At 39.0% G+C, this 144,179-nt stretch overlaps 5 protein-coding genes across 14 annotated transcripts; 3 read left to right on the forward strand and 2 right to left on the reverse strand.

Moving 5' to 3' along the window:
- Positions 1-7,534: 7,534 nt before the first annotated feature.
- Positions 7,535-31,299, forward strand: DHX32 (DEAH-box helicase 32 (putative)). Its single transcript, XM_035547527.2, has 11 exons — positions 7,535-7,804; positions 10,474-10,667; positions 12,138-12,510; positions 15,021-15,266; positions 17,371-17,470; positions 17,570-17,728; positions 26,636-26,827; positions 27,654-27,803; positions 28,873-29,063; positions 29,952-30,133; positions 31,041-31,299. The coding sequence occupies exons 1-11, from the start codon at positions 7,535-7,537 to the stop codon at positions 31,231-31,233; spliced, it is 2,250 nt and encodes a 749-aa protein (XP_035403420.1). The 3' UTR covers positions 31,234-31,299.
- Positions 31,300-31,456: 157 nt separating this feature from the next.
- Positions 31,457-41,990, reverse strand: BCCIP (BRCA2 and CDKN1A interacting protein). Its single transcript, XM_035547517.2, has 7 exons — positions 41,425-41,990; positions 39,447-39,521; positions 38,741-38,821; positions 37,488-37,580; positions 36,822-37,009; positions 35,286-35,466; positions 31,457-31,862 (listed from the first exon to the last, which is right to left on the reverse strand). The coding sequence occupies exons 1-7, from the start codon at positions 41,551-41,553 to the stop codon at positions 31,692-31,694; spliced, it is 918 nt and encodes a 305-aa protein (XP_035403410.1). The 5' UTR covers positions 41,554-41,990; the 3' UTR covers positions 31,457-31,691.
- Positions 41,539-60,318, forward strand: UROS (uroporphyrinogen III synthase). Of its 7 annotated transcripts, none has more exons than XM_035547505.2 (13): positions 41,539-41,625; positions 42,226-42,333; positions 44,223-44,330; positions 45,661-45,757; positions 46,965-47,054; positions 47,799-47,882; positions 48,823-48,919; positions 50,775-50,849; positions 52,065-52,139; positions 55,065-55,148; positions 55,630-55,715; positions 57,632-57,730; positions 59,512-60,318. In XM_035547505.2, the coding sequence occupies exons 4-13, from the start codon at positions 45,686-45,688 to the stop codon at positions 59,677-59,679; spliced, it is 930 nt and encodes a 309-aa protein (XP_035403398.1). In that variant the 5' UTR covers positions 41,539-41,625; positions 42,226-42,333; positions 44,223-44,330; positions 45,661-45,685; the 3' UTR covers positions 59,680-60,318. The 7 variants fall into 7 exon arrangements, with proteins under 7 accessions (XP_035403398.1, XP_035403403.1, XP_035403406.1 ...); XM_035547507.2 differs by having other exon boundaries at positions 41,570-41,625; positions 42,242-42,333; XM_050711796.1 differs by having other exon boundaries at positions 41,592-41,620.
- Positions 60,319-63,584: 3,266 nt separating this feature from the next.
- Positions 63,585-86,426, reverse strand: EDRF1 (erythroid differentiation regulatory factor 1). Of its 2 annotated transcripts, XM_035547518.2 has the most exons (25): positions 86,326-86,426; positions 86,000-86,208; positions 84,904-84,970; positions 84,452-84,577; positions 83,810-83,934; positions 83,253-83,412; positions 81,887-81,988; positions 81,468-81,589; positions 80,379-80,490; positions 79,568-79,715; positions 79,373-79,481; positions 79,151-79,262; positions 78,152-78,412; positions 76,626-76,697; positions 76,363-76,513; positions 74,224-74,412; positions 72,992-73,192; positions 72,448-72,666; positions 71,334-71,557; positions 70,173-70,331; positions 69,775-69,924; positions 68,627-68,780; positions 68,263-68,378; positions 67,290-67,453; positions 63,585-64,449 (listed from the first exon to the last, which is right to left on the reverse strand). In XM_035547518.2, the coding sequence occupies exons 1-25, from the start codon at positions 86,392-86,394 to the stop codon at positions 64,278-64,280; spliced, it is 3,693 nt and encodes a 1,230-aa protein (XP_035403411.1). In that variant the 5' UTR covers positions 86,395-86,426; the 3' UTR covers positions 63,585-64,277. The 2 variants fall into 2 exon arrangements, with proteins under 2 accessions (XP_035403411.1, XP_035403412.1); XM_035547519.2 differs by lacking the exon at positions 81,887-81,988.
- Positions 86,427-90,571: 4,145 nt separating this feature from the next.
- TEX36 (testis expressed 36) lies at positions 90,572-95,987 on the forward strand. 3 transcript variants are annotated; one of them, XM_035547522.2, is made up of 4 exons: positions 90,579-90,807; positions 90,980-91,111; positions 93,699-93,779; positions 95,121-95,987. In XM_035547522.2, exons 1-4 carry the CDS (start codon positions 90,778-90,780, stop codon positions 95,367-95,369), a joined length of 492 nt encoding a protein of 163 aa, XP_035403415.1. In that variant the 5' UTR covers positions 90,579-90,777; the 3' UTR covers positions 95,370-95,987. The 3 variants fall into 3 exon arrangements, with proteins under 3 accessions (XP_050567895.1, XP_035403415.1, XP_050567896.1); XM_050711939.1 differs by lacking the exon at positions 90,579-90,807 and adding an exon at positions 90,852-90,870; XM_050711938.1 differs by lacking the exon at positions 93,699-93,779 and having other exon boundaries at positions 90,572-90,807.
- Positions 95,988-144,179: the final 48,192 nt, after the last annotated feature.

Raw genomic sequence — 144,179 nt, forward strand, 5'->3', positions numbered from 1 at the left:
GCAGTGAAATGGGATTTTCAGGGTCTCAGTAGATGACCACAGCATCACAACAGCTCTGTAATGAAGCACAACCGTGACAGTGGCCAAATGCAGCTGAGAGGCACCGAGACAGAGCTGTGTCACATGATAGCAGTCTCCTAAAGTCAAAACAAAACAAATTTTTCTTTTCAGAGCACATTGACCATTGCCAGTTCCCCGTGACAGTGACTGTCTGAGCAGAGGGAAACAGCTACGTCAACTCTGGCCCAGTTCAAATGGCACTGGGAAAAAAAGCTCAGCCTCAGCATGTGAATTCCACCCTTCCTAAAAGGCACGTTTTCATCACTCACTTTTTATTTGCAGCACTGTGTTTTGCAATAGTGCTGTATATATTTATCAGAAAACATCCGTAACAAGCAACATTCATGTTTTCACATCTCATGCTTCATTAATAAGTTATTACGTTATAAGCTCCTTAAAATTTTCTAAGTGTAAGCAAGTACAAATTAATGAAAATTTATTCTGGAGTTCACATGAAAAAAATCAATTAAAATTTGTGCTGGCAAAGAAGCCCATAAATGTTTTTTTGTTTTGTTTTGTTTTGTTTTTTATTAAGAAGTAAACTAACTTTATATGTAACTAACTTTAACTTTATATGTACTTATATGTTATTTTATATGTAACTAACTTTAACTTTATATGTACTTTTTCCATTCTGCATATTCTAAAACGTTAGTGATATAAAATATTGCAAATATAAAATATAAAAAATATTTTAAAAGTGGCAAATATAAAAACTAGCCACTTCAATTATATCCTAAAGAGGATGCTGGAATATCTTTAGAATACAGAAAATTAATTCTAAAGAGACTTTATCTCTGTTTATCATCCATCACAGCAACAATGACCACTCTAAAAGTTTCACAGCTGCTGCCAGAAGTTGTAAAGAAAACTGAAGCCATGAATCTGCAAAACAGCTGCTGAGCCACACTGCTGCCACAGCAGGTCTGCTCATTCCTGCTGCACCCTCTTCTGCAGTTTGAAACAGCTTTTGTTTGGGGTTAGGTGACTTGAAGAATCCCTGTAACTCCTCCTCAGCCTCTTTGGGTTAAATCATGGCTCCTTTGCTTCAGCAACAAAAACCTGCTGAGCAACAGTACCTGAAGGCTTGCCGTCTACTTGGTCCCTTCTGCTCTGCCTGTAAATCCTTCACTGCCACTATTTACCCCTCTTTGTAAATGCAGGCACTTCACCTAGTTAATGTTTCACTGCATTGCACACCTTTCCCTTTTGCTGCTCTACATCCCTTCCATATGTTGCACTTTTCCTCCCCAAAATCCAGAAATTCATATTCCAGGCCATAAAAATATTTCACCCTTCTCATTCAAAGAAAAAATATAACCATGCCACTAATATTTTCACATAGTTCCCAACTTGTTCCAGGATACTTTCCAGGGAATATTTTTCATTGGTTTACAAAGCAAAAACACTCCCTGACAAACAGCCTAATGTTTCTCTCTCTCTTGCATTGTTGCAGCATCAGTTTTTGTCACCGCCCCATCAGACATCCTGGCCTCTACCCAAACTCCTTGTCTGTAGTTCCTGTCATCTGGAAAAACACTGTACTAACACCGTCTAGCTGACTCTTTATCTCATTTCAAATCCAAGTTCAAAATATCCTTTATTCTCTTCCTGATGAATTATCTCTCTTTCTTCTTCCTCCTGCTGTTCCAGCTCTAGGAAGCATGAAGTCTACAGTACGCATGGATCTTACAGTAACAGCTTGAAAAGAAAATGCTGGTCTTGCTTTTTCTAAACATCATGAAGTGAATAGAAAGCAGATGAAGATATCCCATTACATAGAAAAACACTGATAAATTAGAGTAAAATTCCATTTAGGCCTCATATCATTTGTCTTCTTTAGATGTCCTGGTGTTTAAATAACACTTAAAGCCATTCTCTAAAACAGCTCAGCAAAAAAAAAAAGAAAAAAAAAACTCACAAAAGATTAATATAGCTACTAGTTTACTTTTTATAGCAACATTCAAATGAAAAGTAAACAAACAGATCTGACGCCTGGCTGACAGCTTTGGGGATAAAGTCGTGATACAGCTATACTACAGAAAATGAGATATCCAATGGTTTTATTAAGCAAATGCTGGTGATAAATATGGTAATATGTAAGAAAACATGTTCTGAGCTTTCATTTCAATTATGAAAGTTAGAGGCATTCCGTCTGTTCCCCATACCAAGCCAGTTCACCTTGTGGTCCTCCCCTGGAGGTGACCCAAGGACACAGGGTTCTGGCAGCGACCTCCAATCTCTTCACCACCTTCTCCTCTTCCTGCCTCCCAGTCACAGGAAGAAGCCTATTTAATTTACTTTTTCTCCCTTTAAAAATAAAATTTACTTAAATTTCATCTCAAGATAACCTATATTGAGTCCTGAACTCACTATGACCCTTTGGTAGAAATAATACTCAGGCAGTTTGCATTCATTGCCATTGCTGAACTGAGCAAAGTCCTTGTGCTGTACTCATGGCCTGCTGGAATGATAAAACAACTTCTGACCAATAAAGACTGCACTGCACATGAAAAGAGAATGTTTTCATAATAAGAACCTAATTCAGATCGATAATTAGCTCATTTGAAGGTGAGTGGAGGAGGGAAATAATGAGTCACTTGTTGAAGGAGAGGGAAAGCAAGCAAAGGAAGAAAACATAGGCAGAAGTTAAATTACAACACCTTTAAAATCTTGTGTAATTGTGCTAATCTGAAACCATCCTCTCGAGGCACTAACTATATGGTGACACTTCCTTTTCTTAATAAATCTGATAGGAATTTTTAAATATTTTTTTGTTATTATTTACAATATTACTGAATATGTAAAACAACCATGCTCCATATTTTAAATTAAATTCCAATTTCAATCCACAATTAGCAAACAGGAGGAAAAATAACAAGTGTCTTTCACAGTTTTACCCTAATTTATGCACAAATGAAGAATCTCAGAATCAAGCAAGTATATTGCTTACACAAGCAAATGGCAAACTTTCAGCTCAAAAAAGCATAATGTTCTTATTCAATACTGGGCAATCAGTAAGTTAAAACTAGTCTTTTTAGTCTAGTTTTCAGACTGTTTTGAGACGAAACTAGTTATAGACTTGAAACACTTTGTTCTAAACCAATCTGTCAGGACTTTTAAGAGCAGTAATGCAAAACTAATAATATTTTACCAGCCAACAAAACCATAAGTGGAAATTAAAACACAACAGAAGTGTGAGTCATCTCTACCACTACGGTCTATTAGATATGAAGGAAATTCTCTATTTTAGTTTTATGGTTTACTCAATAAACAGTACTATAGTTACAGTATAAGCAAGGTTAAATGTTGCTGCCAGGAGACCAACAGGGAAGTTAACACACTCTTCAAACAAGAAGGAATTTTTTTTTCCACATTTGTTTGCTGTCTGTTGGCCAAGCACCAAGCTTTCATATTCATATGAGTGTAAAAAGCAACCAAAAGAAATTCCTGCAGAGACTATTAAAGTGTCATTTTTAGTAATAGGACTTCATAAATCAGGGAGATGTTCTCACTTCTAGGATCTAACAGTGCTTGGTGCTGCCTCCCCCTGCAATCAGGTCCAGAGGACTTATGTATACAGATTACTGGTTCCACTTTTATTATAAACAAGGACATCTTTCCTGTCCTGTCCCCTTCTTACAATGGAAAAGCTCTGCAGTGGGAATTTAATATTGGACAAAGTCTAGGTATCACCTGACCCTCCAACTTGAAACACCTGCCTTGGCAGGCTGGCACCCCTTGGGATCGGTGGCACCAGGGCATCGTGTATGGTGAGCTGCAGGTCCAAGGGACGTCCTGGGCTTCTCCTTGTCCTGGACAAGTTCATGGCCCTGGAACAACAGCCTCAGAAGGCTAATTCAATCACAGGGAATAAACTAAGCTATCTGGGCAGGGAAAACAGAAAGATGTTTACTTCTGGAGGCCATCTGTCTTGTGAAGTACACTGACTCTACATAACCCTAGTTTGGTCTCATTAGAAAAAAAAACAAACAAACAATGAATTCAAACAGATGACAGCTCCTGATCCAAAGCACAGTGGAGCAAGTGGATATAATACCAGGCACGTTAATAGAAATATGTTACCAGCCATACCTCTTTATGTTAAAAGGGAAAAATAGCGAAGCCTTCAGGACAAATGTAACTCAGGATTAGGAACAGCTCCCTCATTTTTTGCTGCAAAGATACAGTTCCACATCCCAGTGGCTGCACACCCAGGAGTGCTGGTGGGGGTTGGCACCAAAAGATTTTGTTCTGAAAAGTAAGATGGAAAGAGGAGCTGTTCTCGATAGCATCTACTGGTTCTCACTGAACAAGAATAAATTATAATTTTGCCTTTTAAAATGTGATTTACTTCATATTTTTATTTCATAGGCTTCATTTGCTTCATTGTAAAGAAAATTTTATCTGAAACTTTGTATTTAAATGACATCCTTGACAAAGAAGAAGTGACCCCCTTAAATTTCCATTGCTATTGCAAACTACTGCTGCCAAAACGGGGGAAGAAAAATGGAACAGAGAAGAAAGAACATTGTATTACCATTGATACTACGATTCCAAATTCTGTATAATATATGCAGAGAAAATCCTCCACCTCTCAAAGATTTAATAGGAAAGCTCCAAAGAGTACCTATATATTAGCAAGGCTTTGTTAAAGATACAGAATATGTTATGTGGTGGTTACTGCTTTGCTACAACACATTACCATAAGCACTTAACACAACAACACATAATTTAAATCAATAGCAAAGTTCTCATTGATATCTTTGAAAGCAGCTTATACCCTAATTTACTAAAAGCACTCATCTGCAGCGGGTGTTACTCTTATTTATTACAATTAATAAAATCCTACTGTATTATGCTAAAAAAGTACATCCTGTAAATCCGTAAGGGCCTGCTATAATAGCAGCAATCAAGAAGAGATGATCAAGAAGCCTTATCAGAAAGGGTTTGCAACACTCTGGGGGGAGGAGCTCTCGCTAAACAGCAAAGCCAAAACCAAGAACAAGTGTGATGGCACCGCAGGAGACATTCAGTAGGCTGGCTAAGAGCAGGTACCACGGTGGAGCGACAGAGCAGGACAGACAGAATGACATCCCAAGGTCAAGATCAAGGACCAGAGAGACAAGATTAGAAACCAATACTCTGGATAAAAAGGGCAGAGCTGCAGCAATGAGGCATATTGAGCAGCAATGAGCACTGCTTGGATGTCTTAATTTGCAAAGGCAATACTCAATCATGCTCCTAGCCCAGCCCTTGGCTGCGTTCATTAGTCTCCTCATTTGCCAGGGAAGGTGGCCACAGAGAGCTGTTGGGCTGGTGAGACCAGGAGAGGCTCAAAGTGCTCCATCGGATACCTGGCTGCGGATCAGGACAAAACTTGTATGTGGCCCATTTCAGCATAGATAAATAATTCAGAATGGTTAGCAACTTGTTCTGTTAAAATATTCAATATCATGAAAGGAATGTTAGTTTCATATTATTTGGTTTTCAAATAGTAAAAATTCTTCTTGATTTGGTAACTTCCTTAAATTTGTTCTTTTCTATCATAGGTACAAAAAAAAGGAAGAAAAAAAATGTTGAGGTATGATCAGAAATACAAATTTGTTCAATGAACCAGAAAATATTGTTGCCCCAATTCTTATGTTTTGAAGACAGCAAGCCTATACTGTAGTTGAAGAAGTTAGAGAGCATACTGCTATTGCATATCAAAAATGAGCAAAATGCAGGATAATAGCAATTCACATCTTTACTTCATGTCATTTTATGCTGGCTTTTGAGGAAACACAGCCTTTGTAGGATTGTGCTCTGTTAGTGTCCTCAGGTGTTATTGACTTATTTCAACCACATTTGAGAGAGGCAGAGATAGCAAGTTTGCAACAACTTTGTGAAATTAAACAAAGAAGGATGTAACAGAAAGCCAGATACATCGTCAGCTATCAAGGGGTCCACCAAGGTCAAACAGGAAAAGTGGCTTCCAACCACAGCTGAACATGACCTAATTCAGTGTCACTGAGCATGAAAACCAGATTCCTGTCACCTTCACAGACATTGCAATCAATTAGGTGTGTCCTCATGGATGGTTTGTCCAAGCCTGTTTTGTAGTGCTGATCAATCACCTGGTCCTTCTGCCTTTCAGAGATGCTCCTGCAGATCACATTTGGTTTTGGCCCTCAAACTGGGCAGTCTTTGCTGCCAGCCATGCTAAGTGCCAATAATCAGCCAGTTTTGTGAGCAGCATATAATTAAACTTGTCTCGTTTGGATTGAGATATTCAGGCTGCTGAACAAAAGATTTTCTCCTACTTCTCTGTGTTGGTTTTCTATGCTGCTGTCATCAAAGAATGCATTAGCAGCCTTGCAGCCCATATGGTCCAAGGTTATGAAACAAGAAAAATGTGTAAGAGGCAATAACTTTTATTATATTACTTAATACAGAAAAACCTTGACATAGAAAAAGCGCATCAGCATTGTGCTCGTGGTCTGTTTGTCAAGACATTATCAGTATCATTGTTCAACAAAAGACTTGCCTCTGGAACTAAAATAAAAAATGTTATTTAATATTTGTGTTACAGTACATATCAGTCAAGATTAGGAGGCTCTATTTTGCTACTTATGAGCCCTAAGAGTTGGAGTTACTTTACATCAGTGCTTCCCTCCTCTTTGAAGACCACTTCTGGTGCTCTTGAAGGATTAGAATTGGCATCGCAATGCTTTTTACAATGTATTAAAAATATTCTAGATTTTTAATTACAGCAAAGGCTGCTAAAGGACTTCCAAGAAGAGTTAATACACAGGGTACATAAAAAGACACGTTACGACTTTCTAAAACACTGTGTATAACATCAAACCGCTGGCTGCTCCTGGCAGATGCTTTCCAGCATCAGTTTCCATGCGTCAGCCCGCTCCTGGCCCCTGTGCCCAGGGGTGAGGCCCATTGTGCCGGGATTAGCCGCACACATGACCATCCCACGGGGACAATAACCACCCTGCGGCTCCTATTCACAGCCACTGGGCACAGGCAGGAGCCACAGAGGTCAGGCTCAGCACGCTCCGTCCCAATTATTCTCCAGCCCAGCCAAGCAGCAGCAGGCAAGAGCACCAGCAAACACATTGGCTGTTACTTCTGGTCTGGCTTTTTTTTTTTTTTTTTTTTTTTAAGTGCAAAAACTGCTACTGCTAAACGTCTTTTGGTGCAGTCACTGGTATTTTGAAACTTGGGCCAATTTTAAAATATATATGTTTTGAGGCTTGTTTGTGTTATTAAGTAACTTGGAGTGGGACCATCTGAGAACAAAGCAGGCAGCTGGACCCCGCGACTGAACTTCAGCCCAACTTTTCAGCCGAAATACTAATCCTGAAGCAAGCAGGAATGGATTTCCTAGGGCTTACAGGGCCTGTGTGACCTATCAGTACAAAGGGCTCCCTCCGTCATCCTTAATGTGCTTTTGCTGAGTGTAGTATATGTAAGAAAAATGGAGTTTTTCACATTTTCTCCAGAGATCCACTGCTTTTCGGAACTGCTTGACTGCAGTGATGGCGATGAAGAGGAAATACTAGAATTTGGAGACGATTTACAGCTTAATCCTTTTGATGGCTTGCCTTACTCTTCCCGTTATTATAAGCTTATGAAAGAAAGACAAGAACTTCCAGTATGGAAAGTGAAATATACTTTTATGGAAAGTTTGCTTCATAATCAAATTGTGATTGTGTCAGGAGATGCTAAGACTGGCAAGAGCTCACAGGTGAGTATTAGAAAATACTTTGTTGAGCTTTTCTTATTTTTGGAACACTTATTATTGTACGCTTCTCAGAGATACTATTCATATTTTACTACTTGCACAATTTTTTAAAATAGAAAAAATAAAAGTGTTCAATTTACTATTCACTTATACTAGATGCACCAATATCCAGATTTATGTTATCCTGGTGTCTGGTTTTGGTTAGTAGTGGGCTGTTGCTACGATGAGTGCTGTGTGGCATGGTAATATAAAATATAACAGCATCCAGTTCTGAAGAGTTCAGCTGCAGTGCAGACACACAGCTGTACTGGTGTCTAGCAGTCCTATGTGTAAAAACAGATCTGCAGCTATCTATTGTAATCCGAGGTGTTAAGGCCAGAGAGAGTAAAGTACTAAAGGTGACAGAAAAATCAGTCAAATATAGATGTAAAACATATATAAAAATACATATTTGAATAAGTTTCTGCAAATACTTACAGGCAATTGACACTTTATGTTTCTCCATAAAAGCCATTTTACATAGTTGATGGTGTCTTTTAGGCTTCGGGGTAAGTTGTGCACTGGAGAATAATAATTTTCAGCCTGTGATTGTCTACTACAGTGTCATAAAACAACTAACAACAATCTCAAACTACAACTTTTTACATTCTAAATACTATATTTTAAAATATCAAACCCCTTCTAAACACTGGCTGAGGAACATGTGCATTAACTACTGTAGTTTAAAATTCAGAACCAAATATATAAAGAGAAAAAAATACTGTATAAAATATTCTTGTATCTATCAGTACATGTACTGTAAATTTTTGTTTTGTTTGTATATGATAACATCACATCTCAACTTGAAAACCTATCAACTATATAATTTCAAATCTGTTACAGAACATATCAAATACAATCCTTCCTTACTGATGTTACAGGTGCATTTTCACTGTCTTCAGAGAGGCCAAGGCTAAGTCTAAAATAGTCTAGGACTTATTTCAAGTTGCTTTAGTATTTTATCAGTAAATCATTCCTTTGGCATTTTGCTGGCTGCTATTTTGCTCAGCTGGAAAATTTTGTCATCTCCTCCCTTGTATTGACTAAACTTGTCATTTCTTCCTCTTTTTGTCCATCATCACATTGAACGTCAAATGGAAATGGTAAACTCTGCAGTACCTCTGTTGGATTCAGCCCGTATCCGTACTTGGAAAGCATGGTTTTGTTCTGGCTAATGTTATATCAGGAAAGAAATACAGTGGATTTGCAGGCAGTTCATAAGAGAAGGTGGAGAAGTTCTCAGGGAATGAAGGACTGAAATCAGTAGGGCTGTTTCTCAGGGAGAAGCCATAGCCCTTCTCTCACTCCAGCGAAGAGCAAATGGTTTTTCAAGAACACACAATTTACAGAATTAATGGGAAATGCATCACTAAAGCCAAGATCTCAGTTGATTCCAAACATATACATATCCGATAGGACTATTAAATTCTACTGTCATAATAATGTATATAACAACCTAAGTCTGTTACTCCAATAAGCAGAGAATTGTCAAGCAAATATTGTCAGCCACAATATGAGTGTTTATGGCTGGGAATTAGGAGGAAACTTTCCTGCATGTAAAGCTATAGGATAGTTTACTGTTGCAGGGCTTCCCATACCTGTCAGAGACTGATGCTGGACACTGCTAGAGATCACATATGGAACTAGAAACATTATCCTTCAATTCAGAATTCCCATGTTTCCATTAAAAATGCACACAGCGCCTGGGGCCTGGAATATTTCTTGGAGTGGAAAGTCTTCACCCCCTGTAATTGACTGTGATTTATATAAAATAAATTTTGTATAATAATAAACTGCTTATTAACAACCTTCAGCTCTTTCAATTGTCCTAAAACAGGTTTAACAAGATGTAATACATTACTGGCTTTTTAACCATTTTTATAAACACAAATAACTATACAGAAATAAATTTTATGTGGCTGATATTGTCACATCTAGTTTACATATGTTAAGTAAAGCAAGGGATTTGAAACCTAATACTTTCACTGAAATAATATTTACAATGAAATTGTACATTCTTATAGCAATAACACATGATTTAGTATTTTCCAGTATTGATTTTCTACTGTAAATATATAAGCTAGAGAGCTACCGCATAACTTTCTGGAACAGTTCAGCTTCAGATACCTTGTTTGCAAAGTAATTAATCTGCAGTTGCACTTATTTATTTATTCAGGTATTTATCAGTTTGAAATCCTCTTCCTCCTGGGACACATTTCTCACACCAAGCACCTGAATACAGCACCGCAGGGGCAGGGTTAGCACTAAGCCAGCTAGAAGCCTCAGTCAGCAGATGCTCACGGTAACACTGCCTGTACTACCTGCTCCCAGATGCAATATATTCTCTCCTCAGCAATGTATTCAAACTAATCCAAGTCCAGCTGAGAAACTCCCAGATAGACCTTTCAGCTCATGTCACTCCAACTCTCGACCGTTTAAGAGAGTCAGACTCTTGACATTTAGCTGGTGGATAATTTCTTTGCCAGGAGAAGCTCATCTGCCCTTAGTCGGGCAGAGAGTAAGCGCCGGGTGCTCAGGTTGATTCAGTTCTTCCACAGCCTTCTCCTTTTGCATTACAGCCTCTGTTAAACGTGTTAAGCACTGAAGATACCTGTTTTCTTGTTTACACATAGATCCCCCAGTGGTGTGCCGAGTACTGCCTGTCCTCTGGCTACCGGCACGGTGTGGTGGTGTGCAGCCAGGTGCACAAGCAGACAGCCGTCTGGCTGGCCCTGCGCGCAGCCGATGAGATGGATGTCAGCCTCGGCCATGAAGTGGGGTACTTCGTCCCGTTTGAATGCTGCTGTACAACAGAAACCATCCTGAGGTTCGTGTGTTTAGTGTTTCATCCCTTCAGCCTAGTGCGTGCCTTACAGTTCTTTGCGAGGATGCTGCAAAGGCTCGCAGTGGGCAGCAGCCCAGTCCTCAGCTCTTCACAGCCCCACTGCACTAACACAACAGACAGACATCCCAACATCTGCGTGTGAACAATGATTTTGTGGCAAAAGTGTTTTGTATCCAGAATGGGGAAAACCAAAACGAAAAGCACTGCTTTGTAAAGTTGCTTCTAGTATTTTAAAATATAACTACTGGAGATTTTGTGATTAGCCAATAAACTGTAGAAGGCCTGAAAGAGGTATTCTGTATTTAACTGCAGTAGAGATTTAAATGGGGTAATGCTAGCATCTGCGCAAAAATTCTTTAACCGTCTCAGTACACTCTGCATCCTTCTACTGTTTCTTACTCTGTGTTCCAGGAGTGTTTGTAGCCATAAGAGAAAGCAAAGCCAGAATATAAAAGCAATTAAAATGCTGTCTAACTGAAAAAAAATAAAAAAATCATATCTAGAAAAGGGTGTATTCAGTAATGAGAAAAGCACGAAGGAAGATTTTTAAGGAATAAGAAATGTACATAATATGTCAGATATGGATAAATAAAAGCAGCCACACAAGGATCCAGATTTTGAGCCACTCTGAAAGCTAGATTTGTTTTATCAGGTTACTTAATATAGCATATTAATATATATATGACTATAAAATTTGAGCCTTTTTCCCAGCGACATGAGCTCCCCCTGATTTCCAGTGCAGGCGAGGTACTCACCACTTCTGAAAATCAAGTTCCACTGCTCTTCCTTTTATGTCTTTTCTTTTTCATGGAGAGCTGCGTACCCCTCACCCAGCAGCATGCCTTCCTGCAGCTGCACCTGATGTGAAAGGGAGATGAGTCCTATCCTTCCACATGTTGAAACCTGGTTCAAGAAAATTCAAAGTCCTACTGAGCAACACAGCAAAAAATAATATCCTTTGTAAAAAATTTGAGTAGCAGGAATAATAGGAAAAAAAGTGGAGAAGGCCTTACAGTATGAATTAATCTCTTGTCTTGGTTCTGGCAGTACATCAAGTGTGTGTGTACACCTTCATTTCCTTATCTGAAAACATTAGTTCATAGCTTAAGGATTAGTTATGGCATGCAATATGCTAAGATAGTTTGGAAGATGAAAAGCAATATAAGTTATGATTTTAGGGCAGAATTATTTCTTCTTTTGCCTAGAGCATCTTTTCAACTATAGTGCCATTTAGCATCATTGACTTTCATTGAGTTTTTAGCCACTTAAAAAGGATTTAAAGAGGAAGATGAGACTGATACTGTCTACGAAATAGGCAGTATTCATTCTTATCAAATCTTTCTTAGTAGAACAGAAAGAACAAAGCTGTCCCCAAGACCTTGAATTAATTTCTTAGAGTCAAACCTGAATATTCCAAGAAACTTTGTGCAGTTTTCTGTTTGTATGGTGCAGATACTGTACAGATGATATGCTGCAAAGGGAAATGATGTCTGCTCCTCTTCTAAACTCCTATGGAGTCATCATCCTGGATGACGTGCATGAAAGAACTGTTCCAACTGATGTGTTACTTGGCATTCTCAAAGATGTCTTGATATCAAGACCAGAACTGAGGCTGGTAATACTCACTGCACCTCACATGTCCATCAGACTGCAGAGTTACTGCGGCAGCGTCCCCTTCATAAGAGTGGAAAGCAAACACCACGCAGAGGTTGTATATTCCTGCAGCATTCAGGAAAACCATTTTCTGTCTGCACTGAGACTGCTCTTTGAGATACACCACTCAAAAGAGAAGGGTGACATTGTGATCTTCCTGGCATGTGAACAAGTAAGTTATTAACTCATTTTAGGATTTCTGATTTTAACCAAGAAAAATTTACATCTGTGTTTTTATATGACCTATAAATATCTTGTTGCCAGAATTTAAGACACTGGACATTGCCAACAGCTTCATTTCAGTTTTGTTTTGGTTTGGTTTGGTTTGTTTTTTTCTGCAAAAGTGTTTTTGTATACATAATGCTGCATTATCTGCCCAAGGAAGTGGTAGAGTCCCCATCCCTGGAGGTATTTAAGAGACATGTGGCTGTGGTGCTTAGGGACATGGTTTAGTGGTGGACTTGGTTAGGTGGTGGTTGGACGTGATGATCTTATGGGTCTTAACTCAAATGACCCTATGAATCTATTATTATGTATATAACGTAAACTAAGAATCAATTTTTTGTAGGCTTGAAGAAAAGCCATCCTCTTCCTGTGTGATGCAAAAAATTGCAAATGTGGCATACATGGACAGGAGTCACAGATGTAGGGAGTTAATGCATTGCAACCCATTCTGGCATTGGGCTTATCACACTTTATTTTATCCCTTTTTGGCAGGAATGGACATGTCCAATTCGCATAAACATCCTACTTCACATGAATGTTTTTACCCTAAACCTGCCTACAAGATCTTTCCATTTGCATTCTCCTTTACTGTTGCAAACTTCCCTACCATTTGTCTACACAACAGTAGGAGGTAAATGCCACTCCTCCTAGTGCTACAGATAATTCAGGAATCCATATGGATTTAGCTGTTCTAAACAGTGACATCTCTGAATCCCTAAAGTGACGTTCTAAATTCATTGCTGTCAGGATTGCATAATTAGGTCCTTCTCAAAAAAAAAAAAAATCACAAAACTTTATACCCGTCAAACCAATGTGCCTATCACTTATATTCAAATAAACATTTTAAAATTTGGAATTATTTTAAATTATTATTATTTTTAATTTCCTGATAGTGGTCTCCATCCTTCCACTTTCTGAAATTAAATCTGCTTTAGAACAACAAATTAACTTTCATAGCTCCAGATTTGTGAGATAATGACTTTTCACAGGCAAAGATAAATTACTTTGAACTACCCAAGGGTTTTTGGTTTTGTATTTTTCTTTTGATTGTACTGCTATTCATTGTAAAAAAAGGGGGGATGGATATGTAACATTTTTAATGATGCTGATAATCAGTTATAAGCTTCTTAGACACAAATTTTGCAAACATTAATGAATTCCCTGTATCAGTTCCTATGATTACAATACATAATGTTAGAGAGAAAACACAGTCTTTCCATTTGGAAGTACTGGGAAGAAAGTTTTATTTCTGCTAAAAACAATTCTGACAGGCAAGCCCCACACAATACTAAAATAATAATTCATTTATTGCTGAGAAGAGATTACTTAGTTTTCTCTCTCATGATGAACAAAACTCTTGTTATGAATTGCTACCCCACAGTTCACACCCCACGTGTTCTTGCTTAACTGTGATTTAAAGTTTCAGCTTGCTAATGGCTCACTGTTCCTTAGCACTCAACTTTTTTTTTTCTACTGAACAAAAATGTGAATAAACCAAGAGCATTAACATTTTTGGTGTTGTCTTGGTGCCAGCCTTGCTATTAGATGTCATTGCCATATTTTTATAAGATTTCTTATGGAATATTGTAATTGTAACTACTACGGATGTAGTGTCACTCCCAAAGAGGAGCTCAATGTGTTTTTTCAATTTTGAAAATTTTTACTAATAAATTAAAAAAAAAAAAATCCCTTTCAAACTGAGTGAGTCTATGCCTATTAAAAGTCATGCATAAGGTAAATCATTCTATTAAAAAAAAAAAAAAAAGACAAAACCAAAACAAAAAAAAACTTTTTAAATTTGTTTTTGACCTCTGAATTTGTAACTGTTTTTAAAGGTGGTGTTCCATTAATGTACCTTAGGGGCATTTTATTTACTTTATTAGTCTTCACGAAATTTATTATTAACTAAGAAAACACAATAAAAACTTATATAAGTTTTATATAATAAGCCTCACCAATGGCTCACCTGAGTATCTGTTACAGCATTCCCAGGCCTGCACACATGACAAATTTGCAGCAAAATAACCATTTTTCAGAACTAAATCACAGATGTGGATGCATCCTACATGTCCTATATACATAAAGGTTAGAGGCCATTTCATAATTCCTCATTCTTGATGTTCCTGTACTATATTAATGCACATCTGCCTTCCCCTGGAGGTTGGTTTGGATAAGATTAAAGCTGGAGAGAACTGTTAAGGAAATTGAACAGGAGAAAAAGAGATTTCAAAAAACAGCCCAGATTTTCCATGGTCTACATTTAGTGGAGATGTTTGTTGAACTCTCGTACATACTTCTGTTCCATTCTGGTTTTGTCTTGTAATGATCATTCATGTAAGATTTAAATGTTGTTATAGTTTGATATATAGTTAAAGTTCATTTTAGAAAAAAATGTTTTAAATATTGATATTTGTTTTTCACATTCATCATAAAAAATAATCTTTCTCTTGATTACAGGAAATTGAAAAAGCCTACCAAATTATCAGACAGGAACAGTCTAATTTAAATCCCGACCTTGGAGAACTCATCCCAGTTCCTTTATATCCCACAAAAAGAGACTTAATCCCCAAGCCAAATCAAGACAAGCAGAAATGCTACAAAAAATACAGAAGAAAAGTGCTGCTCACCACAAGCTTTGGAGAATCTTTGATTTGGATTAAAAATGTAACCTTTGTCATTGATGTTGGTGTTGAAAGAAGAAAGGTTAGTAAAGTTAACTAAAATCAGGATGCCAAAAATGAACAATGTATAGAATTTTTTTTCAGAGTGCAGGAAAAGGAAGGGTATAATTGGTGCAAATGATTTCTAGAAATATATATATATATTTCCATTCTTTCATAAATCAGATTGTATAACATTTTTAACATTTCAATTACCAAAAGGTAAATAACTTCCAAAGACATTGGTATGTCTTCAGTTTCTTAAATACAGAGCAAAATACAATTAGTTCTTGGCTACCTGCTGGCAGTTTACCTGGTTTAGTAGATTAACCTCATTCCTTATTTCCTTAATTCCTGTGTAAGCAGTGTAGTGCCACAAATTAAGTAACATAGAAGAGGGGCTCAGACAGGAAACCACTTCTTTTTGAAGTTGCTTCTGCCCCGTCTGCATATGTGCTTCCATCCAAGTAGTTCAAAACATTGCAATTTATTTAATTAAGACCTTGTACAGCTCATTCTATGTCCTCAGTTCTTGTTTTCCATCCCATCCTGGGAAGAACTACTGCAGCAGTAAAACTAGATCTTGTTTCATTTATAAAAAAGAATGATGTGAAGTCCTAACAAATGAGTGACTCTGTAGGAACAAGTCACTGCATGAGCTGGAAAGCTGCACTACTACAGGCTTTATAACCGCCCTACATTTTCTGCTAGACAAAATAAATATTCCAGTAACAGGCAAAAGGAACAATATCAGAGGTTCTGTACATAATCTGCTATTGAATCACCCAAATTGAAATTAAGTGTTCCTAAACTTTTCAAACAGGGATGACTAATGCTGGTTAACCTGGAGGGTTAGTTCAGGCAAAGAGTTGGGAACTAACACTACCTCTCATTTTCATTACAAAAAGAAAAGAAAAAAAAAAGTGTCTAACACTGGCATTTTTAAGGGTTCTCATTTTGGGGTTATAAACTAACTCAGCCTCAAATCAAGGAAAAAAAAATGGTCATACTTCTGTGTGGGAGGAACAAAAGTCTAAATACAGTTTTCAATTAGGCCATGCATAACCCAGTTATTTCTGAACTACAGTTGTTGTTTCAGGTGGATGACTGAAATGAATTTCACTTCCATTTTCAGTTGGATGGAGATGAATCTCAATTCCACTTTAATTTGAAGCCTAAAGTAGAAGTCAGTGCTTCCAGATTTCTGTGAATCAAAAATATGAAGTGATGGGAACAAATCAGTTTCAACACAGTCCTGATGGCTGTCAAATCACCTTTATCAATTACACAGTTTCTACCCTTTAATTCAATTACTTTGTCATAACAGCTGAAGCTCAGTCCTCTAGTATTCATTCCTCAGCAAATCAAATTTACATTCAATCCATATGGCTGGAAGTCAGTTCAATCTAGGCAAACGTTTGTGCAGGAGGAAATCCCACATAAGTCTTGCAGTTGGGATATATAATGAATTTACCCAGTGGAAAATAAATTTGTCCATTGCACTGAAGCACATTTTATCTTTTGATTGAAATCTTGCTTAAAGTAGACAAGGTTGAATCAGATGACTTGACTAGAAAAATGCCTTACCCAGCTCTTGCCATATTGTACAGAAACTTATGGACATCAGCTGGTGGTTGGAAAAGTGAGTAAATCAGCTCCTTATTCTAATCAAAATAAATGTAAAATTAAGAAAAAAATAAATAAAATGGGACCTTGCACATCCTCATTACAGTCCTCGTGTCCTACTGAACTGACAGATTTCAGTGTTAAGACAAAAACCTGGAGCTATGGAACAGAACATTATCAGGCAGTGTTGGGATTCTTTCATTGGAAGAAATAAATTTTTTTGATGCTTTTCTTGGTGATACCATAGATACATTTTTTTGTGCTTTAGTATGTTACATTTCTTCAGAAAAAGACATCCATCTTAGAGAATACTTACAGAGCTATTGCAAAACTTAAGCATCTGTCAATTTATCAAAGTGTTGACTGTTCTCATTTCCTAGCTGGTGAAATATACGGTATAAAAAGAAATGAAACTGTTATTACACACTGTATTCAATAATCTAGACAAAAATGCAGTACAGACCAATACTTCTGTAGTCTTCACTTACTCATCTGATGCTTAATATCTCTTTCATTTAAAGGTGTACAATCCTAGAATCAGAGCAGACTCTGTTATAATGCAGCCAATCAGCAAAAGCCAAGAAGAGATGCATAAACAAATTCTGGGCATGTCTTCATCAGGTAGAATTATTAGCTCAAAATGCAAACCCATCAGCTTAAATTATTAATAGGATCAATGTGACAATGCAAACAAAGTAATTTTCCTGAAAACTCTTCCAGGAAAACTCTTCTGCTTGTATCCTGAAGAATTTACACACAAAGAAATGAAACCAGATTTACCAGCCAAAATACAGGAATCAAACCTGACTAGCATGGTTCTCTTCCTGAAGAGGATGGATATAGCAGGCTTAGGACACTGCGACTTCTTAAGTAGGCCAGGTAATGATGATGCACCATTTTTCCATATAGTTTATATTACTTTTGTGGTTATTTAAAGAATAATTTTGCCCTGTTATTCACAGTATTGTTTTTATTGAAGTACTTGTAATATCATTGCCACTGCTTTTACCACTTACCTACTAGAACAACAGTTCATAGTGCAATAGTTGCACTTAGGAAAAGGGTACCCACTATGAACCATTTGCTCTGAAAAAGACCATCAAGTATCTGAATGGAATTGGAATTAAAAAAAAAAAAAAAAGAAAAATCAATATTCCAGATATCTTCTCATCTAGGTTTCATATTATTTTCCTGGAGCCCACAAAGAAAATTTGTGTCCCATTGTACAAGGCATCATACAGATACCAAACAAAATATATTCCTTTAATCAAAAGTTTACAACCCAAATAAACTACTATTGTTACCTTGGAGATACATTTATAGGAATTCAGCTATCTTCTTATCCTCCAGCATCTCCAACCTGAAATTTACCATAAACTGTTGCTTAAGGACAATATTATTTATAAAATAAACCCAAATAAACTTTCGATATTAGGCAGGAAATATGCTGAATTTTCAGTTAAGAGTGCAAAGAAAGTGGTTGCTTTATATTACTATTATTATTTTTTGTTTTACTGACTTCATATTTGGGGGCTTTTTCTACAAAAGGAAATTCTCCTCTGTTCTGACCTACCACAAAATCTGAGTACCACTGCAAATGCTGTTGATTTGAAGCTATTTACAGTGAGGGAAATACCACTGATATAATTGTTTTGGAGATCATGTGATGTGTTGCTAATTTCATGCAAATAGGAAGACCTTTCATATTGTCCTCCCCTTCTCTCTACACATGCATGGAATTAGAACAAACACTTGCCCTTCACATCTTGTGCACCTTAATTAATCAGTGACAAAGTTTAATTCCCACTGTTGGGTGTTGTGCTACATTCCAAGTGGAATTTTAAGTGGAATTTATTCTGCTTTTCCCTCGTCTATCTGCTTTGCAAAAGCATACCTAACAGAAATGTGAAAAAACATTGCCCTCTTGAGCAGTAACTAGTTGAAGATTGATGAGAATCAGCAAGTATTTTGGCCTTGCGAGTGTCACCTCCTGTGCTGAATCCAGGAAACCTTCATGGAAAATGGTTACGGAACAGCGTTGGTTTCCACTAAAATTTAGAAAGTGTTTTACTAAAAATAAAATAGAAATAAAAATCTAAAATATATTATTGCGTTTACTGCATATGAAGAAAGCTGTTCTTGAACTGTAGAAAGAATTAGTAATGTTACACTAGGAAAAACATTCAGCATTTTTGGATTTAAAAGCACAATGGAGACAGAGTTGGTATTCCGTAACAACGAAATGCTAGAGGCATTTAAGGATTTCACAGATGTACGAATTCTAAGTTTTGTCTGTATTTTGAGATAATGCAGCTGAAGAAAGGATCTTGCTGATGTGTACAAAATCATAAAGGCATTTGATGAATGCATCAGCTTTACTTGGATGGGTATTAAATATGAAAAAGTTTTTGCTAACTAGATGAAAAGTGTGAGTTCAAGGTATTGAGAAATTTGAGGAATTACTGAAACAGCGTGAGGAATGTTAGATACATTGCTTGAACAAAAAAAAATCCCACAAACACTGTAGGGGGTTAACTGAAATGGGATGACAAAGTCTGCAGAAGTTCCTGGTCCTCCTGTCTCATGGCCCCACAAAATCAAACATTTGAAACACTGCTTTAATTGTGTAATAAAACTCTTCCCGGTTTATCCTAGGATAGACCACACAATGACTTTATTTGCCTTGGGGCTTTCTGCTTCTTAGTGGGCAAACAACCTCTTTCCTACTAAAACTTGGGCTGTATTCCTACTGCAGCTCCCCAGAGATGTCTGTAGAAGCCACCCTGTCAGAATACAGACAGTTTCAAATACCTGCTGCTAAATAGGTTTGTCTGAAAGAAACAGGACTACTGATGTAAGGATATTTGTAAGGGGTTTAGTTATCTCACTGCACCGGCCAACAAACTCAAAACATGTCAAGCTTTCAAGCACTGAAGACCTCCTTTTGGGCCCTGCATCCTCCCAAGAGCTTTGGGTCAATGATCTGTACCTGTGGAAGCCCAAGGTCCCTCATCTGTGCTCAGAGCCCTAACCTGCACACTTGGTGCCGCGGTGGCTATAGCAGCACGACAGCACCCAGCTGAGCCAGGGACTGATTAAAGCCACACCGTGAAGTTAAACTGGTCCCAGTTAAATTACAGCCCTGCAGCTTTTTCATCGGTAGTCATAAGGTCAAGTAGTTTTTAGACCTTTGTGGATTGCAAATTGCAGGGGAGTGTTGCAGAAGAGGTGAAGAAAACAGCTTCCAGAGATGGAAAGCATCCTCTCCTGTGCAAGAGATCTGAGCTTCCCAAGAAAGCTTTGTTATTTTTGCAGCAGTTCAAGTTGAGTTGCATAAGTCTTCTGAAACCTGCAGTGATGAGGAAGGCTGAAGAAGATGAGGAGAGGTCTCCAAGATGGTATACAAGCATAGCGTGGAGAAGATAAGCAACAAAGCTCCCAAAATGAAAGCCGTTTTGCCCATCCTCAGCCAAGCGGTACAAGATCAACTGGAAAACAAAACAAAACGAAAAGACACTGCAATATTTCAGTATGCTCTCATTTGACTTTGCCAAATCAATTGCTGTTCAGAGGATATAGGTACTAAAACCAGAAATAGCCTATTTTTCCCCCGCATAGTTTGTCCTGAGATTGACTACTTAATGGCTCTTCACCTCCTTGATTTCCCTTTGAGCAGAGGGAGCAAATGTGTTGCAGCTCCCCTGTCATGCTCACTCCCAGAAACAACGTGCCACAGGATTGCCCATGCACCATTTCTGTTCAGCTAACATTCTCAAGTTTTCTTTGCAATGGAAGAAGGAGAAGGGTTGTGTTTATTTATGTTTTTGTTTTTTTTTTTTTTTTTTAATCAAAGGTGAATTTCTCCTAAACAAAATGACTTCACTGAAGTGTCAGAGAAATGTATGGGCATGATCTGGCAAACAGAAAATAAATTAAATGTACAAATAAATTCATTTATAAGGAAAAAATGCAAGATGCATAATATGGAAAGAATTTCTGCCAATTGTATGAAGTACTTCTTCACAGCCCATTCCCTGCACACAGATTAGTGAACATATAGTAGATAAGCAAAGAAACAGAAATTACCTCAGTAAAATATTTTATTTCTGTTCAACAACATAATGCACAAGATTTTCTTTTTCTGCTGCTCTTCCAGAAAAAAAATAAAAGCCTGGATTAACTCTGACTCATTACTGCATTATGAGAGCAACAAACATGTCAGGCTTACAGCTGCTGCATTTAATTCATGCTATAATCAAGATGAGCAAATGCAGCAGACTTGTTACCCTTTTTAGAATTCATGAGCCATATGAAAATGTATTTGGCACTGCAGTTCTGAAGTGCATTATTTGAATTCCTGTGCCACTATAATAGTGATGTCCTTACATGTTTATCAGTTAATCAGCTAGATCTTTATTGTGTTATATAATGGGAGAAAAGAACTCTTTTCACATAGATTGCCGCAACGTTATGCATCACTGTAAATCACTGGAAAATCCTTATTTAAACTATGCAAATCAGTATAAAGACTAAGCCATGTAAAATTTCCGTAAGAAATCAAGGTGAAAGCAGTTTGCAGATTCTGCATTTGTGCAGAATTATCATATGCAATTTTCAGATTAAAGTATTTGTTGATGGCCATGGACCCCATGACATTTGAGAGCTATGCTATTGTAACTCCACTGAGCAGGTATTTCTAGAATATCCATAGGAACAGGAGTTGTATAAATGTGCATCATTTCAAATCGTTTCAGAGACAAAATTTGTTTGTGTGTTCTTTCATTAGAAACAGAGTGTGTCAAAGACAGAATCCACGCAAGGTCTGCTCAACAGAGAGCACTTCATGGCAGATTTGTTACTCTAAGCTCAGTTGTCGATTCTTTTATGTTTTAATTTCTGAACTTGATTGATTAAATAGTATCACATATCGCATAATGGAAAGCTTTCTGACAGTGTAGATATGGCCACACACTTTGTATTCTGTACTGCAGTCTGGGCACCCAACAGTGGAGCACACAGCACGCTGCATGCAGCCAACTGCTTTGAACAGGGAGCTGCTACCACTGCCCCACAGAGGGTACCCCAAAACAGGGAGGGATGGCCCAGTACTGTTAAAGCTAGACTAAGCTCATGTCATTCAGTAAAGGGTAACAAAATAAACCATATTAATTATTAAATATTATTAATATTAAATATTTTTTCACACTTAGAGGACGTTCTCTAAATTATACTCTGTGGATAACTGCTTGTTGCACAGTCATCTACATGCCTTGAGGATGACACAAAGCAGAAAGAAACCTGACTTCCTTCACGGTCACTGTTACCCCTGCAGCGTGGCTGTAACTCAGGGTATTTATGTCAGGAAAACACAGGTCAGCCCCCATATCCTGGCTGTCCCCTCTGGCAGAACACACAGCAGGGTCCATTACCAGCCAGCTCGGAGGCGTGAGGCAGCAGCATAAGCAGGAATAGAAAGGCTACAAAGTATGAGTTTGGCAAAGGAATTTTAATGATCAATTATAACTATAATTTCAAAATAATAGCTATAGAATTGGTAGCATCAGAGCGTAACAGACTCATACAAAAAATCGAGCCTCACAAGTTACAGGGAAAAAAGAGAGATTCAAGATGAAATCTGCACACAGAAGCTTGTCCTAAGAAACAAATAGCAAGAAAAAATCTTTGCATAATTCAAAGAAAACCTGGCACTAGATTTCTCCATATCTTCAGGTCGTTATACAAAGAGTAATGTTAAAAACAAACAAACAAACAAACAAAAACAGAAAATGCCATTCCTCAGAGCTGGTCTCCCTGCAGTAATTACTCTGGCAGCTCTTCATGCTGTTAAACCTAATAGAAACTGGAAAAACTTGTGGTTTGCCAGGCAGCGAATCAGCTCTTTAAAGACAATGTCCCTTCACCTGACATCTGTTTCAGCTCCAACTTTCTAAGAGTTACCCTGACATCCACTTCAGCTCTAACTTTCCTACAGTTATTTCTGTGGAAAGGGAAGATCTATCAAGAAATCGGTATTTTAGACAGTCAAAATTTTCACTGAGTAGGAGATGAGAACACAGGACCTGTCAAGTTAGATCCTCCAGATGAGCATGATATGCCAGTTCAATGGACTATTAATAATCATGAACTGTACCTTTCATTCCTATCTCTAATACTCATTCTTTATAGAACTTTGGGCAAATCACTAAATCATTTGCTTCCTTATGCAACAAGAGTAACACTTTCATATTTATTTTATTACCCAGTAAGGGCTTCAATTTCTGCTGTGTAGGATGTGATACGGAAAAGATTAAAGGTGCAGCTACCTTTAGAAACAGCTTACTCTGTTCATGTCAAAGCTGCAAAAAGCTGTGAAACTAAGAATATCATTTTAAGTTAGCTTGAAACCCTCAATAAACAATTTCAATGCTAACAACAACATTTAGCTACACGTTTGCTTTACAAAGCCCACGTGTGATCATCACCAGTAGGATGTGTAATTAATAAAATTGGTCCAGCTTCCCTGAGACAAGTCCAGAGCAATCCAGCCTTAAGTAGCCAAAGAACACAGGCAAGGGAAAGAAAATATCGGAAAAGGAAATAACTTTCAAACTTCCAGGGATGTGACAGCTTCTTGTTGAAAGTACAGGATGTGTCTTGAGAGCTTCTTTTTGACTTTGCTCCTGTGACAGCAGCAGCTGAGTCACCAAGCCTCGCGGTTTGCCTCCATGGCAGCAGCGGCCCTAAAAATAATGATGCTTGCATCATTATAAGACGATGCAGGTCGTTCTTTAAAGAAAAGCTTTCCATATTTAAGCATTTATACTAATTTTATTTATCATGCATTACATTAAATGACATTACTACATATAATTACATTACATTAATATAAGAATAATACCTAAAAGAACCCTTAAATGAGCATTTGCTGCCTTTACAATGGCTTTTTATTGACTGAGTTTGTGCCTCAAAATGCAGACTAATATACGAAACCCCTATTCCAATTTTCATTTTCTTACTATTCCTTCACCTGCTTAATCTACTTTTACCATCTTGTCTTTTCTAACACTATACAACTTTAGGAGTCAACTTTTTTTTTTTTTTTTTTTTTTTAATGTAACACTGATAGAAAAATTGGGAAGTAATTTGTGCTTATAAATCTCGAGGCAACTAACTCTAGTGCATAAAAATGCAAATTACTGATGCTATCAGGGAATTGAAATTGACTGCCATACAACCATATATTTTGTAACTTATGGCACAAACTACTTTGTTGATTTCTGGAAATTAGTTTTCCTTGATTTCCTAGTAATTACTATATGTCTGAATGACGACTCTAATTTCCCTGTATTTTCAGTCACTGATAACTCTTTCCTATCAGTGACACTCATTCTTCATCAGATGTTACTTTTCATTTCCTTAAATATCTTAAGTATTTTCTATTCAGATGCTTCAGCCTTTGCAAGGGTTCACCTCTTACTCCATTGCACCTTGTATGTCTGATAATAAATGTTCTCTCTAGGCAGAAACCCATGTGAACTCTACTATTAAATTAAACAGGTTAAAACTGAAGAGTTTTGACTGAAAAACTTTTATAGACTCCTGAGAGAATTTCTCTGAAAATGACTAGTAACTGTTTTAAGATTAAATCATAACAATAACAGATTTACACTCTGGAGAAGTTTTGCAAAAGCAGAAAAAATGTAAAGAGAATTAATAAAGTATTTTCCCCTTCCTACATTATTAACTGAAAAGAGTTAAAAACAACAGGTGTTTGCTTGCTTCTCATTTCACTTTTTTCTTTAATTCATTATACCCAGTTAATTACAGAGCAGAGTGATGACAATAAAGAAACAGTTTGTTGTCAATGAAGAAAAAAACCAAAGTCAAGACTTTGCTGCACGAAGGCCAGGCACCCGGAGGTTGGTGTTATGGCTAAAGGTGACCTACCAAATCCTTACTGGCTGTCTTTGCTTTTAATCTTCACGATGCAGAAGAAAGCAAGAAATGATTTCTAGTCATCTATTAACAAGCATACAACTGCAAACACACAGCCTGCTTGTGTACATTTTTTTTTTTAACTTAGAGATTTTGGGGCAATTATATGCAAACTGGCAGCAGCCCACAGAAATCTGAAAAAATTGACAGTGCAGTCATCAGTTTTCCAGTGCATGCTTGGCTGAGGAAGGGGCAAGTCCTGCTGTAACACAATTTTTGCCATAAACTTCAGAGGGACTGGGGTTTGTTATCTGCAACGCAGAGGGAAAATATCAAAGAGCTCTTAAACTGGAGTAGGGGGAAAGCAGTCAGTAATAGTAAAGGGGCCAAGATATACAGAAAAACATTCTGTCTTCCACAGCTTCAGATGCAGAAAAGCAAGATAAAATAGTGGAAAAAAGTAAAGGAGAAATTCAGCAGGATACTTGATGAAAAATAGAACCTTTGTCAAGCCCCTTTGCTATTTATTCCCATGCAGCTGAGAGGTTCAGAAGAGCTACTGCAAATACCATCTTTTTGTCTCTCGAGAAGTAACCGATGAGATGTAATGATAACTGATGAAAAGGGGATATTTGTGTCTGTGCATATAAGCCATTTTCTGCATCTTCAAATCTTGTGGGTTGTTGTTTTCATTCACCCCCTTCCGTATGAGGAATGCACACCTATGACTTGTAGAGGTACTCTCATCCTCACAGAATAAGCTTAATAACCCACTGAACAAAACTGATTAAATTGTGTCCATACTCCAGCAGTCTTCAGAAAAAGAGCACTTTAGCATGAAGGCTCGGTGTTCAATGTATGCAGAAGCAAAACTCCCCGCTGAACACTCCTGGCAGACCTCCACTTGCCTTCCTCTGACTCCAAAGATATGAAAACCATCAGTTTGGTCCTTGTTCTCCTGCTGTCAGTGTTCAGACTTCCACCCTAAATATTCAGCTCTAGCTCATGATCTCCCTCATATTTGCCTCTGTTAGAGTCCATCTCATACATGTGCTCCCTTCTCACCCTATGCGGCCCGAATTCACCCATTTATTTGCTACGTTTTTCTCTTTTTCTCCCCCAGGTAGTCTCTCAGCCTACCTAATTATTTTCCTATACTCACTCATCATTTTTTCTGCCTCGCTGCTCTCGCTTCTCATACAGGTTATAAGGAAGTTATAACCTACAGTAAGGCAAAATTGAACATTTCATTTTGTGTGAACAGTGAGAAAGTACAGCCATTTGCTAGGGAGACATTTTCTTTTACTATGTTCCCATTTTTCTTCTGGCATCGTGAGAAATTCTGTAAAGAGAAAAAAAAAAAAAAGCAAATACTCCATATACCTGCAGGAATGGTAAGACGTACAACTCCTGTAAATGCTTGTCGTCTCCCCTGACCCTGGTTTCATGGTTATCCTTCTCAGAGCCGTTGTTACTTGACCACCAATCATTAAAGAGTATACACACAAAAGAAATAAGTACTCTTTGAGTAATTTCTGTTATTTTTAATACTGTAGTCAGCATTGTCTTGACTTTTAACAAAAACTGTTCTTATAGAATACGGATCAATGGTTATTTTCAGCCTTGCAGTTGTTACCCCTTATTTTCCTCCTTAAATTTCCTCCTGAATGTTCTCAGCCTTCAGTTCATCTCATTTACTACTACTGCTTCTTACTCATAGTCAAATAATGGAAGTTGACTTCCATCATTTTCACATAGAAAACATACAACAGAAATACTGCAGTGAGAATTCAGACATTCATTTACATGCAGCCATTCTCAGGAATTTGAAGTATTTTTCCTTTTTGTTAGCTCCTGAAAGCCTGATGCAGGCTTTGGAAGATCTCGATTACCTAGCAGCCCTGGATAACGACGGAAACCTTTCTGAATTTGGAATCATTATGTCAGAATTTCCCCTGGATCCACAACTGTCAAAGTCAATTCTGGCTTCCTGTGAATTCGAGTGCGTTGATGAAATGCTCACCATTGCAGCCATGGTAACAGGTACTCCTAATTTGGGTCTTACTGCATGGCTTGGGCCACCTGCCAAAAACACGTCGACTTTTTCAAAGTCTGTTCACAGGGACAATCCGAAGGCAAACTTGTATTGTTCACATCCTGCTTTTTCAAGTAAATGAATGTCTCTGGCTGCGTAAGTCCTGATTTTGAGCATGCAATGAAAGACAAGTACCAAATTTGTAAGTAGCACTCCAATTCTGTGCTTCAGATGCCCCGTTAACTTCCAGCCTTTTGTCGGAGCATGCACAGAACATTCCTTCCAAATGCACCTTCTTATCTCATTACATTCATGCACATTTGTTACAGAGTGGAGAAGTAAATTAGGGGAAATTTCTAATTATAAACAATATTGAACTGTTGACCTACAAATAATTACTTTGTGATCTTGTTTCTCCACTTCCAATATAATAATTTATGAAATGAACATAACTTAAAGTGCTCGTACCATCCTGTCCTGGTGGTTCACTCTGCTCCTACGCAGCATTGTGACACAAACCAGCTGGCCCTGAGCACTGGGCTTGTGAAGCCTGTAGCCAGAACATTTAGATTATAGGAGGTCGTTAACTGGAGAACTTTTTTCATGGATGTGACACAAACTTAGCCCTTTTGCAAGAGCTGCTGTTGAAATCTTAATAGACTCAGTTCTTCAGCAGCAACCCAACATTGAAGATTACAGGAAACTGAGAAAATAAAAATAAAAACAAAACACAAATACAGGTGGAGTTATTGACTAGAGCGCCTTGTTTGTGCATGTATCTAAGCATCTTAATAACTATCAGCTTGATTTTTTTTATTTTTGTTTTTTCCTAAGCTCCTAATTGCTTCTTACACACGCCTCCTGGAACAGAAGAGATTGCTCTTACTTGCTGGAGAAAATTCTCACACCCTGCAGGAGATCACTTCACTCTTATCAATGTCTTCAATGCCTTCAGGGAAGCAGCTGCAAACTCCACAAGCCAATGTAAGTGTACCCATGTCAGACCAAATAAAGCCTTTTTTTTTTTTTTTTTTTAAGGAACAGTCATTGTTGCTATTAGGTTCATAAACCCTTTTTGAACTTTTTCTAGAATTGCTAATTTGCAGGGAGAGGAGAAACCTAAGATGGCAGCCTTTGCTAACAAACTTTTGTTTATTAACTAATTAGAAGTGACCTAAGACAGCACAACTCACCCAACAATAGCACTCACCCAACATTAGCACTTTCACAATTGTCATTTGAAGTGACATTGTAGAAAAACAGAAAGATGCTTCCTGCTATAAGAGCACAAAACCCAGGTTTCAGATGTGAAATGACAAGAACCCAGCTGAGGAGGGACTTGATTTCCCAGCAGCCCAGCAATTGTTAAGGTGGTTGTCAGAGTAAAAGGAAGGTTTAAGGGAAGAAATTGGAAGTTGTAACTTTCACGACATTTACGGGAAGCCAAATGAAAGCCAGGGAACCATACAGCAGACAAAAGGACTTTCAGGGACTCTTCAGGTGAAAGAAGCTTCTCTGCTGACAGGAGACATGCCAGAACAGCAGTTCCACTTTCTAATACAGGACAGCAGGATGTCCTAATGCAGGATTGTTTCACGTTCAGTAATGTTGAATGTTGGAAAGGTCCAAGAGAAACTGTCCTTTAACAGCACACGATGATCACCAGCTCCACAAACATGATTTCACTTCTGCGTCCCAGCCTGAATCCAGAAAGTCAGGAAATACAGTTGCCAGTCATTCTATTTGAAGCTATTACCTTTTACATACCAAGTAAGGGATGTCTAATATTTTGATTAAAAAATAGCTAAAATTTGATAAAATTACGTGAAGATATCAAGTATTGCCCACTCGCTTTACAGACAAGATCAGTGAGCCTAAGCTGTCCATATGGCTCTTGATAGCAGAATTTTGGACAGCTCTGACACAGCTACTTGTTCTAAATTGTGTTTAATCTATTGTACCAGTCAGAGCATTTTACAGAGCAGTATCTCTGCAAATAGTACCTATCAGTAAGACTGTGCTTTAAGCCAAAATACTGTTTTTCCCTCCACAGACTACACTAATGAAAAATGGTGTCGTGATTATTTTCTAAGCTGTTCTGCACTGAGGATGGCAGAAATTATCAGAGCCGAACTAGTAGAGATTATGAAGCGTATTGAACTTCCCATTTCAGAACCGGACTTTGGATCACAAGAAAATATACTAAACATTAAGAAAGCTCTCTTATCTGGTTACTTTATGCATGTAAGGAAAAATACCGTGGTTTTATTTTACTGTGTTGTTAACTTACGTAGAATTCTTTCAGAGAACTTCAGTTAGGTAATGAAATCTTTTGATCATCAGAAAGGGTAAAAGCCCCTTTTTCTACACCGTATCAGACAAACACTTTAGCTGATTCCAATCTTCTCTCTGGTGTTCAGCTATCACAGCATGAAGTCCACATACTTCGCTGCAAGAAGAACACTGTCAACATGCCTTTCACTCAAAAGGACTTTTTCACCTCAGAAAACTCTAACCTGTAATGTTCTCTCAGATATTATTTCCTTTTTGAAGTTTTTTTTTTTTTTTTTTTGTGGAAATACACTGGAATACACTTGTTGAATGTTTAGGTATACATAATAAACAGCTTTCTTCATCTCAAGCAAATGAGGTACTCTAACTATAATTGTGCACACAAATAAGAAAGATTAATGCTTTATTTCCACTTGACGGCATGCTTTCCTGTACATCACTGTGCTCTACCCAAAAATACAAGAATGACTCCTCCAGATAAGTTATTACTTCAAGTGCCCCACACACATTGTTTTTTAAAGTCTTCCATTTTTTTAAGAATACATCTGTTTTTACATAGACCCTTCAAAGCCCACCACCCAGTTCACACATTTACTGTATAAGCCTGTCCGTATTTGTTGCAGATGGTTTCCTTTCTAATCAACATTCTCCCTAACAGTAAACCCCATTTCACAGTATTCAGTCCCTAGCTTTCCCACAGAAATTTGGGAATAGGTTTATGTTCTCCCCATGCAAATATCTGAAAACAAGTTTAATGTCTGGATTGAATATAATAGGGAAACACTGATCTATGCGTCTTGTACATTCAATTAAGTAATGGGTAACTCTTTGCTTTTTTAGATTGCTCGTGACATAGATGGCTCAGGTAACTACTTAATGTTAGCACACAGGCAAGTAGCCCAGCTTCATCCTTTCTCATCATATTATAACACCAGAAGAATTCCTGAGTGGGTTTTGTTCCACGAGTTCAGTATATCAGAAGACAATTTCATCAGAGTCGTCTCTGAGATATCCCCTGATCTGTAAGTTAACAATGGTGACACCACTTCTTCACTCGGGTCTCTACCACAAAAAACAAAACTTAAGTCATAAACAGGGCAAGGATGTATGTGCATATTGAGACCATTGCTTGCAGAACAAATCAACTAGTGTCTTTTCCTTTTTTGTTTTCATAAAAGTAGCTATCTTCTAGTTCAGCTGAGAAATCCTTTGTCTCATAACTGATTCAGGCACTGAGTGAGCCTCAATGTCTGCCACTGTAACTGTTACCAATTCATCCACTGAAAAAACACCTTACAAGATGCAAAAGCTTCTTACAGGGTAAAATATATGGAAAAAAAATCAAGGAAAAGTTAACACTGCTGTGTACTTATAGATTAATCTAGCAGGAAAATTCTTTGTTTCCTGAAAAGCTATTTTCCAGCAAATCTTTTTCTCGACATGTTTTATGTACCCAGCCAACTAAATCATTCCATACCAACTGTTTAGGAATTCAAGAAAAGACTACAGCCTCTTCTCTGCAAAAAGCATTTTGTACTGGAGAATAAGCATTTCACTGTCCTCTCTTTTTTATTTCCAGTGGTGAAAGAAAGTGAAAGCGAAAGAAAGTCTTCTCCTACTCTTATTGAACAAAAAATATGTTCAAATCCTGAGAAATTACTATTTAATTCAATCTGCAGTACTGGGAACTGAACCACAATGAACCAAAATCACCTGATGCATAGGCAGAGGATATTAAGCCCAGCAAGCCTACTGAAAGCACAAATCACTACTACATCTTGCAGACAGCTTTGTTTTTGAGTTTAAATACCAGTTTTGTAGCTGTATGCATCAGCGTATTGATGGTCTCTTGTGTAAGTCTGAAAATAGCTATCCAAACACTTCAAAATTCAATTAAATAATACTAGTTTTGTCTTACTTCTTTAACAGGTTCGTGAAGCTGACACCTCAGTACTATTTTAGCAATCTTCCTCCTAGTGAAAGTAAGGATATTCTACAGGAAGCGATCAATCACTTGTCACCTGTTTCAGCCATGAAGGAGGAACAGAAAACGAACAATGACAACAAAGAAAATGAAAAATATCACCAAGCTCCCACAGAACAAAGATGCATTATTCAATGATTTTAGACTATCATATATTAGATCAATATAAATAAAACAGTATATGCACTATACATCCCCATCTTAACTCATGTAGTTATTTTGAACTTCTAGCATAAATGTATTTACCAGGAGAAAACATATAGAAGCACTTTTGTTAACAAAAGGAGTTGCACACATTGTTTTGTTCCATCGTAATATATGACTAAGATCTCGTTAAAAACATTTTGAGCAGTTCTTCAGGTTTTTTTTGTAACACTGGACTTTTATTGACTGCTTAATGATGATACCAAAGTACAGTAAGATACAATATTTTGAAATATTAATTTGATGGGTATTTTTAGTTGTACCAACTACTTGTCTTTTAAGTGTACAGAGGAAGCATTTCAGCAGTACAAAACCGTTAACTCCATAGTAATCTTCTGAAAAATATAAAGTTTTGCATGTCTGATTTATAAAAAAAAACTTTATAGGAAAGTTCATGGAGAGAGATAGTCTTTGAGTTTATCCATAATTGCATTAATTCCATCGGCTGGAACTAGCATAACAGTCCGCAAAGGTTTCATTGGTACATCATCAAAGGACCATCTGCCGCCCAAACAGGTGTCACTTTCCTCTTGCACAGAATAGTTGAACTTCAGAAGAGCTTTCTAAGCAACAGAAATAAACGCATTAGGATTAAGTGTTTTGATTAGCCTGAAGATAATACATCACCTAAACAAAGTAAAAATAATGATCCTATCATGCACATGCTTGTTAAGAAGAAAAAGTTATTTTCTTCCCTATTGAAAGTCCACCAACACAACCTACAACAGAATCCACTATTAAGTGCATTAAACTATTTGCTTTTCACCTTATTTTACAACTCATATTAAACTCTAAAATGACTGCCATCATTACATTTTGGTAGCATCAGAATAAAAAACAAAAAGGAAAAACTAATACCCCTTCATTTGCTTACTGTGACTCATTTTACATGGTTTTAAAACAGCATCTCCTTTCATATTATTGCATCAAGAAATGTGGACCCTTAGAAGCCATTGTGCCTAGTATTAGATGCAATAGAAATGGTCAATAACATTATTGGTTAATAATACTAGACCTTCAACCCTGGAACAAGAGCAAACCACTAGCTGTGTAATCTTGAGAATTAGCAGATCAGCCAAAACCCAGAGGAGAGGAACAGTAAGAGACTGCAGGCAGAATGGAGCCCATGCGAAAGGGGATTGTTTGGTGCAGGCAACATGGGGAAGGCCTGATGGATAGGAAAAAATTTACTTAACAAGCATTTCTAGTAGTCACATCAGCCAGTTTATGAAGTATAAACTGAACTCCTAAGGAGAAAAACTAATCTAACATCTACCCTTTGCAGGGAAAGTTAAGTTCCAGTCTCCCTGTAGTTTGGCTATTTACTAACTGTACCTCAAGGCTGTAAATAGAATTTGGGAAGATTGGAAGAACCATCAAATTAATTGAGTGGCTTTGCTAAAGAACAAACAATTTGAGCAATGGAGGCCCTAAACTTTTAATCAACTCCAAGTCTGTTTGTAATAGAGTTTTTCTTCTGTTCCCTCAATAACATTTTAAGGACCAGAATAAAGCACAGCCAAGGAGCTGACAAGTGCAAGAAGGCATCTCTCTTTTTCTCTTTTATTCAGCTCTAAGTATCTGCCTCACTGCATTTAATACCATTTTATGGAAATCTAATTAACATTGTGTGACTGGGGAGGATATACACTCCAACACTAATTTATTTAGCACATATATATTCTTAAGTTCAGAGACTAATCTAGAAGGATTAGGAAGGAATTCTAGTATCAGAAGGATTCTAATATCCTTCAGAATGTGTTAAATTATTTTGTTAAAAATGCTAGAAAGACTTACAAAGAAAAGTAAGTTCAGTTTGAGTCTACCCACTTGAGTTGAAAATTATTACAATTTAGATAAAAACGTACAATTAGTCTTTAAAACACTTCTCTAAATAACTTAAAAACAAACACAAAATAGGTCTTCGAGAATGTAACACCTGGTAGACGCATGGGCATCACAAGCTTCTCCCCTTCATTTTTTTAATAGCATGTTTACACAGAGTTCATTTTCAGTTGGTAAAGCTGCTGTGACAAACACAAAAAGAAAACCCTAAACTTGTTGCTGCACAGAGGCTACAGCAGTACTCCCTATAATTATCCAAGAATGCGCCCAGCTACATTTTTCTTCTTCCCAAGAGATATAATCATAGCCATATCATAGCCTCTACAGAGAGGAACGTCATGAATGATTACACAAGGAACTTGTGCCATTAACCATGATGCATGTGCAAGGACTTTATCCTGTAGGCACTGCCAGAAATGAAGAAACAATGGGCTCTTCACAAAACAATAACATTACAGAATAATATTTTTAAAGCTTTGGAAAAAGAAAAAAAAAACACTGAAAGTTTCTATGCGTTTCAAATTACGTTTTTAATTTAATTTCCTGCATCCTTGCCTTTCTTGATTTCACTTGTGACCAGAATTGTGTAGGCAGCCTGCCTTGGGAAATTGGAAGTAATATTTTCATCTCAGTATTTTTACACTTAATATTAATATACTCCTTCTGAGTATAATAGAAAAGGGAAGTGATGTCTACTTGTTTTCATCTTCAAAGGCCATATTCTGAGCAGTCTTTGAAAATAACAAGCATCCAAAAGGAAATCGACACATCAGCTTTGCACACAATACCAACAACACAACTGCAGAGCTTTGCATCTGTTAAGTTTCTTGGGAAGAATTCTCAGAGAAATACATTTAACTGCATTACTATATCTAAACAAAGCCTCAACAGCTGTTTCTCTGACACTGGTCTAACTACATTAGAAGAACAGGAAATGAGATCTGTGTTTTTAAGTGTTACCATGTACTGAAGGTTCTGATTGAAAGTCCAACAACAGAATACTCTGCAGTTTTTTTTTTTTGGAAACTTTATTCTTTTAAGTGTTTAAAGCTGTGACGCATGATTAGACACAAGTTAGAGCACCCTGCAAGCTACTACCTGTTGTTTGAGCTGCTGCTCTCAAACACGACTTGTTATGTAGATCATGTTAGCTTAAATCCCTCTGACAAAGCTAACCTGCTCAACCAGCAATTCACAAGCTCACAGCCAGTCTTCTCCAGTCAGCAGTTTAGCAAGTCTTCTGCATTTGCTATTATTCAGATTAAAGACAAGAACTCCACCATTCCCCAAACTAAAAATGAGTAACAAATTGTTGCAAGGAAAACTCAGAAGTCCTGGGACACCCTGTTAAATTCAATGCCCAGATTCATTACCATTTATTCATTCATCCTCAAAACGTGGACATTTCATTCACAAGTCTGACAATTATTGCATTCAATTAAGGCTCTTCAACATCGCTACATAAGTAAAGAGATGGAGTTAATTCTCTGAGGCCAAGACGCACAGAAAGTAACACTTGATATTTCCCTTGAAGCCTCTGCCTATTGCAGGTATCCTTCACATTTTTTTCATCAACCTCACAGCTCTGGTATCAGGTAGTAATGCTGCCACAGGCAGTGCCTAGGCAACAGCATTCTTACCATCATGCTAATTGTGACCTGATACATATCACATTAGTAAATTCATGCCAGTGCAGAGGGTTAATCAATAGTTTGGACTTATGGGTGCCTGTCAACTGCCAGCTGAACGTGAGCCAGCAGCGTGCCCACGTAGCCAAGAAGGCCAACAGCAACCTGGCCTGCATCGGAAATACAGTGCCCAGGACTGAGGGAGTGCTTGTCCCGCTGTACTCAGCACTGGTGAGACTGCTCCTCAAGTAATTTGTTCAGTTTTGGGCCCCTCACTACAAGAAGAATAGTATGAGTTACTGGAACATGTTCAGAGGAGAGCAAAGAAACTGGTGAAGGGACTAGAAAACAAAAGACATGAAGAGATGCTGAGGGAACTGGGGTTGTTTATTATGGAGAAATATGTAACCGTATCTTTGTAAAAATATCCCTTGAATTTATGGTGGTACACTTTTTTGTAGATGTTGTAAAGAAAAAATAAACCTTTTGAACTAATCGAATTGAGTATGTTACCTCATAAAAGAATTCTTCCTCTGCGTTTGCAAACATTAATTCCTCCTTTTCCTGATTTCTCTTCCCTTCTCTCTTCTTAGAATTGCTCTTTGCAGCCTCTGTAAAGGTCTTGCTGATAAGAAGGTAATAGTGGCACTTTCCACATGGTTTGTTTGTTCTCTGTGCTTCCGTCAACTCTTTCCTAAAGATAAATTAATGTTTACATGTGCAATTTAAAAATAAATGTTTACACACACAAGTTAAACCTTCAGCAGTGTAAAAGTAAAACTTATGATGTATTAGTATAGAAAGTATATTTGTACTGCATCCTATTCTTTTACTGGTGCCTCAGAAAATAAAAATTGTATACGCATTCCTAGTACTTAACACACTATTTGCACTTTAAATCAATAAAAATAAGGATGTCTTTTCACCTCCCTCTGCCAACATATCTCTTTTTTCCAGAATATTGTTCATGGCAAAGAAAGTATTTAAAAGGATTTGAAGTGCAGCTCTCCTTGAAATACATCACTTTATCACTTCCAGGAGGAGCTCTAACAGCCAGAAGATACTCTTGCCCACCCTTGTGTTACACATTATCACTGCAATGCTCTAAAACCATTACGACAAAGAGACAGATCTGAATTTGAGTTGTGACAAGTGCAGTCCTAGTAGTAAACCTCAAGATCAAGCCCTCGAGTACCTCGTTTTTTAATTTAAAAACCTTACTGACTAACCCTATCTAAGTGTTTTCTTTCATATCAAAGTAGTAATTCCTTGAAGGTCTACGTTACTGTTTGAACGAGCCTAACAGCAGCCAACCTGATCTGACTTCTAATCTCGCCTCACAGAAAGGGGAAAAAAAAACCAAAAACAACACATCTTCGTTCAATTACTAGAGTTCCTTAACCAACATGATTTCCTGGTTCTCAATGTGGCATTAAAACAATATACCATCGTATCACAGCTGATTTATTTACTTACTGTCACCCAATCTATGGTGTAAATACAAGAATTCAGAAAAGATCAACCATCACCTAACCTGCTTCACTCATTTATCCGAAACTAATCAAAATACTGCATGTGGTTTTCATGGGCCAGAACTTATCCACCTTGTAAGACTGTCCCTAAATCCAAAACTTCCGTTCCAGAGCCAGATGTTAACACATGATCAGAAATATCCAAGTTGCTCAATATTAGCAAAGTTACAATTTTAAAATTTTCCTAGATCAACATGAAAATAATCTGCAATACAAAGACAAACTATAATACACACATAGCTATTTCTTTAGAGGAAATCACTTAAAAATATGTGCTGTGATACCATCTTAAATGTATAGTTTGAAAAGCCCGAGGATATAAAAAGTATTAAAAAAAACACAGAGGAGAGGAAATTTCATCTCATATGAGATGAAAATCATTTTTTTTCAGTTCATGTCCTACTTATACCTATAGTATCAGTTCTCTTAACACAGTTCTATATAAATAAGATTTCTGAAGAGATATGAAGGAAAAGTACTGTTCAACATCACATCAAGGAAAAAAAAAACAACTTACTGAAGCTGCTGGTGCATGGGCAAAGCAATCTGTGGTGGGACATTAATGAATCTTTCACTCAGTAGGAAACCCACAGGCTTAGTATCATCTTTTAGGAGCTTATCCAGTTGTTCAACTACATGCTGTTCACAGTTTTTCTCACATCGGCTTAGAATCAGCTCTTTGATTTGTTCAGCACATTGTGTACCCTAGAATCAAAGTGTATATTTCCTTTACATTCACACATCTTGAAAATGAACTTTGAGAGAATATTCAACAGGTCTATCAACAATTTCCTAAGTGGTCCCTAAAGCACTGTAACTGCACTGTCTCTGAAATTATTTACCAACCCTGAAGCTGAGGGCAAGCAACGGTTCTTAACTGATAGGAATGCAACTAGGAGCTACAACACCAGTACCTTCAGCAGAAAAAACTGAAATCTGCAAAAGATGAAAGTGAAGAAATACGAGAAGGTGACAGTCCAGTTGCCCTGGAACTACTTGTTACACCGAATTTTAATTCTCTATTCCAATCTTAGCTTTACGTTTGACCTTCAGCAAGTTATGCAGGACTAGAAAGAAAAGAAATTCAGAATACTGAACCAACTGTCTAGGCTTGCTATACAAGGCAGAAAAGCAGAACAAAGCCTCACTTAGGACAGCCTAGAAGTTAATCATGAATACCAACCTTCCTTTCAGTTAAGTTTAAGAAGCTTATAAAACCAAAGACTTCATCATCGTCGTCATCTTCATCACTGCTGTCTTCCTGGACCTCTGCTTGCTGTTTAATAAAGAAAAAGCAACAATTCATTTTGACATTCTATTTCCACTCCCAGCAGCAAAAAATGTTCTTCTCTCTAGAAGATGCTCTGCAGATGACAACCATCTAGGCAATCTGTACCAACACACAACCTACAAATTCTGGTTATGGTTATGGAAGTGCCACATCATGGAATGGCTCTGTGTATTTAGAGCCAGCTGTAGAGAGCAAGGTCATGCATCTTCTGCAGGAGGGTCTTTTGAAAGGCACTAAAATTTGATAGCTCATATTTAATATGCAGCTTACTGGTATAAGGGATAACACTACCTTAAGCAAAACATTTTTTTTTCAGTTTCTAATGCAGAGGAATAAACCTACAAAGCCTTAAAAAAAGAACATAGAATAGAGCTTTAATAAGAAGGGCAAGAAAAAGCTCAACAACACTCCACAGTAAGAAACTTGGCCAAGGAATAGGGGATCGTGCAGTTGTAACATAAGGATTATGTTAACCTTGGGCAGAAAAACTGGTGGCACGAGAAAAGAAGAGAAAGTATAGCAATGACACAATGCAACCAGGTACCATGGCATAACTGTGCCTTGCAGCCACAGCCTGTCTGGGTTTGAAAGGAACAGCACCATGAGATCCTGAGCACTATAAAGTACAGTACTGAACAGCTTCCTTGGCCAGCAGTAACTTGGGGGTCTCCGCAGAGTGCTCCACTGCCACAGGTAAAGGAATTCAGGGCTTGCTTCAGGGTCCTTTCCTACACCCAAAGAATTCTGCAGACTACTGAGGAAACCACAAGAAGAAATTGCATGGGAGTGTTTTTGGTGTATACTTCTCTATAACCTGAGAATGCACGGAAATTATAAGGTCCTATTTCTTACTGAGATGTAACAGAGATACTTCAGCGTTATGACTCTACCACACCAAAACTCATTAAGAAAACTGAAGAGACTTCTGTATGTGAAAAGAAAGCAATCGAAAGAGTAAAACAAATTCCTCGTTTGGTTGAAACTAGACATGGAAAATCTCACCTCCCATAAAACAATTATTCTCAAACCAAGAAAACAAGCAAATTACAAACAACATTAAAGACAGGAGCCACTTCTGGAAAGTGTTATTTCATTTTAAAGTAAAAGGTATTGTGCCTAATTTACATAAGTGATTTCTATCTTACCTTGATAATACTTCCAATATGATTCTGTTGTATTAATATATCCGTTAATTCAGCAGTGTTAACAGGAGCTTTTAGAAACAACTGGAAAATAAGAAACGAGTATTAAGATGTTTTAGACCTCATATCATGGGCCACTCAGTAGAAAATAAAATTAGAAATTTCTCTAAGTTGTTATGCAATGGTGTGTACCTCCTTTAACTTCCATTTAGTGGGGTTTGTTTATTCCTACAATGTGATACCATAACGACCAAAAAGCAGCTTCTTAAAGTGCTTGCTCCTTGACTCTTCACAAGCTGGCATTTTGTGTGTTGAGTTTGGTACGATCTGAATAGTTGCTGAGCTTAAATTTACAAGAACAAAAAGAGCCAACAGAAGACTGGAAGCTGCCACACTGAACACACACATTTAGAGCTGTAATTTATAAAAAGCTCTCCAAAAAGATGATTAACGCTGAATGAGGTTTTCCAGGCAGCAACTAACACAATGAAGAAGGAAAGATTATACACACTGTGGCCTACGGTTCATTGGGTAAAGTTCTTGAAACTGTGGTTTAGTAGACACATTTATTAAAATGTGGGTGTATTTAATCTTCATGAGCTGAACCACAGTAAAACTATGATCCCATACAAATAACATGAATCAACAACTCTGTGTGACTCTACTATTTAACAGAAATATCGTCCAAGCTAACAAGAAACCAAAGTACCTGTTGAAGTAACTTCTTTATCCCACTGTAGTCATTGTCTGATATTGAATGTGCTTCAAATTCAATATTCACTTCCTACAAAGAAATAAAACGCAGAAAATCAAACATACTTTGCTGGAAGCCATATGAAAACAAAGCTAGACTATAAGAAACTTGAAGTAGTCAACATCAGAAATTGATCTTATTTCCATCTTTCAGTAACATCATCAATTTTACACTTTTTGTTATTTCTTCTGTATTCTTCAGAGCACACTTGTGAAAGAATTTTTTTAAAATTAACTTAAAATTGCATTGTAAACAAACCTTCAGTGCTTTGTTCCCCCAATCTGGTTCCCATAATTATGCTTACTATAACCACATACACTCTTAGCGTAAAGAAGTTTGACTCAGCCACTTAAACTCTTAAAACTGCAGGATTGGAGTATAACGCCTTGGCTAAAGATGAACTTTTCTGCAGACATTTAGACTACTACATCCGAAACCATACTTCTGCTATTTCCTCCAATACCAATGGAATGGTTATCCCACTCTGGAAGTCTGTTTAGTAGACACACAATGAAACACAGTCAGAGCAAAAAAAGGATGTGACCTGTACCTTCTTCCAGAACAAAAGCTGTGCATCCACCAAACATTCTACTGTTATTCTATTTTACTAGTACTGCCTGTCAAATCTGTATTGTCTACTTATATTTCTGCGAATCACTGTTCAAGATCATCTAAATTGACTTTTCTATTTAATTGTTGGGTTTCATTCCACTTTCTGAACGATTTTAACAACCAAGCCTTACTTTTTTCACCCATTAAGACCCACAACTCTCTCTAATCCCAAATCAAGGTCATGGACTTGACTGCCCGCTGGGAGAACAGCCTTAATAGCATATTTCCAATGCAGAAAACAGGTATACAACTAATTTTGAAATGGGGAAAATGAAAATCAGGACACTCACTATCACATATATTCTTCTGTGGTCTAGCATGGGTACGTGACACACAGAAAACACCCTCAAAACCCCTGCCACTCAAACAGTGCTCCGAGGCTCAAGAAACTTCATCCACAAACACCACCATATAAACCACTGTTCTACCAACATTTTGTAGGAAAGCTACATAACACACTTTAAAAAATATATAAGGTCAAACTAAGTCAATATCCATTTTATGTGGCACATATTTCTAGTAAGTGGTAAATGTGCTTTTTTGTCACGTTAGTATGACTGATACTAATTTTCTATTGTAACAGGTTAGAAGTATTTTTTTTTATTTGGTAACAAGCTAACTGAGGCCTTATCTAAGAAAAAAAAAGTTAATTAACTCAAAGTAAAATCCTAGTGAATAAAATAAGGTTAGCGAAATATTTGTTTTGAAATATACCAAGTTAAAAAAAACACATGGATACTTCTACTCTTTTGCTCCATTTACGCCCTATGAAAATGAGAAACGGCCTTATCACCCTAAGGCTGTAATAACGTTGAAATCTGGGGCCCATCCTCCCAGAAAGAAGCCCCTGCCCAGCGCTGTGCTGTACAACCAGCACGTTCCCTGCTTGTGCAGGTGCAGCCACATAAACAGAGAGCTCAGGGAGGATATCAACATGTGATCTTGATGCCTGGTGTGGCTCTTTTTTCTTTAAATACACAGAAATTAACGCAAATTAGAGCACACGTGTGCTGAAGGCACTCCTTTTAAGCAGCTGGCTGTGGCTCCACACAAGAGCTCGGCTGGTCACTGCATCACTCGCTGCAGCTTCGGTCCCAGCGAGCACGGGGGTGTCCGCAGCGGTGTCCTGCTGGCTCCAGCACACGCTTCTGTGGCTCCACAGCTCACCTCGGTCACGACAAACCACGCACGACGACAATCGCTCACCTGGAAGAACAAACCTCGGCCGAGCACGCCCGGATAAAGGCAAGGCTTACAGGCGGACCAAGGCCGGGGGCGAGGCACTACCCCCAGCCCCCCGCGGTGCCCCGGCCCCACTCACCTCCTCCACCCGCTCCTCCTCCGACCCCGAGCCGCCCGATGACTCCGACTCCGAGCCCGAGTCCGATCCGGAGCCCGGCTCCGGGGCTGGCGGCTGGGCCCGGGCCCTGCGCTTGGGCGGTGTGGCCATGGCGGGGCGGCGCAGGCGCTGCGGGGCCGGAAGGCGGCGGGCGGTGCTCGGGCCGGGACGGGGCTGGGTGAGGTGGGCAGGGGCCGGGGCGGTGGTGGTGGGAGGCCGGGGATGTGGAGAGCGTAGCGGGGCCCGGCCCTGCTCGGGAGGGAGGGAGGGAGGGATTTGGGGTTCCCCCACGGGGTGCTCTCGTTGTGCTGCTGGGGCCGGGTGTGCCCAGGGCCGCGCTCCTGGAAACCCTGGGTGTGTGCTCAGAACGAGCCCGAGCTCTGCTGAAGCACCCAAAGGTGTCCCGTAAATGTGTCCTCATGTCCCCTGCACACCGACCACCTCCACACTTGGCCCGCTCGTGCGCCTCCTGGCAGGTGCACGGCGTGTGGGAAGGGGTATGGGGCCAGAAGTGAGGCCGTGGCATCTGTGGTGTTAGTCAAAAGAAACTGCTGACCGCAGAATGGGAGGAATCAAGTGCTTCCTGCTTGCTTAAAAACGTTAATTCCTAGACTAGTTAGAGGTAACGCCAGGCAAACAAACAGAAAAGGTAGTAAATTTAAGTGTAAACACAATGGAAATATGGTCTTCCTAAACAACAATAAAAAATTGAAAATGCATTGAAAAAGCCTTTGCACCAGCAGTATGAAAGCTGCCATTAACATTTGAACCTCTGTAATGCAGCTCATGTTCTGTGTAGGACTTTGGGTCTAGCTCGTGGAGAAGTATGGGTGCTGATGAAGCTGTCTGAAGAGGACTGGGCTGCTGCCAACCAGAAGCACAAGGCCTGAGGTATAATTTTGGCTTTGTACATACAATCCGGACAGGTCAGAGTTTGCTTGTCCCTTTCAGGTGTCAGGCATGTCCGTGGTGGGTGCTTCTGGTTGTTTGGTTGTTGGTGTTTTGGTGTGGTGGGGGTGTTCAGGGCTGTATTTGCTCAGGAGCACTGCCAAAATATAAATGCTGATCCGTAGGGAGAGAATTCAGTGTGGGAAAAGATATATTGGTAAAACCCTTTGCTGCAGTACAACTGTCTCAGTGGGGCTGCATGCAATATATATCTGCATACGGTTTTCTGTTGTATTTTTGAAACTATATCAGTCAAGAATCACGCTAATTATCAACATTGCTCCTGGTAAAAATCCATGATATAGTGCAAAGGTCTGAGTTCTTTGCAGCTCCCCTGGACTGGCATGTCAGGGAACAAGTTTTGTGGTTGAGTTTTGTGGTATAGACATCTAAATTGCAGAAATTATTCTCAAAAAACTTTGAGTTTAATGATGTATGTATATTATGTTAACTATGATTTGGTAAATTTGTGAAATATGATTTACAGTAGCCTTACAAGTAATCCTTTTTCCTTCTCTGGTTATTAAACCCAGCTAATTTCTGTAAAAGAATATTGGTAATAAATACATAGTATCAAAAATTCTAGCCCAAGGTTTTTCAGTTTTTTTTGACGTGTCAAGGCTGTCTCCAAATTCATCTCCATTTCTGTTTATGATGGAACAGACAATTCCTTTTACACTTGGCAATCAAACCTTATTGTGTGGCCCATACAGTTTCTTACAATCAAAGTAGGGTTAGAGTTTAAGATGTTTTGCAGCACTAGGTGTCACCTAAAAGCAGAAACAAAAGGACCCCTTTATTTCTTTTTGCAGGCTGTCCTCTGTCCTAAAGCTAGTTGGTTCACAGTTAGGTTGGGGAGAGCTTTTCAAATGAAAATGCCCTGCAGAGTTCTACTTCGTAGACATGGTTTTATATTTAAAAAAAAAAAAAGAGGCAAAGCTGCTCTAATAGGAGAGGATACTCTTCTAAGGGAGCAGGGACCTGGAGATACACAGCTAGTAATCAGCTCTGTATTTTAACTGAAGGCATAGTGATGTTGAATTTTACTGTTCAGTGCTGTGAATGGGAAGCATTTCAACGATGTCTATGAGCATTAATAGTGCTCTGAATGCACAATGTGACCCAAAAGTACCCTTCTTCTAAATTAAGTAACGTGGAGTAAGAGAAATAGCACCAAACTAGTTTGAGTCTTTGTTCACAAAGAAATGCCTCAGAAGTTTTGATCACTCTTCTGGTTTGTTATCAGAGCTACCTCAGTGGTTCCCTAACCTCAGACTGGCCAATACAAGTTTTTTCCATCTTTGTGTATGTATTTGCTGAAGACAGAAAATCTGTTGTCCTTTTATTAGCTGTTTGCAAGCCTAATGGGTTTTAAATGGTATTTTCTTAACATTTGAAAAGTAATCATTGCAGGGTTGTTATTGGCACACAAGCAAACAGTGTGCTTGTTTCCTGAGCCAAAAGTGGGAGGCCAGCATCATCCTATAAACTTGGCAGTGTAAAACTTACTGAGGTTATTCATACACATTCTCACTTCCAGATGTAAACTGGGCACCCTTTGACTCTGCAAAGTCCATGCATTGCTCTAAGTAGAAACTTTTCATGGTTGTTTAGAAGTTCATGCATTCCTCTCTTGATTAAATATAATAATATATAAAATAAAATCTATATGTTAAAATAGAAGATCTCTAAAATACATTTTCAGCAGTTCATAGGAACTTGCATGTAATTTTTTTTTCCCATAAAATCATCCAGTTTGTGATGCTTCCTAGTGGAGTTTTGACTTCACCCTAGAAATGTATATTGACATATTTCGGTTTGAAACTGACCAGGTGCGTCTGTCCCTCTGTGAGATCTGGTCAGCCTTCTCTCCTGCCTGCCTGTTAAGACATCATTTTACCTGGATTCACATCGATGTGAGCGGTGTTGGGGCACAGCTGGTAAGAAAGTGGGTTTGGATGGGTTGTGGCCCTAGCATTTTGTGTGCCAGCCCTGCTTTTGGAAATGGGCGTGTTCCACTTTTTTGTATGATCACACCTGCTACCAAATCTGCAGAAACCTGTCTGAACTGTTTGGACAAGAACAACAGAATGGCCTGATGAGAGGCTTATGGCTGCTGAAAAGGACACTAATTTTTCAGCATTAATACCAGAAGCTCTCAGGGGGTACTTGCCGATCAAAACAAATGTTGTTCATGATTGTACAGACTTACAGATTCCCTAGCTCTAATTCAGTCTTCTGTTGGGCACTTGCAGCCCCTTCCTGGAGTCAATAAACAAGCTGCCTTCTGGCAGAAATGAAAATAAGCCAGTGGCTTCTAGCAGCCTTCTAGTGGTTGTGCAGTCTTGCTCCTTTTATAAGTAAGCCAGATGGCTGAGTCCAAAAGGCAGTCGTATGATCTCTTTGTAGAGGAGACAGCTAGGTAATTGCACCTTGCAGTAGTAGTTCATGATATTTTGTAATTATTCTTTGGTTTCAGTGTATGTTTTCCATGTAGGATCTAAGTAAAATTAATTTGATTATTGTAACTCACCTCGTTAAGTGTGGATGTTTACTGTGGCAAGTCATGAATAATAAGAAATGGGTAATAAGGTATAGATGGGAAGCTAATTCATTTCTAACTAAAGAAATAATTAGAGCTCTGCTCTCCCCAGGTGAAACACTGAATAGACTTTCATGTTATCTGGGTTTTTTATTACAATACCTTTGGAAATCATTCTTTCCAAAAAGACTTACTATCTTGTATACTTTGGAAGGACTTTTTTTTTCCATACGCTTACATTTTGATGACTTCATAACGTTATTAAACTCTATATTTAGTAATATATACTTTAGAAATAGGAAGGTTGGATTGGAGTGAAAATTTTGAATGTGGAAACGTTTGAATGTGTTTAAGGGTACCTGTAGATGTTTAGAGCCTAAGCACTGCAGCTGGAGTTGTAGTGAAGATTGTTAGTAACTTCAGTATCACAACAATCAGGGCTACAAAGAACTGCCTGCAGACTCTGTTTACAAGGATGTTGGATTTCTTTAATTACAGGCTGTTATAATCTTAGTGACTGAAAAGTCTCTTAGGGCTACTTAGGCTTAGTAGCAACTGGATACTCAGAAGTATTTGGGAATCTAAATCTTGAAAGCCATGGGATCTACTTTAGCATTTGCTATAGGTTGAAATCAGCGAGAATTGTACTTTTCAAGAATATGACCCCCCAACAAAGTCCTTGTTTCTTTTTCTGCATGTGCTTCTAATTGCTGCCACTGACTTCACAGGGTATTTCAGAACTGCGAAGCCTAAATGGTTCCCATCGTGCCAATTTTGAGTACTGGAAGTCTTGTAGAAATGGGCACTTCCATGTCTAATAGTAAGGTGCGTGGAATTAAACACTTCAGTTATAAAAGAACATTAACCTAGGTTAAAAAAAAAAAGGAAATTTAAAATCCACAAAATGACTGTATTATGACAGTCAGGTACTGAGTTGCTGGAGATGGGTTTTCTTTGGGTGCCCTTACACCACCTGCATTTTGCAGTGCTTCTGGCTGTAGAGGAATGTGTGATGCTGTGCTTGTTACTTGCACCCACTCTGTTTACTGTTGTCTTAAGCTGCATTTTCAGTGAAGTGTTTAGATATTTTTTCGAAGACAAATTTGTCCAAACAGATCTCTTTAGTCTTTGAAGTTTTGAGGATTTCAATGCATTTCATGCACATGAATCAAATTTAAGATGTTCTATACATCTGAATATTTGTATTTGTTCTTTTTAAAGAGAATTGGCAAGAACATAACACACAAGTAATTAAGGTAAATGTGCAATTAGAGAATAGATTTCTGTTTGTTTCTATTAGTCCATTTGTTTACTCTGATGCTTATTGGATTTGCTTAAGGGTTGTAAACTACCATTGAATTCAGCACCAGAGTCAAATTCTGAGGAACTGAGAACCTTCCTGCATTTTTCCTATCTTCCATTTTAATGGCAGAATATATTTTTTCAGTCTTGCCTTGTTTACTACAGATGTATCAAAAAAGGCATATGAATAATGTGCATTATATTCAGATATGTATGTTTTTATACCTGTTTGCATTTAAAAAAAATGAAATGCTGTCCTGTACATGTTTGCCCCCATGAAAAGGGTGAGAGACCAAATACACCCAGTTATATCACTTGAACATGCACACTTACTATGAGGAGCATAGGGTTGAAACTGACACAGAAAAGGATAGAATAAAACAGAATAGAACAGGATAACATTGTTACAGATAGGAGCATATTATATTGCTGAACGTGACTGCACTGTAAGGGTTGTCGCTTCCTTTACAAAATATTTCTAAATTCACTTTCCTTGATGACTTTCATTGTAGCTTCTCCCTTAAGCGGTGTTATCTAAAGCCAGCATGTTATTTGCTGGTCTTATCAGGGTGGATGTTCATTCCCAGAGAATGTACATTAACTGCTTACTCATTGTATAGACAGCAGTGCAACTGTTAGCGGACCAGTTTCTTCTGAAGCTGAGCTATTAAAGCTGCTATTCAGTAAAAAGACCTCTAGATCTAATTTAGATTTTTTTATTGTATTTCAGAATTCTTTTGCAATTATTTGGCAAACAATGAAGGTTCTGTTACTGAAGGACCCCAAAGACAAAGATTCAGGACCAGATCCGTATATTAAAGTGAGTAAACTTAATAAAAGTAAACAGTTGTGTCCCTTCACTATTATATAATACCGTCACTCAGTTTAAGATAAATGAATCTAATTCTTTCAAGTGAAAAAGCTGCTTAAGCAAAATCAGGAGTACATGTCTGAAATTACAATATCTTCTAAGGAAAAACGTAAGCTAGAAAATTGGCTGTTACAAATTTCCCATAACTGAAATAGTTTTTTGTACTGAATTCAGCATTACAATTCTTAGACAATGCTGATATTAAGACAATTTCATTTAAATTAATTAATAATGGTTATGTTGATGTGATAGTTCTATAATTACAAAATAATTTGGTGATCTCAACCAGAAATGTAGTGGGCAAAGGAGGCTGTGTGTTGCTGTTGCCCTTTCTTCTGTAGACTTCATTGACGGGAGTAGTTTTTGCTTGTGAAAGCAGTTCTATTGACTTCAAGGAATTACGGAGATGTTCAAGAATATTGGCAGGGTTAGTTGATTATTTGTCACTTGGGTGTTCAGGGCTATGTGCTGATTTATACTGTAACTACACAGTAGGAGACCTCAGTTTCACAGCTGTTTGTTCACAATCATGCTGTAATACTAAATCTGCCAATATAGATTCACTAATAAAAACAGATCAGATACTGTTGTATTTTAGTTTAGGAAAAAATACTTGTGCTGACATAGTGAATTTTTGAAAGAATATTTAAAATGTAGAAACTTATTTCAAGAACTGTACATATTTTTCCATAGGAATTAGGATTATATGGACTTGAAGCAACTTTGATTCCAGTTTTGTCATTTGAATTTGTATCTCTTGAAAGCCTATTTGAAAAGGTAAGTTTTGAGTGATTTGGGTTATTTTCAACAGAGTTTAGGCAATAATTGCCAAGGTGCAGTATCTTATCTTTAATAATACTGCTGCCTGTTTTAGTACCTCTTTGTTTTTCTACAAACAGATGTTTGTAATACAATACGGTATTGTACCCACTAACAAGTATGTTGTTGATATTTTTCTAAAGAATGAAGATAGATAGAATAGTAAGGGATAGATTTCCATGGGTGGTGTAGCATTTTGTCACAACGAAAAAGTAGAAGACTTGTGACAACGAAAGCTTACCTGAGGTTCACCCTTACGTTGTGCTGAAGTTGTGTACTGTATCTCCTACGTGCATGGAATAAAATTTCATAATTGCTGGTCTCTTTGTACTCTTTCTTATTCATTTTCATATGTTGAAAAGGTTTTCTGAGAGAGGTTACCTTTACTGAAAATCTCCAGCAGCATTTAATTCTGTTAGGTGTTTGAATGTATTGCAGTATGCATTTACAAGTGACCCAAGAACAGTTTTTTTTTGTACTGATCTTTGAGAGCATGTTGGTGACCTTAACTGTTTTTTGAGTGGGCAGAGGGCAAGAAACAAGGAGCTGGCTGGGCAGTACCGCAGTATTACTGCTTGGAAAAACAATTGATTTTTCCTGTGTGAATTTGGAATACCTCCCATGTCGTTTCCCTATTCCGAAGTACGTTTCAGTGACAAGGAACCTTATCTGCTCCTACTGATTTTCAGCATTAATATCACATAAAGTATTCAATGTTTGTATGCATTTATCATGTAAATATCCTGGTTACTGATAGTAATTAAATATTTGCCTATTTCAGTTTCAGATATTTATTGAAGCTGCTTTGTTGTTCACAAGATTATAAAGAATTGATCAAATTATTTCTTTTAAATGTATATACTCACTTTTACTTCCTAAATCTGCTGTTTATAAATAGCTCTCACATCCAGAATCTTATGGGGGCCTAGTTTTTACCAGTCCAAGAGCATTAGAAGCCATCAAGATCTGTTTGAAAGAGAATAGTAAAAGTGAAGGTAAGTGCTTATTTATATTCCTTGTTCTTTCTGTTTCAGTATTCTGTGAAGTTTGTCACTTCACCCATCAGAAGATGTTTGGAGTACTCCTTTAGAAAAAAGATATCCTATAGCCCTTTTGACGTCATAAAGGCCTCATGCTAAATGGAGCTTTTAAGGGACTGAGTGTTGTTTTTTCTGCACTTACGATGCCGTTAGAAATGAAAGGATAAAGCTTTTGGTGTAAATTACTAATTAACGTGGGCTTTTTCCTCAATCTGTTGTGGTTATCTTTGTTGAAGCTACGAAGTTATAAACAAACTCATGGATGAGCAGTATTTTGCTGCAGTGCCTGGTTTTGCTTACTAAACACTATCCTCCCTTTAAGGGAGGTGCTTGTTAAAGAAACTGACCACTGCTGCTACTCGTGTAATTCATTTGAAATCTTACAGAAAAAGCTATTTCTGTCTTGCATATAAAAATTTCTAAAATGAATTAAGCGTTAGCTAAAAAGCAGTAAAGAAATGGTAGTACGTAGAAATCAACAGATCAGTTGTGAGGAAGAATCCTGCAGAGTGCTAAATACAAACTGGCATACCAATAAACTATCAAATCTTTGTGAACTCTTCTAAACTCTTTTGAGAAGTGATAACTTCCAGCATTGAGTTCCTATGGATATTTATGTACGCTTACATTTTGTGACTTTATCTGCTCCATATTTGGGCTGTAGTGATAGTAACCAATGTACAGTGAGTGAGGTTAACCTCTTGAATAAGTGGTAAATACACTGATACTGTTCACTTACTTTAGCATTTTCAACAGCAGAGGGCTATATTTTAATATTTTTGGATCAAATGTGATGTCTTTCATACAGATACCATCCCCTAATCTTGGTTAGGGCTTTTGGAAGTTGCTGAAGCATATACTTTAAACAAATGAGTCTTCAGTTTCTATTTGGGTTCCTTTTAAAGCTACTCGATGCTTATCTTTCCTACTTTTTTCCTCATTTAGGAAGGTTTCCTCTGATTTACTTTTTACTGTTGTTGTAGCTTCTATTTCTAATATCTTTTTTCTTTCCTGAGAATGATAGAGAAGAACTCAGTGTCCTATGCTGTATGGTTTTTAGACATGATAGTAAGACTTAATTTATTTAGCTTTGATCCATTTGGATTTCAGGCATGGGGATAAGGTACCTGGATCCAAGAATTGATTAACGCCTGAAGGATGGAAAACCATTTTCTAGTAACTTTGGTCTCTGGTACATTTTATTTCCGAGCTAATAGCTTTTTTTGGTGTATGTTTAACATACAATCAGATTCTACATTTCCCCCATGTAAGAATAAGAGTTGCTTTATAGAGTATGTAATGAATACATATATACTTTTACCCTTTTTTGGTGTTAGAGAAGATTTTTTGTTCTTTGTCTAACCCTTCAATTTTAAATCTACATCTGTATTTGAAAGTTGTAATGTTCAGTTTGAAATTCACCAGTTTGTATGTTGAAATCTCACTTTGTACTGTCTGCTGTTCTTTCTCAGAAGTTTTGTTGCTTTTAAAAATTCTTAATCCAAAATATAAATGAACATTGCAAGTTGCATATGATCTGACATAAGGTGAAACACGCATTAGAAGTGCTATTTTACATAAGCAGATAAGAGCTATTTACTCAAATGGAGCTTTTAAAAACATGTTTTTGACTGCTATTTACACAATGAAAAGAATACATTGAAAATTCATTTTTATACATCCCCAGATTTTGCTGAAACATGTAATGGTGTATTAGTATTTTGCTGTACTTGTAGATTTAAACCAAAGTCCAAATACACATTTAGCATTCGTATTTTGTTGCCATATGCTTAAACTTACTGTTTTACAGCCTGGTCAAAATCTCTTAGACAAAGATGGAATATCAAACCAGCGTACGTGGTAGGAAAAGCTACAGCTTCTCTAGGTAAGCTGGAGTTTGAAAGAAGTCTTAGATAAATCTGTCTTAAGTACAATTTTTGGAGTATTGGCAGCTGTTCAAGTGTGTTCAGAAAAAATATAGGTAAGTTTTTATAAATTGATATTTTGAAAAACAGATAATGTGTCTACAGCTATCTGAAGTAAGCATGTACAGATCACCATCTGGTCTCCCAGTACCTTTTTTTTGTAATGTGATGGTAACTACTTCAGATATTTGGTCAAAAACTCTTGCTGTTCTTAATTCCCAGATTATTTTTTATTTGGAAATGAAATCGGGCAACAGGAATTATAGCATAATTGTCTGGGATGGTAGGAAATTTGATGCACTGGCCCATCTTTCCTTCTGTTTCTGTCAGGATTTGCCAAACAGAAGTCACCAGCATACAATCCCTTTACTTCAGTGGGCCAGCTGCTTTGTCTTCACACTGGTTTTAATCTGCAATATAAATTTGATGTGCACAAATAAAAATTCAGTGTAGGTTTTAGTTTGTGTGAGACTTTCTTGTTGTAGAATTGCATAGAAGCTTTTATCTTCCCACTGAACCACACAGGAAACAGGTAGCATTTGAGAATTTTAAAAGTCTTGGTGTTTTTCTGCGTCTAGCCCCAAAAAAATTTTGGTAAGTACTGACTATCTTCATAAGAATGTTTCTGCAGGCAGGCTGCTAACAACACTGGATCATGTAATGGTGACACCTAGCAAGCATTGCGAATCAATAGAGTCTAACCCAAATCAGTTAACTTGTCAGGGATTCATATTATGCCTATTAACTTGTTTAAATAACAGCAGTGTTAAACTCTGCGACTTTTCCGATGTGATTTCTGCCTTTGTTACAAACAACAGCAGTAGCCTCACTGGGAAGTGAGCTCCAATCAGACCATGTCAGGAATTGCAGCCCATTCAGCATGGTCAGGCAGCGCTTCCTGCTTCACCACTTCAGGTGCAACAGTTGAACTCTCCAAAACAGCTTAGCCATCCCCAGAATTTTTCCTCTTGTACTCCTTGTATATGTCTCTAGAGCCAAAATTGAATCTTTCATAGCATGTTACTTGTTCAAATGCTCACGTTTTTTTGCTTTCAAGGAAGTGTTTGTGTGCTTAGATCAAATTGGGTTTCCCTTTCCAACCCACGTTTCTGTGACTGAATCTGAATTGCTCTTATTGAATTGTATTGCTGTTATTTTGCTGCTTTTGGTTATAGTGGAAGAAATTGGCCTTTCCCCACAAGGAGAAAAGACTGGAAATGCTGAAAAATTAGCTGAATATATTTGCTCAAGTAAGTATCTAAAATCTTCTACTTAATTTAAGCTCATGTGCATCGTTTATTACATATAAAGTCAGGTGTACCTTGAAGCAGAAAAGTATATACTACAGAATTCATCATATGTAGAGTCCTTGAATTCAGCTTCTGGGGGTTACTAGTGTTATCTCTAAAAGACAATATTTTGAAATCCCTATTAAAATACTAACTTACATGAAATCTTGGAATCTGTAATTGAATACTATAAGACCCGGTAGACAAAGTGCTTTTTTAATTAATGGTCAGAGCTGTAATGATTTGAAGTTGCTGTTTAATCATGATTTAAATGATTCTGACTGTAGGTGTGCTGATTCTCTGTGAACTTTGAATGACCTGACCTTCCTTGCTTCAAACCAGCTGATGCTGGGCATTTTTCACCAAGCCATAATTCAAAGTGCAGGAGGGGAACTTCTTTACTCAGAATGAACACGCAGTTTCAGAGAGCTATTTTTCAGCACCAAAGGAGAGGGATTCTGGAGTGGTTCTGAAGAAGCAGCAGGTTTTAATAGCCACTAGTGGGAAAGAAAAGGTTTACAGCCTTTCACATAGAATATCTTGAGCAGAGGGCAGTTTCTTACAAGAACACTGGCAAACTACAGAAATTAACTTGCTGCTTTAGCATTTTCATTATCCTTACAAAAATGACTGCCTTTGAATACCCTTCAGTTTTAATAACCAACCATTGATTTTTCAATCATTGGAGATTGTTTGTTGTTGATAGATATAATCGTGCTTGGAGATTTATTGGATGGTGCATATTTATGCCCTCACAATTTATAAAAGTGGCTTACAGAAAAAATACACTAAGTGGTTTATAAGAACCTCTGAAGTACAGCTTAAATTATATCAAGTTCCTTATTTTGTATTAATTTATTTTTCTTTTTGTTTTAACATAAGTAAATGAAAAGAGTAACTTAACATCTTTTATGTCAATAAAATTTATTGTCAGAATAAAAATAAAATCTGCAGCAATGATATTTCTTTTGCTACTTGCTGTGCTTTGGTACCAACTTCAACTTAAGTGACACAAAGGAGTTTACTTCTTAACTAAATAGCCAGGTTTAGTGTCTTTTCAAGACAAGTAGTTTTCTTAGTCTTTCTTAATGTGAGGAACTCTCATCTATTTTGAGAGATGGCACAGTTGTGTGCAGCTGTATACAACTTCACCTTAAAAATCTCTCCCTGTTTCTATTATTTGAAGACAAACTCTCTGCAAAGAAAGTCTGTTTAATTCCTGTCTAAAACCATCAGAGCTTCTATCTGTATTTAAAGGTAAAGGATTACTGATAATGAGTTTCAGTTTACATTAAAGAAAACTATTTCTTCAGTTTCATTTATTGCTCATCAGAACTGCTCTTACACAGAACGTTTTTAACAATATACTTTAATAAGCATTGAACAGTTAGTACGCCTAAAACAATCACTGTATGGGCATCTAATTTTACTAGGGAAAGTAGCTGCAACTGCTGTTGTATAAAAACAGTTGTCAGATAATGGTGTTTGTTATAGTGTTTAAAAGCTTACATTGTAGTAATGTTCAGAACAGTCCCACATTTTTTTCTAAGACCACTTCCAAGTTGACTAAAATCTTTCCCGCTATTATGAGTTTTCAAGAAGTGGTAGCAGTTAGTGTGACCAAGGAAATCATAAGTAGCATGTATATACTCCAGATCAATTTTGAAAGAAAATAATTGAGATTCTCTGATAATTAATCCTATAATACTGCAACATTTGATTGAACTGCGTTATATTTGAGTGTCTTCACTCAACCATTTTTCTCATGTAGAAATGCGATCTCACTAGGCTATTTGACTTCATCTGAATTCTTCCTTGATTCAAAATGTTCTTTGTCGGTTTGCAGAGCCCTAATATTCATTTTTATTAGATAAAATATAGTAACGAAAAGCTTTCCAAAATAATTAACTCACGTGAGAGCCCTAAAATCACCAAGTTACTGAGAATCTCATATGGACTCTCATAGATGGTGCTATTTCATTCTTCCCAAGCCTGGTATTGGCATTCCCCATCATTATTGTGTTCTCCCTTTCCTGTGAGTGTACTCAGGGTGTACAGAGTTAGGATAGCTGCCGGAATAGAGATGTAACCCAAGAGACACATGTGAATAGCATTATCTGGTAGGATATTTTTTGAGCAGAACTTTTTCCTCTGATAATTTATTAGAAACATAGAAGTCCTATGAAAACTGCATCCCAGGTGTGTCATACTCTCTCTTGTAGAAGTTAGAAACAGGACCAGAAAAGTCCTCCTCCCAAAATAACCAGGGGGCTTTCATGTGTAGGCAGTGCAACAATAATTAAGTCTCTTCTAATCTTAAGAAATAAAGGATAAGAGGATGCGAGGATACCCACTTCCACTCTAGCATTGGAAGTAGAACCATTTTTCCTTGGGGAAGTAGGAAAATAGACTTTCAGATATACCGAAACTTTTCAGCAAAGTATTTCTGTCCTCCTCTTTGACTTCCTGAATATTCTTTTATGGAGAAAGCGCTGTCATGTACAAAGTGGGACTGAAGTTTTAAATGTAAGAATTGGGGAAGATTGCCTCTCTGAGGGAGAGGAGATAAATTGTGCAGTACTTGTTTGTCTTTGTAGGCTTTCAAGGGGAATAGAAATGCACTTTATCGTTCACAAGATCTTTTTAGACAGTGTATTCATATTATAGTTATGGAATACTTTTTAATTTACATGCTAAGTAGCTCTATCCTCTGAATTGTGGATGCAGTTGCACTGCAAATGTTTTCAGCTATTTTAGGGCTGTCTGTGATGAAACATGCAGCATTTGCAGCAGTGTTCAACATTTGATACCTTTAAAATGTATTAAATCTATCATGTTTGTTCTCTATTAAAAATGTTAGTTAATTAAATGTTTGTGTATTTACAGGAGAGAAACCTAATTCATCATGCCTGCTTTTTCCTTGTGGAGCCCTAAAAAGAGAAGTACTTCCTACAGCACTTAAAGAAAAAGGTTGAACTTCCATTACAGCCTCAGTAAATTAGTCAGTTATGACAGAACTTGTATCTAAAGATTTTGAACCAAATTTGAATAAGTAAAAATTGAGTTTTCTATTATCTTGTATAGAAGATGGGAGTAAACAGGTTGCTGTCCACAGTGCTGGGACTGAGTTGTAGTATGGCTTGAGCAAGGTTCTTTGCCTTTGTTCATCACCTTTGTTCTCATCTGTGAGAAGGAAGACTTATTCACAGAAATGTTGCAAGACTTGCCACTTTTTCTTAACATGCGTCAAGGTCCTCTGGTTACTAAAGCTTTATTATGTCTTGTATAATTGATAGTAGAAATAATCTAAGAATCCTTCACAAATTTTTCTGTATCTTTTTAATCTCTTTAGGCTGAAATTTAAGTGCAATTAGTATATTAAGAGTGTTTTACTGAAATAATAGAAATTAATGAAATACTATTTAGTTATGAATGTCTATTCTGATTCCAGGCATACCTCTGGAAAGCCTTACTGTATATCAAACAACGCAACACACCAATCTCCAGGAATCATTGAGCAGTTATTTCTCACAACAGGTATTGGATGCTGATGTAACTTGAGAATTTTTGAAGTTTGTGATAAAACCTGGCAAAATATACTAATTTTTATTGTCTGCAAACAACAGTTGTGGTGATACAAGAATTTCCTATATAGGCTTCTTTTCTTCTTATCCTGATGACTACCAAGAAAATACTTTAGGAAACACTATAGGCAGAGCATAAGTCTCTCAGTTATTTGTTACAGCAATTATAAAAGTCTAAAACACACAATGCTTCTGATGGAAGAAGAAAACAAAACCTTTCACACCTTGTCTAACTTCCAGAAGATAAATAAACTTCAGAATCACTGAGAAATAATGGCATAAAAAATTACATTCAGTTTATTCCTTTGAGCTGGACGACTGCTTTTTAGATAATACCATGTCAGAAATTACATCTAGTGAAGTGACTTTTTGAACAGGATTTTGTAATTATTACTGTCATTGTAATATTACTGGACAGCTTTGAAATTTTGTAGGGCAGAAAACTACTACTGGTTTTTCCTCCATAAGATAAGGCTATGTTCCTTCTCTGATTATCCAATTTATTAATATGAATCTAGTTTAAGTGTTAAATTCCAAGTGACATGATGTTGACAAACGTATTGAGTTTTATTTGCTAGAATTCTTATTATTTTCTCCTTTGAAAACTGTCAAATGTCACTAAGCAAGGATCATTACATAGTAAAAGATTTGAAGCTAGTAATAATTGACTTGATTTTGCTGAGATTGGCTTTGTGAATTTTCCATTTGTAAGAGTCTACATTATATCTAGGATTAATTTTATTCAAAATGCAGCCTTTCCTTCTTGGAGAAACTTGGCCTGTCTGAGCATGTTGCACCTCATTTTAAAATCTATGCATTAATGTCTTGTTAAATCACATATTGATTTTAAAGTCCTTTTTCAAGAGGTCCTAAAAGGCTATGGCATAGGCTGTCTAGCTGATACATTGCAGTATCCTGCTATTCCTAGGTGGATATTACAATTCTAATCCCCATAGAACTTAGTTTATACCAGTTATAAAAGTGAGTCAGTAGTAAATACATATTCTGTAGTTTCCTGAACTCTTTTTATGGAACTCCTTACTTGCTGCAATTAGTATGTTAGTTTCAGTGTGAAGCTATTAAAATGTTTCTTATGAGCTTTCTGGTTGTTAACTGATGATATTGTAGTTATATAGTGCCTGGATAGCTGATACAATATGACAAGTGTTTAGCACTTTGTGAGACAATGAACAGCATTGTGTTAAACTATCATTCTCTTTTCTATGAGCTAAGGCGAGCTTCCAAGTCATGCACCGTAAAATAACAGCAGATGTAGAGCTAGCATATCCTTCTAGCCAAACAGAAAATCGTGATAAAGAAGGCACGTGCTTTGGGTCTGCAGGTCAGGAGACTGGGACCTTCACGCCAGACAGAATTTTGTAGAACTTTCTTTTGGCTACGGAATGTGTCTGCTGCTATCTTAAGACAGCCTTGTTCTGGGAGAGAAAGCCCTCCCAGTGGTGCGCGGTTTTAAGCCAGCACCTCATCTTTGTCACAGCATCTCTGGGTGGGCAGAACTTAGGATAAACAACAAGAGCTGGGAAACAGAGAAAATATCCAGAACTAAGACTGAGAATGGATTTAGGGAAATTGAGTTTCATTTTCTAAACAGGAAAATGAGCATGGCTGCAGAAAAATTTCAGTACTTTTGTCACCAGTTTGTGTGACAAAGTATTCAATTAAAGTCGCACCTGGATTTCAGCTATCTGCACCACAGGAAACCCTCTTTGTTGGTTTAACATCTGTTTCTCATCAACAACAAAAATTCATGTCCATGTAGAGATGGTTAGAGAGGCTTGTATGAAAGTGTACTGATATTATGCTGGAAATGTGAGAAATCTGTGCCAACCTGTAGTTTATTTTGCTCAGGGAATCCCGGCAAGTGTTGTGTTCTTCAGTCCATCTGGTGTCAAGTTTTGCCTCCAGCACATTCAGAAGCTATCTGGGGATTTTATCAACCATGTGAAGGTACTTTTTTCTTTTCAAATGGTGGTGAAATACAATAGGGTGTAAGCTTAGGTTGCGAGACTGAAGGAGAGGAAAGCTGTTGCCCCCTTTACAAACTTCGACCAAGAGTGCCTTAGAGAAAAAAAAAAAATACGAAGTCTGGAAGGGGTAGGACTGTAAGTGTAGTCTCTAGCAATCTATGCAAGCTAAATAGAGGTTAAGAGTGCAAAGTGTCTGTAGAGAAGCAGCAGCTTACCTAGGTGGAGACTGCAGAACACAAAATTTGGAAATTGTTTGAAAATTCTGTTTTGTGTTGAGAGTGCGGAGGACAATGCTGTGTTTGCTCACAATACAAAACCAGCCATCATAAAATAAGCACATGGAATACATGATGTAAGAATATCAAACTTTGAGAGAAGGTCAAAGAGAATTGTATTATGAATGCTGTATTTCTTGTAAGTGATCAGATATCTGTGTTAAATGTGAAGTAACAATCTGAAAACTCACAGAATAATTCACTTCAAAAAAATCGTCAGTTAAGTCTAACAAAGCAATACCCTCAGAAATTGAAATGTGAAAATTTGTTTTCTAACTTACATTTCTAAGACAATAAGTCTGTGCATGTTCTGTCACAGTATTGCATAGAACGAGAAAAATCTAATCTTTTTGCTAGTTAAGAGTCAGAAGAAGCATGTATTCTTGAATTAGGAACTGTTTTAGGCTCAAAGGAGAGGAGTTTGCATCAGTACACATTGACACATCTTAGTGATCATTGACACATCTTAGTGATCCTAGGAATTAGTACAGAAATTCTAGGAAAAAAAGGAAACAAATCATTCTGTAATTAAGAGACTTAATAGCAATTAGAGATGCGAAATCCAGTTCTCATGTCCTTTAGAGTTATGAATATATAACCATGCTTCTCATTGCAACGTGAAGAAGAAAAACATCTTATTGTACAGGATTTTTGAACTTTCTATTTACATAAGAAAGCATAATCCCCTTGTGATAGCAGATAAGAATGCTGGTTTGTAGCTTGTTCCAGTAAATTTCAGTAAAAAGAAAATCACTGAAGCTGGTACTGGCAGTTACTGATCATGTACCTTACATGTTTGTTGGTGGAGAAGCAGCCTGATTTCAGTGTGGGGGAAGTAAGGCCAATGGCTGTCTCTCAAGGAAGCACACAATACTTCTGTCTTCAGCAGTACAAGGTAGCTTGTAATGCGGTTGTCCTTGTTTGTGTGTTCAGCCTAACCACAGATGGGCTATCACCTGCACCCGTCAAGCTGTTCACACTGTATTCCTTGTAACCTCTACTTGTTCTGCTTTCTTACTGGCACGCTATCTTATTTTGTAGCTGAGAACCCTTTAGCAAAAAAAAAAAAGAGTTGTTTTCACCTAGATTTATTTTCTCCCCAACAACTTGCCCAGTTTCCACTGGGTAAAGGCTTTATCTTCTCCTAGTCAAGGTGTGATTAGCTCTTGCTTGAGTCAGCAATTACAGGCTTAAGCATATTAAAATTCCTCTCACTTCCTCTTTTTTGAAAGAACAGCTATAAATGTTTTGTAATGGAGGAAGAAATAATCTTTCCTAAGTAATTTCCAAGTAGCTCAACGGATAGCTGCTTTTGAGTACTGAAAATCTTCAACCTGACTGGTTAGTACAGTTCAGTAAGCTCAGACATACAAGCTGATATACTGACAAGGTCAGCAAATAAAGCAGGATGTGTACCTAAGTCACTGTTAAGAGCTCGTACCATACCTGCCTACACTAATTGTAAGTGCAACCAATGTCATTTCAGTTTGCTGCTATCGGTCCAACAACTGCTGAAGCCATGGAAGCAGCAGGAATCCCAGTAAGCTGTACTGCAGAGAGTCCAACTCCCCAAGACCTCGCTGCTGGGATCCAAAAAGCGCTTCGCCTACAGAACTGCATTTTATCCAAGAACACAGCACATATTTCAGGCTGAGTATGGTTCTCTAGAAGGTTTTTAATTTTGCAGACTTCTTGTCCTGCAAGAAAGTATTGTTTGGGAATATGCAACACTGTCCTTGTCAGCAGCTTGTGAGAGCAGCTTGCATCTAAATATCTAAGAAATCTAGAATTTGTCCAGCATGTTTTAAAGCCTCTGGCTATTCCCCTTCATCTTATGTGCACAGTGTAAATATTTTATGCAGGCATTCCTGGAAAACTAGTTGCAAGAGGCTAATCTGCATCAGTGTGTTATGTTGACATTTCAGGTTCAGTGTGTTACCTCAGGTATCTTCCCCTAGTACACAGGTTTTCATTCCTGTGTATAGTCAATTTTACATGCACATCTTCTATTTTTTCTGTAAAAGAAAATCATACTTACAATGAAGTATTTTTTTTTGTTTTAAAGCTTGCTTGTTTGTTTTGCTTTCAAATATTTATATTAAAGTGAACGTAGATCCTCAATGGAATAGGACAATTCCTGGAGTAAAGTTGCACTGTGTGGAGCTGATAGCAGGTCAGTTATTGACACTTAATATCCTTACAGTACAGGTCTTAAAAATCAGGTTTTGATTTCTGTTTCTGTAAAGAAGGAGGATTTATTAACAGAAATAAACTGGCTTGTCGTTGTTAATAATGGTGTTAGAGTTGTCTCGTTTGGTTGTGGCTTATGCTTTAATTGTTTATCTGTGAAAGCAGAAAAAGTAATCCTATTTAGCATTAATGCTACCTTCAGCCAATGCTATGAAATTCATAGATTTAAATCGTAATGCACTCAATTATAATCCTCATGAAAGTCACTTGTGTTGTTAGTATAATGCTAAGGTTCATAAAATAACAGAAATCCTCATTTGCTCTAAGTTTTTATTAGCTTAATTCTGAGTATATGACCTGAATTTCCAATTAGGTAAGAAGCTTTGTACCTAGGATACGAGTTAATCTGAACCCATTTATGTTAATACAAACGGAAATAATTTCAAATTGTATATGTGGGTTCATCAGTCACACTGGGCACAATAACAACCATTTGCTGTATGAAGCAGTTTGGTTTCTTGAGATGAAATAGAATCTCAGAAGTATACTAATTGCTGGAAGATAATGTTGAGCAGTGGGAGGAATATTTCATCATTAAAGAACATCCTGTAGGATCCTGGGATCGCTATGGTAACTGGATGAAGCTGCAGGACTCCGTGCAGACATGCCCCTGAGGAGAGAAGGAAGAGAATGAACAAGAAGCAATTGTTGACTTTCTCTGCCACTTTTTTAAGGACGATTGAAGTTAAGCTGTTTAACATTCAGATACAGCTGGGTAGTGTCATTATAACATGGAGTGTGCAGAACTGTTCATCTCTGCATTCAAAAATAAATCTGCAGCAGACTGGGGATTTGGAAGTCAGTTCAAGTCCCCTGCAGTACTGCTCACATCTGTAGCATCGGAATAGAAGACAGCTGGAGAAGATTTGTGTGAGCTAGTGCTTAGGGGCAGAAGGAGGAGTGGTAGGGTCAATCAGAGAAGAGAGCAAGAACTGGAAACAGAAGGTGTTCACATGGGCTTGTGCTCCCTTGCATTATATGGCAAATACTTCGGGTATCTGATTATTTGCCTTGTTCATCAGCTCAGGCCCTTTCCACAGGTCTCTCCAGGAGACACTATCTGTTTCTATCACTTCCAAGTAACATGTACTTACTGCATTTAATATAACAAAATCACAGTTCTCCACCAGGAAAGTGGGTTGCCTTACATCTGCCACATCAGACTGCATGCTCCTTCTTGACCTGTGGCAAACAGAAGATAACTTGGAAGACTTGATCTGCAATAGGTGAGGTTGGTCTAAGGGAGGCATAACTGGCATTTGCTGAGGAATTGGGAGGCTGTGCAAACTTGCTGTGACTCAGCTGACATTGTCTGAATTTCAGATCCAGACATACTCATTGTTTGTCAGTGAGCAGAAAATACCAGCTGTATAGCTTGGTTCACTGTAGCATTTAATAATATATTTCTTTAAAAAGAGAAAAGGGAATAGAATTGCAGCAGCTGAGTGACCTCTCCAGTCAGGTCAGCTGAGGTCCAGGCCTGGCTTTATCCAAGGAACCTGTCCACACCTGAAACAACCCTTCCCAGGGCTCAGTTGCCAACTGCTCAGTTGCCAACTGTGTTCTTCCCAGGTTGGGGATTAGGATTTCTTCTTTTTAGAAGACCTAAATATTCTTTACAAGGAGCCAGTGGTTATCTTTCCCACTGCTACCCTCTCTCTAGGACATGGCATGAGCCTGCTCCTTACAGACAAACATTGCTTAAGGAAGAAACCACTCTTCCAGTTGTTGGCTTTGCGATAGCAAGTCTGCCTCTGTAGTTAAGCAGCAAGAAACATCCTGCTGTATTGCTCAACCACTATAGTATTCTTAAACCAGAGAGGGCTTAACATTTTATTAGTAAGCCCCTTGACAGATTGCAGACCTGATGTATTGTGTCTCGGTGAAATATTCAGTTCCATTTTGTGACAGGAAAGCAAGAAGAGGTTACACAACTTCCCCCAAAATAAGCAGTATGAGGCTTAACTACATACAGCAAGTTCTTCGTTCTCAGGGCTTACACTGAGGGTCTGCTCTTAGATTGGCTGATAGGGGTGTGCCAAATACCAAGAGCTGCAAGAGAAGCACATGCTGGTATCTCTGTGAGCTGCTGCCTCTAAAATCAGCAGGATGGAGGAGATGTGACTGATGCTGGAGAAAGCAGTGCCTTTGAGCCTGGGTTGGTGTAGTTCGGTGCCAGTAAAACGCAGTCAGGAAAGATCCTGTCTGAAAAAGCCCAGGGTAACCAGAGATGACACTGTAGTCTGTCCTTTTTCTCTGGGACAGATGTTTTAGGCTTTTGTAGTGAAAATTGCAGTAGTGCATGCACTGAGCTAGCCTGCATGATCAGAGCTGCTCAGTGGCTTTCAGGGGACTTCTCCCTTAGCGTAAGGAAGCTGCCAGTGCCAGTCAGCTCAGTAGACTATTCACTGGCCAAGACTAAGTGTCTGTTCTCCACACCTGAGACTGCTACTGATCTCAGCAGTCTTGCTTAGCTACCTTCAGCTCTGAAGAGAGTGTTGTGAACATACCACTCCTGCCCATCCCCACTGCCAGGCTGCCTGAGGATACCAATTTCAAGCACAGTGCTTTTAGGCATCTTGCCTCAGAAACCTGCTGTTCAATTTTCTGCAGCTTTCAGCTCACAAAAAGTGAGGGCAGTGTTAAGAGGTGATGGATACAGGCAGGCTGCAGGTGGAAAGCAGAAAAGTACACCAAAACCTATGCCCCCAGTCTGCCCTTTCTTTCACATCAGGCACTTAAAACTGGAAGCCACAGAAATCAGGTATGTTAAGCCTCTCATCTTCCATCCTTTCACAAGGTATACATCCTTCTTTCAGATGCATTCAGGCTCTGGGTTGTGTCAGAAAGCTCACGTGTCTTCTGAAGACAGATCCAAGGTATAATTCTAAAGCCACATTAAAGTGTTAGAGGTTTCTATAAGCAACAGTTTATTTTTTCTGTGAAAAGAACCTGCCCTATATGAAAAAAATCATTTCTCTCACCTTGATATTAAGTATCATTGCCTCAAAACAAGCAGCTTAGTTTATGTAGCACGCATGTAAACGTATATACAGTTTAAGTGACAAATATACCCCCTAAAATGAGCTCCACTTCTCATTTGCAAGAGGAAAAGAGAAAACAAACACACCCACAAAAAAAAACAAAAACACAAAAGAAGCAAGCCCCCCCTTCCTTGTTTCAAAATAGCAGCTGCCCTTCCTGCACTGGACAACACCTTCCTCCCTTGCCAAGTCTTACTGAGAACAGAGAGACAGTTGAGCAATTTGCTTCTGACAAAAGTAAAAAGGTCACAACCACTAAACACAAAGCACAATGTTTCATAGGTTTATTTAATAAATAATTTTATTTAAAAATATGCTTTTATTTATTCACAGTTTCAAGTCTGAAAAACATAATACTATTCTCCATCAAATCAAAACACAGCTAAAACCATTCAGTTCCTGTTGTAAAAGAAATACCAGTGATGGCTAATATTTGCAAGGACCTTGCAAAGCTAGAAAGGCACCCATGTTTATGCAGGACAGTAACTGCAATAATAGAAACATGTCCACATATTCAACAGGAATCTCCTTGTACAACTTCAGTTCATGTTACAGGTTAAAGTGTTCCAATTAAGCTTTGCTTACAAAGTACATTTCATTAAAAATCAAACCAGAGCAACTGTGAGATTACATTTTAATGCAAAATATTTGCATCACTGCCAAGCCCATTACCTTTAAGAGAAAAAAAAGTGCATTTCTCCAAGATAAGAAATTAAGTTTTTATCCAGAACCCCAACTTTGCATTTCAAACAACGAAACGCTAGTAACCGAACCCTTACGGAGCTATCACAGGATAAGGATCTCCTGTTCTTCCCCAAGTGTACTGTGTAACAATGTAGGCAATATTCTTATCACCTTTGATAAATCCAAGTATAAATCCAAATCCCACATGGGAAAAAAATACCACTGCTCCCACGCAGATGCAAGGCACTATTTCTGCTCATTTGCAGCACTTAAGTCACTGAACTCCTCCAGTACCAGCTTCACTACTTTGAGTCAGCTGCTCCAGCAGATTTAGGATTACCTCTATCCGCTCCAGCAGAGTCATGCTTTTGTTAGCAGTTGCACGCAACAGAAGAGAGTAAACTTGCTTGTTTGTTTTAAGAGTTATTTCTTCTTCATTAATGGCCCTGAAAAAGAAACATAAAAGCTATTAATCTGACCACGATATTTAATTCTACAAATTATCAAGACAATTATTACACAATAACCTTGATGATCATCTCTTTGAAACCACATGGTTGGTGCTTGGATTTGAAACTCTTATTTCTTTAGTTCTTATTTCCTGCCATTTCACAGCATTGCAGACAGAGCCTCTGCTTACACTGCAGGAGGGATAAGGAGTTCCAGTTTTTCTTCAGCTCCAGTCTGGCCATTTTATTAAGTTAAAATCCCAGAACACACTGTAAACCCTCCAAATCAATGTCTCTGTGCCAAACCTCTGTGCTTTTGTCAGAGTTTGGCTAATCTGATCAAGCCAAATGCAAACAGACACCTGAGCACTTGTGAGATGCTGTTTGCTCCTGTGCCATTGCCTCCCATTTGCTCAGCCCTACAAACCACTACGGACATCAGCTTCCTGTTGAAGTCTGAAGCCCGTGATCTGGCCTCATTCTCTCAAGTTCCATACACCTAAATTACTTCCATACAATAGAGACTTCTCCATGCCCAAAACCTTTACGCAAGAGCTTTTCCTCTTTTCCCAGTCTGCAGTCAAAGCTCCTGTTAATATTTGTCAAAAGGAGAAAACTGATGTAAGTCACACAAGTGCCAGCTACTGCTTCAGCAGTGTCACCCCTCCTCTGTGCCACCCCACGTTTAACATCCAAGACTAATAAATGACCCAAACCAGAAAAAAAGAAAACTAAAAATGCTACTACTGGTATTACAAATAAATCAAGTGTGCATGCATGCAAGTAGCAGTCAGTTTAATTATAAATGCTTCAGGAATTAAAAAATTAATTTGCTTTACCTTTTTTGTAACACTTGGCAGAAATCAGATTTATTTATTAAACAGGTAGTCAAAAATAATAAAAGCCACTGAAATGCAAAGTATTTCCAGGATAAGCTACAAGAATTCCCAGAACAAAGTATTAATTTCAATTACTTCTTTCCTCCAATTTACACAGCCATGTTCAGTTATGCTTATGCATTTAATTTCTAGAAGGTAAGACTGATTTCATTCAGTTTTATTGCTAGTCTGCAAGTTTCACTATCAAACAGCTTTACCGCATGTTCTTCTGTTCTCTGCCAAAATGCATCCAAGACTCTGAAATAGTATTCATGAGCTCTAATTTCCTCCCTTTTCAGCTTGCCTATTATTAAAACCCAAGACAGACATTTTCTCCTTCTGTAAAGCAGAACTAAGGAAGCATATGGAAAACCTATACAAGGTACAAGGCACTAGAAAGGTTAAATAAAAAGGTAGTTTTAAGCTGAGCCTCAACCCACTGCTGTTTCAAGAAGTTTAAGACGTTACAACAACACTCCCATTTCACAACACTCAAGTTTGAGCTGCAACCTGTTCCCTGTGTGAAATCTTCAGTACAAAGCCTCGTTCAAGAGAGGTTCAATGGTAAGAAGTAAATGGAGAAAAGTTTGTTATACAACACTTAGCCAGGTCATGAAACCACAGAATTGGAACGGTTTAGTCAGTTACCTGGGACATCTACTTGGTTACATACAGGTTATACTTTAATCCTCTGCTTTTCACATATTCAGATTGCCACCTTGTGGAAGCTCTTTTCTCTAAGTGAATGCACCTAAGCCATCACTAAAAGAGCATGCAGGCTTTCTTCTAAGTCTCACGTTTTTCCATTTGTCTCGTATCGGCAAACAACTTACTGTGCAAGATGAATTCATCTCGCAACTTACTGCTTCAAAATAACACTTAACATCAGCAGCATTTTAACGTCAGGAATGATTAACAGCTTCCAACTTCATCTAGTAGATGAAATAACAATTGTAGATTGCAGAAGCTACAGCAACGTGACACATTTGCTGCTGAGGGGATACAAGGTGTTCTCTGGATCCCCAAAGCAACACCACACACATTCACATCTAACCAACTGAAGCAATGATGATACAAATTACACTGCCACACCTGATCACAGCAACACTTCAAGGTCAACAGAAAGAAAATAAGCCAGGTGTGCTCTGAGCTCCAGCAGCAAGACTGTTTCTTCTTGCACTCCATTTGGCATTAGAAAGGTAATGATGAGCATTTTCCCCACATACATCCTTCCGTTTACAGCACTACTGGTACACCTACATTTATTCTGAAGTGTTCAGAATGTTCAACATGAGCTCAGTGTTGTCACTGGTACATTTTATTATCAAAATCTATCTAAAGATCAGTCCTACACAGCAGCTTCTCCCCTCACTAACCTTGAGGTATCCTGCCACAGATGAATACCAACATCAGTAAGACAAAGGACCCCATTATAAATGTACCCAACGCACTGAGCAAACACTTCTATTTACAAAAAATAGAATCAAGACAGTGAGGAATATGCCAGCAGTACAGGCAGTACAGGTTAAACTGCTTTGTGTGTGCATTTACACCTATGAAGGACAGGAGATTTATATCCTACGAAGGATAAGCTAGATGCTTTATGCTCTGATATCTGTGATTTGTAACTGTGTTGTGCTTTTTATATAAAAATTACAACTTATTTTCTTGAATAGAGGCCATTCAGGCTAACACTTTTGTCTGCTCTCAGTCCCGGAATCCTATCAGGAAAGGAGAGAGAAAAAAACTGCTGAGCCTAGGCACACAGTGAAGGTGTTTCTTGGTCATACCCTCAGTTATACACACACAAAAAACACGCAAGCTTTAGATGATCAATGAACACACCAAAAGTCTCCCCCAGAAAAGAATCACACACTTTAGCATGCCTAGAAATGTATACTCTGTACAATTTATGTACCCAAAGCACATCTACACAACACATATCAAGGTTCAACTTACCCACTCTTCTTTTTTGTTGAAGTTAACAGTTTAATGGATTGGAGGAGAAGGAATGACATTCTAGACTCAAAAATACTAAGTAGCTTCAGTACTTCTTCCTTGTTAAGGGCAGTGGAGGAATCATTAGGTGATGTACTTTCAGTACTACTCTCATCTTTACTTATCTACAAAAAGAAAAGCAAAAAACATTTCACCCAACTCCACCATTAGAAGAACCGTGATTAAGTCAGATGACCATACTTGCAGGGTCGCTTACACTTTACAGGAGTGGTACCAACTGCACAACTGCTGGTTATAAGGCCTCAGTAATTGGCTTGTACTCACACCTACACAAGTTATTACAACTGCCTATGCTAAATGTATTTAATATTTAATTATAATACCAGGCAAATATGGACTTGAATACTCCATCTGTTGCTCAAATTGTCAGTAAAAGATGAACACATCAGCAAATATAATGAGTCGATGTTTATCTAGGCATCAAGAACACTGCCTACAGATAGCCTTCCACATTTTAACACTGAAATATTACATAGATTTTATAAAGAAAATCTAAACTTCAGTGGCATTATATAAAATGCTTTTTACGGAGGTTAAATGGAGGAAAAAAAGTCTCTGAATGCAGAGATCAGCACATCAAAGCAGCAAGATAGAAGGGGAAGGAAAGTCTTGGAGAGATTTCTTGTTCTAAAAGCCAAGAACTTATGGTTCCGTTCCATGTCGGATTATTAGTGTTGCAGAAAGAGGTGGAACTTCTGACATCACTCAGATAAAGGCGGGTTCTAGAATTTTTTTTCATCTAATTCCACCTAACAGCTAGAACTACACTACAGTAGGCTCAAACCCTGTTTATATCATTTAAGCAGCTAAGCCAACTGAGCAGACAAGCCACACCTTAATCACCAATTGACTGATTTTTTTTTGCAAATGCACCAGACAAGGGAGCAGAATCGATAACTTGACTTCTGTTTACCTGTTCACTCTCTGCTGCAAGCTCTTTTCTGATGAGCTGGAACGCACACTTGGTCTTAACCATTATATCAAGGGCCCCAAACAAAGTCTTTAGTTTTCCAGCACTGCTGTTCTGACCTGAAAATCAAGGACACTGTTAATGGCTTATGTTCTGGTTTGTGCTTTTTCTTTCTTCCAAAGATTGAGATTCTCATTAAAAAAGTGCATACTGTTCTAGTTGAATGAAAAACAGTAAAAGAAAAGCCTCTCCTCTTCCAAACAGGACTATTCTGAGAAGCAGATTACTCCTGCTTTCATATGCAGTTATTTAGAAGGGAAATAAGTTAACAGGATTTTAGAGGACTACTGCAGAAAGACAGACTTACTTGCCATCTGGAATTCCGCAAATGCCACTCTTTCCAGCTGCACGCGAAGAAACTCACAGGGTGCATCCTTCAAGAGTTGAAAGAGTCTCACTGCTTTACTATAATGGAGATCAGCAAGTACACGATGTTGTTTCCTCAAATGCTCATCACCAACCTGCACTCCAAATAGGGTACATAGTAAATGTCAGATGATTTGTATGTTCATGAAATATCCATTAGACAAAAGCATTATGGAAAGTGTTAGGTACCAACCATTCCTCACCTCATTTCAAAATTGTTCATCTGAGTGTCTGCACACTTCTAGAATACATCACTAGCCCACCACCACTGAAGTTACTGTATTTTCATAGTCAATACTAATGAATCCACATCAAGTAGAACCAAGTTAATCATAAAAAAACCAAAAAACTAAGATACTGCACAGCAATGTAGACTTGCATATCGCTTCCTAAGGCTTTAATAAGTCATTAGCAGAGAGCCTTCTGATGGATCATTAGCAGAAGTATCACAGGAGTGACCTGGAAGCAAAACCAAACTGAAGATAACACTCATCATCAACAGCCTCTATTATTCCAGATAGCTTTGCACATTCAGACTGTAACAAAGCTCAAATACTATGAAGGACAGGAGGGCTACAGGGCAACCTCACTGCTCTCTGCTTCCTGTAGAGGGGAAATGAAGAGGGAGGTGCTAGTCTCTCCTCCCTGGTAACCAATGATAGAATGCATGTGAACAGCACAAAGCTGAACAAGGGGAGGTTCAGACGAGACATTAGAAAGAAATTCTTTATCTTGAGGGTGGACAAACACTGGAACAGGCTTCCTAGCACAGTGGTTGATGCCCCACGCCTGCCAGTATTCAAGAAACATTTGGATAATACCCTCGATAACATGCCTTAACTTTTCTTTAGCTCTGAAGTGGCTGGGCAATTGGACTCAGTGATCTTCATAGGTCCCCTCCAACTGAACTATTCTATTCTAGTCAGAAGTAACAGCTTATTTGCAGATCAGTGTGAAATACATCTTTCTGGTTAAATCATTTAAATGAAGATATTCTAGATCTAGGTAGACAGATAAATATCAGTCTTCACAAATATTACACATTAAGCATGGAACCTATACAGAAAAGTGAACAGTTTGTACTAATACCTGATTTCTCAGGCAACTGTGGTACATGGAAGCAAGCCTGTGGTGGATGGTTGCAGCCCGATACTGGCAGAGAGGCTGCCGTGGAGACACCGTATCGACATCACAGTATTTCAAGGACTTCATCATGGCTTCACTAACTTCCTTCTCTATCTACAAAAAAAAACAAAGCCACGTAATCATGTTCTAGTTTCAAAGTAATCACGCTATGTGGAAGTGTAAGGTTTTTAATAGATTTAACCCTAAAAACTTTATATGACTCAAGTTTTATGGTTTGCAAGAACTACTTCATACAAGATTTTAATAAGTTTACAAGTTATTCCAGTATCAGCTGCCTGCTGTTCAGTTTTTCAAGAAAATAGCTTATTTTATCAGATTTTGTCTCAAATCCTCTTTATTACCTGTTCCTGAGCCTTTCTAGATAAGGGAGCATAATCCTGCTGTAGAGTTGCCATAGTGAAGTATGTCGTAGACAGCTCCCAGTTCACAGAATCCCAAACAGCTGGATGCATGTCTCTCTTGCCAAGTGATCTTAATGCTCTCAGATAGTAGTCAATAGCCTACAGATTGTAAAATAATGCATTTATAGTTACTGCTTGTCGTGGTTATAAATACAAGTTCATTTCCTTTTACCCGTTCTCAAGGAATGATTTCAAAATACGCCTGAGCCTTCTTTAGTATTTTCCTTATACCCATTTTGGTCATAGTTTTTAATCCTGACCAATGCATTCCTTTCTCCTTTGTATGTGCTATTGCTGTTAAATATCAAGATCTGAATGTCACGGCACTTCATGTATCAGAGCAATGGAATCAAACCTAAACACCGACAAACAATCTATTTAATCTTAAAAACCATGAAAAAGCATTTCTCAAGGTAAATGCCAAAACATCAGAAGTGCCGGTTACATTATGGAAAGGGCCAACTTGCAGATCTGTTATTGCAACTGGCCCTCCCAGGTACACTAATTACTTTCTGCACTCTCCTCAGTAATAAGCCATCAAGGACCATTCAAAACTACTCAACCACTATTTGAAACAAATCCGTGTCTAAGGAGTTATATGGTTCCTTCAAGCATAATACAAGTTTAAATGAACCAAAGAGAAATTATGTGGTTTTGCATCCTAGACACATTGTAATAGGGAGGGAAGACTAGCCATTAAAAACATGCCACAGGGGACATTCTAGGAAAACAAACAACCTCCTCAAACCAACACTGCAATGTAAGAGAGGCAGCTTTAAGAAAGAAAAAACACACCCCCGCACCCCAAAAAAACACAGGAAACAAAAAGAGATCAAGTTATAACATTAAGACTCATCACAATAAAACAAAGGTACTTCCGAAACGTGCATTTGCTTTTGGTAACTTCCATGTGTGCTACATTATTCACTACAGGTATTTACTTTATTTTACGTATTAAACATGTTTAGGAGACCCCTTTATTTGGGGGCAGAAGTCCAGTGCTAGCTACTTCGCTCCTTATTTTTACACTTTCAAAGGGAAACATTCAGGTATGCAATTTCCCCTCTACATTTAACCAACAAGTCGGACATAGTACGTTACCTTATTGTAATAAAGGGCCTCTTCTGGGGAAAACTCTCTTTTGAAGTCACCTTCAGTCGCACAGTGCGCTTGAGCACAAATTCGCATGAGTCTTCCCGTGTTGCACAGCAGGAGAGCAGCATTGGTTGCATCATCAATCGACTCAAAATTCTGAATTCCCTTTTCAAAGCAGGAGAAGCTTTTCTTCCAGAGTTGCTGCTCTGTCGTCGATACGTTCTTACTCACTGAAGTGAAAAATATATAGCTTATCAGCAGTTTAAATTCTCAAAAAATACTGAACAAACATTTCCATTGTTTTCTCACAAGTTTATAAAGATGGTCTTTTAGAACTTAAATGTGGTAAAATATTCTGAAAACCCAATTTCATGGAAAAAACTGTTAATACCAGAAGTGCACTACACACAGTATATGTTAGAAAAAATTATGATAACATGACAAAAATCATAAATTAGCAGAACAAAACAGATTATAAATCCTTTTTCCCTCACTACAGTAATATTCAGGATATGACAATTGCTCCTACGAACCTTCAGTAGGAAGTAAGCAAGAAGTGACTTTTACAGACAAGTGAAATTCAGTATTAAGGTTTTTACTTCAGCTAAATAGCAGTTCTGCAAAAACATGGTGATGATGAACAATCACCAAATTAAAGTCTAACACAAGCTGCTCCAAATATTAGTTAGACAAAGGTCACAGAACACAACCAATATTTAGGAGTATTTACACTGAACCACCAGTGTCTAGTTCGTTCCAGTTTAAATAACTAGTACTTCTAGACTTTTTTTTTTTTTAAAAAGCCAACCACCAAACAAAAAAACTTTTGGAGGGCATTCAACATACTCTATAAGAATTTCTCCAAGGCATCCCATTATTCAGTTTAGGTTCAATTAATGAAGTATACAAGCTACATTGATCTCTAGACCATATAATGGACATAATAATTTATCCATTATAAATTAATGGACATTAAATCTCTAACATCGTTTTTAGAAGCTCTTTAAATGTCATGTTTATAATCAGGAATTCTTAAGACTTCCCACACTACTACTGAACATAATCATTGTTCTAGGTCAGTAAAACAGTGTACAGTAAGAAGTGGAAAAAGAATGCTTACCCACTCTCTCAGTCTGCACTGCAGCAGCCTGGTTCATGTAAAATACCCCGATTTCATTCCTGATGTTACCCATCCTCTTTAGCACCTGTACGTGCTGCTCAGGATTTTGCTTTTTTAAATTACTGAAGAGTAAAATTTCATAAGCTGCTTCATAACATTTACAACTGACTGAAAGTTGGCATTCCAGGTCTGTAGACAAGTCAGTAGCCCAGGCAAACACTAAGAAACAAAAAACAAAGCCTGCCTGTCAAACGGTACTTCCAAATAAATGCATGTCTGTGATAGCCTAGATGAAGATGACCAAAGTATAAGACCAATGTCAGGATGATCACAATTTCCACACCCAAGCACAATCTATCCAATACGTAAACAATTTACATCTTCAGTTGCTTTACAGCTCTGGCATGTCATGCAGTATCTTGATAACCTCTGTACTTCTGACAGAGATAAGCTTTCCCCAAATAAAACAATGAAACATAATGAAGAGTGAAATTACTTTGCCATACAGCTGGATCATGACAGTTATCTTATATTGGTTTCATACCTTGGCAGCTGGATTCTCTGTGAAGACTGTGTAGTATTTCCTGATCTTCCTTTGTTTGGTAGTTATATTCTTCAAGATACGCTGCTCTGTTGTTTGCATTTTGAGCAAGCATTAATTGGATATCTCCACAAAGCGTTAAACACTGACAAAGAAACACTAATACTTCAGGAAGCATGCTGGCACAGAGACAACAGTAGGTATCTATTAGAAAAAAGCACACGGGTGAGGGAGGGGGGAAGAGAAGAGAATCACACTTCAGAAGTTTTGACACAGTCTGACAGTGTAATTGGTTTTATGTTGTCACGTTTATTCTCCGTATCGACAACGCATGTCCTCCTAAGAAGAACTAACTTATTTTAAAATCTTGTTCTACACGGCTGACAGCTTCAGAAGAGTGACCGGTTTGTTAAAGATGAGCATCGACTGAGAATTAAAAATACTAATTTCACACTTCAGTCTAAAACCAAGGAAAACCAAATTTCTACAGACCAACTCAAGTCAGATACAGCCTGAAAAATGAATTTTCAAACGGCACAGCTAAAATTTAATTTTCAAGTCTTCCAAGGACTGGAAAGCTGAAGAATTTTTTGAGTTACCGATAAGCATATTGATGCTTTGAGTAAAGATCATGTTCTTGTTTTGTATGTGTTCTTTCACATACACGCCCACCACCCTACAAATATGGAAGCAAAATAGCAGTACTGCAGCAGTAAGTTGATGACATTTTCTGATTACTTAATATCCCAAACAGCCTGATTTCCTCTTTTCCATTTTCCTTGGGAATACATCAGGATGTAATTCATTTTAGAGGAGTGTCCAATTCAGCTGGTGAACAAGTTTGGTATTTCTCAAAAATCTGGTAAACATTTAGATGAAATGGGAACCAGCAGGCAATTCCAGAGAGCGATCTGCTTGCAGTGCTAGCACTGAGAACACAGAAGGCTACCTCTGTCTTGGACCAGGGCTGAATGCTCCCACCTTCAGTGCTCTGAAATTTAAGATCTGTGCTTTAAGTTTTTCACTGCATCAAAAGAGGAGTAACCTTTCCCCCAAACAGAGATGAGCGAGTTATTCTTACTACAGCCTTCTCTCCAGAGCACTGAGCTAGACACTTAAACACAGAGGCGTCAGACTTGTCACTGCATGCCACTAGGCTAAATCATGCAGAGAAGTGTTTGATATTGTGAAAGGTACATACAGTCAGCGGCACTGACGACAAACTAACAACTTACCATGGCACTGTAAAGCCAGCTTGATGTATCGTAACGCTCTCCCATACTTCTGTAGAATCATAGCAGCATCAGACAGGACATAATAAGCCTTTGATGATTTCAGAATGAGCTGGAGCTTCATTTTATATTGCCATGACCCAGGAATCATTCCTGACTGACTGGAATGCTTACCCTTTTGAAATGAGCCCACTGTAACACAAACAGAACCTCATCAGTAAATGTCATGGCCATAACATAAGCCACAGGCGTGGCCCAACTTCACCGGTATACAGACTGGATGCAAATTGCCATATTACAGCTCTACACAAGGATACCAACTTGCCTGCTGCTGCATTTTTCTTCTGCAGAACGGACTCAACACTTGGAGCTTTTCCACTTATTTCACCTGATAGCAGGATGTTGGAATAGTGAGTACAGTGCCAGTGCATCTAACCCCCCATTGTCTGAACGGCTTTTGAAACACTGGTGCAACAACCAAGGCTCTTCCATTTGGTAGCAGTAGAGAAGAACGAGTAAGTCACAGGCACAATTTGCCATGTTTTCTGCCAAATCCCTATGGTACGTTCTGTTTTGTATTAATGTCTCAAACACCAAGGGAACTGACAACCTAGTCATTCCTACAAGTAAGGCCAATGCCCTTCTCACACTAGTTCCAAGATATCCTCAGCATAAGATGATGAACGTTCCTTCTTTGGTGCTGCTGTTATTATGGAACCAGAAAGAAAAAGCCACTGACTTTAAGCACATTAGAGGTCCTGATGCCAAGGGACAGAACTTCGCTGTCCTGACAAGCGGGTCTGAAGCAGAATACGAGGTTAAGTACAATACTAAGGATCTCTGCAATATTTACATCCTACAGTACCCAGGAAACACTTGTTTCTAAATAAAAAAGTTATTATGTGGGCATTCTCCTTTCCAGCTGGCAAGCAGCTGCAATGTGTCACCAGCTCCAAACAGCAGAGACAGAAGATAGAGCCTGGCTGCAGCAGAGCTGAAATCTGCACGCTGTTCTTACTGAGCTGACCCCAGTCACATTTTTCCAGTAGATCTTGCTAGAAACTAATCACACATTCCACATTAACAGTACTGTGCGGAATTCATGCAAGCTTGACACAGCTCAACATCTCTATCAGAAAGCTGCATTCTGTGGTCACATATCTGATATAAACTAAGAAAGCATTTGTACATCTCCAGGTCATTAACATCCATGAGAAACAAAATTAGAATAAAAAACATCAGAACACTTCAATAAAACTCAAAGACTGAATTTTTTTGTTGTTCAGAGATTTAAAGGGGAAAAGAAGAAAAATGAAAGAATGAAGAACTTTAAAAATATACAAGACTGAAATTTCTTTGCTTACAGGACTTATCACTCTGCAGAAAACTATTTTCTTAAGGAGTCCTTCCTAGACCCTTTTATGGGATTCAAGAGCAAAATAAAAGCTGGCTATAGCCTGAAGCTTCTGGACCTCGAGTATTTAAAAGCACCTTTCTTTCCTGCTTTCTTCCACAATTTAGAGCTACGCAGAAAAACCCAAAATCCTAGTTATAATATGTATGTATATAAATATGTATGTCTACTATAATACATAACATGTATAATATAATCCTAGTATAATACGTATATGTTAATTGCAATGTTTATATGCTTGCTGCTGGATACTATGTGTAACAGGGAAACCTGCCAGAAGTAGTAAAAAGCTCTTTCACAAAGCTTCCAAGTCACAAAGAAGAGAGACTACTGAAACTAAACAAACACCACAACCCCCAAAAAGCCCCAACACAACTCCCACCCTACAGACAACTTACAGTGCTCCCCACACCAAATCTACTGAAGCCCAAACTACTAAGCCCTTATGGAAATCATCTGGAAGCCACAACTAAGTAAGATCCAGCAACATTATGTGTTTAATACAAAAACATGCTTTGATATGCAAAGTCTCCCAAATGTGCTATTCTCTTCATATTCATAAAGAGATACTGTGTCCTCTAATTTTGTTTTTATGGAGTATATATATTTTTTTTTTGCTTATACAATAGTGTAATTAACAACCTACAAGTGTACTGTTTTGACAAACAAAGTAGCGGCAGTTTCTGTTGGTACTTGAAAGGTCTTATTTGCACAACAATGCAACTTACTTTTGTCTAAAAATAAGGCCATCTGTTTTTCCAGACACTCAGGACCACCACTGGTGGATTCATCTTCATATTTCAAAGGGATTGGCGTGCTGGGGTCAGCTGCAGGAAGGTCACTCTCTTTTTTAACACTGCTGTCAACAGACTTCAAGCCCTACAAGAAGAAATGCTTTAATTCACCTTGAAAGCAATACTTCACAAATACCGAAGACACCAAGAATTGTGTACCAGGTGAAATACCATTAGAAATTTGACAGTAAGCTTACCTCCAGGACATAGCTAAGCACCAGCCGGCAGCGTTCCTCAGTGCCGTGGCAGACAGGAAATGTACAGCTAGGCTTGATTGAGGGGGGCAGCAGGGGAGAAACAGGAAAAGAACAGAAGTTCAAAATACAAAATATCAAAGTTACTAGCTAGAAGAAACAAGTGACAGACTGCAGTAAAAAAACTTGTTAATGAAACATTCGAGCCCTACACTGGAAAGCACCACAGTGTTATCTCAGAGAGCAATTCATATACCTGCTTGCTTTAACATCTATACTTGGCTTCTCTCAGTAATCTCAAGAGACAAAGCAAGGAGGAAGAGAAAATTTATTTCTCAACATTAATTATGAAAGTATCCACAGATAATCTGCAACGCAGACCCAGGCAGATTTGATACCATAAGGAAACTCTTCCATCAACCTATAAATTGAAGCAGCACTTTCAACATCTTTGCATTGCTTGGTAGCTTAGGACTTTTTTTGGTTTGTCTTTGATTTCTTCTGGGGTGGAGTAAAAGGGGGGAGAGGAAATGGGAAATTTAGTGTTTCTACACCTGTATCAGTTCCTGTTTTCAGCTGATGGACCCTCAAGTGTTAAAAATTCATACGGTAGGAAGAGTCACAAATTTTTAGGAATATTTGATCGTTGCTACTCAGCACAGATTAGAAGAACAGGTTTAGTTTTTGACTGATGGGAGTCGTTCAATTCTGTAATCTTATATAACAGGTAAGTAAAATATCAGAAGTAAAACAGTATGGACAGTTTCTTTATTGGTCTTCTCAGTTTCTCACTTTCCTGTTTTTCTATAATAATGAATGTAAGATACATTAAAGGTAGCAGTGTTACACTTCTGCTCATTCATTTACAAAGCATACTTATGCCAATGAAGCTTTAGGAATATTATAGTTATGCATCCAGCTGCCCTATTAGGAAGAAGATTCAAAGAGACATGAAGTTTTATTCTTCATACATATACGAGGAGTATGACATACATTAAGGCATTCAAACTGCCATATCCTGACCAAGTATCCTACAAATTAGAGAGGGAGATCGGAGACTAACCCCATGGATCTAAGCTGACGCTCCAGTAAACAAAAACTTAGTATTGCTCCAGAAGTAGGGGGAACTAGAAGAGGCTCACTATCCATGTGAACTTGTGGTCGCCTATAACTGTTAAACATAGCAGCAGAGAAAACAGTCAACTGCAGTCGTAACAGGAGTAACTTTTATGTTTTAGTAGCTAGTAATGCAGAATCATGCCCCACAAAAAACAGGTGCTATACAGTAGAGGAGAAGCTTTACAATACAGGAGGTTTAATGTAAAAGCCTCAAATTCTATGAACAGCTAAAGAAAGGTTTATTTCCCTTCTGCCTCATACTTCTGTTAACCTGAAATCAAAAAAACACACAGAAGAAATCCTACAATGATAGCTTAGAACAAAACTAACAGGTAACTGAATTTTGATAACAAACCTTGCTGTATCAACGCTTTCAAGAAACCCCTTAAAAAATCCACAGCTTCACTTACACGTATTCGATGAACAGACTTGTATTTTTCTGGTACTGATAACTCTCCAACAGATTTAATTATAGCCACTGCTTTATTGTCATCTGGTGGATCAGAACTGTTACTGTAAGAACCGTTTTCATCACTGTCAGGCATTTCTTCCTCTTCTTCACTATAACTTTCATCAGAGTTTCCATTTATAGGGAAGTCTGTACTGTCTTCTTTTTTAGGTTCATCCAACTGAAAAAGCTCTGATAACATGTAGTTTGCTGAAGCAATTATCTTTTTAAATAAGGAAAGAAAAATCAGTGATTTATTTTCAAGGTAAGTTTTTCTGTTGATGGGCAACATCAATGCAATTTGTCTTAGGCTGTATTTACAGGTAATTAACTACCTAACTGTACTCAGACTATGTTCTCAGAGTGTTTGACCATGTTTCAGTGCTAAATTTTTAAGCAACATGTATACTGTCTTCATTGATTTGTTTATGTTGTTAACAGTTTGTATGTGCACACAGACCCTGCAGTCAAGCTTGCCCACATTTGTTTTTACCCACCTTACAGATGAAAATGAAAGAAAGACAAAATCCCCCAACTTCTAGAGAGCAATAATATTCTTTACAAGAAGTTTTAAGCTGTTTTCTTTCTACCTCAAGTTTACTCAAAGCCTAAATTCTTGCTCAAACAGTTCTCACATTCCTATCACAAGAGGAATTCTGACATCAAGTCTGCTAGGAAATTTGGGTCAGATCTGGTTAAAAAATTACACCACACATACTGCCTTAAAGTGATCATATTTTAGGCACCTGGACCTTGAATTGGCCTGAAAAGTTTATTACATGCCTCCCAGGCTCCACCTCAAATTAAGGACTCCTGTGTACCTCAAGAATTATCCAAACACTAAGCAATAGATTTCAGGCTTGAAGTTTTAGATTTAGGCATCCAAATAGGGAGGGATCTGACTGCCAAAAAGACTTTTCCACTGTATTTGCACAAAGATACACAAACACACTGTTCTTACTTGAGGATGTCTGCCATTGTCCAATAACTTAAGACAATTAAGAAGCAGTGTTCTGATAGTGCCATAGTGCTTTTTGTTCTGGTTTTTCTTCAGCATCATATTGCAAGCAACTCTAAAAGAAAAAGTTGAACAAATTAGCGATCCCAGGATAATTTCTTTGTGTTAGAAGAAAACAAAATCTTTAAAGCAAGTTTAAGTCTTTAAAGTTATTTAAAAACTCACTTGTACAGAAGAATTGCCACTGGCATTGTAAAAGGATTTTGATATTTGTCTTCTGTTTCTTCACAAAGGGTGGTTAGGTCATAGAGCTTTACTATATCACTCCCACTTGCTGAAAGGCAAGACATTTCATTAATCAGCATGACATTAACATAAATGTTTTCCTTTTTATCTAAAAGTTTATCTAAATTTACTTACCCTTAAATAACCAGTAAGTATGTCCTTCTTTGGTGCAATTTGATTTTAGAAAAGATAAGATATTTTGAGCAATATCTTTTATCACTTTGGTAGAGAAATTAGAGTTTTCTAAATTGGGAATATCTTCAGTCTTGATCATTTCATATTTCTGCAAGGAATCCATTTTAAAACAAGATTAGGAGGCTTTTCTGCTACTACCCCACCCAAATCTACAGGTCAATGTCTCTTAACTGCTTAAGGAAAGAGTCTACTATTATGATACAGCATCAAAGTAATTTTTATGACTTCAGCTTTTATTGAGTAGTACTATCAAGATATGCTTGCTTTTAAAGAGAATCACTGCTATAATAAACTTATGATTAAGTAAATACAGAACAGAAGGTGAGAAAGAAGTTGTGTAGTTAATAATATCTACTCACTATTTCAATGAAACTTAGTCAGCAACTACATGTTACCAGGTGCAACGAATGAACCCAGCTGGTATCTGTAGGCTATTGTAAATCAGTAAATATAATCAAAACTTAAAAAGCATGCAAGTGAACATCACAGGTTCTAAGATGCAAGAAAATGGTTCATTTCTGCAGCTACTTTTTTTTTTTTTTGGTCTTCAAGCATCTGTGCAAGTAGGAATCTTGCATGCATGGAAGAGAGGAAAAGAACAAGATGTTTTCAGATGACTCTGTAAATGCTTCTTGTTTTGCAATAAAATTTTTGTAATCTTTGTCAGAACAGTAAGATTAGGAAGAGCTATTACAATTGCAACAATCTCAGAAACTGAAGAAGTAGGCATAAAGCCAAGAGTCAGGCTTACCTGAACAATTCCATTAACATGAAAGCACATCACAAGCTCTGGTACATTGCATATTAAGTTGTCCAACCAATAGTCAATTCCTGTTAACACATTTATTGGCTTGTTGTTATCCCTAAAAACAAGTATTTCCACTGTTATTTAAGTCCCTGTTTACACTCCAGAAAGCAAGGCACATTTACTAATGGGATTTAAGTCACCTTAGTAGAAGGATATTAAACCAATTATTTGTGAATTGTTATAATTTAAGACAACAACCAAAGTGTTGCATCAAATAAAAAAATGTACTGATCTCTCCAATAGAATACATTCACATTCCCTTGGCAGTTTTAAGTTTTTGCCTACACTTAGATTGAAGCTTTAACAAGCTTCACATGTCACACTATTACCGAAATAGTAAGTACTTCTAAAGGAATGGCAGCATTAGCAGCATCTAATTATAGTGCAAACCTTCTCCCAGGCCTTCCAAAATTCCTTTCAAAGCAAGACTGTTAATTTCTAGATGTGTCTCAAAAAGATGACAAATACACCAAGTATGTTTCAAGTTTTTGCTCATTCCCTGAATATGCATAGGCAGGAACAGAAAGACCAATAACCAAGTAATCAACATAAAGCATTTCTGAACAGAAAACAGTCAGAACACAGACGTACTATTGTCACAAGTTTTGAGTACTTATGAAGTGCCTAACTAGCAGCTATTGAAATTCAAAATTCCAGTAAAAGAAGTGGTACTGCCATCTTTTATAAAATAACAATAGAAGAAGTTATGGACATTGCGTTTTAACATTCAAATGCACGCTAACGTCTGGAAAGGTTGCAAACAGCCACTACTTTCAAATAAAGATTTAGAGCTAGAAAAAACAGCAGAATATCTCAAGTCCCAGTGTAATAGCACAGCTATGAGACTTCCTGTTTACCAGCACTTCATAATGCCATTGCCATTTAAGTCTAAAGCATGAATTTTCTTCTTTAAACTGCACATAAAAAATTCAGAATCAACCAAAAGACCTGCAGATAGTTCAAGAGGAAAGCAAAGCAAAGCAAAACTCAGTCAAGGCTGGAACATACAAACTTGTTAACTTCAAAAATCACCTGAGACGTAGGCTCACAGCAGGGTATCTTCCACCTCCAAATATAGGCATATTTGATCCTACTAACATGTGGATATCTTCAAAGGTCCACAAGATGTTACGGACAAAGTCATTTTTAAGTCCCTTCATTAAGAGAAAAAACGGTCTATAAATCACTGGTATAAACACACGTTCTCTGTGACAATCTGCAGAATTACAAGAAAGCAAGATGCAAAAGCAGCAAATAAAAGACAGCACAAAACGAACTATGCTATGCGTTCACATTAACTTAAAAGACTGAGATCACAGATGCCACAACAGCTACTTCTACAGAGGACTTAGTTTTTCTCTCGGCTCCAATTTAGACCAAATTTTTTAAAGTGTTGGATTAAATTGGGGGGGGGGGTTGTGTTTGAGCTCAAATTTCACATATAAGCATACCTGACTGTTTTCCCCGTCATTGAACAAAGTAGTCAGGTTTTGTTCTTTGGGGGCTGAGGCCACATGCCCCACTATATATGAGGGTTCAAGAGGCACACTTCCCTGTGAAGAGCACAAGGATAAGGAGTGATTCTGCTGCTGACATAAAGCTAGGCCATAGAAAAAAATTATATATTCTGAACAACAAAAGCAAGGAAGCAAAAACCTTCACCTCTACCATCTTTAAATAGATATATATTAAACTATAAAAAGCCTTTAGTCAGTGACTAGAATGCTTCTTTAGCTATAGCTAGTCCCAAAATTTCTTATATTCTCATAGGCCTTAAAAAGTTTTTATAGAAACGCTAGTACCCCACAGTCTGCACCAGATTATCAACCTCAAGAATGTAAATCCTTTAGTTTAATATAAAGAAGTCTGAAGAGAGAGACACTGCACAAATGCACACAGCTTCTTTACAACAGCGTCTGCTTTGTCAGTAATTCCTGAAGAAGGTGAAAAAGAAAAGTAGCCTTTTTTATAAGAGCACTGAAGTACTGAACTATTTCTCTACTTTAAAATATTATTATATCAGAACACATACAGTTATAATTTTAAGACCAATGAGTTATAATTTTAAGACCAATGCAGGTTAGAACCTTCATAACTTAGCTACCCAAATCATTTGGCATACCTCATGGTAACACCATTTAGCATAGTAATTATAATCTAGGTATATTTAATACAACAGATATTTTGGCCTCTCAAAAATATAATTCCTATATTTCATTACTCAACGAATATGGGAATTACCAATATTCCTAAATAAGCTTAGCCACAGAGAAACCCTGGATTAGAGCCCAGCTTGTTGTATAAACACACAACACAAATGGAAGGGAGCTGTGTTATCTCACAGCAGGTATTGTATACATTGTTTAACTGTTTTGCAAATATTTTCACAGATCCATATTTTCCCCTTCAACAATAAATTCAGGGCCAGAGAATTTATTTTAATGGCAAACAAAAGAAAAAGCTAAAACACTCCTATACACACCACCCAGGTATCAAGTTTTCTTACTTCCACGTGAAATCATTGATAACTACTCTTACCCACATGTAGTCTCTCAGAGATAAATATATATGTATATGTAAATGTGTATAAACATAATATATTGAGTACTACAATCACAGAAAAAAGTTTCTTCTGAAATTTGGAGCACTGAAACACTGGCATGAGCTAAAATGACAAGATCTAATGCCTTAGTCCCATCTCTCACGCAAGAGTATTATAGTAGCACCTTTGAAAACCTGAAATAATCAATATTCTATAGGGAACACAAATATTCTCTATGAAAACTAATGTGTCCTTTAAAACACTATTATGCTAACCTGGTTAGAGGCACCTGGATCTTCAGATAACGAAGAAGGCATTTCAAATGGAGCTGGCCAGGAGGCCCGTCCTGCTTCATCACCCTCACCTGGAACAGGACCCTCCTGGTGCTGTTTTGAACTGGAAGGAACAGGCTGAGCAGCTCCATCACCATTAATGCTAACAAAACATTAAAGAGTGGACAATATGCAATGAGAATGTGCTACAGAATTTAAATTTGATGCGTTAGTCTCAGCTTTGGTAATACACTTAAAGATTGGTATATTGACCAGTTTTACAGTATTGTGGCAGCTGTCACTATACCTAGCATGTTTCAAGTCAGATTCAGTTTTCAGAAGGAGTATTGAGATAGGGCCTTAAGTCATGTTATTTCATACTTTAGTATTTTAAAATACTGCAATGCCTATTAAAAACATTTACATGTTCTCATTCCTCAGTTTCCTCCATATAAAGATAAAGCAGTAAATAAGACAGACCAATTCTAACATTTACTTCAAGAGAAGAAACGAAGCAGAAGTTGGCACAGAATTCAACACTCATGCAGATATAAGGTTACCTGTAATATAAAAATTTGGAAAGTATAGCCTTCTGGTACCAGTGTTCTTTACTCTTCTTTTTTCGTTGCCACTTCTGATCAATCAGCCTTTGATAAAACTCTTTCAGCCACGTCCAGTCCCCTGTCTAGTCAATATCATAAATATGAAATTAATGTCAAGAAAGATCTGCAAAGTAAACCAAGTACCTTATTACCTTATGAATATTCAACCATCATCACCAAAAATTACTCCACAGCTAAGCTCTTGAATTGCTCATTTACTGAAAATGTATCTTCTAGAAAGTTACGTTCCAAGGAGGTCAACTTTTAACAAAGTCAGATACATGGCAAGAGACTGCACAGTATCAAATGATTAATGATAAAATTAGTAAAATAGCACAGCAATATAGAGGCAATTACAGGAAAGACTGATGTGGAATTTTAATTCTACAATACCGTAAATAGAAAGACATAAGATTCTCTGCTGCAGTTATTGGTTAAACCAACTGCTGCAAAATAGCAGCATGTGCTTCATGTAGACCTTTAGTACTAGCATATGGTTCTCAGGAATTTTGATACATGTATGCTTTCTTGCTGGCTACACTATTCTCAAAATAATGCATTTTGACCATACGGCATACTTAAAACAACACAAATGTTAACCTGAGATGATCTCATGAAGAGTTCTTGAATATCTAGTTCATCCAACAAGAGCGTCCGCCCAATGCGATGCACTGCCATGCTCACGTGTGACTTGCTGTATGGTATCTTCAGAAGCTTTTTAATATTCTTGCAGGAGAAAAGAGAACAGAGATTATATTCCATATAATTATACTTTATCATAAATCACAATTCTCAGGGAACTGGAAGCAAAGAATACACTCCTAACACTGGAGTTTGGACAGAGATCTGAGTAAAAAGCTGTCCAAAATAAACACAGATAAGTGAGTATGTATCTCTTTTTCTTCCTCTGAATCATCTAAATTCTGCAAAGTGTTTCAATAGACCTTCACTTTCCCTCACAGGATACAAACATGACAGAAGCCATGACAGTACTTTACGATAAGGTCATACAACACAGAAGTTTGAATGACAGAACTTCAAATTATACGTACCTCTGAATCAGACACAACGTCCACATCATTTCCAATGGAGTCAATGAAGTCATACGCCATTCCAAAGCTACAGAGAACAGTACAAGTTAATATAAATGCAACATCACATTAAACACAGACCTCCTTGCTCTCCAAAGGAGGTCAAACCTCTGAAAGCTTTTTCTTAATGAAAAAATTAGAATTTAGCTAAACATTACTAGGGGCAATGAGATCTAAAGTTAGTCAACAAAAACATTTTGACACCCCACAAGTTCTCCTAATATACCATTGGAAGTGCTTAAATCCAAGTTCAAGACATCCTAAAAAGCAGTTTTGTTGAAATCAAGACAATCTGAAATACTGTGTTTCACTTAAAATTTCATTATGATTTGAAGATCCTCTGCATACTGTAAATTTCACTAGCTAGTTGATTTAGTATGAATTTGCTTGTTCAATGTGGATTTAGGAATTATTTCTGAACACCATGTACTCACTGCATTCAACTATTTAGCAAACGTGGGATTGGACTAGATGATCTTTCAAGGTCCCTTCCAAACCCTAACATTCTGTGTAACATCCACACAGGACGGTGACACTACTTTTCAGGTTTGCCCCTTATATTACCGTCTGGGTTCACTGATATGACTATGAAGCTGCCATTTTTTTTTTTTTGCCTTTAATTAGCCAGTTCCAATTTCTAAAGACCCAGAACAGCCATAAGTGGGCTCCTTGACCACCCAGGGGAACCGTATTTGTTCCATTTCCATCCCTCACGGAAAGCAGGGCAGCTATCCGAAGCAGACTCATTTCTGATCAACTGACAGCAGGCAACCAGAGACGCACGTGAAGCCGGCGTCACTGACTCAGGCGAGGTGTCAACACGCACTTGAAGAAGTAAAATCTATCAGCAATATCGGCGTTATTAATCATTTAGAAAGGAAACAAGGTTACAGCACAGAAAAAAGAGCAGATGATGAGAAAGTAGAAGAAGGGTCAAGAAAAAGCAGTATCTAGCTGTTACCAAAAAAGCCTTTACTGAGAATTCCATAAGGTCTGAGCTCACTGTTTGATTTTAGCCTTAAAGATGGATAAAAAAAGCCCGGCCTGGCGCACTCACCTCGAGAAAGGCGTACTTTTCTTGTTGCTGCCGAGGATGGCCGTGCCCGCCGGCCCCAGCCGGGCGCTCTCCCTCAGCCAGTTGGCGGGGGGCAGCTTCAGGTCCGTTTTCTCCTGCAGGCGGGCGAAGGCGGCCTGCGGCGGGGCGGAGGAGTACTTCACCACGGCGCTGCTCTTCACCTCGCCGCCTCCCGGAGCCGGCAGCGACCCCTCGTCCCCGGAGAGAAGTTAAGTTTTAATTGCTGGGACAACGGCAATTACGCCTGCACCATAATTAGCGCCTGCCCTGCCGCTCCCCAGCCCGAGGGGCTCCCGCAGCCCCGTTACCTGCTTGGGCTCCTCCGCGTCTCCTCCCCGCGGGACCGCGGCCGCCCCGGCGCCGCGGGGCTCCGCCATCTTGCGCCCGCCGCGGGCCTCCCTCCGGCGGCGGGGGCGCGGCCCGGCGGCGGCACGGGGGCTACGTCACGGCACCAACGTCACAGCGCCGCCGCCGCCTCTCGCGCGCTTCCCCGTGAAGTCCCAAGAGGCGGCGGAGGGCGGGAGGTGGCCAATAGGGGGCGGGGGCGGGGCTGCTGCGCTGAGGGGACGGAGGCGGGGTTGAGCTGCGGGGTCTGGTTGCGACATGTCGGCGCGGTCGCGAGCTTCGTTACAGGATCTTTAGGGGTGGAAAAGCCCTCCAAGATTCTCTGGTCCAGCCACCCCGCTACCACCAATGTCACCACTGAGCCGTGTCCCCAAGCACCACGTCCAACCTCTCCTTGAACACCCCCAGGGACGGTGACGCCACCACCTCCCTGGGCAACCCGTCCCAACGCCTGACTGCTCTTTCTGAGGAGAAATGTCTCCTCGTTTCCAACCTGAACCTCCTCTGGCACAACTTGAGGCCGTTCCTTCTAGTGACCTGTGGGAAGAGGCTGACCCCAAGCTCCCTGCACCTTCCTTTCAGGGAGTTTTGGAGAGCAATGAGGTCTCCCCTGAGCCTCCTCCAGACCAAACACCTCCAGTGCCCTCAGCCGCTCCTGACAGGACTTGTGTCCCAGGCCCATCACCGGCTTCATAGCCCTTCTCTGGAGACGATCCAGGGCCTGAATGTCCTTCTTGTAGTGAGGGGCCCAAGACTGAACACAGTGAAGGGACAGGCCGTCTGGGCATGCGGTGGGGCTTTTGGTTATGCTGAGAGAGTTCAGTGTTACAGAGACCGGCTGGAAACCTACAGGCACCTTAAGTACAGGGTAGCAAGCTGTGGCATGCTGGCCTCTGCTTGCACTCCAAATTTGGCAGAGACTTAGCTGTGAAGTGTTACGTGAATACACCATGAATAGTACCCACAGGCTTTTTCCATGCTCATCATTCATTGTTTTTCTATTGCACGGTATTGTTCCTTCCCTATGCCAAAGCCACAAGTTTTTCATGTGACACCTGCATGCCACAGGAGAGTACAATTGGTGACTGGTTGAGAAGTTAGTTGCACAAATTCTGGCTGGCTGGCATCATCCCCCAAACAATACACATATAGCCACTGGGCAGGGTCTGCCTTTCTTTACTGGGGTACTTCTCTGTCCTGCCACTGATCTTCACTGAGCTTAGGTGGCCTTAAATGTCCTTGAATTTCTTCCGTTCTCTCAAAGTTCATTGAACATGGCCTGAAGATTTGAAAATTATTAGGCAACTTGACAGACTGCAATTGCATAAGCCTTGTTTCCCTTGTAAACCAAGCTAAACCAGTCTAATGCTGCATATTTTTACTAGTGCAAAGTGTATCTTTTAGCAATAATACCATAAATAGCAGCAATATGTTTTGGTATGAAAACATATGTATACAATTTATTGAAGTTATAACATTTCTTTAAAATACTATTTCAAAGCAGTTTCAGTCAAACCTTTATTGAATTGGACTTATGCCTACTGCCATTGCAGACTGGAAGACCACATAATTATTTATTCCTTAGTTCCTTTGGAGTCCCTTTATAGTGTTAGGATGGGACATGTCTAAGTTTCATCCTTAAATTTATATTTTTTACCTTTATCCATATCTTAGTGGAAATCAGCTGTAAATATGTAAGTGTTGTAGTCCTTTGGGGAAAAAAAAAAAAAAAGCAAAAAAGGGGAAAAAAATAAAGAGCTACCACTGGGTATTTAAAGCTAACATGCTGTTTGTTTGAGTTCGCAATAATGGGCCTCAAGTTATTAAATCTGAAAATAAGTAGAACAGAATGAAAACAAATTGTAGTTTCATTCCCTGTCTGTCACATTCTTCATTATCCTTCTCTGGTTGTTCTGTCACTGACTTCCTTGGTCTTAAAAATAGCATGAGCTATCTGCATAGCCTTGTGATCTGATCCTGGCACACATCAGTACAGTTCATTACACTCAAGGCTGAGAAGACAATACAATCACCTAAGCCTTTCAACACATGTTGATCTTACAGTGTGTTTACAGCTTTTTTTTTTTTTTCTTGACCTCAATTGCATTATCTGGAACAGTTTATTTTTCATAAGCCAGGTTTACATTAGCATCTGTAAATCACCACAGAAGTCATTTTATGTTGTAATTAAAAGTAACTTACAGCATGGCATCATTAATAATAACATCCAAATTATTGTTCTTATCTATTACCAAAACTTCAGCAGATACGTAGAGACAAAGTAGGTCATTTAGAAGAAAGCCTTGAGAAATGGCAGGATGGCAGCTAGTATTCCCAAATATCATTACCTATGTCTGATAGTAAGATTGAAAATTTGACTTTCCTGAAGGAACTTTGTAATTTTCTTTAAAATAAATGTCTGTAAATGTCTGAATCATTCATGCTTAAGTAATACAAGTACCATATTTTCTCTCATTTCATTTGCTGGCTATAGCATCTGAGTCCCACTGAAGTTAGCCTTAAATATGAATATGATGGAAAACAGGCCAGTGCCACTTGCCATTCAAGTGTCATCTTCTTGACAGTCTGTCAAGGCCTGGGAGACAAAGTCTTGGTCTGTGCCTGATTTAGTGGGAAGGTTTGCCTTGGCTACTGCTCACGAACAGGCTTATGTTGAGGTAAGCAAGGGCTTTGTCTCTGCCCCAGTTTTTCTTTCTGTGAAAGAAGCCTTACATTTTGGTTCACTCTCTACTTCCATAAAATGTTATGTTACAAAATATTATGGGTACAAAAATGTCTTCTACACCCGTCTTAGAGGCAGTAACAGGAATGAACACACTGGGACTTCTGAAGCCAGCAGACAAGCAGCACAGTGCAGATCACCCCAAAGCCACCATCCACCATGTCCAAGCTCGTTCGCAGACTCGTCCCTGCTGTTTTCCCTGACCTATACCCAGCGCTCCTGAGCAGTGCTCAAGGGCCGGGCGTGCTGGCAATTACACCGTACAGGTGGTTGCAAGTTAGTCCTCAGACCTCAAGGAAAAAAAAATCCCTCAGGTGCTGTCAGTTTTTTTAAACAAATATGGTTCGTGGATGATTAAGGTGCATATGTGTGTAAAGCAATTTTGAAAAGTGCCTGAAATTGCATCTTAGAAATAATGTACCTGGTGTCCTTGTTTTTTTCTGCCCAAATGGCTCTTCAGCTACTACCATTCGGATTGTAAAGTGTCACTGAAATGCTGGAAGAATTAGCAAATCATTTTAAAACTGAACTCCATTTCTCTCACATTTCAAGACAGCATTCACTACTTGTGCCACATTTTTTCCTGCTGCAGCGAACCAGTAAGAGCAGTGGTTTTGCTCATCTGTTGATCAGATCTTACTGAAATGCCAGCATCACTTGGCAACTCGGTCTCGCTAAACACAAAGGCACAACACTAAAAATACGACTTTAATGAGCTTTGCCAACATCTGTTGGCTGGGACTCCTGCACATAAACTACAAATCCTGCAAACTTTCCCCAGGGCTGAAGGGTTTGTGGCGTGGAGACGTGACCCCTGCCCACTTTATGGTGGGTCCTCTCCCCACCACCCTGCACGGGTCAGGGCAGGAGGGCACGGGGGGGCTCAGAAAGCACCCCACTTTCTCCCCGCACTGTCCCCTTGGAGCTCTGGGGGCGCTTCCCTTCTGTGAGGGGAACAAGCACCCGCCATGGCAACCGCGGTGTGCCGGGGGCTACCAGCCAGAGTGGCAAGGGCCAGCGGCCTGCACGGAGCCATGCCCAAGGACAGGTGGCCCAGCCCCAGCGCAGAGCGCCCCGGTGCCTGGGTAAGGGGCGGCAGGAGGGTTTCTCATAAAAAAACAAAACTGCACAGAACTTTTTTTTTTAACCTTGAACTGGGTGAAAAGCAATGTGCTGAGGGTGACGTTGGCCCTCAGCAAGGAGAGTCCCCAGGCTGCCCTCCCGAGTCACAGGTGTTTTCGGGGGAAGCGGCGCTCTGCGCTCCCGGTGTTTATGAGGAAAAAGTGTCCTACATATTCACAGAAATTATACTAAAGCAGCCTCTAACTGAGGTTTTGTGTTTTTTTTTTTCAGTTTTCCAGCAACGGTTGAGGTCTTTAACATTTAGCCCTAACTGATGATCTCCTGGGAGATGCCAGCCGACATTTCCTCCAGCTCCCGCCCTCAGTGGCCTCCCGGCGCAGCGATGGCGCAGCACTTTTTTCACTTTCTTAAGCCCTTGAGCCTAGAATTTCTCAGTTGTTCCCTAAAAGTTTTGTGATTTCAAGCCTACTGTCATACAACTGCAGGAGTAGCGTGGGGAAAAGGAGGAAAAAGAGACAAAGACGTTAAATGTTTTTATGAGGCTGAGTATCATTATATAAACAATTTCCGGAAAGTTCCTGCAGAAATAATGTTCTTGTCCATTTTAGTGATCCACATCGTAAGTTTGTGGTAATGCTTGCATTGTGTGGGGGAGGCTCCCGATGCTTCTAAGGGCCACTAGGTGCTGCTCCAATACCAATAATACAAAAACAACTGGGAAAACACAGTTTTGCCCACTTTTCTGATCTGATTTTTTTTTTTAATTGATCGCAATGTTCGTTATTTCCTAGTTTGCTCATGTTGGGGAATGCCAGAGTCAACCTGAGTCAACCACCAGCTCTGCCCTGAAGCAGGCCCAGGACGCGCATTTGGCCCAGCACATGGAGGGCAGGCTGCCGCTCACATACAGAGCTCGGGAGCAGGTGAGTTACCGGGTGTGCAAAATACAGCCCGTTACAGACAGACTTTCTGCATGGTACCGCTTGCTAAGTTATAAGTAAGAACAACACTTAGATTTGAGGTAGTTAGCAGGGCAGTTGGAGCAGACAGGCAGGCTTTGTGCCTCAGGGATTGAAATGATTGCCGGCTGTGCAAAGGGAGAAATGTATTTCACTGTTACTTGGCTATAATTTGGGATACTCAAAGCCCTGCTGGTCTCCAGTGCCAGTTACTTTTCCCTTTTATTAGTTATTATAACTGTTTGAGACACACTTATGTGCCAGAATATATTATGATCGATTTCAGTCCAAAATCTGTGTGTAAAGTAGCCCTATAAAAGCATTTAATTGAAATTTGATGATTCATTTTGAATTGTCAGAAATTGTGGATATTCAAACAAAGAATTATTTTTGCTTATTAAAAAGTTAGAAACTTCCTATCTGAAACATTAAGTTTCCTTCATAATGAGAAATGAGATAATTTTAGAAACAATCAGCAGTTATTTTTAAATCATATTTAAAATATTACAGTTTCATAAGCACATCTTTATGTCCTTATTTTATCATCACGCTGAGTTTTGCTTTACACACCTACTATGGGCACAGAATATTTTCTCTTTTCATTTTCCAGAAGCATAGCAATTATACTGAGTTCATTTCACAAATTTTGCTATAATGAAGGACAGAAATGGGCAAGGAAGGAATATTTAAAAGGGAAGCTTGTGGCTAGTGAAAAGGAGACAGTTATAGTATAATATAACTATACATGATGCTGATTTTCTATCTTTCTGAGGAGCATCTGGCCTTAACCACTGTTTGGAAAGAACCAGGTTAGATAGATGTTTATCAACACTAGTATGACTGCCTGATGTTATTATGCCTTGTGTTGAGCAACCCTGCACTGTTGAAAAGCATTAGTGGAATTCCTCTCTCTCATTAATCAAGAAATAAATGAGGTTAGTACTAAGAGTACAAACAAGCATCAAAGGCTAAAATATGATGTCTTGTGAACAATCTGAGGAGGAAGATGACATGTGACATTTTAAAAAGAAGGCTGATCAGTGTTGGAAGCACACTGCGTGTGAAGCTGGATGTTTCTAATCTCTTTGTATGAGAGAACTCACTCACTGTGAGGTTAATTATTTTTCTAAGAAATATAGGACTTTTTAAGCTTATATCTTATTTATTACTTTGTGGTAGGCATGCAATTATTCTGTAAGAGATTTTTTTAAACATTACTTAATATGGGGAATCCTTCCAAGAAATGATATTCAACATGTAACATCTTGGTTTTCAATTTTCCTGTAGCATATAGGCACTAGTAATGAACACTACTCCTAAAATGTTCAGATTGATGTGTAATTGCACTAGGTTATTATAGTAAGTCTAATATTTTACTGACTTTGAAGTTGCTTATTTTTAAGCACATCGAGAAGAATATATCTGTTGAACTTACCAGGCTACAGTCTGCTTGAATCTATATGAGAGAACAAGTGAACATGTGGTATCTCCCCTCAAATATAGAGAATCTGTCTAGTATACCATATAGCCTGAGGTATGATCATGCAACTGGACTGCAATGCAATCAGGCAAATTCTGTATTTGGTCTCATTCTTCTTGCTCAGACAGGCCTTCAGTTATATTTATATTTAGAACTAATTCAGGTTTTATCTCATAAAATCCACTTATTCTTGCAACACATTTAAAAACACATATTTTACATTAAAATCTCCTCTTCTGTTTGGAGGTGAATATCATAGTTGGAAGATGAAAAATGTATTCCACAATGGTAAAATTAAAAAACACTAGAGCATTTACAGAGAAAAGAAAAATAATAATAAAAAAAAAAGTCCCAGTGTGAAACAGGAAAATGTTTGAGGAAGAACAGAGTCCATCTAATAGTCCAGAAGAGCTTTCAGTGTTTAGTTTTTAGCTATTTTAAAAATATGCTAATGATATTTAATAAACAAACTTTAAAAATAAGTATGTTAAATTACTTTTTTTTTTTCAGCTGTCCTTTTTTCTTCTAAAATTCTTGTTTCATTTCAGAGTCTGGATGAACGTTATGTTAAAAAATGGAATTATAAATTAGTTATGTGATTAATACCTCCTCCACTTCCCCTGCAACAAGCAGTGTACATGACATTCAGTACATAAATCATAGATTAATTCAGTTTTGAGGTCCCTTTTGTAGTTCATTTTAATTAGCTTTGGGCTTGCTAGTGAACAAAACAAGGCAATCCTGACATATATCTCATATTTTGTTGCTTGTATGTAACATTTCTTATTTGAAAATTCATGCTTTTATATTAATCATGCATATGTGCAGCAAGTCAAGGGAACAAAAATCCTCCTGATTATTTTGTAAAAAATAAAAGGAAAAGAAAAATACAGAGGGTCCATTTTGTCCCAGTAAAATTATGTGTAAATGAAGATTTAACAAACGAAAATGACTTCTGTGTCAGAATTGAGCAGCTGTAATTTCAGCATCCGCCAGAATATAAGAACTAAGACTAGTAGACTCCAAACAAAGTATATGAAAATTCATATTTTTTTTCATTTTTTTTTTCAGAGAGCAGTGAACAACAGCTTCCCATTTTCTTCTCATGACAACAGACACTGCCTACAGAATGTAGGAGAATATTTTGATTTTGTAAGTACCCAGCACTGAGAAAAATCAGCAAGATCGTTATCTTTTCTCTCCCTTGCAAAAATTATCGATGCTCAAAATTGTGAGAAGAGAAAAATGCAAATAGCAAAGAAAAACACACTTTTTATTAGTATAGGGATGTGACTTCTCTGGGACTGACACATGTATACAGCAGCACAGATGGTCATTGAGAATTCAAGAGGAACATAAAGCTCTGTGATCTGGGTCTCCGACAGGCATTTTCTAGTGGTTCTGCTAGGTATGGCTTAACATGATTTTGTACCCAGTTACATGTCCTATTACTCAGCTAAAAGTGATTGCCTTGTGATGAGCTTTTGGGGGAGTCTTAGCTACTTCACAGCCCCACAATTCACAGTCCCTCGTATTTGGTTCAGACTCGTCTTCATCATAAGTTTAAACAGAATCCATAGGACACCCACAATATATCTTCATACCTTATTTTTCTTATTACCTTATTTCCTTTCCTTATTACCTTATTTCCTTCATACCTTATTTCCTTCATACCTTATTTTCCATTTCAGCTCTCTTTAAACAAAAGACCTGTTTAAATGTATGTTGCAGAAGCCACAACTTTGAGATTTTAAATTATTCTGGCTTTGCTGTATGTGCACCAGGTTTGTGTTTTTCAGCTTTTGACATTTTCCTAGGCAGCAAAAGAAACTGAGCAGTTTACAAGGTAATGAATAAAGGAGGAAGAAGCAAGCTGTGATATTGAAAGCCTCTCTGACTTTGGGCTGTGTTAGACGTAGCTTTTGGGTATTCATAATTCATTAATACTGAGTAACCTCCATTTCTGTGCACTTCGTGCAGTGTCTCACAGTTCTAGAGATACTAATCAAACATAATTTCAAATAAATTTCCTGCAAGCTACAGACTGTGAAAATCAGGCTCCGTTTCTCTGTGGGGATAGTTTTGAAGATTCAGATTTCATAGTCTGTCTCAGTTTCTTTGCTGCAGTCCAAACATAAAATTATTAACCTAATTCTCTGGTGTACTCTAAAGATTAGTTTAGCTAAGTATAGCTAAACAGCTTTGAGTATATAGTATGCTAGAGAAATGCAGAGTGTAAGTGGTTTATTAGTAGTAGTAATGGATGGAAAGTCAACATATTTCCTATTGTATATGCAACCAGAAATGTTCGTACAGGCAAGTCTGGCAATATTATTTTTAACTTGCTAAAGATCAACCATGAGTTCTTGAAATCACTGTGGTAACAGCTTTGATAACTTCCTGGTGGGGTAGTGACTGTTACAAGCTTCATCTGTGAAGCTGTGATTGTAAGTCATATGTTTACATGAATTTTTCTTTCAATCTTTTTTCTAGGGTATGGGCCGGAGAAAGGTGGAACCAGAGAGAAGGCAGCAGAATTCACAGAACTTCTTCCTGTGGGCTCACGAATCAGTTCCTAGCAGTGAGGATGGCTTAACCATTTATCAGACATCATTTGTGAAGGATCAGAATACTGAGAGCCCATTCTGTAGGCGATATCCAAAACACCACACAGAAGAATCTCGCACTGACAAATCTGCTCCTGAGAATGGAAAAAACATGCAACCAAACAAGTCATCATAATTATAAAAACACCTTTGTAGCACTGACTTACATAATCAGAGCCTTTTCTGGAGATCTGAACTAGTTGTCACTCAAATGAATGATGAAATAAACGTGTAAAGTGAATAAAGTGGTAGTATAGCTGAGAGTTCTTTGAAGTCAGCAATCCTGGGTTACTCTGAAAACATGCATTACTGTAAAAAATGTAATGAAGAAAAGCATTATGAGGAAAAGCATGATTGTACATACTTTTAGAAATACCTGTATTAGGAGAACAGAGGTGGTGACTATACTTGTGTTATTTGATACTGGTTGATCCTCATCTTCACACAAAAGCTCCTTCAGCTTCAGAATCAATGGTATGGCTAAACCTCAAGCAGCTGACAGCATCTGTGTTGACAGAAGTGTATAATGGAACTGGATCCTTGGGGGTTCACCGTAGCAGGGAGCCAAAACTGCATGTTCAGATACGAGATAAACTTTTCTGAAAGGTTTTATGGAGATGAAGGCATGTTGCTAGCCGTTAGGGAAACTAGATAACAAAGATGCTGAGCATTAGATTGCTGTGCAAAATAACTGTGATGCTTTGTTGTAACACAGCAGTTGCGTAAGTAAATAAAGAAAGGATGTGGCAGGCAATGTTTGTGTGCCTGTGTGGTAATTCTAGAAAATGGGATTGTATGTACGTATGTGTCATTCATGGCAGTAAGGCAAAAAAACAGCTCAAGCTGAAAGTGCAAGGCTGCATAAAAGTTAGAGTTTCAAGTAGACTGGCTCTGAACAGAACTGATGGTTTTATAGTTACATGTCCCTGAGGAAGTGAATTCAGAACCAATCCTCCGAGCGCTCTGCTCCCAGGATACTTACTGACTTTAGTTATGGGAGGCATTAGAGTCAGACCTCTAAATAATGTGTTTTCCTCTTCTGGATCATTTCCATTAATATCAATAAAATAAAAGACAAAACTATGTATCTTATAATATACTATAAATAAGCTTGTTGCTATGCAAGATATTTTTTTCTTTGTTTACAAGATAGATGGAAAAAATAAACTCTAATCCCTTAGAATTTCTTACACTATAACAGATGCCAGAAAATGAACTATGTTAAGAAATGATTTCTTCCTTTCAGTAAACAGATATATCTTTTTGTATCGGCTTGCAATGGGTGATTTTTCTGTGTGCCATCAGCATAGATTACATTAGAACATTTCCCCAAACATGTAGCAATTTTATGAGCACATGCTGAAATAATAAACTTTTTATATATGAAGTTTCCCTTACTAAAGTTCTTGGGGTACATATACAATACGCAGAAATGCAAAACATCGTAGAACAATGTGAAAACAGATAAAAAGCCAAGTAACATAGTGTTATTAAAAAGAATTATTTTTTCTCAAAGACTGTCTGCCTGACAACTCTTGAGTCAGAATTTCCAGAGCTTTAGCCAACAACTTCATCTCCAAACCGATTCAAAACTAAGATGTGTGCCAATCACATGGTAAATGAAGTACCCCATGCTGTTTGGCATACTCAAGAGGGCAATCTTGGACCTCCATCAGAAGGAAGAAACACATTCTTGCTACATTGGTAATGTTTATCTATGGTTTAACATTACAACTGGATATAGTGAACTAAATTGCTGTAGTTTGTTATGCCTTAAAACACCACTGGGAAATTCCAGATTTTTTTCACTATTTTTTTTTTCAGATTTTGACTCAAATATAATTTTTTTTTTTTTTTTAGAAGTAACTGGATTCATCTAGTTACATGTTCTCAGCATCATGACAGAGATTTTGGAGGAGAAACTGTAGAGCTCATGCAACCTCTGTACAAATTGAAGTACACTGTGCTGGGTTGAACAAAACTGGTGATTCCCACATACCACATGCTCTGACTGTGTTTCTTTAGTAAATAACATGCGATACAATACACTGAATTTTGAACTGAATGATAAAAGCCCCAGATAAATTCCCCAGAAAGTCATAGCCTTGTATAGTTTGGATAAAATCATTGATTTTATTTCATCTTGTCACAATAATATCTCTTAGAAGAAGTCTCTATTGAGTTAAAATACTTTTTCAATATGTTTTTTTTTTTTTCTTCTTGGGGGATGGGAGAAAGTGGAGGAGGTCTGGTAACTCCCATAAAGGTTTCCTAGTCAGTGCAGGAAAGCGCTGCCGGCTGGTAGTTAATTAGGATCAGATGGGTGGAGGAAGGCTCAGCACAATGAGCACACTATGGGTTAACTCAGCCAAATACTGCTCTGGAGAGGCAGAGGGTATGCTGTACCTCGTGCTCATACAGATGGGCTTTTCTGCACCTATTTTTTTTTGGAGAAGAAGAAAAAAGTCATTTTTTGCAAAGTTTCCTTGAACAGGATCTTCAACAACTTGTGCACAGCCAGAACCTCTGTACAGAAACAGACTTTGTCCTTTTGAATAAGCAGCAGTCATAACACTTTGTTTTTTCTCCTGAGCCTACATCAATTTGGGGACTGCCCGTATAGCTTTCTTAAATGGTCTCTCTCACATTAATTTAAAATAAAAAACATTTATTTCGGTATGTTAGCTAAATTCACAGAATTCAAGCAAAATTGATCAAGAAGTTTAAACCAAGGGGATGGACACATGGCTACAAGTTCCTTTGGTTCAATGTGTTGATACGCCTCAGCCTGGCAACACGCTAAAATTGATTAGTTAGTATGTCTTGAGCTGAAGAGCAGCAGCTTTGTCACTTACCTTTCTGTGCCCTCAATCAAGAGAGCCCATTTCTCGAGTCGTATCAGGTCACCTGCATTGGAATATCATTTTATGTTTGTATTTGGATGGTTATGTCCACGGTTAAAGTGTTTTTTTTTCTTTTTTTCTACCCTATGTGCTGATAACTAGATCTGATAAAATGGTCTCACTCCAAGCTGCGTTTACTTGGAGCACATAGCCTTCTGGTAAGCTGGATGTCAGCCTTCCTTCTGCAGTTGTTTCACTTATAAAAATGCCGTGACCTATGAAATACAGTCATTTTCAACCTGATAGGCAAACCGCTGACGTGGTGCGATAGCAGATGAGTTTGGTTTTCATACAATAGGGGGCAATATATAAATTTTTCCTTTTGTTTACTTGCTGTGTAAAGCAGCTTAAGGAAGGAGGATGCTTGATTCCTGAATTGCCCGCCCCGTGGGCTGGGTTGGGCAGGAGGTGGAGTGCTGCTGCCTGAGGAGCTGGTAATTCAGTGGGGATGCAGCAGCTTGACTTCCAAGTCATCTGCTGCTAATCGAATCACTGTGCTCATAATCAAATCCCTTCGTGTAGCTCAAATGTGGTTTCTTAGCGTGTGCTCTCAAGGTTAGTCAGAGTGAAGTAACTCGATATAAATGGTGCACTGAAGATGAGTACTTTTTCCCTCCCCAAGCTAGCAATTCCGTTGGAGATCTGTTTAAACCCACAACTGGTGCTGTTTAGTGATACAGTTCAAGAAGTACAATCTTTTTAGTGTAGATAATATTAATCTTTATGAAATGTTCTTATACTGGTTAAGCTTTTCCCTAGCCGAGTGAAATACTAGCATAATTGTAGCGGTGCTATTGTTGAACCAAAAGTATAGGTCTCTGTCTAATAGAAAAGTGACCGTGCTGGCTGACAAGAAATATTCCTGAAGCACGTAGAAACTTTGGGTTAGGAATCTATATGTTTACATCAGAGTCTCTGCAAATTCAGTTTTTAACTTCCCTCTGCCACTGCTGCATCATCTGATGACACAGATCACTAGGGCACAAAACAGACACCCATTCCGCCCTGGGATGAGAAAGGACTATGTATGTATATATATATGTACATATAAATATATATACATATATATGTATATATTCCAAGCATCTTGCTTTATGCATGCCTCCCTGACAAAGTATGAAAATAATGAGCTGTTAAAACATTATCTCTGGAATATCAAATTAAAGGGAAGCCTATTCAGCAGGGAAGGAATCCTAACTGACCTTAATTTGGATGTATGGCAATAGTGGGTGTGAACGAACCATTAGAGCACCTGATTTATGATTCAGTCAGGCAGCTGTGCTGCATTTATGAAAAGCACGTTGTCAGGTTGCCGTCCTGTCAGATCCCGGTTTGTTGTACTTCCATATAGTCACCTGAAAGTGAAACATCTCAGATTATCCTCTCTCAAATGTTGCATACAGAAAGGAACCTAGTTTGAAATAGGTAATTTTCAGACCAACAGAATCAAAGAAGACCCAGGGCACATGTCTAGTCCTGTTTCCCACTCAGGCCGGACTGGTGCCAGCACTGGATCAGCTCAGTTGTGGCTTTGTCAACCTGAGTCTGCCTGCAGTACCGAGGGAATAACAACATGTCTCAGCCTGCTAATGGGAGGTGCTTCTCAAAGCCTTCATCTCCTGAAGCCTAAAAGTTGCAATCGTCTTTCAAAAGCCTGTAAAACAGATTGGGGGGAAAAAAGTGAACTTGCATTTTCTTTTTCTCCTCCTTCCTATAGAGAATATGCAGCTAATTTTGTATGCACCAGAAGTCGGAACTGTAGACCTTTCCAAGATGATTCATTTAAACCCCTATTAATCTAATAGTGGATGCTAGAGAGACCAATAAGACTTCCACAGGTGTCTAAAATGCTGCTTCTGGAGAAGTCCTGTGTGCCTTAGTCTTGATAGCACCAAGCGCAATCCTCTGTCAGGAAAAGATCAGTGAACTAATTATTCTTGTGTCACCACTGTGCTTTAAATCAGGAGTAATGCTCATACATGTCAAGTTCTTCAGAGGTTACGAAAAGAGCACCAATTATCACCTCTTTGTATAAAACCTTAATTATTGCAACACCCATTGGGAAGAGGTTATTCTTTCCTCTGTTCCTACAGTTTGAGGAAGAAGGCTTTGGGTTATTACACGGTGATGCAAGTTTTCTTGGCCTTCCTCTTACTGAAACCATCTCATGTGCATGTAATATTTAGATGTTCATCAGATCAGCAAGGGGATGCTCACGTATGTACATGGACGAGCACGATGAGCCAGCCCAGGGGTGAGGACACCCACAGAAGAGGGGCTTGCCTGGATCGGGGTCCTTGTATGGATTTTAAATTTGAAATAAACATGACCTGAAGCAAGGACTGGCACTCAGGTCTGCCTCCTCGCAGGTGAGCGACCCAGAGAAAGCCTGTGCTTTCTTTCAAGCCCGATCAATATTTAACCGTTTCATACAAAATGCAGCAGCTTTGGCAGAAGGGATATAGGATGGTCCCTTCTCCAGACTACCCAAAACAGTTCAGAAATGCAGAAGAATTTTAGAATATTTTTTTCACCTCGCTGCAGAACGTATGGAAGTAGTAAAATGACAATCACAAAACACTCCACTAATTGTAATGGGTTAATATGTACAGTAGAGTACCACCATGAAGTACTTAAGTAGCAGTACTCATTTTACAGATGACTTAATTGTGGCACACTGCACTGGCTGATTACTTGAACTCCCCAAGTCAGCAGCAAAGCCATGGCTATAAAATGGAGCCAGGACTTGACTTGTAGACTCTTGGTGTAGGCAGCCCTTCTTTCCCTGTGCATGGATTTCCTGCAGAGCTTCATTAGAGACCTCATGGTCTGTCTGTGTATTTTTTAAGAAATGATGGTTGTGTATATGCTTTTATGATCTCTTTCAATGGTCTATGGAATGAGACAAATTTCATCACTTGAAGGGTGCTATTTCCAAAATAGGAGTGTATTTTAAATTTAAATGAACACACGCTTTCCCTCTGTCATTCTGTCACCCCTCCCTCCCCAAATGAAAGTCACATTTAAATTGTCCAGCATATTCTAATGCCTACAAACAGCAGTGCCTACATATGAACAGACCAACGGAAGTAGCACGTACAGTGTTCAGAAGTAAATTCTTGTGGGATCGGCGTCTATAATACTAACCAGACATTCAGGCCTCAAATGGCATTTTAGGCATGCATTAATGACCCTAAGCGACAGACCTTCTCATCTTATTGCTTAATTAATCAATGGCCCAGTGGCACATTGGCAGTACTCTTTTTCAAGCTGTGCCTCCCCTCAGATGATAATCAGATGGTATATGGCTGTATCTACTTATGGGAAAGTCAAAACCCAATAAATAAAGTTTAATTTCCTGATTCCCCTGGGATATAGTGATTCTTTTTAACAATGCTTCTTCAGTTGAGTTGAAATTAAAAAACAGCATGATCAACATATTGCATAATATTTCATGGATGGAGTTAAGTACCAGGTTCAAAGATTTGATTTAAAAAAAAAAAAAAAAAAAAAAAGGCCAGAGGGGGGGAGAAGGCAGTTGATATGGAGAAGACTGTTACAGAAGCAAAACATTTTCCATCAAAATGCCTAATCCTGGCTTTGTTATTGGTGTTAACCTCTACACTGGCAACTTTAAAGCGTAACTGTAAAGGTTTTCTGCGCATGTGAGACATCAATTTTCATTCTAAATTAAGCTTGCTATCATTTGGAATAGAATTAACGTTTAATCTTAAAAATATTTTTGTAATGTGCAATACAGTTAGGTACCATAGGAGGGCAGATGTGTTGAATGGCTTTATTTTGATACGTCAGTTTTACTTCAGTATGAAATCTACTGTAGTGAGTTGAGTTACTGGATTTCTACGAGTCTCTGAGCTCTGAATCATCTCAGAGAAATGCAACAATGTGATTCAGATGCAGAGTTAATGAAGTCACATGTCTTCATGGACTTAAACATTCATTTCCAGTCATTCATTTTTGATGCTTACGAAGTTCAAAGATTATTTAATCTATAGTTATTTTGTTTTGCCTTTGAGAGTTCATAATCTGACTGCAGTAACTTACTTTAATCAGAATGACAATATCCAGCAAATCAGCAAAATTTGTTCTTTAATTTACTTACTTAGATTTAATTCAACTTTTTATGACGATTTTAGCTCCAAGCTTTCAATACATGTTAATTTATACTATGATTTTCTTTATGCTTGAAGTTAAATTCAGTCTTAAATACAAATGAGCTTTATCCTCTGAGTTAACTAATTCCATATGAAATCTGAAATTTGAAATTCCATTCAATCCATGTTTGCCTCATCAAGAGAGGGGAAAAGTGAATGAAACTTATTTAGTTAGAGGGAGAAGTGTGTGTGTACTTTCCTGGCTTAGATAATCCCTCTTCAGGATTGGAAGGGACCGCGCTGCAGTGAGGGGTCACCAGGAGCTCATGCTGAGGTCCCCACCGACAAGCTGCTGGATGCCAAGGCACCATCTCAGAAAGTTGGTGTGATCTCCCTGGTCTGCCTGTTTAGCTCTGGTGTCCCCCACAGCTAATATCGAAAAGACAGGTCCCTAGGTCACTACTGTTCTTAAACAGAGACTGTCCCGCTCTCCTCTCTTACCACATGGTGGTTGTAGAATGACGGCTGTCCATGGGTAATGCTACTTCTTCTGAAAATGGAGAAAAACACACACCATCTCGCACTCAAAGAGTAAGATGAACATTTTGTCTGTCTCTATAATGAAGTCCCTGAAGTAGAAGCAGGCTTATTAAGCGGTGAAGACATTAAAAGGCACAATTTCTAAGCCAAATCCAGCCTTTCAGATGCAGGAACAACTGCCTGGCACCCTGACCCTTTCTTGCTGCTCGGCTAACCCCACCTCTTCCCCCTGAGACTGGCCGAGTCTCTGTGCAAATACACTGTAACGTCTGCAGGCGGGATTCAGCCCGATTCGTGGCAGCATCAAGCATCTCTAAAGGAAATATGCTGAGGTCGTGGGAGGATGATGTGGCACAGTGCTACTCCGTTGTCCACAGCCACACCAGCCCACAGAAGGCAAACCCTACCGAGGTCCATTTCCTAACATTTTTTGGGAAGCCCTTGCTAACAGTTGTTCCTTCTATTCCGGTGTTGCTTCAGACTATCAGCATCTCCCAAAGCTACGTTTTGTGAATGTACCTCAAGGAGCAAGATCCTCCTCACCTTCATTCTCCCCTGTTCTCTGGTTGCTGTTGTCTTAGTATCTAGGTTCTGATCTTATTGCCAAAATAAAAATGAAAAGTCAATATGGAAGCTGTTACACATGCAAAAATGCTGCTGAAATCTGTAAGTAAAAGTCCTCGGTCAGAACCCTGCCCATCTGATAATTTCACTTGTCCTGATATGCAGATGTCTCTCTCTTTGGATAAACTTTGAATAATCTCATCCTGGTCTCCGGTGTACTCTAAATGTTGGTATCTAACGTGAATAAAATCTGTCGCAACTGTTGGTCTGCTGGTTGCACTATGTGTAGGAAGCCTGTCTTCAGATTTTCTTTGCGTTGTAATAAAGACTATTTAAAGCTTTTTTTTTTTTTTTTTTTTTTGTAATGGAAACCTCTCTCCCATTTTTCTGAATGGCATTACTGTATGCTAACATGCCAACAAAGATGGAAAAACTATTACAGGCAGCTATGTTTTGCTATTTCTTCCCTACTTCTCCCCACTCCCCTTTAACTCCCCCCAGTAGGATTTTTGCAATACGTTCTAGAAATACTGTACGCACTCTGACACAAAACAATATCTCCAGCAGTAATAATAAATTAGACACTGTGGGAATTTAAGCTTGTTCTTTTGTCCAAGGTGATATAATGGAAGTCATTCATAATGAAGAAAAAAGTAATTGTTATGCAGCATTTTTGTATTAAGCATGCCTCCCCAAATTATCCTGAGTATAAAAGAGAATGTTTTTAGAGCTTTGTTACAACCACGGTTGAGCAAAATGCATGTGAATGTCCTCTTATTTGCATAGCTGGGATTTCTTAAAATATAAACCATTCGTATGTTGTTAAGCTCCCTCAAGCCTTGCTACCTCACAAGACATGTCGTAGTTTTATCATTAATCAAAACAAAGCCAAAATCAATAAACATGCATAATCAAGACTCTCTGATTCCCATATGCAAATACACTACATATTGATGAAATGTTTCTGAATCTAAAATAGTTTTGCTCTTTTTTCCTCTCAGGAGTCCCTGAGCCCTTTAATTTTAATATTTTATGCATTGCTATGCAAACAGCGTAAGAATGAGTTCATGTATCAGAGATAACAAGTTAAAAGATAAATGCTGGATGAATCTCCTAATACTTTTTTTCACTTTGTTGACTTTAAAGGCAGTTTAGGCATCTGAAAGGCTGATAATTACTCGACCTTTCAGGGCCCAATCCTGCACTTGGCAAAAGCCATTGCTCTACTGTGCGCGTTCTTGCTGGCACCAGAGCTCAGGCAGTCGGGTCCATTCACTTCTTCACTTTGTGGAAATCAGTTGTTTCTTATGTGCAAGGCAATGGAAATTTTAAATAACAAGGGGACAGAAGTGCTGTTCAGTTGGGACAGGTTTGCATCCTTGGCGTGCAGCTGAGATATTTACGGGCACGGCCCAGGTGAGATGCAGACCTCCAGTGCTCAAACTGGTTGAGGCTCAGATCTTCTTCTCTAACAAATCATGCACATGATTATTGCTCTACACTGAGTGCTGCCCTATATAGTTTTGAATTCCTTATCGAACATATGTCTGTTGTGATACAAGGAACATTACTGTCTGCAGATGCATCCAAAAACAAATACTTAACAAAAGACTCGCTAACTTCATAGGTTTTGGGGGTGTTGCCCCAGTATAGTTAAGAACTCGTTTCAATGCATGGCTCAAATTAATGCTGCAAGTTCCTTTAATCTGAATCACAAACCTTGAACGAGTGAGCTGTAATGGGGTAAATCATATCAGCAGCTCTGCTTACCTAGTTCTGAAGCTGCACATATTCACAGCAAGTGCAAACCACGGACCCAGGAAACAAGAGCACCAGTAATGAAAGGATAAAAATAAAACAAAATTCTGTGAAGGCCAAAGCTAAAGGAAAAGAAGGGCAAAAAAGATCAGTGGTAGAAAAGCCAGGCTGCAATTAAGTTGAAAAAGTTCCTTGTTTGCTAGTCAAATAATAAGCCGTGTCAGAGCTGTAGAATTTTCTATTCGAGCATAATTGCATCTCTTGTGTGTCTGTGGGACTCTGCTAACCACAGGCACGATCCTCTCGTGAGTCATCCCCTCTGAGCTGATTTATTAACAATGTGAAAAGTTTAAAGGTGTGAAGTTTATTTTATATCATAATAAAATAAATGTGGCAGCGATCATAGATTAGGAAGCATGGTTTCAAACTTCGAGAGTCTTTTAGGCTTGTTAATTTGCTGCGGATAGGTTTCACAATGGGTTTGTCTGTTTGCCAAGCCATGCTTATTTATATTTGCTCACGGCTTGTTTTCACAACCATGGTGTACGATAATTTCCTATGCCTTTGATAGAAATGGGTGCTCACGTGAAACAAATAGGCGGATCTTACCTGTAGGTGCTCTCGTCATGGGTGGAAGCAGACCAGAGAAGGCAACGGGGTGTTATGGATAAACCACGTAAAGCCGAGGGGTACAGGGAGCTCCTCAGGTCAGGTGCTTGCTGACTTCAGTTTGTTACGAGAATGGTTTAAGGGAAACTTTTTGTAGGTATTATTATTTTTTTATTGACTCTTTAGTGATCTGATCCAAAACTTTTCTTTTTGTAATAGGATAGAGTTTAAATTATTATGGCAGTTGCCTGTGCTACAGAGCGTATTTGGCAAAGGGAGGAATAAAGGTAACTGCAGCAATGGGATGATGACCGAGAGGATCAAATGCTTCAGGCCAGAACACCTCGTGATGTGGAGAAGCTTGCTTTCTTCACTTAAGTTGCTTTACTGCTGCTGCACAGTGCTCGATACGGGTTTGCCTACCTGCCTGTGCTTTAAGCACACTGCTGTTCAGAGGCAGCAGCGTGCCCCGCCAGGATCGCTGTGTGTGCTACCAGCATTCCAAAGAGCATGGCAAGGCAGTCCTCAGCATCTCCCTCCCTACTCAATTTCCTGAGACAGAAAAAGGAGTGGGAGCTGTTTCTGTTTGTTTTGCCCATTGCTTATACAGTCTGAGGTGGGACTTAACCCCTGACCTTTGCCTTGCTCATCTTGGTGACTGTAGTGCAGCACTGCTGCTCTTGTGTTGCTTCTTACATTATGTGCATGAGATAAGATGTGTAGTCTTCTACACCTTTGTTGTTGATTTTAATTGTAATTTGTTATTTTGATAGGTCCAAGGCTAACGAGTAATTGTTATGACCTGATGCACTTTGCACTTCTATGCTACATCTTTTCGCACTCTTTTATTTTCAAAAGTTAAAAATTCATCAGCCAAACCAGGAAAAACAAGCTACAAAGCCTATCTGGTTTTGGCAAGGATGGTAGAGGAAAATAAAACTGAGGCCATTTTCTTATTGCTTGTGGAAGGTATTCAAATAAATAAGAAATTAGACATAATGAGAGTTGTGATTCGAGTGATTCATATTTTTAAAGCTCTGGGGTTTCTTTGGCTCAAACTTTCTGAAAAAGGGTGGCGTATTACCATTAATCACAAGCAGGGATCTTCAGTCTCCAGGACTGTCAGCCAAGCACCTCTTCTCATCGTTGCACTTGAAAAGGGGAGAATTTGAAAAGAAATTTCCTGGTGATCCTGAGGAAAAGCTGTAGGGTAACAGAAAACATGGTCTTCTCATCCAGGTATGAGGGCTGTAAGTCTGAACATCAGTGTGTACTGCAGCTCAGAGGACTGATATTCAGGGGGTTATTAATCTCTAGCTACATGGAACGCCATTTATATTTAGACAAACACAGCGTTTTGTGTTTTGAAAATATTTTTCATGTGAGACTTCTGAAGTGCATTGTAGAGAATAAATGGACCTCTCCTCACCCTGGAGAGGTATAATTAACCACTTGGCAGGGATAGGATTGGAACCAAGGAATCCCCCTTGCCTTTATGTCCTCGCCCCACTCTGAGCATCTTTGTGACCTTTTTTGGAAAAGTTTTGCAAAAGTAATATCTTTTTTTTTTTTTTCACATCCTCTGTTTTGTTGCGCAGTGTGGTCTGTTTTAAATAAGCTCTACAGTGCAGTCATTTAAGGAAATGAAGATATTTCATAGCACGCCTTGCATTTGCATTTGAATATAGGCCACCCTGCTGTTTGATTAAACTGGAGTTTAAGAAAACTGTAAGAATCGAGGTTCATATGCAGTGCAGTACTTCACACTCAGATTGCAAAGGTTGTTGAAGGAAAAAAAAATGATAATATCCTTGGAAGTGCATGACTAATGAGAATATATATAGCACTTCTGAGACAGCTCAAATATATAATTATTGTGAGGATTTCACAGACACATAAATATAATGATCTTCAGCTAAGTAAATTGCTACCTACCAATGAAATAAATATGGTCCCTTCAGAATTTGAAATAATTCAGTACTGTAGGTGGTGGGAAATGATTCACCTTAGCTGTTATCTCTGGAACAGTAATATAGAAATATATCTGCCAGTACTGTTACATTTACATTGTTCTTCATATCCTGTGGAGTTTGTCAGAAGATCTGTGGTCCCCGCTGATTTCCACCCCCTTATTTTGATAAGGCTCTGCACAGCATGGCTCAACAATGGGTTGGAGCAGCTAATATTGTTTACCACAGTAGGCATCTCAGCCATAATATTTTTCCAAGAAACACTGATGTGTTTAAAGGTCAGGTTGATACTGATTTGACTGCTTAACATGAATTCATTTTTCCAGGAGCAGAAGGGTGTACATGCCTTGGGATAAAGGTTAAACTGTTGTTTATGCACTCGATAGGTGGAAAACACAAGGCTTTAATACACATATCATAATAGCCTATTCCGGTCAGTCAGGGAAATGTGGTGCTTTACATTTAAATGGGAGTTTTGAACGCACAGGCGCTTTCTGACTATCTCTACAGAAGAAAACTTACCAAAAAGTTCAGAGTTTGCCTGGGAGATGATGACTTTGCAACCAGTTTAATTTCTTTGTGGGCACTATGGTCCGGGCTACCGCCAGGTCTCTCAGCAGCACCGCTAAAACTCAATGTGGGGTGATGAGGTGCCGGAGTCTGCCCCCTCCTGCTGAGGTCAGGGCAGCGAAAGGAGGGCAGCAGGGAGATGACAGACCTACACGTGTGGATTTGCTGCTCTTGCCATCGCCAGTGGAGTGGGAGCGGCGTGGGAGCGCCTGCCTCTGCTGGAAGGGGGTCCCCTCCCCGCTGAGCCACCGATGGCGCTGGAGTCACGTCGGTGCGGCTGGCTGAGCCCTGGGCTGCTGGCTTCTGCTTGTGCCAGTCTGACATTTCTGGGACTGGGGCTCAGGGGAAGATGGGGCCTGTTCTGGCAGCCTTGGCTGGGCTGCTTGGGCTCCCCAGGGAAACAAGCCCTAGCCAGGACATACTCTGTTCCCAGTTCCGTAAAGGTGGGACGTGAGATGGAAGCATGAGCACTCGGTGTTGAGCTGTGCTCTCTGCACATCACCCTCTGTGCTCTGTCTGCGGTGTCCTCGGGGCTGGGTGAAGAGCGTTGTGCATCCCAAAGGTGACAAGGGGCCTCTACAACGTGAGCACAAATAAAGGGCAAGGATACGGACGCACAGACACGTAGGTGTCCATCTCGTCATTCTTTCCTGGTTTCCATGTTCAGGTATTTGTTCTTATCAAAGTATAATTTCCTCCATCCTCTAAGAAATCTCCAAAAGAGATTTTATTCAAAGCCCAGTCCTGGTTTTGTGGGAAGTGAATTTTGCTTCAAAGAAATGGAGCTCTTTGCTAGATTTCTCCTTTCTTTCTAGTACCGTATCCATCTCAGCCACCCCCACCTTTACCCTCCCTCTCCTTTTCTGTTGCATTCTCTCAAGGTGCGGGTCACCTCACTGACCCATGCTGTCCATAGTTCTCCTTCCAGCTTTCTTCTCTTTTCTATAATGAGAAAATCTTTGATGTTAGAATGAGCCAACTGCAGCCATGTGGAAAACTAACATACTTCTCAAAGAAATCACCAGCACTTTCTGATCACAGCACTGATTTTATTAACCACGCCGTTTATTTTTGGGGTAGGGCTTTTGGGGCTTCTTGGGTGAGTAAGAGGGACGGAGTCACAGACGTGCTGTTTTCCATGCAGTGCTCTGCACTTATTCACTGAGGCAAAATTGCTGCAGTAGACCAACACCATCTCTAAAAAGATGTGTTTTAAGAACTCAGGTTTACTAATCAGCACTGATGAGCACACAGTTTCTGCTTTCGACTTTGCCTTGTAAAAGGATTAGTTCATTTTGCTGTTTGTTTTTACTTTTATTGATTCATATGGGCTGCAAACTCTGCTTGAAAGCCACAAAGTCCACCCAGAATTTTTCTTATTGAAGTATCTTATAAATGTTTTCTAGATCAGCTGTTATTTTTAATTTCTAGAGATTCTGTGTCTGCAAAGGCTCTGGTCCTGGCAAAGCAACTCAGGTCACTTCTTTGATCCCGTGTTCAGCGGGAAGTTCTGACACCTTGACCATCTTGGCATTTGCTTTGAGAACAGATGGAGAAAGCAGTCTGTGATATGCCTGTTGGCCTAAAAGCAGAGAATCTAGTAGTGCCATGAGTGGCTTGCTGGCCGACATCAATAGCACAGGATGCTGTACTTCATTAGCTTTGCTTTCACAAGAAAGACCCACTGTATTGTTTTGAAGAATGTGTTCAGTTGTTTTAGCAAACTTAAAAATCCCCCATGGCTATATAAATAGAACATTCAAGTGAAATGGCTGCAATGGCAGGGATAAAAAACCTTGCAAAATACTCTGTCTACAGATCACATTGAAACCTGAAGCTGTATCAGCTCAGAAAAACTTCTGGATTTCTTCTTTTTTTTTTTTTTTCTGGAAACCCCACAGGAAGATTTCTGACTTAGCAAATAGAGCTTGACTGCATTTTGGTTTGGTATTTCAGCTCAGCGCTACAAGTACTTGTGTCAAAGATCTTGGCTTGAATCCTGGAATTATTTCAGATGCGACAGTGTGATAAAAACAACAAAAAAATCCTCTCCAGGATTTCCTGCCTGCCTCTTACTTCTGCCAGGTTGCTGTTACTGAAGAGGGAAAGTTGCAAATCTAACACTGTATTTCTGCTTCTTACAGGAAGATAATTTCCATGGATGCTGTGTAAAGAAGCCTCTCTACTGTTTTAAAAAGGAAAGCAAGGCGCGTGCCCACGCACACAAAAGGGTCACGTTAGGAAAAACAGCACAAGCTCGGCACTGAGTCCTTCCATTTTCTCTCTGCAGCATGTTTTTTGTCTCCCAGCCCCGCTCCCCACACCAAGGCAAAGTCCCATGGTCCGTTTCCTGTCCTCAGAATTAATCATTCCTCTGCACCGAGAGCTTCTCACTGCTTTCCTAGAAAGCCATCTGACTTCCCGATAAGTGGGGCCTTATCACTGAAATGTTGAGCAGTTGTGACAGCCACTTGTTAGATTAATTCCAGATATGTATTTCGCAAGGGTAAAGCCAAGTTTCTTAAATTTCAATAAGTATTTAAAAACACTGTCAGAAACAGATATTATATCTAATATTTGCTGTTGTTGGTCTGCCTTCAAAGAATTCAAGTGAATGTTTACATGTGGTTATTATTTTAGAAGTATTATCCTACAGCTATTTCTGGAAATCAGAAGATTGGAAAGTATAGGATAAATATCATTCCATGTTAAGGTAGTTTCAGAATAGGAATAAGGGGGAGTTGGGGGCGGGGAACCTTAGTCTGTTAGAGAGTTTCTCGGTCTTCTTTGCCTGTTCAATAGTGAGTAACAGATATTCACCACAAAGTGTTAGTTTAAAATATTAGTTGAACAAAGTCGAGGATACAAATTGACTTTCTGTTTATTGGTAATTTTTCTAACGTCCTTATTACCACAGTGAGTGTTTTTGAGTCATACCTTAAGTGAGATAGCTGACACCTGTCAGAGTTTTCTTATCTCTTCCTATGGACTTCACACTTTGAATTGGTACAGTCTTTGTTACACGCCCCTTTTTATTTATTTATTTATTCATTCTTTTTACCTGAAATGTACTCGCCAGGCAAATAAACCACATAATGTGTACTGAAAGTAAGAGTGTGAAGTATATGGTGAATTTGGGGATCTGGAATTAATGATCAGAACAGTAGGCTGAGAGATGCCATGAGTCCAAATACCTCCCAGCTTTGCATCTGTTTCTAACCAAAGCAGTTATCATTGCTAGATAAGCTCTCTTTAATGGAAACCTAGTAAGCCTAATGGGTAAGGAGGATATAACAATACAATATAATGCCCGGTTATATAGGTTCAGATATAATATTGCTCAGCCACATTGAAACAGCCTTGGAATAAACTAAAAAACCCCGTGCCTTCTCAATAATAGCCCAAGACAAGCCTTTATCTGTGAGATGTTGCCTGGGCAAGTTGAAGGCCTATTTAACAGTGAAAGCAAAACAAACATCTGAGATTAAAAGTAAGTGAAAAGAATGTGGTTCTGGTTAATAGTGTAAGGCAAGGGTTGCAGACACCTTCATATTAAAAAAGGCAATTAATATTTATTTCATATCAAAGCAGAGTACTAATTAGGGCTGTGCTCTTCCCATCCCCCAGGGAAATAATCAGATGAGTGAATCTCATCTGGAAAGTTCACATATGGCAATGAGAAGCTCATCATGAAGATAAAACCAGGAAAGAACCTGGGCGACCTGATGAGACGTTCAGACTATCTCATAGACTTTGCTCTCTAATGGGGTTTAAAAGACCTAGTATTAGTGAATTTATTTTCCTGGATTTCTGGTGACACTTTCTAAAAGGCCATGATTATATATAGCTCAGTCACTTGTCAGTGTCCTTTCATTAACATGCCTAAAGAATCTTAATTGCTCAATCAGAATAGCAGATTTTTCCTCTGCTGGTAAAGTTTAAGAGGTTATTCAAGCCAAACAGAGAAAATGGAAATCCTGCCCAAATGGATCCAATAGAAGGAACAAACTATTACAGGAAAAAGTCAAGCAGGCCTAGGAAGGAAATTGAAGAGCAAATAACTGAAGATAGAAAGATAAACAAGAATGACTTCAAATACACCAAAAGTAAGAGTAGCAGGGAGTAAGATACAAAGGCAGTACTGGATATTGATATCAAAAACATGACAGAGCTGAAATAAACCACAAAAATGAAAAACAACAAGTAAGCTAAACTAGATGGACTTCAACATTTAAATGTTTGAACTGTTAAATAAAATATGCAGACCTTCGTACCTGCTGGTTACCTTGCTGTGTGATGAGAATTCAACAAAAATTGTGCGCACCTGTAAGTAAAATACCCAAGTGATTAAGTAAGCTTATCTTTGTACATGGATATCACTTGAAATGATAAATAGGAATGATACAACATTTTCTGCTAACGAAAGATTGCTTTCCACCTTCAACTGCCCCCCTCCTATTTTTTTTTTTTATTTTTTTTTTTGTTTGACTAAGTCTTATCTCTATGTGTGCCAAAGCAGTTTGTATTCCACTGGAAAATTTCAACTCTTGCCAGCCTTTCCAATAGCCCCGTCAAGGTCTTCTCCTTGGAAAATTTAATGTTTGGGTTTGGGATGAAAAATTCACATTTCAGTCTTAAAAAATTGTTAAGATGTTCTTGGGGAAAAAATCCTGTTTCCAACCAGAAGTAATCCTAAATGCACCAGAAAACATTTGGGGAAAAATACAGCTTCTTTGGAAATCATTCTTTTCTGGTCTAGTAGAATTTTTCTTGTTATGGTTACCTACTTAAAACAATGCACTTAGACTTTGAAATGTGCATGACAAGCTGCTAGAACAACTAAATTATCAGGGAGAGAGCTTTTCTTTGAGCTTTTTTTTTTTTTTTTTTTTTTTTCCGGTTCCGTAACTACTTTCTTATCTGGAGAAAAAAAAAATTATTCACAGCAACAGTCAACTTCTAAAGTACCTATTAAAAAAGGTAAGAAAGAGAGGGGTGGAGGGAGATCCCAGAGATTCATATTACATCTCATTCAATCTCTTAAAATTCAGGATAAGGTACGAATAGAAAACTTACAGATGAAACAAATTGCCCAATTCCTAAAGGCTGGAGAGGTTGATGAAACTTTGGGGAAAACAACATATATCAGTGTTTGAACATTGTAAAAGAAATTAAATTAGGTGGTGCATTAAAGCACATTTTAAGAAATCATTAGAACTAACCACACAGTTTTTAAACCCTCTGGAGAAAGACCCAGAAGTCCCTGCAGGAAGAATAACAGATAACCATTCAGAAGCATAACTTTCAGCAGTTAAATATAAGGCTGTCTGAAGAAATGCATAAAAGTAAAGCTGAGCTGTTACAATGCCTTCTTCTCTGCACAGCATAACCTGAATTACTCTACTAGTTCCTGATCAACCCGTATCAGAAAAGATTTTGTGGAAATAGAAGATCTAACATATACTATTACAGCTGTGGGGAAACTTCCCCAAAGAATTTCAGTAGTACATAAACTCAAGTAAACAAAAAGCTTTCAAAAATAATTCTAATAAAACCTGTTAAATTTAGTAAAACAACCATGCAATTTTCATGACATTTTCCTATGTGGGTGTACACATATTTAAACTTCAAATTGATTCTTTGATGTTTTGTGGATTGTATTATGTGCTTTGAGGTGTTTGTGTAAGGAAAGGTGAATAGCTACAATTTTTTCTTTTTTTCTTTAAATACCTCGTTTGCTATTTCAGATTTAACTGAAAGGTAAAGTTTGTCTCCTAGATGCTTAATGTTATTAAATCAGCAGCAAGATGTCTGACATGGTTTGCCATTGTTCTTAGGAAATAATTAGGCTGTGTAGTGGAGTCAACCCCAGTGGAGTACAGGTATATCTGCTTTATAACCTTTAAGACTTGAGTCTTAATTACACAATGGCAGTAATCACTTCAGCACTTCAGTCCATTTTACTGGATGTTGACATTACTAAATTATCTCATATTCTAAATGCAAAGTGGCTGATTTTTCCTAAATGTATTTCTTGGCAACCAAAAGGCAAATTGGTCTGGTTCCATTTTTAAGGAGGGCTTTGTCCTTTAATGGTCCTTAAATTAATCCCACTAATTCCACCTGAGAGGATGACACTTTCAGAAAGCACAGAACCAAATTAGGCATTGTATTGCTTGCAAGCATTTACAAATATTCTGTAGTCTGCTCCTACTTACACAGAAAAGATTTCTGCAGTTATTTAAGAACAGAGATATAAATAGATTAATGCCATTAAAGAGCAGCCTTCCTGCCTTGGAATTTAATGGTAGAGATTTAGAGGAAGTGGAGGACAGTTCATCCTAGAAGACGCAAGTTCATTTCCAGCAGAACTCAATCCCTTAAATTAGGTAATAGTGATACATTTGTAGGTATACATCTTAAGAACTTTTAATATATCTGTATTCTATCTCCAATCCACATTCCTTAGTCTATCTTAATTATTTGACCGATCCTTTGGATCAAGAGACTATTGTTTTATTGACTTGCTTTATCTAGTAAAGCTGTGAGGTTTCAGTGTTTGGAGATCTACATTCTACTGTCTTTGCTCCTTTATATAAGACAAATTTGTAGGCACAGAATTTCAGTGACTGTTCAGAGCTCAAAAAATGTGTGTTCAGAGCAGAGACCAATTCTGTTGCTTGTTCCCAATCTCTCTCCACAGAACACGAACTGTTCAAGAACCAAAGCTGCCAGCTACTAGTCCCAGCATCTGGGCTGGATGTTCCTACATCTCCTGATGCAGCCATGCTTCCTCCTCTCCTGCCACAAACACACAGATACTACATCTGCCTCAGCCTACATCAGCTTGTAGTTAAAGCAAGGATTTTCTCTCCTACCTGCTTGCAGTGAAAGGAGACTGTGTTGCTTGTCTTTCCCTTTCTTGTAACCTGAAGGACCAAGAGGGAGTGCAGTGATGTGCAGTAGCCTAAGAAGAGAGGAGTTCCCTGTGTTGCACTGACTTCATGAGATCTGCTCTGAGCACTGCTTACAACAGTGGGCAATGTCTACCACTTGAAACTGTTGTCACAACTTTTCCATTCTTTCCTTTTTTGATATGCAGAATAAATCTAGTGCAGTACCAAGTTTTACAAGTTTTCCACTAGATGGTGCTGCTGTAAACTTTTGTCTAACTCATCCTCGGTAGGTACAAAGAGGGCGGTTTGTGCATGTGCACACAGCCGTAGGATGTGAGTGTTTATCACGACTTTCCCAAGGAGGGCTTTCAAGCTGAAAAGACTCCAGGAAAAAAAAAAATGGAAAAAAAAAAATCTACTTTTACTTAGCATAGCATAACATGCTTTGAGCACTGTAATTATAGCTACCCATGCCACTTAATAGGTAAAGCAGTGCAAAAGTTACTCAGCAATATACTGACTCCATCATTCAAGATCAGAAAGACATATATCTTGATGCTTTCAAATAAACACTTCCTTTGCTGGAAGGAAAGAAGGACGGAAGGAAGTTCCATTAAAAAAAGAACTAAATCAATATAAACAAACTATTCATAAATCTGTAGTAGTTCATCAGGGAAAATAAATAAATAAATAAATAAAATATACTGTAAGCTTCCTTTCCCTTAGTTATGGGATCAGATTACCTTTATAGTATGGCATACAAAAAAAAGTAAAAAAAATAGAGGGATTGAAGAGCATCTGTACTTGCAATCCTCATGCCTGATTCTGTAAAGGTAATTATTTACAGTTCTTCTGCGATGAACCTCATGTCTTTCTCTTAGCCTATGATTCCAGGCTTCCAGGCTAAGAAAAAACATGAGGTTCATGATATTAGACCAAGCTCTCATCCTGAATTCTTTTTCTCTGGAACTTTACTTGGAAATTAAGAATTTTATCTTGGCCACACAAGAAGGAAGAAGTTCTAAAATACTAGTTCAAGAGTTAAACTTTCAGTTCAGTATCTAAATCTTTCTCTTAAAATCCAGGACGGTCAAGGGAGATGTTAGCACTGCCCTCAACCACCAGGAGCACATAATCCAGTTCCTCCTAAGGGCTTCGAAGCATGATGGGTTTGGAATTCCAAAGTATATAAAAGTAGATATTAAAGTGTCATCTACATCAGACTTTAACAATTATTGGAGATAAAATTAGCACGATATGTTGATTTTAAATGAAAGCTAATAAGGTCCTGTTGTACCTCACATCGAACAAACCTTCTATCAGAAACTGAATTGGACTTTCACCTCCCTGCTGAAATGCCTGTTGCAACAAGGGCAATGAAGCAAAAAGCAAAAGCCATGATACAATTTTCACCTCCTTCTTCCTGATACAGAGTTCTGCGTTCTTTCCACGGGGAGTGGGAGACTTTGTGCTGAATGCCACCAAGACCTGGGAGCAGAGGCCTGCCTGCATCGAGTAACCCACAGAGACAGGCAGAGTCAACACACCAAAGGGAGACTTCTGTATACATCTCCTGGTTATCTTTGATGGGATCGGGGCAATATTACAGATGTAGTTAATGATGTATTTTGCAGCTGGATTAAAATGGTTTGTCCGTGAGGCTGCCAAGAGGAGCGGTCGGGGCTCTCTCCTGGTTTGCAGGCCTGTGGTCCCGGCCTATCTAGCGCTGGCAGCGGTGCTTGAGGAATTGCAAGATGCAATTTGCTGCTGCAAACATGAGTGTGAGAGGGGAGAAGGAAAGGTTAGTTTCTTGCATGGACCACTGAAGCTGAAACTAAGGAAGCACCAGATATGCATGCTCAGGACTGAAGGAAGGTCAAGACCACCCCTTTCACAGCTAACGTGGTCTTAAGTGTGCTTCCACGGGCTGTCACACTGTACCCGCAAGCATCTAAAAATTATTCTCAAGTAAAATTTATTGACTAACTCCAAAATGGAGTTAGTGAAAGAAACGTCTGGCTATATCCACTTGAAGATGCCCAAGTCTTTAAATGCTTATTTCTTATCTTTGTTTGCTAACTGCCTGAGAATCCTCCTTGATCTGAGTATTAGGTTTGGCAAGACCAAGTAAAAAGCTCCAAGCATAACTCAATTGTGATCTCTCAAAAAGATTTAGAGCTGTAGCTTGGGAAGGATGGAGAGGCAGAAGAAGGAGGGAAGTGACCTGAACACCAAAATGTCTTGCAAATAGCCGTGATTAGAGTACTTTTACAAATAAATAGTACTTGTATAAATAAATGTAAAGTGTTACATAAATAGTGAATGATGTATATTCCATTTCCTCCTTTGGTTAGGGAAATTCAGATCTCTTCTCTCTCGTGAATTATTTGAGTTGTAGAGGGATGGGCCAGGAGTACTACTCAGCTTTCCTTTTCAAGAACCTTCAGTCCAGTGAACACTAATAGGAGTCCAACTCTGTATGTAGGGCACTTGGTTGGAAAGGGCTGAATGGGATCTGTCTTAAATTCAGTGACTGTTTGGCTCAATATACAGAGGAGAGATGATCTAAAGGCAGTCTAAAACCTATTATATATTGAGTTTCTGTATCTCTGGAAAGATATCAAATCCTATTAATCCTTACATCAGATCTTAAAGTATTTATTGAGGGATCACAACTTGTGCATTTATCTGAGTTTCATACTATTTTCAATCTAGAGCTCTGTCTTCTTATGATCCTTGGCAGTGATACGATCAGACCAGGAATACAGCAAGCCCTTGGATAGAATGAATGCTGTCGGTTAACTTCCTGCTGCTGTGTGTGTGTGTTTGCACTGCAGCTGAATTAGCCACCTACCAGGACAGTAGACGGCTGGAAATCTCAAGTTTCAGGCACTCCCATGTGAGAAGTACATGTACGAAAATGGGGTTGGTTGATTCTGTAGAAAGAGTGTTTGGTTCAATCTGAACAGGGACTTTTTGAGACCACATGTGCTTTGGAAGCATTGCTTGAAAGGTGGAGGCTAGAGAGTTGGTTGTTGCTATTTATCTGAGGTGGGGATAGGGGAGATTTTAGAAGGGATAGCAATACATGAATAATGATATTGATTTTCGTACAAGCTGAACTCTGTATCTCCTTCTGGAAGATGACAAAAAATGGGACTCTTTCGCCATAGTTGTGGTTAAATACCTGCCCTGTGGCTGCATTTCTGGTGTCAAAATTAGCTAAATATATTGTACATTGCTTTTATTGAAACTGGCAAGTGAGCAAGTCGCTAATAGTAACAGAGCTGTTGTGTAATCAAAGCTAATCCTTACCCATGGTAAGAATCAGAGTCAAAAGCCTATAATCCTACTGTAGGCTACATTCCTCTGTAGGTTTCCTCTTAATATCTCTTGTTTTTTCTCCTTGTGAACTGTTTTCTGTATTTTTAGATGAAGTTCTTGACCTAAAATTTGTATTGTTGTTTTTTGAGATTTTTTTTTCCACGGGGAATTTGTTCTTTGAGTTTGCCTCAGTGCCCTCTTCATTGCATAGCAGCCTGCCTTTATGTCTTCAAAGACAATCATGCTACTGGCAGTGCTAACACTTCTCATTGCAAGCCTCGCTCTATTTGCTGCATTGCTCACATTCCAGGTTTTTAAATTCCTGCTTTATTTCTGAGAGTCTCAGCTTCTGTTTAATAAAGTAAGAGGAAATAAGGTCTTTGTGTCTATGAAGAAAAGTCTACTGTGAAGGTCTATAAAACAGAGGGGGAAAAACAAAATAACTTCAGATCAATCCTGTATTTGTGCAGAGCTGTTTCAGAAGTTTTGAATATTTACAGCTAAGTATCTTGACATTTGGTTTACAGAAGGTAATGGTTAAAAGGGACATTGCATGTGTGTACGAGAACACACAGGCTCTTGCAAAGGCTTTTCCTCTTTCACCATCTTTGAACAAGTGTGCCCAGGTCCTGTGCCCTAAACAGCCCCTTGGTTAGTGGTTCCGGTAACAGTTGCTGGAGATTAATTATAACTCTTTAGTGCATGTATATGCTGATTTCCTGATGTACCGAGTTTATCAAATCAGTAATTAATATGTAACAGCTGTTCTGTGGCTTCTTCACAGAGTTATTTTTAGGAATAACTGACATCGGCTGTGATCCCCGACTGCAATGTACAGTGTAGTCACTGTAGGGCTTCAGTGGCTACACTGGAAGGGACTGGAGATCCCTCCAGTTTGCAAACCAGTCCCTGGGAGGAGTTACCATTCAACATCTGAAATTGAGAGCAAGCAGACCGCAGTGCTCAGACTGTTCACCAGTGCTGCTCACGGATGGCTGTGTGGGAAAATTCCTCCATGAGACCTGCAGGCGATCACCTTACAGCCTGGAGCATGAGACTCAACCTTCTCATTATCTGGCTTTGAATAGACACAAGCGTCACAAAAGGTGGAGAAGTCCCCCAGCCTCCCTCGCTGGTGACCTGTGGCAGGAGGGCTCTCTGCAGAGGTGGTCTGCCTGCTTGGATAAGCAGGTCTCCTTGCGCTCCGATGTCAGGCAGGGACTGCTGTATCATTGACTGCAGCGATAAAAAGCAGAGTTAGCCAGCAAAAGCATTGCTTAAACTCAAACGCAACATTTTCTGTGCATTTTTTTCTTCTTCCTTTCTGCTGTCTGCACATCTTTGGTGGACCGATCTAGGTTGTACCAGAAACCCAGTCCTGAGGTGGTGGTGATTTAAGCCCCAGAGGGGTCACGTAGCCGCCAAGGCAGCAGGTTGTTCCTGTGCCTCTGTGTGCATGGTATTGTTCAGCTGTTCCATCTCTTCTCCCCTGCCCCTAAAAGCAGCTTCCAAAGGTCGGGGTCCAAAGCTGGGTGTGCACTCCATGTCCTTCTCCGTGCCCAGAGCTCCTGGGGCTCACTCCTGGGAAGGCAGCTGCATGCGGGGGTCAGTTCTGCCAGCGGGCTGCCATTGTGGTTACACTGGTGTGTTGGGGCACAGTGCAATTTTCTCCTGTGTGAAGTAAATTTAAAGCCCTAGCTCAGGCTTTCTGAAATCTCCTAGAGGCAATTTATTGTTTTCCTCTTCTCTCTTCCATTCTCCCACTTCTATTTTTCCCATAAACTTTTTAGATTTGCTCATTTGGGGATGTTTTTCCTTTCTGAAATTTCAGATAATTCTTGCAAATATTAGCTAGGGTGTTGAAGGACACTGAGTGGAATCACAAATCCCTACGTAGCCAAAGAGTAGCCAGCATGCAAAAATCTTTGTTCTGCCTGAAATATAAAATGGGTAAAACTGAGGAAAGAATACAGTGTTGGTCAATGATGAATTGAATGAGTAACTTTGTAGATTGCCACTCATCAGTGATTAATTTGATCAGAAAACAAGATTAATGACCAGTCTTCAATTTACTCACACTGTTTTAAACTGATTTAAACTGAATAAAATGACTAAAACTGGTTTAAAATGATTTAATTATGTATTAAAGTTATTCAGTGATGATAGAACTGAGATCAGTATCTGTTTCAATCTTGTTTCTCTTTGAGTTATTTTAAGTGGAAAAGAAGAACAGGAAAAAAAATATGAATTTTTGTGTTTTTTAGAGCTTCAGGTACATAACTCTCCTTTGGATACAGTGCCACACTCATTCTTTCATCTGCAACAATCCACACTTCATAATCATTTGCCTTATAATCTGGAAATTTAATTACTACCATTAATTGCTACCACTGAGCAACAATTTCCCACCACTTATCCTTCTCTAAAACAACACATGTACTAAGCTCCATGTTCAATGTAGAAATTAAGTAGGAAACTTTCTATGGAGTTCCAGACAGGTATTTTGGATTTGCCTGTTCATGAAGAACATCCTGAAATATTGCGTATTTTTATATGCAGCCTCTTCTCTTTCCAAATAAGCTATGGTAGTGAAGTATGAGACCAAAAACACTTGATACAGTATGTCTTGAAGTCACAGGGAATTAAAATAAAAATCAGTACTGTCTAGCAAAGAATGCTCATTACTTTACATTAGTAAAAATAGATTCTCGCTTTTAGAGTTTTGAAAATCTCTTCCGCTAGACAACCATGAGTGAAGAGTTTCTTCACAGACCAAAGCGTTTTTTTATTATTTTTTTTTAATTAGTGGGAGTTTTGTCTATTTTGGAATGCATAGTTTCACATGAAGCTTCATTATAAATCATTTTAAATATAAAGGACTTTATAAAGGACTCAAGGCCTTGGAACTGATTTTATGAAGAGGTTGTGGTGTATCCATCTGTGGAACTAGTTGGCTTCAGAAGTTATTAGGTATCATGATTCTTTCTGTGGTTTGGGATGAACTAAATGACCCTGAAGGGTCCTTCAAAATTCTGTTATTTTGTGATTAAGCAGTAACTCATCAAAGTTTGATCTCATGCATATCTTGTATAAACTGAAGCTCATACCTCTCAAGGAAGATAAGGGTTTATACCAGGGTGTTTCATCAGCCTAAGTAGGCTCAGCAGCAGTATTTAATTACCACTGATCTTATAGAAACACGAAATTAGAGAGAAGACAGCTTCTCTTGAAAGCAAAAGAGGTGTGTACCAGGCAGCTTCCTTGTGGGAAGGTGAAGTAATCCAGGTAAGGCAAAGTGGTATTGCAAGCAGTTACAGGAACCAGTTATGAAGTCCTTTCAAATTCACATAAGACGTGTACATTGTGCTGTGTTTTGGAATTATGCCTCTCAAGGAATGAGGGGCTGTTTAGACAAGCAGTGAAAAGAATCGAAAAGCAAATTAGGAAGGCCTAGAAAAATCTAATTGCAGTTGTCTCTTCCATCCCCATGTTTGATTTTTGACTCCTCAGTCTTAAGAGACTAGGAAAAAAATAGAAGACGTGGCACTCTGAATATAGAAATATCAGAGCAAAGACACCATGGATGAGTATAATGAATGGCAAAAGAATGGGAAGAAAATGTCAGCATATATTCTACATAGAGACAAATAGCTTTTTAAAATCAATAGTTTATTTTGCTGAACTTTGTTCACCGCTGGCATGTAAGTTAAAGGATCAGAAAGAGTTAGGATGCACTTCATCTCTGTTAGCATCGATAATAAAGATTGAATTGGTGAATATTATGGTGAGTTTCCATCAGTGCAATTAGTTACCTTTTCTTTCACATGCGGGCATTTTCTAAACCACAGCAATTAACACTTGTGGTTCAGAACAGCCCCCTTAATGTGAATAAGGTTGTGTTTTTTTAATCTTAAACTGAGTTACACATAATACATCTCTTGCCAACGGAGGTGCTTTGATAGCAATAAACATCCTCTTCCTGCTATCAAGAGTTTGGCCCTGTGATCTGTCTTCAGCTTGTAGCTGTCTTACTCTTGTGTAGCTTGTGATGGGAATTGGTATTTACTAACTCCGCAGACAAGGTGAAACACAGAGATCCAACAGAAAATGACAAAAGCTCCACCGCAGACATTGCAGCATTTTGTACACATTTATGGTGCAGAATGGTGTTTTACTCTATTCCAGCTTTCAAGTACTGACTGAAGAGTAATTTTGTATTTAAACTAAGTAGACATTTTAAACTGGCTAAACCACTTTATCTGTCAACATTTGTGCCTCCTGTCAAATGGCTAAACCTTGCCCTCCAATGTATTTGCAATTTCCTTTTAACTATCAGGCGTTTGTGGAAAGTAGATGGCCCATATGCTACTTCCGGCAAATCTGTTGCTTCATTTAAGCCAGAAAGGGTCATTAGACCCTGCTAGTTTAGTCTTGCATATAACAAACAGTGCAGGATTTCACCTGGCTATCTTATTTTTGAGTGCATTAATTTTTCTTTTCATTTAGGAGGAAGAATCAGAGTTCCATTTATTAAAACAGCCCTTGTTCTCATGTAGGAGGAGGATATATAGTGACAGATAATCTTTATCTCTCATTCTCCTGATATTACGGAAGAGTAGCTATCATGAGGTCTCGCTTACAACTAGAATGAAAAAAAATAGTGTTCTTTCCTTCATGTAATCTAACTTTTAATTTTCAGGTAATTAGAAAATACAGACAAAATTTAATTGGAGGAGGTCATGCACTTATGACCACCGCAAATAATCTTCAAATGCATTACAGGTAGCTTTTGTATTATTATAAAATATTCAAAATGCCTCAACTGACAAATATATTTAGCTAGAATACATGATAAAGCGAACAAGTCAACAAAGCAAAAAAAAAAAAAAAAGAAAGAAATTATTCCTTTTTCATGGGATGCAGACAAATTGCAACTGTTGATAGAGGCACTTGGTCATCAGAACTAACAAATTAATCTGCACCTAATGAGGACTATGCTCAATGCAGGAGGAAAAGTTTCAGTAACAACAATGGGAGTATTGTTGGGAGAAATGCAGAAAACCCATCTGCTGAGGACGTGTGGCTGAGTCATACACAAAAATCCAAAAGAGAACTGTGCATCCTGTAGAGCAATCTGGTATTCAGCTGAGAGAAGATCTGAGCTAGCAACAGGCTGGACCTGCCTTCTGAACACCTTTCTAATGGAAAAAAAAAAAAAAAAGATACTTAAAAAAAATTTCAAATAAAATGTTCCTACTTGTTCAGTTGATGGAGTGACCTTTCCAGAAACTTTTACAAATTTCCAACCTCTGAGTCTTAGGTTTGAAATATGAATTTAAAAAGGGGGGAAGGTAGAATGGGAGTGTGTCATTTCTTTTGGTATTTTGTTTCCAGCTCTATCCTTTGATCTCTGCAGCAGTGTAGTTCAGACAATCTGTAGGAATATTGCTAAACCAAGTTACTATGTTATATTTTATTTCAGCCATTTGTCAGCATATGCCATAAAATTTTTAGTTTTCTCTCTTGATCTTTATCAGAGATTGCTGTTTCTCTTTGATGTCTCCCTCCTTATTTGACATTTGGGTCTGGTTTCCCATTTAATTATCTAACTCACCATTGCTATTTTAGTTTAAAAGTTCACTGCAATATTTTACTCCTGTTTCTCGGTGCATTCCTCTGTGCTCCATCTGAGGCACAAGCAAACGAGGAGGGCAGTCGGTGTGTCAGGGAGTGCTGGGCCTGAACCCTCCTGGGAACGTACGTCAGCCAGTCCCACTCAGCAAGCCTGGGCTGCAAAGGTAAGCACCGATTCTGGGTCTCCTAAATCAAGATTTCCAGGAGCCATTCTTTATCTGAATGAAAAGCTTAGTCCATTTCATGTAGGTTTGAAAGTCTGAAGTGTAAACAGCAAGGCAGTGAAAATATCTGTAAAATAATGTCATTTCATACAGCCACAGTTTCTACAAACCACCTTACGAAAATACCATCCTCGGTGGATAGCTGTATCAGAAAAGAGAAGGAATTCCCCAGGTTCTGTAGCTCTAAAGCCTTGCTCTAAAGTCTTTCTCATCTAGATTACAGTTTAGGGGGCATTTCAGATTAGTAGATCTTGGGTAGTACAAGGAATTTGATCCCAAGGAATTTGCCCTCAACAAAAGCAAGATCAAGCAGGGAGGGCATTTCACCTCCCTCTGCATTTCTGGGAGCAGACTGAAGTGGTGAGGGGCTACCACAGGAGCGGCAGACCAGCAAGCATTAGGTGCCTGCTGTGTGCACGTATTCTAGAACGATGTTTCCTAAAGGCTGGGAGTGGGTTCAGGATACCTAGCTCTTAGGATGGCTTTACAAGCCATAGGCCATTGACCTAGGTGGGAATGACCAAAGAAAGAATGACAACTTGATCTGTGCAGTTTATTGCTACATGGTGTGGCTATGTGAACGTGAAATTTAAGGATTAATCAGGCTGTGCTCCTTGCAACCTGTCCTTGTGGGGTCAGTAAGAGTGGAACATTTCAGCTTCATGCTGAGCACGGCCTGTGAGAGGACAGAGGACGTCTGCGACTGTTTCGTGCTCTGGGGTAAGGGACAAGTTAGAAGAACCCCTCTATGGGTGCCCCAAAATAAAAGACAAAAATATTTCTATTGATTATGATGAAGAGCAGAACTGGGGCTGTGCACAGCTACAAGATCAGCCCTGGCATATGGCCTGAAGGTCTTCAGCGCAGGGTGTGGAGCTCCATCTGGCAGGCCCAAAGACACTTATCCCCTGGGAGCCGCAGCACAGCTCTGCAGAGTGAACATATTGTGCTTCTGCCTGGGTGACCTCCTCCCCGCCCCCAGTTTGGCAGCCAGACTAAAATGGTTGAGGGGAATAAAAGGTTTGATCAACCCCCTTCCACCCCTTTTTTTTTTGGTGGGGGTCTTTTTCCCCCTTTTCAAATGAAATCTTTGAAAGCAAAGAAGAAACTGGGGAAGTGGTGGTTCCAGCCTGCTTACTGAAGTTTCTCATGAAGTGCTCGTAAAGAAAGGAGCAGGCACAGTTTCAACATCCTTCTCCGCCTGAGAAGAAGGAGTATGCATTTCCCACCGTTAAGGAAAACTACCCCAACTACTATAGTAGTAGTTCTTTGTCCCTCTTCTACCGGGGAGCCCAGAACTGGACACAATACTCCATACTCAATACTCAGTACAATACTCAATACTCAGCCTGACCTACCAAGTCCACCGCTAAGCCAGGTCCCTAAGCACCATGTCCACTCATCTCTTAGACACCTCCAGGGATGGGGACTCCACTCAAGCGAGATGTTTGGTAACACTAAGTAAAATAATCATACAGTCCCATTCTGTAATCAACAGGGAGCAGTTTCCTAGCTCTAAAGTTTTTCTCATCTAGATTGCAATTTAGGGAGCATTTCAGATGAGTAGATCTTAGGTAGTACAAGGAATTTGATCCCTAGCCATTGGGAGTAAAGGAGTGACCCCTTACATTCCCATCAGGTTTTAGTCTAGCTGAAGGTTTTGAGGATTCCTTGTGGAGGTCCTAGGGTATTCTTGAGTTCAGTAATCAGAGGTTAGGGACATAGTTGACTACGTTAATTAAGAAGAGGTCATGTTTTTATAAAGGTTTTTTTTTGTTTGTTAGTTAGTTAGTTAGTTTGTTTTTAAGTATGAGAAGTTATTTGAATGTTGGGCAAGGTTTTCTAGCAGTGTTGAGCAATAAACTGGAGCAGCCTCCTAAGGGAAGAGAAGGAAGCTTCACTGACAGCAAGCTGCTTAGCATTAGACTGGACAAAGCTGTATAAAATATCCCTCAGGGAGCAGATTTTCAGTAATATTTTCTTTTCCTTGGTGTAATTCTGTTTGAGTTGTAACTTTCTGCATGTATGAAAGGCCTCATTTCTAATGGGCAGCGACAATAATGCACCAATGGTGTAGGCAAACACCTTTTTGCCTTAGCACCTCAAAAGGCAGGAAATTTAAGCCTCAGGGATCTTGAGCTGTCTGTTTCCCCACATAAGGTCAAGTTCGATCTCATCCCCCCAAATACAACAGTAAGCCCTTTCCTTCTCAGGTCCCTTGCAGATGAAGCCTTTATGAGTGGATATTACCGTGAGGACCCACAGGGCAGTGGGAGAAGTACCTCATGAAACGCAGTTGGCCGTCCCGTCCCCACAACTCGTCAGGTCACCCATGGGTGTCCCGGATGGTGACGATAGACAGGTACTGGCTCCTTATTTTGGCAGGGCTCTCAGCTTGCTCTGTCCACAGGCTTTGCATCTTTGCACAGAAAAGATGGTTCAGGTGGCAGCAGAGTGTTCCCTATTTCTTTCCCCGGCACCCTGGGGGTCCTTGCAAAAGAAAGAGTTTGCATCTGATTTGCAGCCATGCATTTCTTTAAAAGACCACTGCTAATATCTTCCTAAGTTTCCTTTCAAAGTTATCATAGGAGGAAAAAATAGAGAGCTAAGGCATTAAGGACTTTACATGCTCAAAAGGACAGCGGCAGAAAAACAAAGAAACTTAATCTGGGATACACAAAGAAGAAGTGCTGGGGGGAGGCATGATGTAGCTGTAATGAGAAACGGCAAGATTGACATGTAAAAGATGGGACAGGCAGCAGAGTATAAATAGTAGCTGCAGTTTATTTGTAACTTTCATTTTTAGGTGGGGATGATTGACACATGGATGGGCTGGATGAAGGTAACCTCCCTGATCTTTAACTTGCAGGTCACATGGAGAAAACTTTGAGAAAATACTCCAACATGTAGATGTCAAATTGACTGACAGCCGCGTGTGAGGTGAATTGCATTTACTGGCTTTTTTACATGCATCACTTCACAGAAATGATGGCTGCCATTTGAACAAAAAGACATCCTTCCCGACCGGGGTCAACAAACTGACAGTGCCCACCCATTAATAGAAAACACTGTCATTTAAAATAAAACGCCATGGAGAAAACTTCAAAAATCTATTAGCCAACACAGCAGATAGTACCAGTTTATGCCCATGAATTACTGTATACCATTCCAGTGTTAATGTACAGCGCAGTGTGTGGTACAATTTTCATCTGTAACAATATATATAGAATGCCATATGGCTGACAGCATGTACTACACATGTCAGCTTCTTCTGTTTTCTAGCTCTGTACATCTTATTTGCTTCTGTCTAATTATCTTGTTCTGTTGAGGGGAGGGAAAGAAAATAATAAAAGCCAATGAGAATTCAACAATCAAGGGCAGCAAATAGTGCCAGTTACTTAATTCCAGCACTAATGTGTTTCTGCAATATTTCTTAAAAGATGCAAAAAGACATCCGTTGCGTGAGGGGGAGGGTGGTGCTGGAATAAAGGCTCTGTCTATGGTGTTTCAGAAAAAAAAAAAAAAAAAGTAAAAAAAAACAATGAGAAAGAACAGCCCATGCTTTAAGTTGTCTGCTTATATTATTCAATTCTAGGTATAATTTTTCCAGCTGCTAAAATGTGCCCATATTGCTGCCTATTCTTAACTCTCTGTCTAAAAGAAATACCTTGATTTTTTTTTTCCCAGCAGAAGCAAAATAATGCTGACAAAAAATGATGTAAAATTGTACCCCAAGACCAGAAATGGTCTAAGGAGCTCCTTCGAAGTTAAAGACCTGAATTACAGTTTTTCAGAGGGTTTTTATATTGTTTAAAGGTCAAAGCACCAAGATTTGTCTTCAGAGGCTTAGTCCTGGCTTGTCTGTCAGTCATTCTCAGTCTCTTAAAGGCCACAGGCAATTGCCAGAGCCTCTTCCTTGCCATGCTCATTTTTTAGTGAGCAGTTGCTCCACTGAGACATATGGCGTGCATGAGTGGCAGGAGGAAGCCCCCATCTCTTCTGGAAGGGGAGCAGGGGACAGGGAAGGCACGGTGGGAATACCACATACCTGCAGAGATCCCAAATGGGGCTTTTCCTACTCTCCCCACTCCTCCTGAGTCCAGGGCTTCTAGGACAGCAGGGTGGCTGCAGGGATTCTAGGAGGGGACGGGAGGTGGAAGGGTCTTCTTGAGCTTTCACCCAGTTATGAAGCCTTCAAGTGTCAGGCTGCAAAAATCTGTTGGATTTTGCGTACTGATTCTGGATAAATTTATTGATAGCCCTTGAAGAAGGACAGGCGTTAGCAGGGAGGGCAAGGGGCTTGCATCTCACATGTGAGAGGTGACTTGTCAAGAACTGAGTTCTTCCAGCTTCTGCTGCCCAAGTGCTGGCGGTGACAGGGATGGAAATGTTGGCACGTGCTGCTGCAGTAGTTTCTGGCTCGCCTGTAAAGTAAAACCCTTGACTCCGTGGTTAGAAATGATCGGTTGGTCCAACGCAAACTTAAAATAGTAACGTGCTTGGGTCATTAACTTTTACTAGCTTCAGCTTTTGAAATGAAGCTTAGTGCCATGCTAGAAAGTCAGTATAGTTAGAAATGAATTATGAAATTGGTTGGGAAAAGCAAATGACCCAAGCAAGTGGCTTCGTGCACTGATTTTAGGGTGGCAGATGCTAAATAATACTAGTTAACATTAGTCTGTGTGTATAATATGTTCATAAGTTAGGGGCATAAAGTGAACTCCAATTTTAATGCACACAGAATCGTCTTCCAAGCAGGTAAAAAAATGCATGATCCATGAAAGTGGTGTCCAGAGCTGCCTCGATGATGTGCCCACAGTCTGTGTGGTTGGGATGCTCCAAAAGGAGTCATTCTTTGATCAGTAAGGCAATTTTTCCTTAACGTTTTCAATAGCAAGATGGTTTTTATTGTAGATATCTCATTGAAAATTCAGGAAGCAGCCGAAGTTAACAGCACTCTGCTCTCTTGTGTGAGGATCCCTTGCCATATTTTCTCTTAAACCTAATTAAACATGACTATCCATTTAGGAAAAGAACCCTTAGTATCATTTTCCAAAAGTTTACTTAATTCAATATATTATCACTTTATGCAATGACATTTTGCTCAGTGGTAGTGCCATTTCTGCTAAACTTACAGCATGATTGCAGCTGGAATTTCTTACTCCCAGTAATGTTTGTGCTTCCTTTGAGTTGTCTTGAAATTTGTATCATTTCCAAGTACGTGATATTTCATTAACATACATTTCTTCTCGTTCGTATTTTTGTTGATTGTGTCAGATTCCTTCTGTACAAATTCCATGGTAATTATGAGGAAGAAGCATGTTCCACGCTCCCATTTTGGTGTGAAACCTGTTTCAGCAAATGGCATGTAATTCCTCTCTCCTAACTTTAAAGTGGAGATTTAATTTTCACACCGGAGGTGTTTGAAAATCCAAAATAGGGGTGTAGTGCAGCAAGGCAGAAATAGAAAATTTTTAACATAGAAAATATGAATATTTAATACAATGAAAAACAAATCTGAAACTCTTTAGAAAACACTCCAAAGAGCGCCTGGTTTCCCCACTGAACATGGCTTCAGTGAGATCTGAGGCTGTGCAAGCACTTTAGGGACAGCCTCCTTGTCTCAATGGCTGATGCAGAGGCCATGGCAGAGTTGACTCTTCATCCTGCTAACTGCAGATATCCTGGGATCTGGAAGGGGTGAGGCACAAAAAGAAAGATTTCTTAGGGGTGGAAGGAGTCGTAGTTCTAGTTTTTGTATTGCAGAAAATCGGTGTTGCAAAGTAGAGGAAGAAATTGAATTGAAATGCTTAATCTGGGGGAAGAAGTCCTGGGGCAGAAAAATGAGAGCAGGGTGGCCCTAGAGCAGGATGGAGGAACTGTGTGCCCCCACATGTGTGCTCACTCCAGGCAGAAACAAGTTGGCCTTTGCTCTATATTTCTGTCTTCCTCCCTAAAACAATGACAATTAGAAGAATCAAAATATCAACACGTTTGAGTCTGAGCATCTTACTGAACCAGCACACTGCTATATACATTTGTACAAATGTTATATAGTGCGAGTTAAACTCAGCTCCTTCACCCTCAGCCATGGAAATTCAGCCCTCCCAAAATGGGCAGTTGACAAAGATGAAGTATGAATGGAAAAAAATAGTTGACTTATCCATGACAAATTACAGGATCAAGTTCTACTATGTTTCATTAGTACAATCCAGAGTGCTTCAGTTATTTGAGCATCATTTCTCTGGCTTTCTACCAGGGCAACTTAAGCAGTGGAGTATACCATGCTCTACTGCCTGTCAGACTGATCAGACTGAGTAGTATTTTGGTGTTGAATAAATTATTTTTATGATGACTCGAAAGCATGCTTGATCCAGGCTCCCCACTCGGCTCAGGCCGCCTGGCACCTGGGCTGGCTGGGCTGCCTACACAATGGCCATAGGTGACATTTTGTGGCAGTCATATCCCAATAAACTCACCTGCCAAAAGGAATATCTCCAGCATCTCTCCTGAAGTTTATGCCTGTACTTCTTGTCGCTAAAACTGAGTGTTGCCTGCCTAAATGTTCCCTGCTTGTTGGTTGGTCTCACTGATCTCCTTCCTTCTTGTCTGCTGCTCTGGGCAGGTACTACAGGATACCAATTTCTGTATGAGAAAAGGACTGTATGCGTTGCAGTTTGGTCTAGGGATGACTTCTGGGTAATATTAATCATTAATTCTAATGATGTTAGTGGTTTGGATCCCATTTCTGAGTTGCAGGTTTGCAAACACTTATATTAGCCTGAAAGGTTCAGAATAAATGTGAGGTATCATCTGTAATGGGTATGAATGGCTCACTTATTGAAAATGGTGTGAGTGATTAGCTTCGGCGCTCTGGTCATTAATTTTGGTCACAGACACTTACAAGAAAGCAGAAAGCCTGCAGGGAAATCACACCAGGCCTTTGCATCTTCCCTTTCCACCAGGAAAGACATTCCTGCTTCCTCTGCCCTGGAGCTACAACAGCTCTGGTTTTCCTCACTCCCCATACTTGCAGTGAGCTTCCTTGTGGATAGGTTCTAGTTAAATGACCTTTTGTGCCTGCTATTTGTATATTTACAGTGAGTGAGATCTCAGCTCTTCCTATTTCGCCCCTTCAAGTGCACGTGCTTCTTCTAGGACAGGTGGTGTCTTCGTGCTTCCACTTCTCCTTACCCAAATGCCACTGGCCTTGTATTCCTTCCCTTAGCTTTTAATCTGCTATTGGAGCTGCCGACACAACGGTCATATTTCCAGCTTTATGTATCTGGCTACGCAGTGGGAAAGACAGTTCCCAGAGCAACTGCTGCAATAAATGCTTTTTGGCATCCAGATGTGTGCCCGTTCCTCTCCCTTGCTGTTCATGCGCCGTCTCACGGCCATGCATCAAGGCATGCGGACAGGCAGAGAGGCAGATGGTGATGCTGGCTGGGTGCTGGCACTGAACAGGGGCTTTCCAGCAAGAAGGAACCCAGCTCAGCTCCTCCTGCAGAGTTACAGAGGAGAGCTCTGTAAGGTCAGCGGCAATGCTGTTCCTTGCTTCAGCATTGCCGGGCTTGCAGATGGGCAATTTGCTATCCGTTTCAGCCACACGTATGGCTGAAAGCATCCTGCCGAGAGACCGTGTGCATGCATTGTGTTGTTTGATAAGCAAATGGTTCCCAGACAGGTATGCTGGGACAGGAAGCCAACCTCGACATGGCAAACCCAAGCTTACATCAGTGCGCTGTCAGTACTCCCGCTCCATGGTGGATTGCTCTTCCCGAGTGGCCTGGGGTTACTGAGGACGTCTGAGATTCTCGGCTGTGCTTTATGCTGCATTCCTAAAACTGCAAGAACATTTGATCCATTTTATTCCAGTGAAATAAAAATTAGATACACCATTAAGAAAAATGCCTCCCACGGGATTTCCTTATAGATGGATTTCTTTCCTACTATTCTCCACCGGTGGGATGCTGAAATTCTAGGAAGGATCTACAGATTCAGAAGGTATAAAGGGGGACTTCTAGCTCTTTGAATTACTTTATCACCCTTCCTCTATCTGTGCCATATGCTAAATAATGTTGTTAAATTTGGCTTTGATTTTTATTGTTTTACAGTCTTATAACATTCGTAATCTTGGCTAATCCAAAAAGCGTTTGTTTGGGAGTCTTATTCATTATTTAGGCCAAAATATTAAAAAAAAAAAAAAAAAAAGATGTCTGTCAGTTCTGGGATTTTGCTTTTATGTGAGTTTCACTTGGGGGTTCCAGACTTGTTCTCTGCAGCAGTGCAGGGCACCTTACTTCCACCGCAGACAGCAGAAGCTTTAGAGAAGTGTTCATGTCTTGTAAAGCAGAGAGTGTACCAGGCTGCACGATGGGTCTCTTCTGCAAGAGACATGAAGTGACCTCTTATGATTGTTAGAGACACTAGGCTGCACTTCAGTGAGAAAATAGTTTTAATCAAAAGTTAGTTACATTGGCCTGGGCAAACTCTGCCCTGAGAAATGCTGTTTGCTTCTACTTAACTCAGCACTTTCACTGGGCACAGCATTCAGACAAAACCTCCTTCCGAGACTGTTGTGTTCTAGTTGTCAGCTCTTGAAAAAATTACTCTCCTTCATCCCTCAACAGCTACTTTTCAGAGTCGGGTAAAGCTGTTGAAGCCCTATTTGCTTTTCTGTGTTTATTTTATTCACTCGTTTCCTGACGATGCCTGTGGGCTGGCCCTTGCACAAACACCACGAGTGGAGGGCAAAGGGAACAAAGGGACACAGGAGCAGGACAGCAGTGGGGGTCAGGCCAGCTCCGTGGGGTACCCCTGCCCCTTGCCTCTGTGCACAGCCATCAGGGCTTCCATCTGCAGCCAGCACCATGGGCCAACGAGTCTGAACAGCATTTGTCTCCAACAAATACAGCAACTTGTCCAACCAAATGGCTGGCTGTGGGCAGCAATCTACATTTTCTTCCCACCAGGAGCTCAGGCATTCCGGACGATAAATGCACAGTCAGCCAGCACACACGCTTGTAGATAAAGAACCTCTGCTGCAGAACCCGTTGTACATAGCCAAGCCTTCCCGTGCCAGTGATGAATATTCACACCGTGACTGTAGACTAGGAGGTGGCATCTTCCTGGATGAACTGGGGGCTAGATGCTCTGACTGTGTTATTTGGACCACTTTATTATAAGGGGTTACAATTTTTATTGCCTGTTGCAAAGCAGCTAGATTCAGTAGATCTTCCCAGAGATCAAAGTGTGTCTCTAGGGCAGCCAGTAAATTAGTGGAGATTATAAATGAGTGCATAGTCATTGATGTCTTGAGAGCTCGGCTCAAGAGATCAGAGAGCATTCTTTCCCCTTTTCTGTTCATAAGTCTCTTTCTAGAATAGATTACTTTTTTTACACTTAAAAGCAATATTCATGGACTTCATAAGAACAAGTATTTCAGTAGGACATGCTCTGATCACATCACTCCCTGTTGTATATGGTCTTATTATGGACTGATGCTTCCCTTTAATACAGAGTCATGGAGACTGATGTCAGTGATGTGTGTTTGGGGAATCGTATCGCTTAACTAATTTCATCATATTTTATAGCAAGTACAGCCTCCGTAGGAACTTTCTCAGAAGAATGGGAGCTCTTTGAAGCTCTGTTATGAGGTGCAATGAGTGTATGAAGCAGAATAAAAGCAAATTAGAGAGCGCTTTACTATCCTGAAAAAGGAGATTATAGCTATGGTGGGGAAAAGTAAATATAAAACAAATCACACTATGCCAAAAATTGCAAATAAAGAAAACAGGAATAAACATCCATTTCATGAAGGGATTTGAAGTTAACTTTTAATATCCAAGCTGGGAGATAAGTCAGAATTGTGTCTTTGTGCAGCGGATGAAACAGAGCTCTCATTTACTGTAACAAATCTAGTCTGTATATTGTAAGAATAACCTCAATCTGAAACATTTTACAACTTTTAAAAAAGTTTCTGAATATTGCATGAAATAGGAAACAAACAAGCAAACAAACAAACAAAAACAAAAACCAGTTTTCTGAACCATTGCACTTTAGAGAACTGCTTTGTGTGGAAATGCCTCCTGTAGAACTAACTGAGTGGGGTTATCCAGTGGTATCAATGGAGAGAGCAGATTTTTAGAGGTGGCTTTGATACTTTGATCCCAGTGTGGTATTACATGGAGTTTCTGCTGCTGCTCAGGTGGATGCTCTGGTCTGCCTGATCGGAGAATTATAACCCAGGTGAGAGATTCCTGGTGGAAGGACAGACTCATACTGCAATGTGAAATGCTGTGAGCAAGCCAGCTGGTTGCACTTTCCACCTCTCTGTCTGCCCCTGTAGTAAGCCAAATGTCTCCTACAAGATTGCTCTTTCTCATTACACTGCCCTTGGGCAGCTGAGGTAGTTGTTAGGAATATGCTACTTTTCCTTCGGGGCTGCTCTGAACCTTGAACCAAATTCCCCAGAGTTCAATAAAACCAACTTATTTTTCCTTTGCAATGACAAAATGGTCAGTTCCATTGTCTTATTTCTCATTGAAATGAGGATTGGCCATCATGAAAACACTCCACAGGCTGTCAGGTAGGACTAACCCAATTTTGGTACGATGGGCAATCTGAGAAGAACAAGCAGGCTGTTGAGGGGGCAGCTTATGTTATGGGATCTTCTTGTCGTGACCATTCCTGGTGGGGCCCAGCCCCGTGCATGGCTTGCGGGTAGGTGTGGGCACAGTGGGATGACATTTTGTACCATGCAGCATTTCATGCCCGCCTGCTGAAGCCCGTTGGTATGCAGCATAAGGTGTCACCAGCCCTCAGCTCCATTTCCAAGTGAGTTGTGGGTTCTTTTCTCTAGCTTAATCCATGTGAAAGACTCAGAGGAATCCAAGGATGTCACAAAGATGCCATAAAGCCCAATTTGATTGAAAAGTACTAGCTGAAATGCCATGCCTGAAACAACTCCTTGCCAAAGAACAGGTTTGCCAATATGGGATGCATCATGTGTTACACTGCTTGGATGCTTCACTCCTCATGGGAGGGACTTTTGGTGTGCCTTTGCCTTTTGTCACCTCTTGCCATAGCTGATAGTGCTAACCAGGACTGGCAGTTTGTACCAGCCAGGCAGTGGGTTTTGTTCTGTAGACCAGCAGGTTTCGGTTTGACATCAAGTCACAAATGCCTTTAACTGAAACAACACGACAAGTTTTAGACATCTGCTGGCTATCCTAGCTGACACAGGAAAATTTGACATGAAAGTTGACAAAACAATGGTCTGTCACTGAAGACATTAACATTTTGAAAATCCACTTAGTAAGAACCCCTTAATGATGCCTATTACTGTGGTAAATTGCATAAAATAAATCACTAGCAGTAAATGAAAGTGTACAGGCTTTTTTTGCCATGTTTGCACTATTACAGAACTTAAATGAGTGACATATCACAAAGTGACATGCACCATGCTGTCTGCAGTGCATCACTTGTGCAACATTTTCCTAAGGGCTTAACACTGAAAGCTTCATTGTGGTGAGCAAGCTGTAACGTCTTCCGAGAACTGTAGCAAAAGGTGATGTTATTAGTTTGTACAGAAAGAAATTCCTACCACCCATGTGAATTCCTCTGGTATTTGTTTTCCCTCTCTGGATGCAGAGGATTGAATGAGTGATGAAATACCACATCAAGAACTGGTCCGACTATTGATGCTTTTTCATAAGGAGAGGAGTGGTCTATTTGGGGATTTTTTTCTTGCTTGAAATATGGATTCTATTTTCAAAGCCGATTCCTGGATTTGTCATTATAGTGTTGTGCTTTTCCACCTATCCTTACAAAATATTTAGACTGGTTTTTGAGATCTAATGTGACAGTTTCTTAACTGTCAGGTGCTACCAACTTGGATGATATCTTCTGCTGCTTTCTGTGCTGCTTACGTTCTGAACACTTTAATTTCCTCCCTGTCTTTGTTCAGGGGTCTTGATTACGCACTCTGGTCATTACACAGCATAACTGTTTGCTTTATTGTTAAGACCCATCTGAGGACAAGCTGGGGTGAATAGCTGATGCAGTGTAAACATGTGTGACTAATCCGTCTGATATGGTACTGGCTTGTCTTTAATATTCTGGGCTGAAAGATAACGTCTGAGTGTGCCTGGCAGAAAAAGGGGTGGGGAAGGAGGCAGGAAGCAGTTTCCTTTGGGCATGAAGATTGATGCTGAAAGACTATCAGGTGATAAGCTTTAATGTGAACCACACATTAAAATATGTTTAACTTTGGTTTGGGGGGAGCAACTGTCTCAGTCAACCTTGCATTCAGGTTTGAGTGCTCTGAGGATATGTAAGCAGCCAAAAGGCTCATTTTGTGATTCTGCACAGGAGAAAAAATACACTTAAACATTTTAGCTTTCGAAATACAGAAAACAAATAAATAAATAAAAATCCATCCCTGTCTGCTCTAGTATAACTGTGAGGCAATCCTACCTGAGTTATATGGAATGATGTGTTTTCTCAGTCACCAGACTGCCAGTCTGGTTTTCGGTTCTTTGGGCAGGAAAATATGTGCATGGAAGGCAGATCGCACATGAGTGTTTGCCATGGGGAAGCAAGTGCATTGACTCAGTAAAAAAGCGTTTGGCCTGAGAAACATAGATGCTAAATGTTAGTGCTCTATTATAATAATGGGCTGTGGAAAGTGGTGGGAGATTTGGAGGCAGTTGAGTCAACCCTGGAAGAACCCTTTTTCTTTAGGGAATCCGATTTTGAGTAAGTTTCTCCTGGTACCTAAGGGAAGCAATCGAGTTCAGAGAGGGAATAAGAAACACTAGGCTTGCAAAACAACAAGGGATCAGGCGGAACAAAAACCAAGGCCTGTATCTCGGTGCAGAGATCTGGTGCTTGAATGAGTCACACGTGGAGGTGCAGCCCAGTGGGTGACACACGTGGAGGTTCAGCCCAATGAGTGACACACGTGTGGAGCTGCAACCCAGTGGGTTACACAAATGTGGAACATCAACAAAATGGGTCACACACACGTGGAGCCACAACCCAACGGGATACATGCACACACATGCGGAGCCATGGGGCAGGGCTGGGCAAGCGCTCATGTCTGCCCGGCCAGGCCGCAGCCTGTGAGCCGATTCACATTGCCCACTCACATTGCCATGGCAACCCAGAGCCACCAGACCCCGTCCCCACACTTTGGGAACCTCATTAAGTCAGGCGACAGGACGGCAGCTGCGGGCTCAATGTGTTACGCTGACAGCCGTGGACGCGTTTTTATGGCGCTCAGGTGATTTTTGGCCCTCTCTAGGCCAAACTGTTGAAATTGTGGGGACAGCGGGACAGATGGCAGCATAAATAAATATTGCCGACGTGTTTAATGCACACACATTTTCTGAAAGGTGCAAGCCAACCGCGCTCAGTTTTATCAACTCCGGTAATTTAAACAAAGCATAAATAAAGGATAAAAGAGCACAGCTGAGATGATGAGGGTATTTTTAAAAATTTATTTAAGTAGCTGATTTTAAGAGCAAATAGATTGAACTTGAGGCTTATAGTAGATCTCATAAAATGTTGCACAGGTATAAGTAATTAAAGTTCCCTTATCTGGATATACAGTCATTAACATTTAGCAAAGCAGGGCCCAGGTGGGTGACTTTTACATCGCCCCCCAGGCTCTGCCAATGGAGTAAGACCTATTATTGCTTGGGCAGAGGAGTTTCCCAAACACCATAGGCATGAAATACTGCAGCCACCCCCCATTTGGGGCTTTCACCTCACTCTCTAGTGCACTTGCCTGAAGTGGGGTTTTGTTTTATTAGTGTAAATGAGACTTCATACCATGGGTCTAAGCTAAAAGACAAACTCAGCCCCCAAACTCTCTAAAATAATATACAGTGCATTTTATGTGATAATGATTGCAATTATTTCATGTTCTTCATAATTCACCTATTTTGACTTAGGTTGTTGGAATGTGGTAAAGTCAGAATGTAATTAGATGCTTTTTGTGCTAGTACTTTGAATAGGTTCAAGCTGTTTTCGTCTTTTTCATTATTGCACAAGTAAAGTAGAAAAATGGTAGCATATAGTTCTCAGTCTCCTTCTTGAGGTAAATGAAATTAGTTGCATCCCTGACAAATGATTTCCCCTGGTGACAGGTGGTGACCTAGAGAATATTCATGGTTCTGATCATTTCAAAAGGACAAAGAGAAGGAAAACAGAACTATATAGTATAAGCACGTTACAAACCCTGAGAGCTCAAAACTGGTGTGTTTCAACAAGAGCTGACAAATAGCAATGCTGTCATCCAGGTGCTTTAATTTCACTGTGAAAGGAAATGACAGATGCCTCAGACCCTAAATTATAATTTGTAGATACTAAACAAAGAACCTCAATTAACCACTAGTAAAGCAATTATTAGTATTGGCTAGAATCCATTCTGCCCAGGGTCTCAGACAGCAATCCAGTCCAGTCAGCTTTCCAGAACTGTCTGACCTGGTAGACACCTAAATTCATTCGATAATTCCCTACATCATTTGAAATTGCTCTGGGCCCTTAACCTGATAGCCAGAACCGGATTCTTTGTTTTGCATTTGGACATTTTTGTGGCCACTGATGGTCTCATGTGCAATGAGCATATAACATAGGACATGTAGACCAAAATTCAAGGGTTTTTGCCTGCCCAGCTGGCACAGGGCATTGGGTAGGAGTGAGATTTTGTCTGAGCTCCTCTGGCTGCCTCATGAGCCATGTACGCCCACCTGCAGTGTTAGAAGAAAGACAGAGCACTCTCAATCTGATTATCTCCTGGAGGGACTATTTTCTGGAGAGGTCAATTCAATTGCACTCAATGCCTAGAAGATAGGGTCACCCACTTTTTCTTGTGCCCCTTTGTTCTGAGACCAGCACGCAAAAACAGAGCCCCACTGCTGCTGGTTTGTTTGATGAGTATACACAGAGGTGAGAAGACCTTGAAGGCCCAGATCCATGATGGGGAATGGCACCTGATTTTTCCTATTGCTTCCCTACAGCCTCGGCCAAATAGGCAAACATGCATCGTCTCATGGAAATAAAACCCACCAAGGAATTAGTAAATATAAAAAACACCTCTTCTTCAAATAAATCCTTCATTTGCAAATAGTTAGGGAATAGGAGTACTGGTTTGGCTACTCTAGAAGAGAGGACACTGCCCAAGATGGACCTGTGGTCTTGTCTCAGGCATGGCCATTCCTATGTTAAACTTCAGCAGATTGGATTGCTGTCTAGAGGCACTTAAATTTTGTATATAGCCATTGGGAAGAAGGAAATGGAAGCATTAAATGGATTGGATTGCTCTCTGCGATTCTTCAGGTTTTCCATTAACTGCGTTAAAGATTAAGCAGTTACATTAGATGAACCTCTCTGCCCTGCTCAATGCCCCTCGGTGCAGGGATCTAAAATCTCCGTCAGACAGTGATTAAGAGGGGTACGTCAGAGAGACTGTCAGGATATCCCCTTTAGAATAATAATTTCAGACCACTCCAGCCATTTTAGGAATGTGATCTGTGCTATGCATGGCAAATTGGACCCTTTTTTTTTTTTTTTTTGGCAGGTTTATTTTCTCATTCACCATCTTATTTCTTTTGTGTTTTTAGAATTCAAAATAAATGCATTGCTTTATATAGTTCATGACTGAGGGCACTTGATATGCAGCTAACTTTATTTCATCCATTGAAAAGTAAAGTGAAATGAATACCTTTTTTTGACTGTGTGAATAAGATGAGCGAAAAGAATCTAAATTTAATGGCCAAATCTGGGTTGCTTTTCTGCTGTAGTAAACTCAAGGGAATCTGCTTAAGTAACTAGTGTGCACAGAATCAGGCTTTAAATGTGGCTGTTTTACCTGAGAGAGCCAAAGGACTTACTTAATGGCACTCGCCATGAATCCTGCACAAGAGAGAGATAATGCCGCTACATATGCAGATAATATGTGATCATAAACTGCAAGGAACTATGTGATAAAAATGACTTTTGGTTGCCAGCACAACCCGTAAGAGCTCCAGGAAAGCTACTGGGGCATTTCTGTAGCCAAAGTGCTGCATAGCATCACCGACAAACTGTCTCTCTTGGGCCAAGTTTATTTTTTTTTCCAAGTAGAGCACAAAATGTTTCTGACACATGCCTGTCAGGACTGCTCACCTCTGCTGCACGGGTAATTTGTAACTGTGTAGGTGGTGACCACAAAAAATGCACAGGAATCTTGACAGACTCCTGTGTCTGGCAGAATTATGCTCTGAGTCACAGATAAAGTATTTTAATTGTTAGTCTGTACAACAAATATCCAAGATAACATCTTATAACAAAAGGAGAAATCTTATTTATAATCACCATTTTTTAGTCATTGACACAATTAGAATAGTGACAGAGGCCGTCCATTCCTCAGGTAACTTGTAGTGATGTTTAATAACTGATAATACCATCATTCATTTCCTATATTAATTTTATGGGTGCTTGCTTAATAAATAAATATTTGTATTGTGTAATTAAAATGAATTAATGGATTCCCCCAAAACATGTATTAATTTAAAATGACTCTTAGTAAAACCAATTAAACAACAAGTAACAGTTTTACTTTGTATCAGTAATTTTAAATTGGCTTTTTAAATTGAGAAGCAAAATATAGCACAGAGAACGCACCTGTGTTTCTAATTAAGCAGTCCACACTGAAAAGAGCAAACAAACAAGAACACTCTAAAATGATAACGAGTGAATTCCAGTTCAGTGTACATTTTAGTATTTGTTGTGCCCAAATATAATGCCTAAATCTCATCGACTTCAATGAGACTTCAGCAAAGGTACAAAATGTCAGTAGGTACTCCAGGACTGTGCTGAAGCACGGACTTAAATTAAGACCCATGACAGAATAGTCCTATGGGAGTGAGCAGAGTTATAGTAGTACAGGAGAAAAGAAGCTGTCCTAGTAATCTGTAATTTCTTTTCTCAAATCCAGAAATACATTCCATTTCATGATGTGCTGTTAAAGCAGTTATTCAGACGGATGTGACTGCCAGTCTTCAGTCTCCATGTTTCACTGGTGTCAGCTGGGGACACCGCAGACTCCATTACTCATTTATTCAAGAAGAATGGCCTGGGATTTCTTGGTCCTTGGGTTCTCAGAGGGGTCCAGTTTACTTTGTAGGGGAAACCGTGCCTCAGATAACAGGCATACTGGTGGGAAAAAAGCACCTTCTCAAGTCCTTCTTGAAGCACATGAATTTGTGCATGCTAAAACCAAAACCATCACTTGCTCTCAAGTAGGAACAACAGTTTTTCTGGGAACAAATTATTTATTCACTAAAAAAAAAAGTCACTTCACAATTTTCTACAAAGCCAACCCAAGCTTTATGTAAAAATTGCTATTCGTTCTGTGTTTACATAATAATGGTGGTCCGTTTTTCTCCTCTCACACTAATTCAATAATGATGATAATCAGCCATAGGAGAAACCGTGCTTGTGCCCGTTGTAACTAATTCAGACACTCAGAATATCCCAGCAGCTACCTGGGGATATTTTAAGGTGACACTCCTTTGGGGAACAGCAGTGGCTAGGGGCTGGGGAAGGACCATGCTGCGGAGGAGGTCTCCAGTAGCTAAGATGCTGATCTGAGCATCTGCCCCCTGTGCTCCTCGTTGTGCTGCAGTGACTTTTTCTTGGAGATACTGCACACGAGAGCTCATCCCCTTGTGTAGAAAGGGGTTAAAATCAGATTCCGGTTGAACATACTCTGCAGAACTTGTGTGACTGTTTGTCTCTCTATTGGCCCAAGGCTAGCCTTAATCTGCTTGCACATCCCATGGGAAAGGTGTCAGGATCTTGGCCAAGTCCCTTGGTGAGCCAGTAGACTATCAGATAGACAATGACTATCAAAACCTCGTTAGTAGCATCACTTGGAGTTATCTGTATATAAATACTAGTGAATTAGGAGGTAAATGTATTCCTCAGCAACTGCATAATTTTACAGATTCATTTTCAAGCAGTAACATACTTTAAAAATTAATCTCTTTTAAATGAAATGTTCATTTAAAAATGATGTTTAATGAGGTCTAATGCATCCTGAGATGCTGGCAGGAGAAGGTTTGTTCTGCAGCTGATCCTGACAAAGGAGGGCGGGGAGGTAATTAACAAAGACAATCAAACTTTCATTAGTATTAATAAAGCCTGCAAGTTAAAATGTTTTGATGCAAACAACTGCTATTTATGCTCCAAAACACCGTTCTTTTCTATCAGTACATCTTTTAAGGATGCTTTATTGTGTGGGTTTCTAGTTGACACCACATGTAATAGATTTCTTGGAAATAGAGTTTAACCATTAAACATGAGGATGTATGTCATTATTTTCTTCAGCTAAATGCCTGAAGGTGAAGCTGAGTGAATTTAATGCATTAAGAAAGGTAATTATCAGATAATCTTGATTGCCAAGATTCTTCCTGCTCCAGCTAAAACTGATGGTGGCATAATCTGTGTACATGAACATCTCATTTTTCCTTTATGACTTTGATTTAGGTTTGACAGCAGCATATAGCTATGTTGTTTTTGTATTTTCCTTCTAATATTTCTGCTGGATTTCTCATCTCTCTCCTTGTTCATCCCCATAAATTACAGTTCTTTTACCAACTCTTTTTCTTTAAGTAATAATTTTATGGTCAAATGGATTGCTGTGCATTAAGGACTAGAGGGAAAAAAATTGGCAAATTTTCCAGTAACAGATTTTTTTTTCTTCTTTTCTGAAAGCTGAGGTGTAAGTTTGTCACAGCTTTCACAAATCTTCTTTCTCAGCAGTCATGCATCAAAGGCTTAGAACTGCAAATGAATTATTTTGATTACTGCTGCCCTGGGAAGATCTCCAGGGATGGGAGGTGGCAGGCTTAGCTACTGTCCATTCCTGCCGGGCCAAATCCTGCTCCCAGGGAAGTAAGGCATTGGGAACTTTGCCACTGGCTTCAGTGGGGCTGGGATTTAACATGTAGCACAGACACTTTTAATTAAAAAAAAAAAGAAAAAAAAAAAGAAAGAAAGAAAGAAAAGGTCAGGCTCCCATGTGCTCAAAGTTGTTGACTCCACAAATTTTGTGGAATTTAGCATTTTTCTTCCCTGCACTAAGCCAATGTTGAGGTAAGTGAGGGAAGAGAAGACGAAGGATACCTGAGTAGACAATAAGAAATAAAAGAGAAACGATTATTTCCTGACATATTTACATAATCAGAGACGCCTTTTCCTTCCCCCTTTGCTTTTGTCTCATATATCCTTACAAGACTGACTGTGCCACCTCTTTATGGCAAAGCCTTAGAGATGATGGCAGGGATAAAATTAATGAGGACCTACAGAAAATAGTCTAAACCAAACTGACTCATGATTTTTTGTATTTTATTTAATCAGTTCAAAACACTTCCATGCTAGGCAGCTTCTTTTTTTTCTTTTCTTTTTCTTTTTTTTTAATCACAATTTTTCCACAGCACTTCTCAGCTGGAAGGGGAGAAGGCTGGGAAGGGGGAGTTCCTGGACTGGAAGCCTCTCCCCACACGTTTCTCTCTTTCATCTTCAGTCCAGCAGAGGTTGCCTTTCTTGGGCTCAGCATTTAGGTGGGCTCAGCCTTACACTCTTCTCCCTTGGGAACCAAGTGACAGCCTGCTTCTCATTTTCAGTCACTTTGAACTCATCTACCTGAGAAAATCATGACGAACCCGGCTTTCTAGCAGAAAAACTCTTTTTGCTGCCTCCCTTCGTGGGTATTCTTATTGCCTGCTGAACCTGCACCTGGAAACCCTTACGCTCAACAACGTGCAGATGCCTTGAGAGCAGAAT

The sequence above is a fragment of the Cygnus atratus genome, chromosome 7 (genome assembly GCF_013377495.2).
Source record: "Cygnus atratus isolate AKBS03 ecotype Queensland, Australia chromosome 7, CAtr_DNAZoo_HiC_assembly, whole genome shotgun sequence".
In the NCBI taxonomy this organism is placed as follows: Eukaryota; Metazoa; Chordata; class Aves; order Anseriformes; family Anatidae; genus Cygnus; species Cygnus atratus.

Excerpts from the sequence above, each read along its gene's own strand:
- TEX36 (XM_035547522.2), top strand. The coding sequence starts at position 90,778 with ATGTTCTTGTCCATTTTAGTGATCCACATC. Across the intron at positions 90,808-90,979 it reads CCATTTTAGTGATCCACATC|TTTGCTCATGTTGGGGAATG; the intron begins GTAAGTTTGTGG and ends GTTATTTCCTAG. Across the intron at positions 91,112-93,698 it reads CATACAGAGCTCGGGAGCAG|AGAGCAGTGAACAACAGCTT; the intron begins GTGAGTTACCGG and ends TTTTTTTTTCAG.
- DHX32 (XM_035547527.2), top strand. The coding sequence starts at position 7,535 with ATGGAGTTTTTCACATTTTCTCCAGAGATCCACTGCTTTTCGGAACTG. Across the intron at positions 12,511-15,020 it reads TCTTCCTGGCATGTGAACAA|GAAATTGAAAAAGCCTACCA; the intron begins GTAAGTTATTAA and ends TCTTGATTACAG. Across the intron at positions 30,134-31,040 it reads TCTGAGATATCCCCTGATCT|GTTCGTGAAGCTGACACCTC; the intron begins GTAAGTTAACAA and ends CTTCTTTAACAG.
- BCCIP (XM_035547517.2), bottom strand. The coding sequence starts at position 41,553 with ATGGCCACACCGCCCAAGCGCAGGGCCCGGGCCCAGCCGCCAGCCCCG. Across the intron at positions 38,822-39,446 it reads TAAAGAAGTTACTTCAACAG|TTGTTTCTAAAAGCTCCTGT; the intron begins GTACTTTGGTTT and ends CTTATTTTCCAG. Across the intron at positions 31,863-35,285 it reads AGGAAGAATTCTTTTATGAG|AAAGCTCTTCTGAAGTTCAA; the intron begins GTAACATACTCA and ends TCTGTTGCTTAG.
- EDRF1 (XM_035547518.2), bottom strand. The coding sequence starts at position 86,394 with ATGGCGGAGCCCCGCGGCGCCGGGGCGGCCGCGGTCCCGCGGGGAGGA. Across the intron at positions 69,925-70,172 it reads CTAGAAAGGCTCAGGAACAG|ATAGAGAAGGAAGTTAGTGA; the intron begins GTAATAAAGAGG and ends TTTTTTTTGTAG. Across the intron at positions 67,454-68,262 it reads TTGCAGCAGAGAGTGAACAG|ATAAGTAAAGATGAGAGTAG; the intron begins GTAAACAGAAGT and ends TTCTTTTTGTAG.
- UROS (XM_035547505.2), top strand. The coding sequence starts at position 45,686 with ATGGTTCCCATCGTGCCAATTTTGAGTACTGGAAGTCTTGTAGAAATG. Across the intron at positions 55,149-55,629 it reads TACAGCACTTAAAGAAAAAG|GCATACCTCTGGAAAGCCTT; the intron begins GTTGAACTTCCA and ends TTCTGATTCCAG. Across the intron at positions 57,731-59,511 it reads ATTTTATCAACCATGTGAAG|TTTGCTGCTATCGGTCCAAC; the intron begins GTACTTTTTTCT and ends ATGTCATTTCAG.